Here is a 144,179-nt window from a genome sequence, read left to right as displayed (position 1 = left end):
TACTCCTCCAGTCCTCTGGCAACTCTAAAATCCCTTGTATCTTAGAACAAAACCCCTTGAATACAATGATAGCTTGACAATAGCATCATGTAGGCATGAGTACATGGAAGGGTGCCAGCTTTCAGCTTGCCTGATTATATTCTCATGTAATTTTTTGGATATGTCCCGCCAAGCTAATGTGCGCTGCAAATACTTTGAGCTCAATATTGACAGAGGTAAAACAACTTCACCAGCCCAGTCCCCCATGCACTGCTACCTCCCTTTTTTAAGCCCACCGCAGCCTCTGTACAACTACAATCCCACAATCTCAAGGGCGCCTTACCCACTGCTCCTCAAATCATTTGCAACTAACTGCTTCTTCACCTCATCTTCCCATGTATTCCTCCTCCAATTTTTCCTCATTCAATCACTGCTCCATATTTCTTAGTGCTCTATCTCCCACTGCAACTAACCATTTCCTGCCTACCCTAATACCTCCTTCACATTTATTCCAACTCTGTCTAAAGATAATACTGCAACACAGTCTTCTCTCTTCACTTCGCCAATTCCTCTTCCATTATTCATCCCGTCTTCCATCTGCACCTTCTATAGAACTTTTTCGTTTCCTCATACTTAAATAATAAGCCCAATCATGGAAGAACAAACATAGGTAAATACTAGATGTGAAGCAGGGTTGAATCCGCTGTTGGGTGTCAATCTCCAAACAAATGCTGTTAACGAATATTGAGACAAAAAACCAATCAACACAGTGAAACCCCAACAGGTAATGATGAGGTAAAGAAACTTTTGTTCTTTTTCCTCTACTCTCTCTCTTCCGGCTTTTGCAAAGAACGAAAGGAGTAGAAAAGTATCAGATTTAGAAATGGGAGCAATAAAGGTTATTAATAAACGAATATTGTCATGGAAACAAGAGCATGTTACAGTTAACAGATATTACTAGATCTACAAAGCCAGAACACAGGGCCACTATACCTGATAACTAGAGAAATGAGGACGCGAGATTGACAAAAACAGCGAAATGCTGAAACCAACAGAAGAGCTTAGTGAACCTAAAAAAGACACCTAAACATAGTAAAAATAGGAAACAAAAAGGGATTAAAAACGGAAGCATACCAACAAAAATGAGGTTTTGAAAAGAGACAGTAAAAGAACACAATGCAAGCGGTGCGATAGCCCAAGACACAGCTGGAGATGAGCAATAAAAGGAGAAATAAATCTTCAAAGAAACCAAAAAACCCACTATGGAAAAGTAGAGATCCAGGAAAAAAACAAAAATTCAGCTTCTTACAAGAAATTGTACAAACAATACAGTGGAAGAAATACAATCGCAAAGGCGAAACACAATCATTAAAGGTAATCACAGAGAGAAGAAAATTGGGTCAGGGTAACACAGGGAAGAAGAATAAAAAAAAAAAAGTGCATAGTAGATAATATCTGGTATCTCTACAAAGAAAAACACAAATGGTAAGATAAGATTACTTAACAAAAGCAAGAAAAAGAGGAGAAATAGCCAAAAGAAAATTCTGAAAAGAGATACAAGCAGGAGGGACAGAGTAGATGGAAGCAACAGAAATCAGAGAGTGCACAGAATGGGACTCACACTCCTAAAAGAAAGAAGATAGATTCTCTAAAAAATTAAACTAAGGTCACAAATGATCGGCAGAAGAAGTATTAAACAAACGGGTCGAGAAAAGTTTAGGCAATAAAGAGCTAAAAACTACCAAAACTTATATGGGGACTAAAAAAAAGGAAATGAGTGATGAGAAAAAATTAATAAACAAGACACCTACTAAAAAACATGAAGCTAATGCAAAGAAATGAGAGAAGAATGGAGACCAAAACAAAAAGTTTTTTTTTGGAGCGTGTTTGACTATGGACGGCTGAGACAACAATGGTATACCCCAAAAGAAAGGGAAACACAGGAAACAGAAAACAAGGAGTGGAAAAATAAAAAATTAAAAATAATGTAATACAACCAAAACAAACGATCGCGCCTGATTTCAGGAATTTAAACCTAATTAAATGATTAATCTGGCAAAAGAAAGAACCAGATATAATGGGAATTGTGGAGACGACAATTAAAAAAGGTCCACTACCCACCTAAATAGTGTATTGGGACATGGTTTATAAAAGTCACTACGGTATAAAAAAAAAAAATGGGAAAGGAAAACACAGGATGGAGGACGCTCTCATGATTTTTTTTGACTAAGGAGGGCTTAAATTTGACAAAGATCACAAAAGGAAAAAATAATGTGGAATTGATCATGATAAAAGTTGAAGTCAAGAGTTTTTATGAGAGTAGTAGAGCTTGTGTCAGGATTGGAAATGGAGAGAGTGTATGGTTCGAGGTAAAGGTGGGACTTCGTCAAGGATGCGTTATGTCACCCTGGCTGATCAACTTATACATGGATGGGGTGGTGCGAGAGGTAAATGCAAGGGTAGTGGGTCAGGGATTGGAGATGGTTAAAGAAAATGGAGAAAAGTGGGGGGTGAGCCAGCTGTTGTTTGCGGACGACACTGCGCTTGTGGCAGGATCAGAGGAGGGATTGAGGAAGTTGGGTGACAGAGTTTGGGAGAGTATGTGATAGAAAAAAACTAAAGATAAATGTGGGTAAAAGTAAGGTGATGAGATGTACAAGGGGTGAAAGTGGCAGTAGACTGGAAGTGAGCATTAAGGGAGAGCAACTGGAGGAAGTGGATACTTTTAGATACTTGGGTGCATATGTGGCAGGAAAATGTGGAGTGAAAGTGGAGGTAGAATGTATATTGAGAGAAGCAAGTGAATGCCTTTGTGGATTAAAGAGTGTAATGAGGAATAGACATTTGGGAATGGATGCTAAGAGGAGACTGTATGAAGGAGTGATTGTGCTACAGCACTGTATGGGGCAGAAACGTGGAACATAAGAGAAGAAGAGAGAAGAAGTTTGAATGTGTTTGAGATGAGGTGTCTGAGAAGTATGATGGGGGTTACTAGGCTAGATAAAGTGAGAAATGAGGAGATGAGGAGGAGAACAGGGGTGGAAGAGGAGCTGGGAGATAGGGTTGATGAAAGAATATTAGGATGGTTTGGACACATGGAAAGAATGAGTGAAGAAAGACTAGTAAAAGAGGTATGGAAGGCAGATGTGGAGGGAGTGAACATGAGGGGACGTCCTAGGATGAGGTGGATAGATGGGGTGAAGGGGGCTTTGGGGAAGAGGGGAATATCTGTTGAGGAAGGACGGGAGAGGACAGGAGACGGGTGAATGGAGAATGGTTGTATAAGGATGATGTTGTGATTGCATGAGGTGGAATGGGTGGGGGGGTGGGGGGTGAGGTAGTATGTGTGAGCAAAATTTGACGCAGCCTGAAGGGATTTCTCCCCGTCTTCTCCTTTTATGCAATGGGGGGACGAAGAGGGGGGATCGCCGATTTAATGAAGCAGCCTTGCTGTGGATGTGCTGTGTCTTGCGACACTGCTTCTGACCCAGGGCAGTGGACAAGGTGCAGGGATGACCCATCATCCAGGAGGTGCTAAGATAAGAGAGAGAGTGGGGGTGTGTGGAGTGTATTCAGGGATGGAATGGGTGGAAAATTTTTTATGCCTTTTCCTTTTTGGCTACCCCCCTTGTAAGGGGAAAAAAGCCTTGGTATATGTATATGTATATATGTAAAAGTTGAAGATATATGTAGTGATATATGTGCCCCCAAAAATACATTCTTAGAAAGAGTGACCATTCCAAAATGTTGGAAGACACAAGGCATACATTACATGAAATACTGAAAGGATGAAATTTAATAATTATGGGTGACTTTAACTCTAAAGAAATATGTAGGGAGATGACAGTGAAAGGTGGAGAGAACCTTTGGGGAAACACACTACTGGACATGACCATTGAATGCACAATGACGCAGTGGGTAAAAGAGAATACCAGATATAGAAATAACAAAGAACCATCAAGACTAGATTTAATATTAACATCAGAGCCTGAAATTGTAGATAAAATGGAATACAAGACACCAATTGGGAAGAGTGACCACATACTACCTGAGCTTAAACTAAAAAAGGAAATATATTTGGGAAGAAATGAGAAACACAGAAAAGGAAGACTGATGTATAACAAAACAGACTTTGGGAAACTCAGAAATTTTTTTTTCAAAAAATGAGTTGGGAAAATTTCTTTAATGAAGAAATACAGGTGGAAAAGAAATGGATGATATCAAAAGAAATTTATAATGAAGGAGTGGATATGTATGTACCAAAACAAAAACAGGAAAAGGTGTACATTAAGTGCTGGTGTATTTAGGGATGAAATGGGTGGGAGTGTTTTTATGCCTTTCCCTTTTTGGCTACCTCCCTTGGAAGGGGGAAAAAGCCTTGGTATATGTATGTATAACAAAAAATGTAGGGAGGCAAAGGATAGAAGACACAAATCTTGGAAAAGATGGAAAAAGAAAAAATGGGAAAGTGGTACATATATATCAAACTAAGACATGAATATGTAAAAATATGCAGAGAAGAAAAAAGAAACTATGAAAAAGACATGATAGACAAATGTTAAGATCAACCTAAATTATTCTACAGATATGTAAATGGTAAACAAAAAAACAAAAACAAAAAACAGGAAATTGTGCAACGGCATCAAGGGAACATAGAATATACAGAGGATATAGAAATGGCTGAAATTATGAACAAACATTTCAAATCTGTATTCACAAAAGAAAACATGCACGATTGGTATGAAGGGGAGAAAGACCCCCAATGAGAGAAATAATTGTGACACAGAAAGAAATATGGGACCAAATAATGAACCTTGATGTCAGAAACTACACGGCCTAGACGGAATTGCAAACTGGATACTAAAAGAACGTCTTGGTGAACTAACGGACAAAATATATAAGATAATAGATTGCTCACTCAAAGAAAGATAGGTACAGGAAGACTGGAAAAATGCTGATATGTCAATATATAAAGGGGGAGACAAGGAAGACCCAAAAAACTATAGACTGGTCTCCCTTACAAGTACAATAGCCAAAATTTGTGAGAAAGTTATCAAAAGTAGATGGACTAAACATCTATAGGAGAACAATATACTAAATCCAAAGCAATTAGGTTTTAGACAGGGAAGATCATGTGCCACAAATCTGATCTGTTTCTACATACATATACCAAAGGCTTCTTCCCCCTTACACAAGGGGTAACCAAAAAGAAAAAGGCATAGAAACCACTCCCATTCCATTCCCTATATATTACACTCCCCTCCACCCTCCTCCCTCCCTCTTATCTTGGCACCTCCTGGATGACGGGTCATCCCTGCATCCTGTCCACTGCCCTGGGTCAGAAGCAGTGTCGCAAGACACAGCACATCCACAGCAAGGCCGCTTCATAAATTTGGGGATCCCCCTCTCTGTCCCCTCATGCAGAAAAGGAGAAGACAGGGAGAAATCCCTTCAGGCTGCATCAATTTTTTTTTTTTTTTTTTCTTATATATACTTCCTCACCCCCATCCCCCACCCACTCCCCCTCATGCATCACAGCATCATCTATACACAACCCTTCTCCATTCACCCCTATCTTCTGTCCTCTCCTGTCCTTCCTCTACAGACATTCCACTATTTTGTAATGCCCCCTTCACCCCATCCATCCATCTCATCCCAAGATGCCCCCTCATATTCCTTCCTTCCACCTCTGCCTTCCACACTTCTTTTACTAATCTTTCTTCACTCATTCTTTCCATGTGTCCAAACCATCCTAATAATCTTTCATCAACCCTATCTCCCAGCTCCCTTTCCACCCTCATTCTCCTCCTCACCTCCTCATTTCTCACTCTATCTAGCCTAGTAACCCCTATCATACTTCTCAGACATTTCATCTCAAACACATTTAAACTCCTCTCTTATGTTCCGTGTTTCTGCCCCGTACAGTGCTGTTGGCACAATCACTCCTTCATATAACCTTCTCTTAGCATCCATTCCCAGATGTCTATTTCTCATTACACTTTTTAATCCACCAAGGCATTTACTCACTTCTCTCAATCTACATTCAACCTACACCCCCACTCCTCCCTTTCCTGCCACATTCACACCCAAGTATCTAAAACTATCCACTTCCTCCAGTCTCTCACCCTTTATGCTCATTTCCAGCCTGCTGTCACTCTCTCCCCTTGTACATCTCATCACCTTACTTTTGCCCACATTTAATAAACTTCAGCTTCCTTCTTTCACACACCTTCTCAAATTCTGTCACTAACTTCCTCAATCCCTCCTCTGATCCTGCCACAAGTGCAGTGTCATCAGCAAACAACAACTGTTTCTATTCTAGGTTAATAGATCTAATGCAAGAAAGAGATGGATGGGCAGACTGTGCTTTCCTGGACTTACAAAAGGTGTTTGATAAAGTACCACACAAAAAATTAAGAAACTCTAAACAACAGGAGGTATACATGGAAAATTATTTAAATGTATGGAAGATTTCTTGAGAAGAAATTATAAGTGGAATCCCACAGTGTTCAGTATTAGCTCCAATAATGTTTGCAATATATGTAAATGACATGAATGAAGGTGTAGAATGTCACATGAACTTCTTTGTAGACAATGCAAAACTACTAATGAAAGTGAGTACAGAAAAAGATTGTGAACCGCTACTGAGAGACCTGGACAAGGTCTGGGAATGGAGTCAAAAGTGGGAAGTGAACTTCAACATTAAGAAATGTAGTATAATGGAATTTGGAAAAAGTAAAAAAAGAATATCAGGACAATATAAAATCAGTGCAAAGGAAGTAAAGAAAGTTGGTTCCAAAAAGGACCTAGGAGTAATTATCACCGAAGATAAACAAAATAGTCTGAGAAACCTAAAATTTACTAAGATCAATAAAAGTGGCTTTTAATTACAGTCAACTCCCCATTAACATGAGGGTTACGTTCCTGGAGATGTCGTGTTAATGGAAATCGTGTTAACGGAACATAATTTCTCCATAAGAAATAATGGTAATAATGGGGGTTATGTTCCTGGACAACGGGAAAGTCTGTCTATTTTGGGATTTTATTACTAAAAATCCTAAGCACACTATTTATAAATTTGAAGGTTACAGAAACAATAAAAGTACACATTCTTACTATATTGGTATTAATTGTGTGGTAAAATAAAAAAAATTTATGCATGTAAACATTATGACGCATCACTACCATCACTGTCGCTTGCCATGCTCCCGTCCCCAACCTCACTCCCCTCTCCCTCCTCACCCCGCTCTGTCTCCTCACTCTGCTCTCCCTCCTCGCCTCGCCCTGCCTCCTCTCTGCCCTCTCCCTCCTCGCCTTGCCCTGCCTCCTCTTCCTTGACTGTCTTTTTTTTTTAAAGAAATGGTGGAGTTTTGTCTGCATCGTCTTTTTCTTCTTTTGATCTAACATCACTCTGGAACAGTTCAGCTCCGACATAACTTTTCTGGCCACTGTTGCACTTCTGTTAATATTCGGATCTTTGGCTTCCAAGATATCCAGTCCTTCTAATATAAACGAGAGTGCTTTTTCCAGATCACTTTTGGTCAAGACTCTCTCAGGCTCTGGGGTTTCTGATATAGGCCAAGATGCAGCTGCCTCCAACTCTGCATTCTGTATCATCTCCATCTCTAACAGTTCTTCATTAGTCAGCTCCACTGTGTGCAATTCTAACAGTTCATCAATGTCCTTCTGCTCAAGTTGGTCAAACCTGGCTTCCCTGGCCTTGTCAAGACTTTCCTTGTTAGCTTTAGAGACATTTTCTTGGATGTCAAACCCAACGAAATCGTACACCAACAACTGAGGGCACAGATGTTTCCAAACCCCATTTAGGCATTTCCTTGGCACTTTCTCCCAAGATTCTTTAATGAAGCAGAGAGCATCTTTGATGGTAAACTGCTTCCAATATTCCTTCACAGTCATCTTGTCTTTTTGTGTCCTCTCAACCATGTCAGTCAGAGTTGAACATAGATAATACGACTTGAAGGTTTTAATAATTCCTTGGTCACATGGCTGCAGAATGGAAGTGGTGTTTGGCAGCAAGAAAGAGAGCTGGATGTTGTTGGAGAGATTTTCTATTGACGGGGGATGGCTGGGAGCATTATCCAAGATCAGGAGAATCTTGAATGGCATCTCTTCCTTCTTGCAGTAAAGTTCTAACTCTTTCTCCAATTTCCCAAAGCAGTCCTTGAATATGCTCCCTGTCATCCATCCTTTTTTGTTGGAATACCAGTAGCAGGGTAGGAAGGTCTTGACGTAGCCCTGTGAAGACACAAGAACAAAATTAGTTTAGAGTGCTGTAAATTGTGAGTTGGTGACACAATTTTCTTTTTTGTTTTGATGCACAAAAAAAAACGAGCGTTTACAATCTCAGTAAAAAATTTCAAAGCTTTCATGACTAATAATTAACATTCATACATACACACCTTCAATGCTCGTGGATTTTTCGAGTGGTAGACAAGGGCAGGTTTCAGCTTGCAGTCTCCCTCTGCACTGGCACCGAACAAGAGTGTAAGATGATCCTTGGAGGCAGTCGTCTCCTCAACCGAGATACAGGTCCGGTTAGGCAGTTTTTTCCAATATAGACCTGTCTCATCTATATTAAAAATCTGCTTGGAAGTGTAGCCACCTTTCTTGATGATGGTCTTGAGGGTAGCCGGATACATTTTGGCTGCTTCCGCATCAGCAGATGCAGCTCCCCCAGTCATTTTAAGATTGTGGAAGCCATGTTGTTTCTTGAACCTGGAGAACCACCCAGAACTGGCATTGAAGGTCTTGGCTTTGTCTTTGTCTTCCTCATTCTCGTCTTGCACATCCTGGTAGAGACTGAAAGCTTTAGCTTGTATGATGGCCATGCTGATAGGGACATTATGCTTGTTTTGGATCCATTGTGCCAATAACTTCTCCATCCTCTCCATCTTCATGGATCTTGCTCGGGAACATTGTGAAGAGGAGGCTGATGTACCAGCAACAGAACTGGCTCTGATCTTGTCAGCATTCACCCTGATGGTCCGCAAAGTGCTCTCATTCAGTACGGTAGCATGAACAATAACAGAAGTTCTTTCACCCCAATCAAAATGATCCAACACTTCTAACTTCTTTTCTATGGTCACAAGTTTTCTTCGACCTCTTTGCTGCACTCTCCTTTGGGGTACCAGGATGCTTGGGTACCATAGTACACAAATTTATGTAACACAAAACTTTGATAAAATTGTTTGAGTTCCACATGCTGTGAGAGCTGGCTTCACACTGAGGACAAGAGGCAGAGAGCGGGAGCACGGGAGTCAGAGCGTCTCTCCCGCACTCTGGCAGCGAGATATTCAACTACAGTAGGCGGGAAATTCAACTCGCATAACATCGGACATTTCGTGTTATCAGAATACATATTAATAAATCTTAAGTCATGTAAGATCGAAATTGTGTTAACAGAACTCATGTTAATGGGGAGTTGACTGTACTTGGATGTAATGGTAAAAAAAATACTAGTTATTGATAAGACCAAGATTGGAGTACACTGTGACACTATGAATACCCAGTACAAAAAATACTGTATAAGGAAAATAAAAGGAATCCAGAGAGCAATGACAAAGATGGCCCCAATACTTTCAAAATTGACATACAAGCAAAGATTGTCTAATCTGGAACTACTAACCCTGGAACAAAGAAGAGAAAGAGGTGATCTATTGGCTATTTATCAGGAAAGGCATGGAAGTCCTTGACAGAGAAGACTTATTAAAATGGGATGGGAGAAAAAAAGAGGACATGAAAAGAAACTCAAAAAGGATAGTTATAGAAGAGATCTGAAAATAAAGTTTCCCACACAGAGTGGTGGATATCTGAAATAAATTGGACAAAACAATAGTGTGTGCAAACACCATACAAGAATTTAAGAACAAACTAGATGTTGTGAGAGACAAAGAGGGGTCACTACAAGCATGGCTCCCCTTCCTGTATGATACAACTAGGTAAATATAACTATGTAAACACACAGGAAAAGGTGTACATTACATGCTGAAGAAAATACTAGTCACACTTATAAGACCAAAATTGGAGTACACAGCAACACTATGGTCACCCAGTACCAAAAACAATATAGGGAAAATTGAGAGAATTCAGGGAGCAATTACAAAGATAGCCTCAACACTTTTAAAACTGTCATATAAAGATTGTCAAAACTAGAATTACCTACTCTGGAACAAAGAAGAGAAAGAGGTGACTTGTTGACTATCTATAGAATCATGAGAGGTATGGAAGTCCTTGATAGAGAAGACTTACTAATTTGGGATATGAGAAATACAAGGGGACATGAACACAGAGTGCCACAGACATCTAAAGCAAGCTCCAAAATGCAGCGCTTTTTCGATAAATTTGAGGAAACATCTAGCTTTGTTTATGTGATAGGGGGCTATGTTTATCAAGTGACTGAAATAATAGAGCAAATTCACTTAGTGAATCACACAAAATGGAAAATGATGAAGAAGAAAGACATAAATAAAATGAGCCGATGAAGAGAAGACTGGACATAAGCAGAGTGGAATCACTGTTAGGAGTCATACCGAAAAAGACTTGCATCATTGAAACACCAAGAATACACCAAAGGTTAGATAACACTGCTTTTTCTGGGTTTGCAAAAGAAAGTGGAATATTAGGTAAATGGGAGAGAGAATCAAGGTATAGAAATATCCTAAGATCTATAATGAAATTATAGATCTGAAAGCTGAATACAGGGCAATGTATAAAGAAATGAACCAGTTAAAACTTCAAAATGCTGAAATCAACAAGAGCTTAGTGATCTAAAAAAAGGAATTAATCATAGTCAAAAGTGAGAATGAAAGAATGAAAAATGAAGATACAAATAAAAACAAGGCTTTGAAAAAAGACGTAAAAGAACAAATACAAGCAGTGACCAAGAAAGTGGGAGAAACAATACAAGAGACAGATCTTCAAGAAATAAAAAATCAATGGGAAGTGGAACAAGAAAATAAAAAAATAACTTTTAATGAAATAGTACAGCAATAAGTGGAAGAAAATGCTAAAGAAACAGTTATTAAAATAATTAAGGAGAGAGAGAATTGGGTCAGAGACACAGTGGATAAAAACATAGTGTAGCTAGGTACCTAGGAGAAAAACAGAAAGAAATTGCAAAAGAAATTCCAAAAGAGATACAAGAGGAGGGGCAAGAAGTAGACAAAGAAATAGAAATACACAGAATGGGATTATACTTGAAAGAAAAAAATAGGCCACTAAAAATTAAACTAAGATCTCAAATGATAGTGGGAGTACTATCTAAAACAGCAAAGTTGGCAAAAAGTGAAAATTATACAAATGTATGGATAGAGAAAGAAATGAGTGATGAGGAAAAAGAAAGGAAAAGACACTAAGAATTGAAGCAAATGAAAAAAAATGAGAAAAGAACAGACTGAAAATAATGAGTTTTTTTTTTTATTCTAGAGTACTGGACTTGAGGCTGAGAAAATGGTATACAAAAAAAAGGTGAAAGGAAAGAAATTAAAAATAATGTACACTAACATAGATGGCATGATTTCAGGATTAAATGAATCAAACAACTACCTGGAAAAAAAGAAACAAGCTATAATGAGAATTGTAGAGACAAATTAAAAGGAAATTATTGGATAAAAATAGAAAGGAGAAACAGGGTGGAGTCATGTTTTTTACTAAAAAAGGTTTAAAGGTGACAAAGATAACAGAAGGAAATAATAATGTGGAATAAAAAAAATATTCTTGGACTGAGAGTGACCACTCCAAAATGCTGGAAGACACAAAGCATGCATTAAATGAATTGCTAAAGGAATGAGGAAACATAGTAATCATGGATGACTTTAACTCCATAGAAATATGTTGGAAAGAGATGACAGTGAAAGGTGGAGAGGACCTTTGAGAAATATACTACTGGATAAGACCATTGAATATACAATGACTCAGTGGGTAAAGGAGAATATCAGATATAGAAACAATGAAGAACCATCGAGACTAGACTTAATATTTACAAGAGCCTAAAATTATAGATAAAATAGAATACAAGACATCACTTGGGAAGAGTGACCACACTGAGTTTGAACAAAAAGAAGAATTTGATTTGGGAAGAAATAAGAAACACAGAAAAGGTAGACTAATGTACAACAAAACAGATTTTGAGATACTCAGAATATTCTTTCAAAAAGTGAATTGGGAAAACTTCTTTAATAAAGAAACAAAGATGGAAGAAAAATGGCATATATTAAAGAAATTTTTAAAGAAGGAATAGATAGGAAAGGGAGTACATTAAGTGCTGGTATAATAAAAATGTAGTGAGGGAAAAAATACAAGAGACAAAGCTTCGAAAAGATGGAAAAAGGAAAAAAACATGTAAGTGGCAAATATATATCAAACTGAGAAATGAATATGTGAAAACAGATAGGGAAGAAAAACAAAATTATGAAAAAGACATATTAGATAAATGTAAGGATCAACCTAGATTATTCTAAAGGTATGTGAATGGTAAATTGAAAATTAAATATGAAATGATAAAACTGCATCAAGGAAATGAGGAATACATAAATGTATAAATGGCAGAGATTATGATCAAACATTTTGTCTGTACTCACACTAGAAAATGCACATAATTGGGAAGAAGAAAAGGTAGAAAGATCCCCCCCCCCCCAATGAAAGAAAGAAATGTCACACAAAAAGAAATAAGGGACCAAATAATAAACCTTGATGTCAGAAAATCATATGGTCTGGATGGAAATGCAAATTGTATACTAAAAGAATGTATTGATGAGCTAGAGGACAAGATATATAAAATAATAGATTGCTCACTAAAGGAAGGAAAGGTACCACAAGATTGGAAAAATGCAAATATTGTACCAATATATAAAAGGGGAGATAGGGAAGACCCAACAAACTATAGGCCTGTCTCCCTTACAAGCATAATAGCTAAAATATGCAAAAAAGTTATCAAAAGTAGATGGATTAAACATCTGGAAGAAAATAAGATACTGAATCCAAAACAATTTGGATTTAGACAAGGAAGATCTTGTGCCACCAACTTGATTTGTTTTTATTCAAGGCTATTATAGAGTGTATTAGGGATGGAATGGGAGGGAATAGTTTTTATGCCTTTGTTTTTTGGCTACCTCCCTTGTAAGGGAGAAAAAGCCTTTGGTATTTGTATGTATGTAATAGACATAATACAAGGGACAGATGGGTGGATTGTGCTATTCTAGATTTACAAAAGGCATTTGATAAGGTGCCTCACAAAAAATTATTAAGAAAACTTGAAATAACAATAAGTGTACAAGGAAAACTAATTAAATGAATGAAAGATTTCTTGAATGGGAAAAATATGAGGGTGGTAGTTAGAGACAAAAAGTCGACCTGGGAAGAAATAATAAGTGGAGTCCCACAAGGCTCAGTACTGGCTCCAATAATGTTTGCCATATATATAAATGACATGAATGAAGGTGTTGAATATTATATGAACTTTGCAGATGATGCAAAACTACTAATAAAAATAAGTACAGGGAAAGCCTGTGAATCACTTCAGAAAGATCTGGATGAAGTCTGGAAATGGAGCCAAAAGTGGGAAGTGAACTTCAACATCAAGAAATGCAGTATAACGGAGTTTGGAAAAAGTAAGAATAGAATATCAGAGCAATATAAGGTTGGTACAAAAGAAGTAAAAAAAAAAGTTAGCTCAGAAAAGGACCTAGGAGTTTATTAGCAAAGACATGTCACTAGACAAGCATATAAACAAAATAGTCAGAGAAACCTATAATTTACTATGAACAATAAAGGTGGCCTCTAACTACATGGATGAAAAAATTATAAAGAAAATATTAGTCATGCTGATAAGACCAAGATTGGAGTATGCTGTGACACTATGGACACCTAATACAAATAAAATATATAAAGAAATTAGAAAGAATCCAAAGAGCAATGACAAAGATGTCACAAAGACCTTCAAAATTGACTTACGAACAAAGACTGTCAAAACTGGAACTAATAACCCTGGAACAAATAAGAGACAGAGGAGATCTACTGGCCATTTAAAGAATCATGAAAAGTGGAAGAAAAACAAGAGGACACAAAAAGAAACTCAAAAAGGATAGTTATAGAAGAGATCTGAAAAAGAATAGTTTTCCACACAGAGTGATAGATGTCTGGAACAAATTGGACAAAAAAATAGTATGTGCAAAAACCATACAAGAATTTAAGAACAAACTAGATGCTGAGAGATACAAAGATGGGTCACTACAAGCATAGTTCCCTTCCCATATGATACAACTAGGTAAAAAAGGACAGTTATAGAAGAGACCTGAAAAAGAACAGCTATCACCACAGAGTGGTGAATATATGGAACAAACTAAATGAAACAATAGTGTGTGCAAAAAAACATACATGAATTTAAGAACAATTTATAAAGACACTGTGAGATACAGAGATGGGACACCACAAGCGTAGCTCCCCTTCCCATAAGATACAACTAGGTAAATACACAAGCCAAGAATGGGAAATGAAGTTCAATACCAAAAAATGCAAAGTACTGGAAATGGGCAATAGCAGCAAAAGGCTATCTTTAAACTATTCCTTGGGAAGTGAACACATTACAAAAGCAAAAGAGGAGAAAGACTTGTGAGTGTTGATAAAAGACAACCTGTTACCTGACAAACATATCAGCAAGATTGTGGGAGAGACATGGACTACTGCAGAATATTAAAGTAGCATTCCATTATATGGATGAAGAGATGATGAAAAAACTCATTGACACCCTGATATATCCAAGACTGGAATATGTGTCAGAAGTATGGTCCCCACACAGAAAGAAGGATATAAACAAGATCAAGAGAATACAAAGGGCAGCAACCAAAATGGTCCCCAGCCTGACAGATAAACCATATGAGGAAAGACTAAAGGTACTGGGTCTGCCAACTTTGAAATATGAAGGAGAAAGAGGTGACATGATTACAGTATTCAGGTCACTAAAAGGGATAGATTGCATTGATAGAAAAGATATCCTGATTAAAAATGGGAGGGCCTTAAGAGGTTATGGAAGTAAATTAAGAAAGAGCCGTATGTCAAAAGGATGTGAAGAAATACATTTTCCATATACATACATATACCAAAGGCTTTTTCCCCCTTACATGGGAGGTAGCCAAAAAACAAAGGCATAAATTCCAGTCCCACCCATTCCATCCCCACATACTCCATCCCTATTCACCTCCCTCCCTCCCTCTTATCTTGGCTCCTACTGGATGACAGGTCATCCTTGCATCTTTCCCACTGCCCTGGGTCATAGGCAGTGTTGCAAGACCTAGCACATCTACTGCAAGGCTGCTTCATTTAATCAACAACCCTCCCCTCCATCCCCTCATACAGAAAAAGAGAAGATGGAGAGAAATCTCTTTGGGCTGCATCAAATTATTTTTCACACATACTCCCTCACTCCCATCCCCCACCCATTCCCCCTCATGTACCACAGCATCATCCAAACATAACCATTCTCTATTCACCACTATCTTCTGTCTTCTCCCATCCTTCCTCAACAGTACCATTCCCCTCTTTCCCAATGCCCCTTTCACCCAATCCAACCATCTCATCCTTGGTCATCCTCTCATGTTCACTCCTACCTCTACCTTCCACACCTCTTTCACTAATCTTTCCTCACGTATTCTTTTCATGTGTCCAAACCATCATAATACTCTTTCATCAACCCTATCTCCCAACTCCCTTACCACCCCCATTCTCCTCCTCACCTCTTCATTTCTCACCCTATCTAGCCTAGTAACCCCTTTCATATTTATCAGGCACCTCATCTCAAACACATTCAAACTCCTCCTCTCTTCCTCTCTTATATTCCATGTTTCTGCCCCATACAGTGCTGTCGGCACAATCACTCTTTCATACGGAGTAATAGACTTGAGATTAAGACAATGGCGCTTCAAAACGAACAAAACAAGGGAAGAAGAAACCAGGGAGAAGGAAGAAAATTAAAAGTGGCCTATACCAACATTGACGGAGTAATTTCGGGACTGAACGAACTCAATGATTATCTATTAGAAGCAAAACCAGACATAATGGGAATTGTAGAGACTAAACTAAGAGGTGAAATACCATCCACTGTTATCGGACAAGGTTTATACAACTACTGGATAAAAAACAGGGACAAGAAACAGGGAGGGGGAATCATGTTCTTGGCCAAGAAAGACCTAAAGGTGACAAAAATTGCAGAGGGCAAAGGTAATGCTGAATTGATCATGATAAAAGTCGAAGGCAAGAATATGAAAAGTAGAAAGTTTGTGGTGACTTATGTGCCTCCAAAAACAAGCGCTTGGAAAGAAATCGAACATACAAAAATGCTAGATGATACAAGAAAATCACTCAATGAGATACTAATGGGTAAGGGTAATCTGGTAGTTATGGGGGACTTCAATTGCAAAGAAATTTGTTGGGACAGCATGACAGTGCAAGGAGATGACTCGTGGGGCAATGTACTGCTAGATATGACCATGGAGTACACAATGACCCAATGGGTCCGTGAAAACACAAGGTACAGAAATAATGAAGAGCCATCGAAACTAGATCTAATATTTACAACAGAGCCTGAAATAGTGCATAAAGTCCAGTATGAGACACCAATTGGAAAGAGTGACCATGTACTCATCGAAACTATACTAAAGGAAGAAATAGACATAGAGAGGAACGAAAAGCATAGGAAAGGAAGACTGAGGTACAACAAAACAGACTTTACAAAACTAAAGACATTCTTCCGGAATGCAAACTGGGAAATATTTTACAGGGAAGAAACAACTGTGGAAGAGAAATGGAATATATTGATGGAAAACTACAATGAAGGGGTAAACAGGCATGTACCAAGACAAAAGCGAGAGAGAGTACATTAAATGTTGGTTCAACAAAAGATGCAGTGAGGCAAAAGACAGAAGGGACAAAGCTTGGAAAAAGTGGAGAAAAGACAAAAAACAAAGCAAATGGCAAATTTATGTTAACTATAGAAATGAGTATGTTAATGTGAGAAGAGAGGAGAAAAGGAACCATGAGAAGGATATTATAGACAAATGCAAAGAGCAACCCAAACTATTCTATCGGTATGTGAATGGTAAACTTAAAAACAAACAGGAATTGGTGAAACTATGCCAAGGAAACATAGAATACACAGAAGATTTAGAGATGGCCGAAGTCATGAACAATCACTTTAAATCTGTTTTCACCAGAGAGAAAATATCAAATTGTGACATAGATAAAAACAAGAAATCTCCCCTCATGAATGAGTTTACAGCATCACTAAAGGAAATATCAGAACATTTATCAAGGCTGGATGTCAGAAAATCACATGGCCCGGACGGTATTGCAAATTGGATTCTAAAGGAGTGCAAAGAAGAACTAACAGACAAAATACACATCTTAATAAACAGCTCACTCAAAGAAGGAAAGATACTTGAGGACTGGAAAAACGCTAACATTGTACCAATACACAAAGGAGGAAACATAGAAGAACCCACCAACTATAGGCCAGTATCACTAACAAGCACCATAGCCAAAATTTGTGAGAAAATAATCAAGAATAGATGGGTAAAACATCTGGAAGACAATGACATATTAAACCCAAGACAATTCGGATTCAGACAAGGAAGATCATGCTCCACAAACTTAATATGCTTTTACTCAAGACTAATAGACATAGTGCAAGAAAGAAATGGATGGGCTGATTGTGCATTCCTAGACTTGCAAAAAGCCTTTGACAAAGTACCACACAGAAAACTACTAAAAAAACTGGAACACATAGGAGGAATACAGGGAAACCTACTAAAATGGATAGAGGACTTTCTGACTGGTAGAAAGATGAGAGTAGTGCTCAGAGAAAAATATTCAGACTGGAAAGAGGTGATCAGTGGAGTACCGCAAGGATCTGTGCTGGCACCAATAATGTTTGCTATCTATATGAATGACATGGATGAGGACGTGAACTGCTACATGAGCTTCTTTGCCGATGACGCCAAACTGCTAAGGAAAATAGAAACTGATGAGGACTGTGAAGCACTGCAAGAAGACCTAAATAGGGTATGGAACTGGAGTCAGAAATGGGAAGTGGACTTTAATACTAAGAAGTGTAGCATAATGGAGTTTGGAAAAAGCAAAAACAGAATATCAGGAAAATATACAATTGGAACCAAAGAAGTAAAGAAAGTAGGATCCGAAAAAGATTTGGGAGTAATTATCACGAACGACTTGTCCTATGATATACAGATTAACAAAATTGTCGGGGAGACTTACAACTTGCTAAGATCAATAAAAGTGGCGTTTACATACTTGGACGAAGACATGATGAAAAAAATATTGGTTACATTGATAAGTCCTAGATTAGAGTATGCAGCGACATTGTGGTCCCCCAGTACCAAAAAGAATATAAAGAAAATAGAAAGAATCCAAAGAGCAGCTACAAAAATGGCACCTGCACTTGCAAACCTATCATACGAGGAGAGATTGGCTAAACTGGAGTTACCGACACTGGAGCAAAGAAGAGAGAGAGGTGACCTATTGACCATCTACAGAATCATGAAAGGCACAGAGGTACTCGATAGTGAGAACTTACTTAACTGGGACAAAAGAAACACAAGAGGACATGGAAAGAAAATAAAAAAACATAGCTATAGAAGAGAACTGAAGAAAAACAGTTTTCCTCATAGAGTTTTGGACACTTGGAACAAACTGGACAATGGAATAGTATGCGCAAAAACCATTCATGAGTTTAAAAACAAACTAGACACTGCAAGATACAAAGGCGGGACATCACGAGCATAGCTCCCCTTCCCGCAAAATACAACTAGGTAAATACAACTAGGTAAATACAATCTCCTCTAAGCATCCATTTCCAAATGTCTATTTCCCATTACACTTTATAACCTCTTCAGTACGGGCCTTAAATCTCGCGGGCAGCAGCCGATGCCAGCCATACGACGTGTCGTAATAATACTCGCATCATACAATATAGTCACCGCTTATATCGATCGTTCTCTCTTTCACCCGTGAATTTTGATAACCATAGAAAATGTGATTACAGACAGTTTAGAGAGTATGTCATTACGGAGGGGCAACTACAATAAATATAATCAAGACGCCGATATGGCAGCCTCGCGTATCCACTTGCTCCTCATGACGCCTACGTATGCGGCACCGTATGGAAGGGGTTAATCCACCAAGGCATTTACTTGCTTCTCTCAATCTACATTCCACCTCCACCTCCACTCCTTTTTCCACCACATTCGCACCCAAGTATCTAAAACTATCCACTTCCACCAGTCTCTCCCCCTTAATACTCACTTCCAGTCTGCTGCCACTTTCTCCCCTTGTACATTTCATCACCTTACTTTTACCCACATTTATCTTCAACTTCCTTCTTTTGCACACCTTCCCAAACTCTGTCACTGATTTCCTCAATCCCTCCTCTGATCATGCTACAAGTGCAGTGTCATCAACAAACAACAACTGGCTTATCTCCCACTTTTCTCCATTTTCTTTAATCATCTCCAATTCCCAGCCCATTACCCTTGTGTTCACATCTTGCACCACCCCATCCATGTATAAATTGAACAGCCAAGGCGACATAACACATCCCTGGCAAAATACCACTTTTACCTCAAACCACTCATTCTCTCAATTTCTGATTTTAACACAGGCACTACGACTCTCATAAAAACTCTTAAGTACTCTTAACAGCTTTCCTCCTATCCCATATATCTGCAATACCTCCCACAGTGCCTTCCTGTCTACCCTGTCATAAGCCTTTTCCAAATCCATAAAAAGATCCTAACCTTTTCCTAAAGCTTTCTCACATATCTGTCTTACCACAAAAATCTGATCTACACAACCCCTACCTGTCCTAAACCCACACTGTTCGTCACCAATAACTCTGTTCCTCTTCTAATCCTCTCAATCAAAATCCTCCCATAAGCCTTCCCATCTACTCAATAAACTGATCCCTCTGAAACAACTACACTTACACTTGTCCCCCTTTCCCTTGTACAGTGGAACTATACAGACACTCCTCCAGTCCTCTGGCACTCTACCCTCTTTCAAACAAACATTAAATAACCTCACCAGCAAGTCCACCATCACTGTACCTCCCTTTTTCAGACATTCTGCATTACACCCATCCAACCCAGGTGCCTTACCTGCTCTCATCATCTTAACAACTGTCTTCACTTCATCTTTCCTTATTTCTCTTCCATTTTCCTCACTCATCATTGCTATTTTCTTAGCACTTCCCACTGCAACTACCTTTTCCTCCCTATCCTCCTTCACATTTGGCAACTCCCTAAAATATTCTGCCCATCCTCCTCTTCCTACTGTCTCTTGTATTATCATCTCTTCATCTGCACCTTTTACCTTTTCTTCTCTACTTGATTTGCCTCTTCTTCCTCTTAATTTCTTTCCAATACATCTTTTTATTATTTTCAAAATTTTGTCATACTCTTACCCCATTTCACATCTGCTCTCCTCTTTGCCTCCTTTATCTTAAGTTTTATTTCTCTTTTCTTTTCTTTGTACCTCTCATATGATTGTCTTGTTCTATTTTGTAACAAATTTGTGAATGCTTGCTTCTTCTCTTCTACTACCTTCTTTACTTCCTCATCCCACCACTCACTACCTTTCCTTCTATTTCCTCCCATCCTCCTTGTTCCACACACCAACTTTGCACACCTTGTGACTCCCTCCTTGAACCATCCCCATTCCTTTTCCACTCCTAGTTCTACTCTATCCTTCACTCCCTCCCACTCCTCTCTCAGCTTCTTCTTGTACTCCTCCTCTGTTTCTTTCTCATTTAAGCATATAGATGTATAAATATATAAATGTATAAATATATAAATGTATAAATATAAAGATGTATAAATATGTGGAATAGCTTAGAAGTTGATGCCCAAGCTCAAACAATACATGAGTTAAAATGTAAATATGATAATTGGAAATCAAAAATACAGTTTAATTTGGAACCGTATATGAATTTGAGTCTAGGTATGTTACAAAATTAGAGAATAGGAGACAGAACCCAACAAGCATTTCTCCTTTATTGTATACTACAATTAGGTAAGTGCAATTAGGTAAATACTCACACATACGTCAGATTCACGGCAAAGATTGAAACCCCGGAAAAGAAGTGCAATTTTCGTGGATCTCAATGATGAGGAAGTACCTTTGTTGTATTAGTAGGGAAGGGGAAAGCTCGTGTTGTAGTGGGAAGGTGAAGAAAAAGGAGAGAGGGATTACTGAGGGAAATGGAAGGAAATGAGGAAGGAAACAAACGGGCTCCCCTGGACGTCAGAAGCAATGGCAACAAGAGGGCTGCAGATGATGCAGGTGAAGTCAAAAATATCAGTAAAAGCATTAAGTTTAGAAATATAGGTAAGAACAGCACAATAGAAAGTGAAGATAATAATTTCCATGGATTTAATGAGGAGGGGATGCCAACCTCCCCCCCTTAGCAAGTCCAGAGGAAAAACTAAAGAAAATGACCAAACATTGGGAGGTTAGGCTCAGCCAACTTACACAGATTACGGAAAGAGTTGATAAATTGGAAGAACTAAAGAAGAACCAAAACCTAACTAAAGAAATAGAAGAATTAAAAAGACAGTTGAAAGAGGTAACAGATGAGAATGAGGAATTAAAGAATAATAATAAAGAGAATAAAGAGTCCATAGCAAAAGAAGTACAGGATTGGAAAAAAGTCCAAGAGAACAACAAAATTGTATTTAAAGATATAGTGACACAACAGATGAAAGAACAAACAAAAGACACAGTTATCAAAGTGATGAGAGAGAAGGAGAATATAGTAGGAGACATAGCAGACAAAAAGAAATATAATTATATTAGGGATGGAAGAGAAGCATAATCCAAATAGGACTACAAGAGTAAAAGAGGAGGAAAAGGTAAACAAGATATTAGAAGTAGTTCAAGAGGAACAAGAAACAGGGAAAGAAATTGAAGAAATATATATAGGGTAATACAATACAGATAAGACCAGACCTATTAAGATTAAATTCAGGTCACAAACGAAAGCAGAGAATGTTTTATCAAAAACAGGGAAATTAGCAGAAAGTGATCAGTATAAACATGTATGGATAAAAAGAGAAATGAATAAAGAGGAAAGAGAGGATGAGAAAACAAAAAGAATAGAAGCTAAGGAAAAAAAAACGAGAAAAGAACAGTCAGAAAAAGAGAAATTCTATTGGAGAGTAGTGAATATGAAAGTGAGGAAATGGTTCATAGCAGAGAAAAATGGAAAGGAAACAGAAAACAGGATGGAAGTAGCAGAAAATTAAGTGTCTTACATAAATATAGATGGCTTAATAACAGGCTTGCATGAACAGAATGACTACCTGAAGGAAAAAGAACCGGACATAATGGGAAATGTAGAGACAAAATTAAAAGGCCCACTACCACCCAACTGTGTAGGACATGGTGCATATAATTATTGGATTAGAAACAGAGAGGTAAAACAAGGGGGTGGAGTTATGTTCCTGACTAAGAAGGATATAAATGTGAGGAATGTCACACATGGAAAGAATAGAGTAGAGATGATTATGATGGAAGTGAAGGACAGGGATGGGAAGAGCAGGAAGTTTGTAGTAAATTATGTGCCTCCTAAAACGGCTTCATGGGAAGAGAACATAAAAGTATGTTAGAAGACACAAGGATAACACTAAATAAGATAGTGGAAGATGGAGGAAGAATAGTTATAATGGGTAACTTTAATTGTAAAGAAATCTGCTGGGAAGAGATGACAGTGAAGGGTGGAGACGACCTATGGGGAAATGTACTACTTGATATGATTATAGAACATACAATGACACAATGGATACAGGAGAATACTAGGTATAGAAATGAGGAAGAACCATTGAGATTGGACCTAATAATCACATCAGAACCCGAAATAGTGGAAAAAATTTAATATAAGACACCAATAAGAAAAAGTGACCACATATTGATTGAACTGGAACTAAATGAGGAAAAATACATGAAAAAAAATTAACAATATAGAAAAGGAAAATTGATGTATGGAAAAACAAATTTATATAAAATAAGAGAATTCTTTCAAAAAGCAGACTGGGAAAGCATACACAAGGAGGAAACAACAGAAGAGAAATGGAATATTTTGACAAAAATTTATAAAGGAGTGGGAAAGTATGTTCCAAGACAAAAACAAGAAAAAGGGTATGTAAAGTGTTGGTACAACAAAAAATGTAGGGAGTTATAAGACAAAAGGGATAAATCTTGGATAAAATGGAAAAAAGACAAAAGACCTGAAAATTTTAAAATATATACTAATCATAGAAATGAATATGTACAACTGTGCAGAAAAGAAAAGAGAAAATATGAAAAAGATGTCATAGAAAAATGTAAAGATCAACCAAAACTATTTTACAGATTTGTAAACAAACTGAAAAACAAACAAGAATTAGAGAAACTATGACAAGGAGGAATTGAATACACAGAGGAAATAGAAATGGCAGAAATTATGAACAAGCAATTTAAATCTGTGTTTACAAGGGAGAACATACAACCTAGAGATATCGAGTGGGAGGAGAAAGTCCCCCCTATGAAAGAGATAGAAGTAACAAAGAATGAAATAATGAATCACTTGAGTAACCTCGATGTCAGAAAATCACATGGACCAGATGAAATGGCAAACTGGATTTTGAGAGAATGCAGGAATGAACTAACAAACAAAATACATAGTCTAATAAGCAGTTCATTGAAAGAAGGAAAAGTTCCAAAAGATTGAAAAAGAGCAAATATAGTACCAATATATAAAGGGGGAAACAAGGAAGACCCTACTAACTATAGACTGGTCTCTCTTACAAGTACAATAGCTAAAATTTGTGAAAGAATTATCAAAAGTAGATGGGTAAGGCATTTGGAAAAAACAACATACTAAATCGAAGGCAATTTGGATTTAGACAAGGACGATCATGCATCCCAAACTTAATGTGTTTCTATTCAAGGCTAATAGATGTAATATAAGAAAGAGATGGATGGGCTGATTGTGCATTTCTAGACATGAAAAAAGCTTTTGATAAGGTACCATATAAGAAATTGATAAAGAAATTAGAAACTACAGGAGGAATACAGGGCAAACTGCTGAAGTGGATGGAAGACTTCTTGCATGAAAGAAAAATGAGAGTGGTGATAAGAGACAAACACTCTAATTGGGATGAAGTGATTAGTGGAGTTCCACAAGGAACAGTTCTGGTCCCAATAATGATATGGATGAAGGAACTGAAAGTTATATGAGCTTCTTTGCAGACAATGCAAAATTGTTGAAAAAAGTGAACACTGTAGAAGATTGTGAGTCACCGCAGAGTGATCTCAATAAAGTATGGGAATGTAGTAGAAAGTGGAAGATGGAATTCAATATTAAGAAGTGTAGTATAATGGAATTTGGAAAAAGCAAAAAAAAAGAATAGTGGGATCATATACATTGGGAGAGGAAGAAATTAAAAAATTAGAAAATGAGAAGGACCTGGGAGTCATTATTATGAATAATATGTCCCCTGAGAAACATATAAACAAAATTTTTGGAGAAACTTATAATTTAATAAGAACAATCAAAGTGGCATTTACATACCTGGACGAAGAAATGGTGAAGAAAATATCAATCACTTTGATAAGACCAAGATTGGAGTATGCAGCGACGACGTGGTCACCAAGTACAAAAAAATGTATAACAAAACTTGAAAGAATACAAAGAGCAATTATGAAACTGGCACCAACACTCTCAGAACTAGCATATGCAGAGAGACTAGCAAAACTTGAGCTACAGACATTAGAGCAAAGAAAAGGGAGAGGAGATTTGATAACTATTTACAGAATAATGAAAGGCATAGAAACTATTGATAGAGAGGATCTAATAAAATGGGATAGTAGAGATACAAGAGGACACAGAAAGAAAATCAAGAAAAACAGTTATAGAAGAGACCTGAAAAAGAACAGCTTTCCCCACAGGGTAATAGACATTTGGAACAAATTAGATGAGAATGTGGTGTGTGCAAAAACAATACACAAATTTAAAAACAGTCTAGATAAAACGAGATATGAAGATGGGACACCATGAGCATAGCTCCCCTTCCCATAAAATACTAGGTAAATACACACAAACACAAAGGGCAACAACCAAACTAGTTCCCAGCCTGACAGATAAACCATGAGAAATGACTAAAAGCACTGGATTTGCCAACTTTGAAAGATCAATGGGAAAGAGGTGATATGATAGCAGTATTCAGGTCAATAGAAGGTTTAGATTACACTGACAGAAGAGATCTCTTCATTTGGGATAGGAGGGCTTAAAGAAATCATGAGAACAAATTAAGAAAGACTATATGTCTACAGGATATGAAGAAATAGTTTACTATATAGATCCATAAGTACTTGGAACAGCTTAGCAGGGGATATATCCTAAGCTGGAGCAATTCATGAATTAAAATCTAAATATGATAACTGGAAATTTAGGATATAGACTAAATTGGAACAATGCATGAATTTGAAGCTAAGTATAATATATTGGAGAGTAGGAGTCAAGACCCCACAAGTGTTGCTCCAATTTGGTAAACATATGTATCTTAAGCCCCCATCACTCCATCTATCCATCTTTTTCAGTTTATTGATGGTGTGAATGAAGCTTTAGGTAAACCATTCAAAATAGTTTATTGGCAACATGTGATCAACAAGTTTACTGAAAGTTCCTCTTATTCAGGCATGATAAAATGCAAGTACAGTGAAATTCCAATTACCCGGTGTCTGATATAACAGCAATCCTGATATAACAGTACCTTTTGACAAGCCCTATTAATAAAATAAAATATAAATATAAATACACGGCAATGCCGATATTTGAATTTTGTACACACTCTTGGCAGCTGAACTATGTGGGTTGGGCGACAACACTCTAGCGGCAGTCATCCACACTACTGGGAACAGCCTTCTGCTTCACCACTATATTACCTGTTGCATCCTCTGCATTATAGTTTCCTCTTTATCAGTTTACATTGGCATGTCTGTGCTAACTATTGTATCTCACCATGACCCCATTGCAGAATATGACCACAGAGAAGAGGAAGGGCTTTGCTCTGATGCTCCCAAAGAAGAGTGAGCTCATAAAACAGATAGAGAAAGAAGAGAGCTACAATAAGTTGATGGCGAAATTCAGTGTGAGTTCATCGATGCTGTATGACCTCAAGAAACAGAAAGACAAGCTCCTGTCTTTTGTTACTAATACAGAAACCCCTACATTGCTAATTGACAAGAGGAAGTCATTGAAGAGACTAAAGCTTGATGAATTGGATTGGCCTTCCTACATTTGGTTTACTACTCAATGCTCCGAAGATATACCTGTCACTGACCCCATGCTCACTGAAAAGGCCAAGAAGCTATGGGCAGATTTGGAGATCGAAACTAAATGTAACTTCTCCATTGGATGGCTGCACAACTTTAAGACTCATCATGGCATCAGGACACTGGAAATCAGCGGTGAATGTCGTTCAGCGGATCATGAGGCATCTGAAAATTATGCTGAAATTTTCTATAGCCTCATACGTGAGTATAATGTTGTTGATACAAATGTAGCTTGTTATTGTGTTTATATTATTTGCAAGGTTTAGGTAAGAAATTATATTGGTTTTGGGTAGTTTTATGCTTTTTTAAAAGGTATGACCTGAAACAATGGTATATTTGATTTAGTGGCAATGAAAAAGTTCTGTGATAGCCAGATAATCAGAACTGTACTGTAGCACAGGTATGATCTACACTATAAGAGTACACAAATCAGAGGAAAGGAACTTAATTAACTTACATATATATACATACATATACCAAGGGCTTTTTCCCCCTTACAAGGGAGGTAGCCAAAGTCAAATGTCATAAATTCACTCTCACCCATTTCATCCCCACATACTCCACTCCCATTCACCATCCCTCTCTCCCTCTTTTCTCGTCTCCTTCTGGATGATGTGTCATCCCTGCATCTCAGCCAGTGACCTGGCTCAAAAGCAATGTAGCAAAACACAACACATCCACAGCAAGACTACTTCATTTAATCAGCAACCCCCATCTCTGTCCCCTCATGCAGAAAAAGAGAAGATGGGGAGAAATCCCTTCGGGCTGCATCAAAATATCATTCACACATAACCACTCCCTAACCCCCCATCCCTCACCCACTCCCTTCTATTCATCACAGCATCACCCATTTTAACTACACTAATTAGACCAAAACTCAAGTACGCAGCAACACTGTGGACACCCAGTACCAAAAAGAATATAAAGAAGTTAGAAAGAATACAAATAGGAACAACAAAACTGGCACCAACTCTTTCCAAAATGACATATGAACAAAGACTGTCCAAATTAGAATTACCAACTCTGGAACAAAGAAGGGAAAGAGGAGACTTACTAACTATCTACAGAATTATGAAGGGAATGGAAATCTTAGATAAGAATGACTTATTGAAATGGGACAATGGAAAAACAAGAGGACATGAAAAGAAACTAAAAAAAGATAATTACAGAAGAGATCTGAAAAAAAATAGCTTCCCACACAGAGTGATAGATACTTGGAACAAATTAGACAAAGAAACAGTGTGTGCAAACACTATTCAAGATTTTAAGAAAAAACTTGATGCTGAGAGATACAAAGACGGGTCACCACGAGCATAACTCCCTTCCCATATAATACAACTAGGTAAATACACAACCATTCTCCATTCACCCCTATCTTCTGTTTTCTCCCTTCCTTCCTCAATGGACATCCCCCTCTTTCCCAATGCCCCTTTTACCCCCATCCATCCATCTCATCCTTGGTCATCCCCCCATGTTCAATCCATCCATCTGTCTTCCACATTTCTCTTACTAATCTTTCTTCACATATTCTTTACATGTGTCCAAACCATTCCCATATACTCTTTCATCAACCCTATCTCCCAAATCCTTTTCCACTCCTGCTCTTCTCCTCACCTCCTCATTTCTCACTTTATCCAGCCTAGTAATTCTTAGAAATTTCACCTCAAACACATTTAAACTCTTCCTCTCTTATGTTCCATGTTTCTGCCCCATACAGTGCTCTCAGCACAATCATCCCTTCATACAATCTCCTCTTAGCATCCAATAATATCCATGAACTAACTTCAGAGACATAACTTAGCATCCATTAACATCCATGAATTAACTTAAAGAGACATAATTACCTGCAATGGATATTCAATAATGGGTTGTTCTTCATCAGCTGGTCCAAACTGCTTTCTAACAGCAGAGTATCTGATAGCTATGCTCATGGCCTTTTTCAGGTGCACCACCCCAAAACCTATTATGCCAACTCTTCCAACAGACAAATTGCCAAGTGAAGCTCCTGGGAGGACAAGAATACAGAAAAATGTTTACCCATGTAGAGTTGATGAAATGAGTTCTTTAACACCATCTCACATGCAGTTTTGGTTACTGGTAACAAAAATTTAACAAAACTGTTGTAGTTCCTCAAAAATGGAAAACTGGAGTATCTTATTTACCTCTGTTACAAAGACAAATAGACGGAGTGGTTTGGAAGTGTGGAGTGCCAGGAAAAGATTGTAGTGGAGAGTTGATGGTGGAAATGTGGCTAGAAAGAGAGTTGATAGTAAATACAGAGTTTAGGAAGAAAGTCAAGCATAAATACACATGTGAGAGGATGGTGGATGGAAGGGTGGTAGATAGGGCTTTAATGGACTATATAGTGGTAACCATGAGAAGATTAAGAAGAGTTTTGGATGAACATGTTCTAAGGGGAGAAAGTGGGGGAATATCAGATAATTTTTTGCTAGAAGGTAGAGAGTGGAGGAGAGATGGAGAAAGAGGAAAAGGACAGAAGGTAGTGAGGTGCTTAGAGTAAACTGCTTAAATGGGAAAGAAAAGGAGAAGGAGTACAAGAAGCTGAAAGAGGAGTGGGAGGGAGTGAAGGGTAGAGTAGAACTAAGAGTGGAGAAGGAACGGGGATGGTTCAAGGGGGAAGTCACAAGGTGTGCAAAGTTGGTGTGTGAAAGAAGGGGAAGGCAGGAAATAGAAGGTAGGGTAGTGAATGGTGGAATGATGAAGCAAAGAAGGTTGTAGAAGAGAAGAAGTGACTATTCACAGATTGGTTACAAAATAGGACAAGAGAATCATATGAGAGATACAAAGAAAAGAGAATAGAAGTAAAGCATAAGATAAAAAAGGCAAAGAGGAGAGCAGATGTGAAATGAGGTAAGAGTATGACAGAAAATATTAAAAGTAATAAAAAAAAATTTGGAAGGAAATTAAAAGAGGAAGAGGAAGTAAATCAAGTAGAGAAGAAAAGGTAAAATGTGATAATGGAAGAGGCGGCAATAAGAGGAAGATGGGCAGAGTATTTTAGGGAGTTGCTAAATGTGAAGGAGGATAGGAAGGGAAATGTACTTGCAGTGGGAAGCACTTAGAAAATGACAGTGATGAATGAGGAAAATGGAGGAGAAATAGGAAAGATGAGGTGAAAGCAGTTATTAAAATGATGACAGCAGGTAAGGCACCTGGGTTGGATGGGTGACATGCAGTGTCTAAAAAAGGGAGGTACAGTAATGGTGGACTGGCTGGTGAGGTTATTTAATGTTTGTTTAAGAGAGGGTAGAATGCCAGAGATTCTGGAGGAGTGCTTGTATAGTACCACTTTACAATGGGGAAAAGGGGACAAGTGTGAGTGTAGTAGTTTCAAAGGGATCAGTTTGTTGAGTGTAGTTGGAAAGGCCTATGGGAGGGTCTTGATTAAAAGGATTAGGAGAGGAACAGAGGGAATAATTAGTGAGGAATAGTGTGGGTTTAGGACAGGTAGGGGCTGTGTAGATCAGATTTTTGTGGTAAGACAGATACTGGTATGTGAGAAAGCTTTAGGAAAAGATAAGGAATTTTTGGAGGCCTTTATGGATTTGGAAAAGGCTTATGACAGGGTAGACAGGAAGGCCTGTGGGAGGTATTGCAGATATTTGGGATTGGAGGAAAGCTGTTAAGAGCAGTCAAGAGTTTTCACAAGATTAGAGCCTGTATTTTTACTTTTTTTTTTTAAGAATGTTCCCTTTAGGGCTATAGAGAGAAGGATGCCTAGTCCTATCCCAATCCCATTTATGTCACCTTTTATGACTCAAGCGGGAACACTTGATGGCAGTATTTTTCTCCCCCACCACAGGGATTTGGAAAAAAAAAAAAAAAAAGGAAATGAACATTCAAAGAAGTGGTACAGGACAGTATTAAGGGTGGGGGCCAGTATAACTGAGGGACGGTCGCAGTATAATGAAGTATCAACATTTCTCTATGAACTATGAGTAGAGATTTCCTCTATTACAGACAAAATGATGTATGGCTCTGGTCTGTAGGGGCCCCATAGATACCCTAAATTATCTGCTGCATTCTACTGAGCAGCTTTTAACTCCACAATCACATGCAGCCAATACCCCAGACGGGGAGGGAGGGGATGAGTGGGTGTGGAGTATGTGGGGATGGAATGGGTGGGAGTGGATTTTATGCCTTTGTTTTTTGGCTACCTCCCTTGTAAGGGGGAAATGGCCACTGGTATATGTATGTATGTATGTAGTAGAGCCTGTGTTAGAATTAGAAATGGAGAGAGTGAGTAGTTTGAGGTAAAGGTGGGACTTCACCAGGGATGTGTTATATTGCCTTGGCTGTTCAATTTATACATGGATGGTGGTGCGAGAGGTAAATGCAAGAGTAATGAGCCAGGGATTGGATATGGTTAAAGAAAATTGAGAAAAATGGGAGATGAGCCAGATGTTGTTTGCTGATGACACTGTGCTTGTGGCAGGATCAGAGGAGGGATTATGGAAGTTAGTGTGAAAAGGTATGTATTTACCTAGTTGTATCTTACGGGAAGGGGAGCTACACTTGTGGTGTCCTGCCTTTGTATCTTGCAATGTCTACTTTACTCTTAAATTCATGTATAGTTTTTGCACACACTATTGTTTCATCCAGTATGTTCCAAGTATTTACCTACCTAGTTTTACCTAGTTGTATTATACGGGAAGGGAGCTAAGCTCATAGTGACCCGTCTTTGTATCTCTCAGCATCAAGTTTATTCTTAAAATCATGAATAGTATTTGCACACACAGTTTTTTCATCTAAGTTATTCCATATATCCAGTATTCTGTGTGGGAAGCTATTCTTTTTCCTCTCTCTATAGTTGTCCTTTTTGAGTTTCTTTTCACAACCTCTTGTTTTTCCATTGTCATTTTTTAGTAAATCTTTTCTGTCAAGGATTTCCATTCCTTTCATGATTCTAAATGTAGTCAGTAGATCACCTCTTTCTCTTCTTTGTTCTAGTGTTGGTAGTTCTAGCTTCAATAATCTTTGTTCGTATGTTAATTTTGAAAGAGCTGGTGCCAATTTTGTTGTTGCTCTCTGTATTCTTTCTAGTTTCCTTATATTCTTTTTAGTATTGGGTGTCCATAGTGTCGCTGCATATTCCAGTTTTGGTCTAATCAATGTGACTAATATTTTTTTATCATTTCTTCATCCAAATATTCTAATGCCACTTTCATTGACCTTAGTAGGTTGTATGTTTCACCTACTATTTTGTTTATATGTCTGTCCAGTGTCATGTCATTGCTGATTATCACTCCAAGGTCCCTTTCCAAGTGCACTTTTTTTTATTTCATTTTCACCAATTTTGTAATTTTTTGAAATTCTGTTTTTGCTTTTACCGAACTCCATTATGCTACACTTCTTGATATTAAAGTTCACCTCCCACTTTTAAGTCCATTTCTAGATTGTGTCCAGGTCTGATTGTAATGAGTCACAGTCCTCATTTGTTGACTTTAATATTTTTGCATCATCTGCGAAGAAATTCATTTAACATTCAACTCCTTTGTCCATGTCGTTTACGTATATGGCAAACATGATTGGAGCCAGTACTGACCCTCGTGGAACACCACTTATCATTTCTTCCCATTTCAAGTATTTGTCTCTAATTACAACCCTCATTTTTCTCCCAGTCAGGAAGTCTTCCATCCATTTTAATAAATTACCTGCAATGCCACCTATTGATTCTAATTTTCCTATTAATTTTTTGTGCGGAACATTGTCAAATGCCTTTTGTAGATTTAGATAGGCACAGTCTGCCCATCCATCTCTCTCATCTATTATATCTATCATTCTCGAATAGAAGCAGATTAGATTTGTTGTACATGATCTTCTTTGTCTAAATCCAAATTGGTTTGGGTTTAGTATAGATTTTTCTTCCAAATGTTTAACCCATCTACTTTTAATCACTTTTTCACATATTTTAGCTACTGTCCTTGTTAGGGAGACCGGTCTGTAGTTAGTTGGATCTTCCTTACTTCCTCCTTTATATATTGGTACAATGTTTGCATTTTTCCAGTCTTTTTTCCTTCTTTGAGTGAGTATTTTATTATAGTGTGAATTTTATTTGTTAGTTCCTCCATGCATTCCTTCAGTATCCAATTTGCAATTCCATCCAGACCATGTGATTTTCTAACATCTAGGTTTTCTATTTGGTCACTGATTTCCTTTTTTGTTATGGTTATTTCCTTCACTTGAGGGGAATTCTTTTTTTCTATTCCTTCACAGTTAGGCGAATTCTCAAATGTGAAAACCGATTTGAAGTGGTTACTCATAATTTCTGCCGTTTCTTGTTCTTTTGTGTATTCATGACTTCCTTGGCATAGTTTTTCTATTTCTTGTTTGTGTTTGTTTTTCAGTTTACCATTCACATATCTGTAAAATAGCTTCGGCCGATCCTTACATTTTTCTATAATTTCCTTTTCATAATTTCTCTTTTCCTCCCTGCATATTTTTACATAAATGTTTCTTAGTTTGATGTATGTTTGCCATTTGCTCCTTTTTTTTTCTTTTTTTCCAGGCTTTGTCTCTTATCCTTGGTTTCTCTACATTTTTTTTTGTACCAGTTTTTTATGTATATTCTTTCTTGCTTTTGTTGTGGAACATATTTGATCACACCCTCATTATAAATTTCCTTTAGTATATTCCATTTCTCTTCCATCCTTGTTTCCTCACTAAGGAATTTTTCCTAGTTTGCATTTCGAAAAAATTCTTTAAGTTTCTCAAAATTTGTTTTGCTATACATTGGTCTTCCTATTCTATGTTTCTCATTTCTTCTTAGGTATGGAAAACTGTTCTTCTTCAGATCTCTTCTATAACTATCTTTTTTTTAGTTTCTTTCCATGTCCTCTTGTGTTTCTCTTGTTCCAATTTAACAAGTCCTCTATATCAAGTATTTCTGTGCCCTTTATGATTCTATAGATGGTCAGTAAATCGCCTCTCTTCTTTGTTCCAAAGTTGGTAACTCCAATTTGTCTCTCTTCATATGACAAGTTTGAAAGTGTTGGAGCCATTTTTGTGATTGCTCTCTGGATTCTTTCAGAGAACAACAAAAATGATGTGTGAAAGAAGAAAGTTGGAAATAAATGTGCATAAAAGTATGGCAATGAGATGTACATGGGGAGAATGTGGCAGCAAATTGGAAGTGAGTATTAAGGGAGAGAGACTGGAGGAAGTGAATAGTTTTAGATATTTGGGAGTTAATGTGGTGGGAAAGGGAGGAGTGGAGTTGGAGGTAGAATGTAGAGTGAGAGAAGAAAGTAAATGCCTTGGGGGATAAAAAAAGTGTAATGGGGAGTAGACTTTTGGGAATGGATGCTAAGAGGAGATTGTATGAAGGAGTGATTGTGCCAATATCACTGTAAAGGGATGAAACATGGAACATAAAAGAGGAAGAGAGGAGTTAGAATGTGTTTGAGATGAAATGCCTGAGAAGTATGGTAGGGTTTACTAGGCTAGATAAAGTGAGAAGCAAGGAGGTGAGGAGAGCAGGGGTGGAGAGGGACTTAGGAGATAGAGTTGATTAAAGAGTATTAGGATGGTTTGGACACATGTAATGAATGAGTGAAGAAAGATTCATAAAAAAGGTGTGGAAGGAAGAAGTGGAGTGAGTGAACATGAGAGCAGGGGGCGACCAAGGATGAGATGGATGGGGTAAAAGGGGCAATGGGAAAGAGGGGAATGTCTGTTGAGGAAGGAAGGAAGAAGACAGAAGATAAGGGTGAGTGGAGAATGACCAAATAATAATATAGAGCAAGGTATAAATGAAAAACAAAATGATAATGTAAGACATATTGAAATTCAAAATGTGTCAAAAAGAAATAATCACGAGTTTCTTAAAACCATGCACTTTAATGCTCGTAGTATTAGAAACAAATTTCAAGAAATACAGGCGTATGTCAAAAGCGAAAATCTCGATATGATAGGAATAACTGAGACATGGTTAAATGGTACAGAGTTCGAAGCTGAATTTAATATTGCGGGATTTAAACACTTTCATCAGGATAGAAACCACAAGAAAGGTGGGGGTGTTCTATTGTACGTTAAAAACAATGTTCATGCTTGTGTTTTAGAGAAAGTGAAACAGGATGCATATGATAGTTTGTGGGTTGAGTTAACCCAAACAAATGGACAAAAAATGAATATAGGTGTAATATATAGGCCAAAGACATTATCATTAGCAGACGACAAACTGTTATTTCAAGAACTGTCTAGTTTCTGCAACCGGGATTTATTGATAATGGGTGATTTCAATTTTACTGACATTGATTGGATGACCCTTGAACATGGCCATATAGGTAGTCGCTTGTTTGATTTTCTTGGTGACAATTACTTAATTCAGCATGTAAAAGAGCCCACAAGATATGGAAACTTACTCGATCTTTTGATCACTAGCCGCGAAAGCATGGTAACTGATGTAGAAGTCGGTGAATCTGTTGCAAATAGCGATCACAACCTAGTTAGATTCAAACTCCTAAACAATTTTAGAATAGATACTTGTGTTTCTAAAATACCCAATTTCAGTAAAGCTCAGTTCATGGGACTACGTCAGGAGCTTCAGCTTACAGATTGGGAGGCAAAATTAAACGAAAGACCTGTAGATCAGATGTGGGAAATATTTCAAAATACGCTCACTAAGATGATTCAAACTTACATTCCTTTTAAGGACAGACGTCCCCCAAATCAGGCTCGCCCAAAGTGGCTCGACAAAGAAACTGAAAAAAGTATTGCTAAAAAGAGACAGGCTTATAAGAAATATAAGTGCTCGGGTGCATCTAATGACTATGAAAGTTATGTATCAATACAGAGAGATTTAAAAAAGACAATAAGAAAAAGAAAACGACAATACAAAATGAACATCGCTGATAAATCCAAAGAGAATCCCAAAGAATTCTATAGTTACATTAGAGATAAAAAGGTTGTTAGGAATCACATTGGTCCACTATTATCTTGAATATTCAAATGAAGGAATGTGGAATATCTTAAACAATTATTTTAGCTCGGTATTCATAAACGAAACACCTCAAAGTGAATTCCAAACTGAAACCTGTGAAAAGTCTAGGGTAAACTTACTCACTACGGTAAATATAACAAAAGAAAAAATTAAAAGGTGTATAGACAAACTCAAAGTTAATAAAACACCAGGGCCTGACGGTTGGCATCCAAGAATCTTAAAGGAAATGAAAAATGAGATTGTTGTTCCATTAGAAATTATTTTCAAGAAATCCATCATATACGGAGATGTCCCAAGAGAATGGAAGCTAGCTAACATTACTCCCATATTTAAAAAAGGTGACAAAAAGAAACTAAATAACTATAGGCCTATAAGTTTGACTTCAATCGTAGGAAAAATAATGGAAACTATCATCAGAGATGCTATCGAACATCATTTAGAAAGTAACCGTTTGATAAATGATAGCCAGCATGGTTTCAGATGGAAACGTTCTTGCATGACTAACTTACTTGAATTCTACAACACAGTTATCTCGAATTATGACAAAAGAAACAATATAGATTTAGTATATCTAGACTTTGCAAAAGCTTTTGATACCGTCCCACACGAAAGACTACTTACTAAATTAGCTTTGCATGGAATAAGTGGTAGCCTATTAGGTTGGACTAGTAATTGGTTGAATGGTCGAAAACAGAGAGTTGTTTTAAATGGAAAAACTTCTGGATGGAAAAGTGTTGCAAGTGGAGTTCCTGAGGGTTCCATTCTTGGGCCACTTCTATTCATAGTATATATAAATGATATAGACCATGGACTAAAATCTACTGTTTCCAAATTTGCTGATGATACAAAACTGTGCGGAGTGGCAAATGATCACTCAAACCAATTAGATATTCAAGAAGATTTAGATAAATTACAGCAATGGTCTGAAAAGTGGCTAATGAAATTTAACACAAGTAAATGCAAGGTAATGCACATAGGTAAAAATAACAGTAAGTACGATTACAAGTTATTTGGAAATTCGTTAACAAAAGTGGATAGTGAAAAAGATCTCGGCGTAATTATCAGTAACGACCTCAAATCATCCAAGCAGTGTATTTCAGCCTCTGAGAAAGCAAACAAGATTCTAGGATTGATTGTGTGATCTTCTGATTTCAAAAGTCCATATCTCATTAACAAGTTATATGAATTATTAGTTTGTCCACATTTGGAATATGCTGTTTCCGTATGGTCACCGAATCTCATTAAAGACATTGACAGACTGGAAAAAGTACAACGGCGAGCCACAAAACTGATTCCAAATATCAAAAATAAATCATACGAAAATCGACTAAAGCACATGAATCTGTTTTCCCTAAAAACGCATAGACTCAGAGGTGACTTGATACAGGTTTTTAAAATTCTAAAGGGAATTGACATCAAAAGTGACCAAATTTTTACATTGAATGAGAATCAGACAAGAAACAATGGTCTCAAACTGTCCGGAAATAGATTCAATTTGGAAGTAGGTAGAAACAACTTTGCCAACCGTGTAGTTAATGAATGGAATAAATTTCCTGCACAGGTAGTGCAATGTAGTTCAGTTCGAAGCTTTAAGAATCATTTAGATAAATACCTAAGTAAGATGCTGTAATGATTTTAATTTATCTTATATTATTTGTTTTTGTTTTGTTATCATTTTCTGTCTGATTTTCATTTATTATTAGTTATATGTCAATTTATTATTATTTACTATTTACCTGTTTGTTTATTATTTAACTATACCTATGCATTTATTTATGTATTTTATTTGTTATTTACATTATCAGTTTTTATTTATTATTTTATTATTAATATGATTTTTTTTTCACATCCGACCTAGATATGGATCAAAAGGTCTCCTGTTGGCATGCTCCACCTTTGTAATCCTTTGTAATCCTTTGTGTATGGATGATGCTGTGATGCATAGAAGATAGTGGGTGGGGGGATGGGGGGTGAGGGAGTATGTGTGAATGATATTTTGATGCAGCCTGAAGAGATTTCTCCCCATCTTCTCTTTTTCTGCATGAGGGGATGGAGAGGAGGGTCTCCAATTAAATGATGCAGCCTTGCTGTGGATGTGCTGTGTCGTCCTACATTACTTCTGATTGAGGGCAGTGGGCAAGACGTGGGGATGACCCATCAGCCAGGAGGGAGGGAGGGGGTAAATGGAAGTGGAGTATGTGGGGATGGGATGGGGGAGTGGATTTTATGCCTTTGTTTTTTGGCTATCTCCCTTGTAAGGGGGAAAAAGCCATTGGTATATGTATATACAAAGACAAACATTTGGAAAAGGCTTATGATAAGGTAAACCGGAAGGCACTGTGGGAGGTATTGCAGATATATGGGATTGGAGGAAAGCTGTTAAGAGCAGTCAAGAGTTTTTACAAGAGTAGTAGAGCCTGTGTTAGAATTAGAAATGGAAAGAGCAAGTGGTTTGAGGTAAAAGTGGGGCTCCACCAGGGATGTGTCATGTCACCATGGCTGTCCAATGTATACATGGATGGAGTGGGGCAAGAGGTAAATGCAAGGGTAATGAGCCAGGGATTGGAGATGGTTATAGAATTTTGAGAAAAAAAACAAAAAAAAAGGGAGATAAGCCAGTTGTTGTTAGCTGTCGACACTGCACTTATTGCAGGATCAGAGGAGAGATTAAGGAAGTAACAAAGTTTGGGAAGTTGTGCAAAAGAAGGAAGTTGAAGATAAATGTGGGTAAAATCAAGGTGATAAGAACATTAAGAACAAAAGAATGAAGAGACTGCAAGAGACCATAAGGCCTACACTAGGTAGTTCCATGTCTATTACCTCCTGTCATCCCCATCCACAAAGTTGTCTGTTTCTTAAAACAACCAATAGTTTCAGTGCTCGCTACAAGGTTACTAAGTCTATTCCATTCATTGACCACCTTATTAATAAACCAATTCTTTCCACACTCTGCATCTTTCCAGATAGTGTAAGTTTAGATGCCTAAGCCTCTCTTCGTGAGGTAAATTTCTAAACCCATGTATCATTTTGGTTATTACTGATTCTAGTAAATTGAACTCCATTCTATAAGATGGAGACCAAAACTGTACTGCATAGTCAAGGATAGGCCTAACTAATGCTTGATAGTTTGATAATTACCACCTGCACTTCTATTCATAACCATCCTAGCAATGAAACCTAATGCTCTGTAAGCTTTATTCCTGGCACTAATGTACTGTTTCCTGGATTAAAGGTCAGGACTTACTAGAACTCCCATGTCTCTCTCACACTCATTTTCTCTAAAAATGTGTTATCTAAGCTATATCTATTTTTGGGGTTGCATAGCCCAATGTTTAATATGCTACACTTTGAGATATTGAAGTCCATTTACCATTTCACCATGTGAACAATTTTTCAAGGTCATCCTGCAGGATCTCAGCATTGTCTCCTGACCTAATTAGGCATTCTATTTAAATGTTGTCCACAAAATTACTAACATTGTTATTAATCCCATTGTCCAAGTTGTTTACGTACATAATGAACAATAAGGGACCTAAAACCAAGCCCTGGGGAACACCATTATAAACACTCCCCATTTAGATTTTACACTATTTATGGTGATCCGCTGTTTTCTGTCACTGATCCAAGCTCTAATCCATTCTAACACTTTTCCTCCTATGCCATGGGTTTTGATTTTATTTAGTAGTCTGTGGTGGGGCACCTTGTCGAAAGCTTTGCTAAAGTCAAGATAAATAACAATGTAACTATCATTGTTATCTGATGCCTTATATTAGTGTAAAAAGATTAGTCACACATGACTTACCCTTGGAGAAACCATGTTGTGAGTCATGAATCAAATTATGTCTCTCAATGTGATCTCTGAGCCTATTAACTATTATCGATTCAAGCATTTTACCTATAACTGATGTCAGACTGATTGGCCTGTAGTTGCATATAGACAATTTATCTCCCTTTTTGAAAACAGAAATAATGTTTGCCTGCCCCCAAGCAATAGGCACAAAACCAATGTCTACCAACTTATTAAATATTTTTGTTGACTGGTTGCAGATTACAAATTTACACTCTTTAAGCACTCTCTGAAAAACTTCGTCTAGACCCGGGGATTTTATAGCTTTAAATCTTTCAATGTTTGACTACTTCTACCTTACTAATGCTGATATTTAATGGTCTATTTTCTTCATCCCCACTGAAAATCAGATTGCAGTCAGGTACCTTATCTAACCTCTCCTTAGTAAATACCAAGATAAAATATCTATTAAACTCCTCATTCATTTTTTCCTCCGATTCTATCATGACATTTTTGTCATTTTCAATTGAGCCTATCATTTCCTTATTTTTTGTTCTGTAGAGATGAAAGAAGCCCTTGTGGTTGGATCTTTCTTGTTTGGCAACCTTGATTTCATTGTTACATTTCGCTGTGCATGTATTCTTTTTAACCAGTCTTGCCATATCGCTATATTTGGATCAAAGGTGTGTTTCCCTATTTTTTATTCTTACATAAAGTCCTCTTTTCATTCCGATCTCATATTTCAGCCTGTCCGTCATCCATTTGGAAGTATTACTATTCTTTCGTACTGACTTGAGAGGATGGCAGCAAATTGAGAGTGAGTATTAAGGGATAGAGACTGGAGGAAGTGGATAGTTTTAGATATTTGGGGCGAATGTGGTAGGAAAGGGAAGAGTGGAGGTAGAGGTAGAATGTAGACTGAGAGAACCAAGTAAATACCATGGGGGATTAAAAAGTGTAATGAGAAATAGGCATTTGGGAATGGATGCTATGAGGACATTGGTGGTTGTGCCAACAGCACTGTATGGGGCAGAAACATGGAACATAAGAGAGGAAGAGGTTAAATGTGTTTGAGATGAAATGCCTGAGAAGTATGATAGGGGTTACTAGGCTGGATAGAGTGAGAAATGAAGAGGTGAGGAGGAGAGTTGGGCAGAAAAGGAGTTGGGAGATAGGGTTGATGATAGAGTATTGGGATGGTTTGGACATATGGAAAGAATGAGTGAAGAAAGATTGGTAAAAGAAGTGTGGAAGGCAGAGGTGGATGGAGTGAACATGAGGGGGCAACCAAGGATGAGATGGATGGTGTAAAACAGGCATTGGGAAAGAGGGGGATGTCTTTTGCAGAAGGAAAGGACAAGAACATAAAAACATAAGAATGAAGGAGACTGCAAGAGACCATAAGGCCTACACTAGGCAGCTCTATATCCATCACCACCTATCATCCCCATCCATAAAGTTGTCTAATCATTTCTTAAAACAATTGGTAGTTTAAGCGCTTACTACATGATTACTAAGTCCATTCTATTCGTCGACCACCCTATTAGTAAACCAATTCTTGCCTATTTCCTTTTTAAATCTAAATCTGTCCAATTTAAAACCATTACTGCAAGTCCTGCCCTGTTGTTTTATGATTACCTTGTTTGAATCACCCTTGTTAAAGCCTTTGATCCACTTGAACACCTCTATTAGATCACCCCACACTCTGCGTCTTTCCAGAGAGTGTAAGTTAAGGTGCCTAAGCCTCTCTTCATAAGGCAAATTTCTGAGTCCATGTATCATTTATACTCATACAGAGGATAAGGGTGAGTGGAGAATAGTTGTGTATGGATGATGCTGTGATGCATGGAGGGGTGTGGGTGGGGGATGAGGGGGTTAGGGAGTATGTGTGAATGATATTTTGATGCAGCCCAAAAGGATTTTACCTGTCTTCTCTTTTTCTGCACAAGGGGATAGAGAGGGGGGTTGCCAATTAAATGAGGCGGCCTTGCTGTGCATGTGCTGTGTCTTGCTGCATTGTTTCTGACCCAGGGCAGTGGGTGAAATGCAGGGATGACTCATCATCCAGGAGGAGCCAAGAAAAGAGGGAGGGAGGGGTGATGAATGGGAATGGAGTATGTGGGGATGAAATAGGTGGGAGTGGATTTATGCCTTTGACTTTGGCTGCCTTCCTTGTAAAAGGGAAGAGGCCACTGGTATATGTATGTATGTACAAAGACAAGAGGAGGGGGATGTTGCCAATTAATCAAAGCAGCCTTGCTGTGTCTTCCTACATTGCTCTGACCAAGGGCAGTGGGTGGGATACAGGTATGAACTTTCATCCACAAGGAGCTAAGATGAGAGGGAGGAAGGGGTGGTGGATGGGGGTGAAATGAGTGGAAGTGAAATGGGTGGGAATGGGTATGTGCCTTTTGACTGGGGTACCCCCCTTTTAAGAGGGAAAAAGCCTTTGTTATATAGACAGATAAAAACAATCACTGTAATATATTTATTTCTATTGAATGTAATCTAAAACTTTTTAATACCTAGACATGGTACAAAAGTGTAAGAAAAATGCCTCTCCAACACATATGAGAATAGACAAGATACAATGTAAGGTGATGACATGCATTAGGAGTGATGATAATGGCAGGTTGGGGGCAAGTTTCAAGGTTGAGAGGCTGAAGAATTGGACAGCTTTAAGTGATTGGGGGCCACATGTAGCATGGAATGGAAGAGTGGAGCTTTATAGTAAGGGAAGCAAATGTCTGGAGGAAATGAAAGTGTTATGAGAAGTAGGTATCTGGGGATGGGTATAAAGAAAAGATTGTATGAAAGAGTGATTGTACCTATGACATTGTATGGAGAGGAAACTTTGAATTTGAAGGAGGGAGAAAGGAACTACCTAAATGTGTTTAAAATTAAGTGTTTAAAAGAAGATTTGTTAGTGTTACAAAAGTGAATAGAGTGAAAAATGTGGAGGCAAGACAGAGGGCAGGGGTGGAAAATAGAGGTGGCAGCCAGGATAGATCAATGTGCTCTGATGGTATGGGTATATAGAAAGAATGAGAGAGAAAAAACTAACAAAAAGTGCAGAAAGCAGAAGTGAATGAAGTGAACCTTAGATGAAGTGGTTAGATGGGGTGAAGGGGCACTGGATGTAACAGGAATGTCTCATGAACAAGGGAGACAGAATACACAAGATAGGAGGAAGTGGAGAATGATTTTCAATGGATGAAGAAATGATGTGGCCTGAAAGGACATTCTTGTCTGCTTTGTAAATTTCTTGAGTGTGTGAGGCAAGGTGATCGCCATATAATTAAACAATGGGGTAAACCAGCTCTAGCTGTTTGGCCCTGCTGCAGAAGAGCTGTCTTGCTGTGTTGCCTAAAGTTTCACTAAATGGAAAACCCACAGGAGCCAGCAATGGTCCTTGTCCCCCTCCCCTGCCACACAGATCTCTAGAAGAAAAAACTTTGGAATGTTGTCTGTGTTGTGTTGGTGTGGGACTGTTTCTATGTCATCAGTTGTCAGCTCTTCATGTGTGAAAAGGTATGAGAAATACAATTAAAGTTGATAGAGCTATCTTGGCCCCAGTCAGTCCAAAAACAAAGTGCCAATCCCTCAGGCCTGCACGTGCAGCAGATGGAGGTGAGGGGGTTGATGGATTTTTAAATTGGGCAGCAGGGAAATTATTCTCTGCCATCCATCTTGGAAGACCACCACTAGCAAATACCCATCATTGATCCCACCATTTACATATATACACATACTAAGGGGGCTTGCCAAGTCAAAGCTACAGGGCCCTGCTGTGGAGGTGTTGTCTCGTTTCATTACCAGTGACCCAAATAAGGAGGCAGAGAACAGGGATGACCTTTGATTCATGAGATGCTAAGATGAAAGGGAAGATGAATGGGTTCTGATGGGTGTGAGATGGAAGTGGGGTGGGTGTATGCCTTGAATACTCCCATACACACTAAAGACTCTTCCTCTTTATGAGATGGGTTGCCAAGTCAAAGCTCATACTCACATCATACAATCAAACCCTAATTAACCACCCCTCCCATCTCAGCACCAGGGAAAAAAATACTTTTTTTTTTCTAGAGCCATTTTAATTTTTTTTTTAAATTTCACCAGAGCCATTTTTTTTAATTACCAAAGCCATTTTTGATACTTCCAGAGCCATGTTTTTGCAGGTTTGATTTCCTTCAAACTATTGGAAGGCTAACTAATTACTCATGTCGGAGTGAGTTTGCATATGTACAGTGTACGTATGCATGCAGTGATGTGGTATTGGGTATGGTGCATTGTACATGTAGTCAGCGCGTTGATTGGGCAGCTAGCTGCATGCAACCAATGAACTTCCCTGCATACAGGTGCCATGCAATTCGCAACTAGCAACAATATGTAGCACGATAGTCATGTAGAGTCTAGTCAACATGTACTAGTAAACGCGCGCATGCAGCTGATACGAAGTTAGGCTAGGTAAGCCATTGAACTCTAGCAGCTGTACACATATGTACATACATCAACAAATTAAAGTTGATCGATGCATTGCGTTTATATCAATTGATAATGCAATGATTGATCACAGGTAAGTTGTGTTTGCTCTGATCCTTTCATCAATGGTGATGGGATTCTGGGATTGCCAAATGATGGATAATGCATGAAAAACATTGAATCTTGCCGCGGGAGCGATTTTTTTGTGGGGGATCGCTCCCGCTATTGGATTTGCGAGAACGACATTGGAACTTTCCTGAGCGAAATCGCTCGTCGCTCCTGTGTATTTTTTTCACTGCTCAGCACCTTAGGGATGAAGAGTTGCCTCGTCCTCCACCACATTACCATGATGTATGGCACTAAAATCAATCCAACCCCCTCAGGGACTTGGAACTGTTTGGCTTGACAGTCTAGGGCAGCATTTCTCAACCTTTTTACCCTTGCGTAACTATTAAAATAAATTGCATGTCTCAAGGAACCCCTGCACAAAAAAAAAAAAAAAAAAAAAAAAAAAACATATACCATATCTTTCTCATTTTATTTTCATCGTAACAACATATTACTGTATTACATTACAGTATCCCCCCGCTATTCACAGGGATTACATTTCTTCCCCTCCCGCAAATCCCGAAAACCCACAAATTATTGATGCAGTTTTAAAACGCCTATGTATGATATTATATACGCTAAAATATGCTTTCCAAACACATTCTAAAGACAGTCTTACTCATTAATACAGTAATAATGTAGTAATATGTAGTAATGATAAAATAAAAACAGTAATAATGCAGTATAATATGTACATACATATACCAAGGCTTTTTCCCCCTTACAAGGGAGGTAGCCAAAAAGGAAAAGGCATACAATCATTCCCACCCATTCGATCCCTGAATACACTCCACACCCCTCCACCCTCCCTCTCTTCTTAGCACCTCCTGGATGACGGGTCATCCCTGCACCTCGTCCACTGCCCTAGGTCAGAAGCAATATGTACTTATTAATGATAAAATAAAAACATTTTTATTTTATTGTACTCACCAACAATGAATGATAATGATGATGATGAAATTTGCTGTACCATACGATGAGGATGATTATGGTAACACTGATGTATGGCACAGCTTAACTGCTGCTTTACAGAAGTTCAGGCAATTCCTCCTCTTCAGGCACTTCAGGAGGAGGTGTTGTTTCTTCAGGAGGAGGTGTTGTTTCTTCAGGAGAATCAGGAGGTGGTGTAGTATTTTCTTCGGGTGTGGCTTGGTTACTTTTCTTGACCTTCGTTAGGCTTCATTGTTTTTTCATAGTGGTGAAAAGGGTTTTGTATGTTGACATGGATGAATCAATTGCATTTGAGAACTCTAGGGAACGAACCATGTAAGGGTCCCATGATTTAGCTTTCTCTTGCAGTTCCTTTGCTGTTCACATGAGTTCAGCCAACCGTTCTAGAGTCAGACCCTCATCCTCTTCCTCTTGTGATGGGTTTTCCTGGTCCTCTGTTTCTTCTTCTTCTTCTTCTGCAGACTTCGTCAGCTCTGCCAAATCTTCATCCATCAGAGGCTGAGAATGGGTATCAATGAGTTCATTGAACTCCTCGTGAGTTACATCATCAAAGCCATCAACCTCGATTAACTGTGCCAGTTTCACTGACTTGTTGACAGCATCATGATGAATTTCATCGGGTGAGAAGCCTTTGCAAGTCATGTACACATTCTGGCAACAGTTTTTTTCCAACATGCATTTAGAGTTTCTTTTTTCATGTCTTGAAGTGCCTTGTGTATGACTGTCAGGCACGATGCAATTGTGAAATTGCGCCAGTACACTTTTAACTGGAAATCCTCTTCCTCATCTATGGCATCAACTAATTGCTGAAGACAGTTCCCAGTGTAAAGTGCCTTAAATGCATGAATCACCCCTTGATCCATGGGCTGGAGGAGTGATGTGGTGTTGGGAGGGAGAAACTCAATCTGGACTCCTTCATGATACAAATTCACAGGGTGACCACCAGCATTATCCATGAGCAGCAACACATGAAATTCCATTCCTTTTTTACGGAAGTATTCTTCCACTTGAGGGACGAAGCACTGATGAAACCAGTTGGATGTCAGGACCTTTGTAATCCAGGCCTTGGAATTATGCATCCAGAAGACAGGCAAAGTGTTTTTATTTTTGCTCTTGAGAGCCCTGGGATTTGCAGATTTATAAATGAGACCAGGTTTCATCATCCAGCCAGCAGTATTGCCACACATAATAAGTGTCACTCTGTCCTTTTGTGTTATGAATCCTGGGGCTTTCATTTTATCCTTCATGAGAAATGTTCTGGAAGGCATCTTCTTCCAGAACAACCCTGTTTCATCCATGCTGAATACCTGCTCTGGCTTGAATCCCTTCTCCTTAATGAGTTGCTTAAAGGTCTCGGGATACTTCTCTGCAGCTTCTCTGAGGGATTTTCCAATTTGTAGTTGGTAACGTTTTACAAACCGATCAAACCAACCCTTGCTGGCCGGTGGCCAGGGGTGGTTGCTGCCAATTACAGGCTGCACAAATACAACACCTACAGACCATTTACACCATGAAACAAAAGTCCTCAAAGTCAAGGACCACCTCGACATGAGAGGCACACAAACACTTGCCGCAGCCACCACAAACACATTACACCCGCTACACTACATAGCAGAACACCCACACACACCAAGAAACATTAAAACAACACCCAAAGACCTTTATCACACACAGATACTCTCTTCTCTTCCTCCACAACCACCAAATACCAGCCTCCGGAAACATATTCATAATCATATCACTCACCGCTCCATTAACACACTGAAAGACAACACACTGCTGCATGCCAGACCCCCTGATATCCACACTTCTGAATCCTCTCTCCCACGAAAGGACAGAGTCCACTTGGCCAGACTGCGGTGCGGTCACCACCCAGCACTTCTAAGCTACCAGAAGAGGCTGGATGACTGCATTGTGAACAGCTGCCCAGGATGTAACACTTCACCCCATACCATACAACACATAATGGAAGACTGCATTATACACAATCATGCACGAAAACAACACAACATACGCTCTATAAAGGATTTGTGGGAAACCCCAGTTTCGGCTATGGCATTCCTTGGGGAGACGGGATTGCTCGGACAGACAGTCTAGGGAACGACAACAACAACAACAACAACCCTTGCTGGCTTGAAATTCTTCTGCATCTGATGCTGTTGATGGACCTGGTTGTGGTTCTCCTTCATTGCCTCCACTGAATTTAGAATATAAATTTGGTGCCTTCTTACGAATCATCTTTGCGTCCAAAGGGATATTTTTTTTCCTTAAGTCTTGTATCCAGAATGCTAAAGCAGATTCCATCCTGACGATTGCATTGTTTCATACAACATTCACCATCTTAGCACTTCCACAAAAACTCGATGCTACACTAGATCTCATTGCCTTCTCATTTTTCTTTATGTAACACATGGTGCTTTCATTCACTCTGTAATGGTGTCCTACCACAGCATAACTTTTCCCTTTCTTTACCAGTTAGGGTGAATGTGAGCATTTTTCTGCTAAAAAAAAATGGCCTAAGAAATTCACGAAATTGCCAAAATTATGAAAAAAAAAAAAAAATTGAAAGCAAAATCCGCAAGTATGCGGGGCCATGAAAGGTGAACTGCGAATGAGTGAGGGTATACTGTATTACAATAACCAAGAATATGTCATGCGTGTTTAATTATATTACGTATATGAAATTAAATAAAAAATCAAAAGTAGATTGAGAGAAGCGAGCAAATGCCTTGGTGGATTGAAGAGTGTAATGAGGAAAAGACATTTGGGAATGGATGCTAAGAGGAGACTGTATGAAGGAGTGATTGTCCCAACAGCACTGTATGGGGCAGAAACATGGAACATAAGAGAGGAAGAGAGAAGGAGTTTGAATGTGTTTGATATGAGGTGTCTGAGAAGTATGATGGGGGTTACTAGGCTAGATAGGGTGAGAAATGAGGTGAGGAGAAGAACAGGGGTGGAAAGGGAGTTGGGAGATAGGGTTGATGAAAGAATTTTAGGATGGTTTGGACACATGGAAAGAATGAGTGAAGAAAGACTAGTAAAAGAGGTATGGAAGGCAGATGTGGAGGGAGTGAACATGAAGGGACATCCTAGGATGAGGTGGATGGATGGGGTGAAGGGGGCTTTTGGGAAGAGGGGAATGTCTGTTGAGGAAGGACGGGAAAGGACGGAAGACAGGGGTGAATGGAGAATGGTTGTATATGGATGATGTTGTGATGCATGAGGTGGAATGGGCAGGGGGATGGGGGGTGACGTAGTATGTGTGAGCAAAATTTGACGCAGCCCAAAGGGATTTCTCCCCGTCTTCTCCTTTTATGCATTGGGGGACGGAGAGGGGGGGTTGCCGATTTAATGAAGCGGCCTTGCTGTGGATGTGCTGTGTCTTGCGACACTGCTTCTGACCCAGGGCAGTGGACAAGGTGCAGGGATGACCCGTCATCCAGGAGGTGCTAAGATAAGAGGGAGGATGGAGGGGTGTGGAGTGTATTCAGGGATAGAATGGGTGGGTATGATTTTATGCCTTTTCCTTTTTGGCTACCTTCCTTGTAAGGGGGAAAAAGCCTTGTATGCATTAGTTTATCTCACTTGTTCTTACAAAACCCTTAGGGATCTTTTGCAGAACCTTAGGGTTCCGGGGAACCCTGGTTGAGAAACAATGGTCTAGGAAATGGCAACAATAATGACAATAACAACAACAACCCAACTCCCTCTTTCCATTTCTCTATCTCTCCTTTTTTGTCATCCCACTTTGTATGCATACTTTTGTGATTATAAAATAATTTTGTTACCAGTATCAATTATTCTATTTATATACATAAAATATTGGTAAGTAATGTGAAGTTCATGATCCATCCTGTTATGATATAATAACACTTTACTGCACTCAAACTTCTTAAAAAAAAGAGTAAATAACAGGAAAACTATAACTTATGACTATAATTTCTTCATTAGTTCATCAATATCATAAATCTTTCAGAACTGTTATGAATCATAAGGTACTAGAACAGAAAAAAAATTATAATGTGAAAGGCAAACATCTCTTCAATCTATAAATGACAACAAATGCATCATTATTAGGTTTACTTCCTCTGTTTTTGCCTTGTATATTGATCTTTACTAGAGACAATGCAAATTATATAATTGAATGAAGACCAAAACAAAATACAATCAAGGAAGAAAAAGCACTCACCAAATCTCTTATTAGGATCTTTAAAAGGTGACTCATATGTTCCTTCAGGTGTAACATCTCCAGTACGATTGAGAAGATTCTCTCTTGGAATGGCATATTTTTCAAACATCATAACACTGAAATTTGAATAAGAGATAACTGATATACATTCATAAATTTCAGAGTGAAATGTTTAAATTCAAAAGTAGTATTATATAATGGATATGGAAGAAATACTTCAAAGTGCTCCAAAATGTACAGAAATCAAATCTGATGATTGGAAATTAAAAAACAAAATAATAATACAATTGCTGGACAGGGGAGGAGAGGAACCAAATAGTGTAATGAAGAGCTAAAAGAGAAAAAAGTGGAAGAAAATGTTGAAACTTGACCTATGACTGCAGATTAAAACTGAGAATACAGAGTATGTCAAAATATGTACAAGATATCCGATAATTTTTATGACAGTTGCTCTCAGCCACCCGTAAGATCGACTTTTGCAGAGCCTTAGACCACTACACCACAGAAGTTTCTGTGGTGTAATGGTCTAAGGCTCTGCGAAAGTCGATCTTACGGGTGGCTGAGAGCAGTGGGTTCGAATCCTGCATGCAACTGTCATAAAAATTATCGCATTGATGTCACTGCTATTAGCAAATTTCTCTCACATGTACAAGATATATATGAATTAAATTAGATTAAATACAATCTTTTTTTAACTCAGTCACCTTCATTACTGTGGGGGAAAAGATGATATTGCTATGCTACAACACCCCTACCCCTCCTAGTTTGTCTTTTCTAACATATAACAAGCGATCTTCGGTGGTGACTAACGTCACCGCTTTGGCCTGCAGCACTAGGAGCTCGCTTCGCTCACAGTTTAGCTGGTAAACTAAGATACTCTTCCCTTAAGCCAGAATATTTGTAATCAGGATTGTCCTTAAATAGCTCACCAAACTTTCGAACTATACGTTGGAAATCATTTATCATAGCTATTCTAGGTTTTAACCTTTTTATGTTTTTGTACAATTTTGGAAATAATTCCATATGTTCATCTTTAAGGCCACGGGACAATATCTTATTACGAAAAACCTCTTGTCTTTCTATTCCCTTTGTTTTAGTAACCCACATCCAATAATGCCTCTGTCGTTTTCTCTCAAAAGCTAAAGCTGATTTGCCGTCATTGGACATGTTGTAGTAGCAAGACAACCAAATTCTATGACAGCTATACGCTTTTTCTTCAATGTCTTCTTTATTAGCTGGTAAACTAAGATACTCTTCCCTTGAGCCAGAATATTTGTCATCAGGATTGTCCTTTAATAGCTCACCAAACTTTCGAACTATACGTTGGAAATCATTTATCATAGCTATTAAAGGTTTTAACCTTTTTATGTTTTTGTACAATTTTGGAAATAATTCCATATGTTCATCTTTAAGGCCACGGGACAATATCTTATACGCCCATTCTTCAAAATGTCGGGAAACATAGTACCTCGATCAATTCTGTTGGCTCGGCCGGGGGCTTGGCTGCGCAAACAGCGGCCTACGGCCGCAGCTTTCCGCGCTCAAATCCCTCGTTTTCCCCTTCGTCCTCGGCCTCGGGGCGAAACCCCAACACGGGATCCCCAGCACGAAGAACGCGAAGTAGAACGCGAGGAAGAAGAACGCGAAGAACACGAAGAAGAATGCGAAGAACGCGAAGAAGAACGCAAAGAAGAATGCGAAGAAGAACGCGAAGAAGAACGCGAGGAAGAAGAAGAAGAAGAACGCGAAGACAATATCTTATACGCCCATTCTTCAAAATGTCGGGAAACATAGTACCTCGATCAATTCTGTTGGCTCGGCCAAAAACTGACAAAAGTTCCAAATTGAGTGAAGTTTATTTTTAATCCCCAGCACGAAGAAGAACGCGAAGAACACGAAGTAGAATGAGAAGAAGAATGCGAAGAACGCGAAGAAGAACACGAGGAAGAAGAACGCGAAGAAGAACACGAAGAAGAACACAAAGTAGAATGAGAAGAATGCGAAGAACGCGAAGAAGAACGCGAGGAAGAAGAACGCGAAGAAGAACGCAAAGAAGAATGCGAAGAAGAACGCGAAGAAGAACGCGAAGAAAAACGCGAAGAAGAACGTGAGGAAGAAGAAGAAGAAAGCGAAGAAGAAGAAGAACGCGAAGACAATATCTTATACGCCCATTCTTCAAAATGTCAGGAAACATAGTACCTCGATCAATTCTGTTGGCTCGGCCAAAAAACTGACAAAAGTTCCAAATTGAATGAAGTTTATCTTTAATTATATATAAATATATGTATGGTATTCTAACTGACCCCAACATCAACCTGTCTTTGCAGGTGTGGGAAAGTAAAGAGATTAGAGTTACATGGGCAGTAGAGAAGAGACTGAAGGAGGGAAGCAAAAAGGAGGTGAAGGTTAAGAGTGATTCAGCATTCCTTTACAAAAGGAAATTAGTCTCTAATGCAGATTTGTTGTGTGGTCTACATTGAGTTTGGTAAGACAAACAAGATGATGTTTCATTAGCTTTAATGTCTTTGTCCCAACTGGTATACAATCATGGAACAACCCTGAGCAGAACTTGGGAGGGGTTGCAAAATTCTATTTACACGTATAAAGTGGCAGTTGTCACTACACTTAACTATAATAATTGTTCTCCTATATCTACAATGTACAATGCATGGACTAAGTCTGGACACTCAGTATCCATGCATAGGATAATATTACAAAAAGGAAACATAAAAAAAGTATGTGTTTTACATATGTTGATAAAGTGTTGATGTATGTTGATCTGGTAGATTGGCAATGTTGGACACAGATGTCTCAATTGCTTGGCCAGGTGTCCTGGTGAGGTCAGAAATGCCTGGCCCCTCTGACCACTGTCAAACCCTGAGCACAATGGCAGGTCCCTTGGGAGTTGTCTGAAGATGTTGGATGTTCCCTCTTGCACCAAATGCATGTGTGTATGCATGTGCATGTTGGACATTTAAAGGATTGAATCTTTCTTTCAATCATCTTGCAACTGATGCTCAGCTTAGCTACCACTCACTGACCACAGTGAGGTTAATGCTCAGGGAAGATAAGAAATAATACAAGGCCTTTGCAGAATTTTGGCATGAAGATGGATATACATAATGTTGGAATAATGGTGGTATTGGGAAATATTCGTGATTAAAACAAAATTGACTTAATTGTATGAGCATGCAGAAGTAGATATCATTTCAATTCACCTAGGCAAAATGTACACTTATGAAGTTCTCGCTTGATTTCAAAGATTGTAGCAGGGTAGGGGAACAGGAGGTTGCCGTGGAGAGGATTGGTGACGGTCCTCTATTGTAGGGATAGTATGAGCTTGTGTGGGGACTGTCCCTATGTCAAGGCCATGGGGGACTCTTTTGATATGATCTTTGTGCAAGACAGTCTCTATAAGATCATGAAACCTAATGCTTTGACTTTGTTCTTTGACTCAAGTCCAATGATACGATAGGGTCCAGAGAATTTAGGGAAGAGCTTCAAGGTGGGGATGTGGTTGAGGGTGTAAACAATGTCTCCAAGTTCAAAGGTACAAGCTCTGGCTATTTTATTATGCAGACAGACCATTTTATCTTTAGTCAGATGAAAAGTATAATGGATTCTTTTGAAAAAATTATTGAAATCTGTTATTATGACCTTGACATAATCATTGAAATTGTAAATAGGAGGTAATTCTGAAAGAAGGTCATATGGGAGGTTTTTGTCCAAGCCAAAGAGGACAAAATGAGGTCATTCTGATATTGACCTGTTAATTGAACTATTTATGCAAGCTTGAATCATGGGGACATGTTCATCCCAAGAATTGTGAAGATCAGAAGCAAGGTGTCAAAGAGCATTGAGAATATTTCTATTCTGGCATTCAACTAACCATTTCAACTAGGGTGATAAGCAATAGTGATTTGAAAGTAATTACAAATGTGCAAAAGAATCTCATTGTTGAACTCAGTCCCATTGTAAGAAATCAGAGTTTTTGGTGTAGTGAAGGGGCTTTTGAGTTTGTGTCTTTGCCACATGTTGTGTTGTCTTGTCTGGTAGGGGGGGAATGAATACAGAATCATGAAAAATGATCGACACAGACAAAGAGGTATTGGTTTCTGCTGTCGATAAGTGATAACATAAGGATATCAACAGTGAATGAGTCAAATGGTTTACAAGGGGTAGGATAAGTTAAGATTGGAACATGACCACTAATAGCTGAAAGGAGGGAAATGCCATTGACACGGCAAGTTTCTGGCATACAGAGTACATTGGTGTTTCATGCTTGAAAAACTCATATGTGTATCTTTGTATACTCACAAGGAAGCAGCATCTTTGGGCTGATAAGCACTGCATGTGTTTGAATGTTGTTGTTGTTGTTGCTCCCTAGACTGTCTGAGCAGTCCCATCTCCCCAAGGAATGCCACGGCCGAAATGGGTTTTTTCCCACAAATCCTTTATGGAGTGTATGTTGTGTTGTTTGCGTGCGTGATTGTGTATAATGCAGTCTTCCATGATGTGTTGAATAGTATGGGGTGAAGTGTTACATCCTGGACAGTTGTCCATAATGCAGTCATCCAGTCTCTTCTAGTAGCTTAGAAGGGCTGGGTGGTGGCTGCATCACAGTCTGGCCAGGTGGACTCTGTCTTTTTGTGGGAGAGAGGATTCAGAAGGGTGGATATCAGGGGGTCTGGCATGCAGCAATGTGTTGTCTTTTAGTGTGTTAATGCAGTAGTGAGTGATATAATTATGAATATGTTTCCAGAGGCTGGGATTTGGTGGTTGTGGAGGAAAAGAAGAGAGTATTTGAGTGTGATATAGGTATTTGGGTGTTGTTTTTTTTATATTTGTTGGTGTGTGTGGGTGTTCTGCTAAGTAGTGTAGCAGGTGTGCTGTGTTTGTGGAGGCTGCAGCAAGTGTTTGTGTGCCTCTCATGTCAAGGTGATCTTTGACTTTGAGGACTTTTGTTTCATAGTGTAGATGGTCTGTAGGTGTTGTTATGTGCAGCTTGTAATTGTTTTTAAGGTTTTGTTTTGTATAGTCTGAAGGGTGCCCATGCTGGACTCGCATAATTCATCACTGAGCATGTGCATTGTTTGTATATTGTAGTATTAGTTTCTTTTTGCCCAAATGTTGTTCCAGTGATTGATTTAAGTGTGTTGAGTCTAGATGTGTATTTATTTTCTATGTTTGTGATGTGCTGTTTAAATGACATGGATGTATTGTATATTACACCAAGAATCTTCGGTGTGTGTGTGTGTGTAGTATTAGAGTGTTGTTGATATAGAGATGAGGAATGTATTTGTGTTCTTTTGTCCAGTTGGTGAGAAGTGTTGCTGTAGATTTGGTTGGGGCTATTTTGAGTCTGTTTGTAATGAACCATGTGTTGAGTGTATCAAGGTATGGCTGTATCATTTCTGCGCCTTTGTCTGTGTTACAATGTGTACATGTGATTGTTATGTTGCCTGCATAGGAAGAGATTTGTATTTCTGAGGTGTCTGGTGTGGGTATATCATGCACGTATAGATTAAAGAGTGTGGGGGATAGAACTGAGCCCTGTGGTACTCCATTCTTAATGTTTCTGGTGTAAGATGATTGGCCATTATATGACACATAAGCATTCCTGCCTGCCAGATAATTGGCCAGCCATCTTTTAGTGTTATTTAGTGTTATATATTTTGTTTGTTATATTGTGGTGGGGGATAGCATCAAAAGCTTTACTATGATGGGGCCTATCTGAATTGATGCCATCTAATATTCTTTGAGTGAGGTTTATTAGAAGAGTGTTTGTGGAGTGTAGTGGCCTAAAACTGTGCTGTGATTCAGCAAGGGGAATATGTGATGTGATGAGTTGAAGTATGAGGCATTCAATGACTTTGGAGTGGTTGCAGAGAAGTGTTATTGAGTGGTGTGATGTTGTTGTTGTTGTTGTTGTCGTTCCCTAGACTGTCTGTCCGAGCAGTCCCGTCTCCCCAAGGAATGCCATAGCCGAAACTGGGTTTTCCCACAAATCCTTTATAGAGCGTATGTTGTGTTGTTTGCGTGCATGATTGTGTATAATGCAGTCTTCCATTATGTGTTGTATGGTATGGGGTGAAGTGTTACATCCTGGGCAGCTGTTCACAATGCGGTCATCCAGCCTCTTCTGGTAGCTTAGAAGTGCTGGGTGGTGACCGCACCGCAGTCTGGCCAAGTGGACTCTGTCCTTTCGTGGGAGAGAGGATTCAGAAGTGTGGATATCAGGGGGTCTGGCATGCAGCAGTGTGTTGTCTTTCAGTGTGTTAATGGAGCGGTGAGTGATATGATTATGAATATGTTTCCGGAGGCTGGTATTTGGTGGTTGTGGAGGAAGAGAAGAGAGTATCTGTGTGTGATAAAGGTCTTTGGGTGTTGTTTTAATGTTTCTTGGTGTGTGTGGGTGTTCTGCTATGTAGTGTAGCGGGTGTAATGTGTTTGTGGTGGCTGCGGCAAGTGTTTGTGTGCCTCTCATGTCGAGGTGGTCCTTGACTTTGAGGACTTTTGTTTCATGGTGTAAATGGTCTGTAGGTGTTGTATTTGTGCAGCCTGTAATTGTTTTTAGGGCTTTGTTTTGTATGATTTGAAGGGTGTTGTGGTGTGTCTCACTGAGATTAGGAGCCCATGCAGGACTCGCATAATTCAACACTGAGCGTATGCATTGTTTGTATATTGTTATATTAGTTTCTTTGTTTTGTCCAAATGTTGTTGTTGTTGTTGTTGTCGTTCCCTAGACTGTCTGTCCGAGCAGTCCCGCCTCCCCAAGGAAGGCCACAGCCGAAACTGGGTTTTCCCACAAATCCTTTATAGAGTGTATGTTGTGTTGTTTGCGTGCATGATTGTGTATATTGGTCCTGGAGCTGCAACGTCTACGTCGTGGGACCACCCCCCAACCCCAAGAGTTGGGGGCCAATCAGCAGCAACCACCCCTGGCCATCAGCTCTACGCAGATGGCACCGATCCCCAAGGAGGAACTACGCCTACCTGGGGGAGTACCACAATCCAAATGTTGTTCCAGTGATTGACTTAAGTGCGTTAAGTCTGGGTGTGCATTTGTTTTTTATGTTTGTGATGTGTTGTTTGAAAGACATGGATGTATCGTATGTTACACCAAGAATTTTCGGTGTGTTTGTGTGTGGTATTAGAGTGTTGTTGATGTAGAGATGAGGTATGTATTTGTGTTCTTTTGTCCAGTTGGTGAGAAGTGTTGCTGTAGATTTGGTTGGAGCTATTTTGAGTCTGTTTGTGATGAACCATGTGTTGAGTGTGTCAAGGTATGGCTGGATTATTTCTGCAGCTTTGTCTGTGTTACGATGTGTGCATGTGATTGTTATGTCGTCTGCGTAGGAAGAGATTTGTATTTCTGAAGTGTCTGGCGTGGGTAAGTCATGCATGTATAGATTAAATAGTGTGGGGGATAGAACTGAGCCCTGTGGTACTCCGTTTTTAATGTTTCTGATGTGCGATGATTGGCCATTATATGACACGTAAGCATTCCTACCTGCCAGATAATTGGCCAGCCATCTTTTGGTGTTATTGTGCATGTCTGTGTTATATATTTTATTTGTTAGGTTGTGGCGGGGGATAGCATCAAAAGCTTTACTAATGTCTAATGTTATAAGAAGTGTTCTTTGGTGAGGCCTATCTGAATTGATGCCATCTAAAATCCTTTGTGTGAGGTTTGTCAGAAGAGTGTTTGTGGAGTGTAGTGGCCTAAAACCGTGTTGTGAGTCAGCAAGGGGAATATGTGGTGTGACAAGTTTAAGTATTAGGCGTTCAGTGGTGTGATGTTGGGATTGTTGGGTCTTTATTGGGATTTGGGATTGGGATTATTTTCCCTTGCTTCCAGATTTTAGGTATATTGTTGTGTGAATAGCTGTAGTTTGCAATGTTTATGAGTGTGTGTATACCTTGTGGTCCAATGTGTTTTAGGTGGATGTTACTTATGTTGTCAGGGCCACAAGCGGATGAGTGCTTGAACTTATGTTTTATAAGTTTTGTCTGTCTATGAAGGGTGTATAGTCTGAGTCAATGGGAAAGTCTTTTTTATGTCGAATGGTGCATCAGTCATCAGGGTGAGAAGCGAGACTGGCTTGTCTGTATTTACCTAGTTGTACTTTACGGGAAGGGGAGCTATGCTTGTGTCCCGTCTTCATATCTCATTTTATCTAGACTTTCTTTAAATTTGTGTATCATTTTTGCACACACCACATTTTCATCTAACTTATTCCAAACGTCTATTACTCTGTGGGGAAAGCTGTTCTTTTTCAGGTCTCTCCTATAACTGTTTTTCTTGATTTTCTTTCTGTGTCCTCTTCTATCTTTACTATCCCATTTTATAAGATCCTCTCTATCTATAGTTTCTATGCCTTTCATGATTCTATAGTTATCAAGTCTCCTCTCTCTCTTCTTTGCTCTAATGTCTGTAGCTCAAGTTTTGCTAGTCTCTCCTCATATGATAGTTCTGAGAGTGTTGGTGCCAATTTCGTAATTGCTCTTTGTATTCTTTCAAGTTTTGTTATACATTTTTTTGTACTTGGTGACCACATCATTGCTGCATTTTAAACATAAAGGCAGAGGGCCTCTCAGGATTTTATTATACTTACCAAACACTTCCCAACCAATTGTAATATGTCTTTTTATTTCATTATCGTCATCTTTGGTTATTTTCACCATCTGGCCTAAATAATTATACTCTTCAACTTCTTCAAGACTCTCACCATCGATTATAATCTCTTTATTTTGAACTTTTGTGTAGAACATTACTTTGGTTTCACTCTTATTCATTTTTTAACCTACTTTGAGACTTTCTTTGTTCAGATCATTCAGCATTTCTTCCAAGTCTTCTGCTCTTTCTGAAATAATAATGTTATCCACAAATCTTAGGTGGTTCAAATATTCACCATTAATCTTCAAACCTTTCTCTTCCCAACTTAACCTTCTGAAAACCTCTTCCAAGCAAGCTATAAAACATTTGAGTGAAATGGTATCACCTTGACGTACTCCTTTTTGAATCTAGATCTTTTCTGTATCTTTATGTAGTTGAATTATAGTGGCACCTTTCGCAGAAATCTTCTCTAAAACCCTTACGATCTGTTCATTTGTACCCTGATTGCATAATGAGTTTAGTGTTGCTATTTGTTCTACTGAGTCAAAGGCTTTCTCATAATCCACAAAAGGTAAACAGAGAGGTATATTGTATTCTGTCGTTTTCTTGATTAGTTGGTTCATTGCCTGTAAATGTTCTAAAGTCAAATATCCGCTCCTAAAGCCTGCCTGTTCTCTTGGATGCGGTTGGTTTCCATCTAAACCCTGACTTAGTCTATTTGTAAGGATCTTGGAGAATACTTTATATACATTTGATAGCAAGCTAATTGGTCAATAGGTACTAAGATCCTTCTGGTCTCCTTTTTTATGAAGCAAAATCACTATAGCATTGCACAAAAATTCAGGAATGCTTTCTTGATGTAAGCACTGGGTGTACAACTGAGCCAACCTAATATGAACTTCTTTCCCTGTGTCTTTCAACAGATCTATTGAGAAACCATCTTCCCCAGGTGCTTTTCCTCATTTCATATTTCTAGAGCAAATTCTACTTCTTCCTTCGTAATCTCTGGTACACTACTAATGTCTACAGGTGAATTTATTGACTCAACTACAGGCTTCGATGAGTAAAGCTCTTGATAAAATTCTTCTACTCTTTTTACCATTTTTTCTCTACATTTAATGATTCCTACATTCTTATCTTTCAAACATATCATTTGCTGTCTTCCTAAAGCATGTCTGCGCTCGGTCCCTTTAATACTTTTACCTTTCTGAATAGTTTCTTTTATTTCATCCATGTTTTTTTTTTTTTTCTCTAATCTCTGACTTTTGTTGATAAGCTTGTTTAGTTCTATTCTTTCTATTTCGTCTCTCCTACTTTTAATCTGCATGGTCATTCTTCTTTTAATTAGGTCATTTGTCCCCATCTGGGGTATTGGCTGCATGCTGTTGTGGCAAAGTAGTATGCTGATGTTCCTATTGGCCACACATCATTTTGTCTGTGATAGAGGAGGACTCTGCTCACAGAGAAATGATGACACTTATTATACTGCTACTGTCCCTCCGTTATGCTGTCCCCCAACCCCTTGTTGCTGTCCTGTACCATTTCTCTGAATATTCATTTCCTTGTTTCACCTACCCTGTGGTGGGGAATAGAATACTACCACCAAGTATTCCCACTTGGATTGTAAGAGGTGAGAAGAAAGGGACAAGGATTGGGACTAGGCATCCTTTTCCCTGTAGCCCCACAGGGAACATTCCTAAAAAAAGTAAAGGCTTAAGAGGGTCTAGGAGTTTTCCAACCATTACCCTAAGGTTTGGGTCTTTTAATGTTCATGGATGTGGTACAGATGTAAAAGGGAAGAGATAGGCAGTATGTTTGTGAGAAGAGAGATGGATGTGTTGGCTTTGAGTGAAACTAAGTTAACAGGGAGGGTCAAGTGTGAGTTTGGGAGTGTAGTTGGGAGGATATCAGGAGTGAAAAGAGGGCATGGGAGAGAAGGGGTAACTATACTAGTAAGTGAAGAGATAGGTAAATGTGTAGTGGAGTGGAAGGAGGTTTCTTCAAGGTTAATGTGGATGTAGGTGAAACTGGGAAAGGAGATGTGGGTTTTGTAAGTGCATATGGGCCTGGTAGTGAGAAGAATGTAGAAGAAAGGGAGGCTTTTTAAATAGATTAAATTGAGTGCATAGAGGGATTAGGAAGGAACATCAATGTAGTAGTATTGGGAAACCTTCTGCTAAGATAGGAAATGAACCAATAGACAGAGTGGTTGGGAAATGTGGAGTTCCAGGAAAGAATCGTAGTGGAGAGTTGATGGTGGAGATGTGTCTTGAAAGAGAGTTGATGATAGCAAATACAGTATTTTGGAAGAAAGTCAAGCATAAGTACACATGGGAGAGGGTGGTGGATGGAAGGGTGGTAGATAGAGCATTAACCCCTTCCATACGGTGCCGCACACGTAGGCGTCATGGGGAGCGAGTGTATTCGCGAGGCTGCCATATCGGCGTCTTGATTATATTTATTGTAGTCGCCCCTCCATAATGACATTCTTTCTAATTCTTTTGTAATCGCATTTTCTATGGTTATCAAAATTCACGGGTGAAGAGAGAACGATCGATATAAGCGGTGACTATATTTTATGATGCGAGTATTATTACGACACGTCGTACGGCTGGCATTGGCTGCTGCCACCGAGATCTAAGTCCATGACGCCTACGTGTGCGGCACCGTATGGAAGGGGTTAAGGGACTATGTAGTGGTAGATAGGAGTATAATAGGAAGAGTTAAGGATGTACATGTTGTAAGGGGAGAGAGCGGGGGGATATCAGATCATTTCTTGGTGGAAGGTAAGTTGAGAGTGGAGGACAGATGGAGAAAAAGGAAAAGGACAAAAGGTAGGGAGGTGCCTAGAGGGAACTGAGAGGTGCTTAGAGGGAAAAGGAGAAGGAGTACAAGAAGAAGTTGAGTAGTGGGAGTGAGTGAAGGATAGAGTAAGGAGGGAGTCATAAGGTGTGCAAGGATGGTGTGTGGAACAAGAAGGATACGAGGAAATACAAGGAAGGGTAGTGAGTGGTGGGATGAGGAAACAAAGAAGGTTGTTGAAGAGAATAAGCGAGCTTTCACAGATTGGTTACAAAATAGGACGAGGGAGTCATATGAGAGGTACAAAGAAAAGAAAAGAGAAGTAAAGCACAAGATAAAGGAGACGAAGAGGAGAGCAGATATGAAATGGGGTAAGAGTACGGCGACAAAACTTTGAAAGTAATAAAAAAGATGTTTTGGAAAGAAATTAAGAGAGGAAGGGGAGGTGAATCAAGTAGAAAAGAAAAGGTAAAAGGTGCAGATGGAGAGATGATAATGGAAGAGAAGGTAGTAAGAGGAAGATGGGCAGAGTATTTTAGGGAGTTGCTAAATGTGAAGGAGGATAGGGAGGGAAAGGTAGTCACAGTGGGAAGTGCTAAGAAAATGACCATGATGAGTGAGGAAAATGGAGGAGGAATAAGGAAGGATGAAGTGAAAGCAGCTGTTAAGATGATGAGAGCAGGTAAGGCACCTGGTCTGGATGGATATCATGCAGAATGTCTGAAAAAAGGAGGTACAGTGATGGTGGACTGGCTGGTGAGGTTATTTAATGTTTGTTTAAGAGAGGGTAGAGTGCCAGAGGACTGGAGGAATGCCTGTATAGTTCCACTTTACAAGGGAAAAAGGGACAAGTGTGAGTGTAGTAGTTTCAGAGGTATCAGCTTGTTAAGTGTAGTTGGGAAGGCTTATGGGAGGGTCTTGATTGAAAGGATTAAGAGAGGAACAGAGGGAGTAATTGGTGAGGAACAGTGTGGATTTAGGACAGGTAGAGGTTGCATAGATCAGATTTTTGTGGTAAGACAGATATGTGAGAAAGCTATAGGAAAAGGTAAGGATGTTTTTTTGAGCTTTTATGGATCTGGAAAAGGCTTATGATGGGGTAGACAGGAAGGCACTGTGGGAGGTCTTGCAGATATTAGGAATAGGAGTAAAGCTTTTAATAGCTGTCAAGAGTTTTTATGAGAGTAGTAGAGCATATGTCAGGATTAGAAATGGTGAGAGTGAGTGGTTCAAGGTAAAGGTGGGACTTCATCAGGGATGTGTTATGTCACCTTGGCTGTTCAACTTATACATGGATGGGGTGGTATAAGAGGTAAATGCAAGGGTAATGGGTTAGGGATTGGAGATGGTTAAAGAAAATGGAGAAAAGTGGGAGGTAAGCCAGCTGTTGTTTGTGGAAGACACTGCTCTTGTGGCATGATCAGAGGAGGAATTGAGGAAGTTAGTGACAGAGTATGGGAAAGTGTGTAAAAGAAGGAAGTTGGAGATAAATGTGGGTAAAAGTAAGGTGATGAGATGTACAAGGGGTGAAAGTGGCAGCAGACTGGAAGTGAGCATGAAGGGAGAGAGACTGGAGGAAGTGGATAGTTTTAGATACTTGGGTGCGAACTTGGCAGGAAAGGGAGGAGTGGAGGTGGAGGTAGAATGTAGATTGAGAGAAGTAAGTAAATGCCTTGGTGGATTAAAAAGTGTAATGAGAAATAGACATTTGGTAATGGATGCTCAGAAAAGGTTGTATGAAGGAGTGATTGTGCCGACAGCACTAGCAGAAACATTGAACATAAGACAGGAAGAGAGGAAAAGTTTGAATGTGTTTGAGATGAGGTGTTTGAGAAGTATGATGGGGGTTACTAGGCTGGATAGACTGAGAAATGTGGAGGTGAGGAGGAGAACAGGGGTGGCAAGGGAGTTGGGAGACAGGGTGGATGAAAGAATATTAGGACCGTTTGGACACATGGAAAGAATGAGTGAAGAAAGACTAGTAAAAGAGGTATGGAAGGCAGATGTGGAGGGAGTGAACATGAGGGGGCGACCTAGGATGAGATGGATGGATGGGGTTAAAGGGGCTTTGGGGAAGAGGGGAATGTCTGTTGAGGAAGGACAGGAAAGGACAGAAGATAGGGGTGAATGGAGAATGGTTGTAAATGGATGATGTTGTGATCCATGAGGTGGAATGGGTGGGGGATGGGGGGGTGAGGTAGTATGTGTGAGAAAATTTGATGCAGCCCAAAGGGATTTCTCCATGTCTTCTCCTTTTCGGTATGTGGGGACAGAGAGGGGGGGGTCACCGATTTAATGAATCCGCCTTGCTGTGGATGTGCTGTGTCTTGCAACACTGCCTCTGATGCAGGGATGACCCATTATGCAGGAGGTGCCATGATAAGAGGGAGGGTAGAGGGTGGAGGGGTGTGGAGTGCATTGGGGATGGAATGGGTGGGAATGGTTTTTATGCCTTTGTTTTCAGGCTACCTCCCTTATAAGTAGGAAAAAGCCTTGATATATGTATTTGTAGCTTTGGAATATTTGTTTTCTCTAATACTTTTTGTACATACATACATATACCAAGGGCTCTTTTCCCCCTTACAAGGGAGGTAGCCAAAAAACAAAGGCATAAAAACCACCCCCACCCATTACATCCCTATCACACTCCACCCCCTTACTTCCCTCATATCTAGGCACCTCCGGGATGACGGGTCATCCCTACATCTTGTCCACTCCCCTGGGTCAGAAGCAGTGTTCCAAGACACAGCACTTCCACAGCAAGGCCGCTTCATCAAATCAGCGACCCCCACTCTCCGTCCCCTCGTGCTGAAAAGGAGAAAACAGGGAGAAATCCCTTCGGGCTGAGTCAAATTTTCCTTACACATACTCCCTCTCTCCCCACCCCCTACCCATTCCACCTCATGGATCACAACATCCATATACAACCATTCTCCATTCACCCCTGTCTTCTGTCCTCTCTTGTCCTTCCTCAACAGACATTAACCTCTTCCACAAAACCTCCTTGTACCCCATCCATCCATCTCATTCTAGGTCACCACCTCATGTTCACTCCCTCCACATCTGCCTTCCATACCTCTTTTACTAGTCTTTCTTCACTCATTCTTTCCATGTATCCAAACCATCCTAATAGTCTTTCATCCACCCTATCTCCCAACTCCCTTTCCACCCCTGTTCTCTTCCTCACCTCCTCATTTCTCACTCTATCCAGCCTAGTAACCCCTATCATACTTCTCAGACACCTCATCTCAAACACATTCAAACTCTTCCTCTCTTCCTGTCTTATGTTCCATGTTTATGCCCCAGACAGTGCTGCTGGCAAAATCACTACTTCATATAACCTCCTCTTCACTTCCATTCCCAAATGTCTATTTCTCATTACACCTTTTAATCCACCAAGGCATTTACTCGCTTCTCTTAATCTACATTCTACCTCCACCTCCACTCCTCCCTTTCCTGCCACGTTTGCACCCAAGTATCTAAAACTATCCACTTCCTCCAGTCTCTCTCCCTTCATGCTCACTTCCAGTCTGCTACCACTTTCACCCCTTGTACATCTCATCACCTTACTTTTACCCACATTTATCTTCAGCTTCCTTCTTTCACACACCTCTCCAAACTCTGTCACTAACTTCCTCAATCCCTCTGATCCTGCTACAAGCACAGTGTCGTCCGCAAACAACAGCTGGCTTATCTCCCACTTTTCTCCATTTTCTTTAACCATCTCCAATCCCTGACCCACCACCCTTACATTTCTCTCTCGTACCACCCCATCCATGTGGAAATTGAACCGCCAGGGTGACATAACACATCCCTGATGAATCTCACCTCTACCTCAAACTACTCACTCTCGCCGTTTCTAATCCTGACACATGCTCAACTACTCTCATAAAAACTCTTGACAGCTCCCAGAAGCTTTCCTCCTATCCTGTATATCTGCAGTACCTCCCACAGTGCCTTCCTGTCTACCATGTCATAAGCCTTTTCCAGATTCATAAAAGCTCAAAAAAACATCCTTACCTTTTTCTATAGCTTTCTCACATATCTGTCTCACCACAAAAATCTGATCTATGCAACCTCTACCTGTACTAAACACACTGTTCCTCACCAATTACTCCCTCTGTTCCTCTCTTAATCCTTTCAATCAAGACCCTCCCATAAGCCTTCCCAACTACACTTAACAAGCTGATCCCTCTGAAACTACCACACTCACACTTCTCCTTTTCCCTTGTAAAGTGGAACTATACAGGCATTCCTCCAGTCCTCTGGCACTCTACCCTCTCTTAAACAAACATTAAATAACCTCACCAGCCAGTCCACTATCACTGTACCTCCTTTTTCAGACTTTCTGCATGACATCCATCCAGACCAGGTGCCTTACCTGCTCTCATCATCTCAACAACTGCTTTCACTTCATCCTTCCTTATTTCTACTACATTTTCCTCACTCATCATGGTCATTTTCTTAGCACTTCCCACTGTGACTACCTTTCCCTCCCTATCCTCCTTTACATTTAGCAACCCCCTAAAATACTCTGCCCATCTTCCTCTTACTGCCTTCTCTTCCATTATCATCTCTCCATCTGCACCTTTTACCTTTTCTTCTCTATTTGATTTGCCTCCTCTTCCTCTCTTAATTTCTTTCCAAAACATCTTTTCATTACTTTCAAAATTTTCTGACATAGGGTACGCGTACCAATGGAGACGCACTTGCCCTATGCAGACGCATTTGACACAAAAAAACTTCTACCTGCCGATGGTGAATAGATAGGAGCATAATTATAGGCTCAGAAAATCACTTAACTATCCCCTCATAATGTGACAGTCTTACCTTCCTAATCCAAATAGGTATGTGACTGCAGATGATATAAAAAAAAGTACTGTTTTTGAAAGAATCCTTATGAAAACCTAGTCACGTACCTATTTGGATTAGGAAGGTAAGACTATGTCACATTATGAGGGGATAGTTAAGTGATTTTTTGAGCCTATAATTATGCTCCTATCTATTCACCATTGGCAGGTATAAGTTTTTTTGTGTCAAATGTGTCTGCATAGGGCAAGTGCGTCTCCACTGGTACGCGAAACCTACTCTTACCCCATTTCACATCTGCTCTCCTCTTCGCCTCCTTTATTTTGTGCTTTATTTCTCTTCTCTTTTCTTTGTACCTCTCATATGATTCCCTCATCCTATTTTGTAACCAATCTGTGAAAGCTCACTTCTTCTCTTCAACAACCTTCTTTAATTCCTCATCCCACACCTCACTACCCTTCCTCCTATTTGCTCCCGACCTTCTTGTTCCACATGCCATCTATGCACACCTTGTGATTCCCTCCTTGAAACATCCCCATTCCTCCTCCACTCCTAGTTCTATTCTATCCTTCACTCTCTCTCATTCCTGTCTTAGCTTCTTCCTGTACTCCTTCTCCTTTTCTTTCTCATTTAAGCAGTTCACTCTAAGCACCTCCCTACCTTTTGTCCTTTTTCTCTTTCTCCATCTATCCTCCACTCTCAACTTATCTTCCACCAAAACAATTATCTGATATCCCCCCACTCTCTCCCCTTAGAACATGTACATCCTTAACTCTTCCTATTATACTCCTATCTACCACTACATAGTCCCTTAAGGGAGTGTCACATCATTTTATAGAGTAGGTGAGTTTTTTTTCCAAATGTGTTTAATGAATATAGGTATAAATACCCCTTACATTAGTGTGTAATTCCTCAAGGTATTGTGTTCCTCCCATGTATATATGTGGCATAGTGAATATTTAATGAAGATAGAATGAGTTCTATTGAAGCTGTGATTACTTAATGGAAAATTCTTCCACATCATTCAGCTTGGTATGAAATGAAAGCTTAGAGTCTAGGGAACAAATCTTATTGAATACATTTTTTCAAACTAATACCTCTGATTTTTTATTAATTTGTTTCTCTGAATAATTAAAAAAAATGCTGCAAAATTTAGGTTTCATAAATAAACATAGAAAAAAATCAAATTTCTTTTACTTTTTTATTGTAGAAAATAAAGAGCATGATGTCTATTTTCAAATTAAACAAAAATGACAAAAATCCATACAGAACAACCGAAGATATTACAACATAAATAACAAAAACATAAACTTTACAGGACGGGAGATTCCCACTTGAATCGTAAGAGGTGAGAAAAACGGGACAAGGATTGAGACTAGGCATCCTTCTCCCTGTAGACCCACAGGGGACATTCCTAAAAAAGTAAAGGCATAAGATGGTCTAGGAGTTTTCCAACCAGTATCCAAAGGTTTGGGTATTTTAATCTGCATGGATGAAGTACAGATGAGAGTAAAAGGGAAGAGATAGCCAGTATGTTTGTGAGAAGAAAGATGGATGTGTTGGCTTTGGGTGAAACTAAGTTGAGAGGGAGGGGCAAGTGTGAGTTTGAGAGTGTAGTTGGGAGGTTCTCAGGAGTGAAGAGAGGATGAGGGAGAGAAGAAATGGCAATAACAGTAAGTGAAGAGATAGGTAAATGTGTAGTGGAGTGGAAGGAGGTTTCTTCAAGGTTAATGTGGAAGTAGATGAAACTGGGAAAGGAGATGTGGGTTTTTGTAAGAGCATATGGGCCTGGTAGTGAGAAGAGTGTAGAAGAAATGGAGGCTTTTTGGACAGATTTAAATGAATGCATAGAGGGATTAGGGAGAAATGTCAATGTAGTAGTATTGGGAGACCTTAATTCTAGCTTAGGAAATGAGCCAATAGATGGAGTGGTTGGGAAGTGTGGATTTCCAGGAAAGAATTGTAGTGGAGAGTTGATGGTGATGTGTCTAGAGAGTTGATGATGGCAAATACAGTGTTTCGGAAGAAACTCAAGCATAAGTACACATGGGAGAGGGTGGTGGATGGAAGGGTGGTAGATAGAGCTTTAGGGGAGTGTCGCCAGCGATATTTTGAACAATTCTGGTACACGAGCGAATTTTAGGTAAACATTTCAAAAGAATCTGTATGATGGTGGCAACACTCATTCAAAGTTATACAACTGTATTTCATTTCTATTTTTTTTATACAGAATAGATAAAATATTGGCAACCTCTGGCAACCCCAATGTATAAAAATACATTCTGTATATTGAAATAACATCAATATTTCCATAGCTATTTCATTTTTTGCTACAGATTTTTCCCCATTTTCTCTTTTTCTGCATGAGGGGACAGAGAGGGGGAGGGGGGTCACTGATTAAATGAATTGACCTTGCTGTGGATATGCTGTGTCTTGCTGCATTGTTTCTGACCAAGGGCAGTGGGCAAGATGCAGGGATGACCTGTCCTCCAGGAGGAGCCAAGAAAAGAGGGAGGGAGGGGTGATGAATGGGAGTGGAGTATTTGGGGATGAAATGGGTGGGAGTGGATTTATGCCTATGACTTTGGCTACCTCCCTTGTAAGGGAAAAAAAAAACCTTGGTATATGTATGTATGTATGTATGTATGTATGTATGTATATATATATATATATATATATATATATATATATATATATATATAAATATATATATATACACATACATATACCCACCCATTCCACCTCATGGATCACAGCCTCATCTATACACAACCCTTCTCCATTCACCCCTATCTTCTGTCCTCTCCCATCCTTCCTCCACAGACATTCCTCTCTTTTGTAAAGCCCCTTTCACTCCATCCATCCATCTCATCCTAGGACGCCCCCTCATATTCACTCCTTCCACCTTTGCCTTCCACACTTCTTTTACTAATCTTTCCTCACATTCTTTCCATGTGTCCAAACCATCCTAATACTCTTTCATCAACCCTATCTCCCAGCTCCCTTTCCACCCCTGTTCTCCTCCTCACCTCCTCATTTCTCACTTTATCTAGCCTAGTAACCCCTATCATACTTCTCAGACACCTCATCTCAAACACATTCAAACTCCTTCTCTCTTCCTCTCTCATGTTCCATGTTTCTGCCCTGTACATTGCTGTTGGCACAATCACTCCTTCATATAACCTCCTCTTAGCATCCATTCCCAGATGTCTATTTCTCATTACACTTTTTAATCCACCAAGGCATTTACTCGCTTCTCTCAATCTACATTCTACCTCCACCTCCACTCCTCCCTTTCCTGTCACATTCGCACCCAAGTATCTAAAACTATCCACTTCCTCCAGTTTCTCACCCTTAATGCTCACTTCCAGCCTACTGTCACTCTCTCCCCTTGTACATCTCATCACCTTACTTTTGCCCACATTTATCTTCAGCTTCCTTCTCTCACACATCTTCTCAAACTCTGTCACTAACTTCCTCAATCCCTCCTCTGATACTGCTACAAGCGCAGTGTCGTCAGCAAACAACAGCTGGCTCACCTCCCACTTTTCTCTTTTCTTTAATCATCTCCAACCCCTGACCCACTACCCTTGCATTCACCTCTCACACCACCCCATCCATGTAAAAATTGAACAGCCAGGGTGACATAACACATCCCTGACAAAGTCCCACCTTTACCTCAAACCATTCATATATATATATATATATATATATATATATATATATATACACACACACTTCAACATTAAGAAATGTAGTATAATACATACATACATACATATATATACCAAGGCTTTTTCCCCCTTACAAGGGAGGTAGCCAAAAAGGAAAAGGCATAAAATCATTCCCACCCATTCCATCCCTGTGAAGTCTAATGGAATTTGGAAAAAGTAAAAATAGAATATCAGGTCAATATAAAATTGGTACAAAGGAGGTAAAAAAATAAACTTGGAAAGGGACCTAGGAGTAACTATCTCAATTGATATGACACCAGACAAACATGTCAACAAATTAGTTGGTGAAAATTTTAACTTATTAAGATCATGGATGAAGAAATGGTAAAGAAAATACTAGTTACACTGATAAGACCAAAATTGGAATATGGAGCGTCACTATGGACACCTAATACAAAAAAAAAAAAATACTAGAAAGAATTCAAAGAGCAACAACAAAGATGGCACCAACACTTTGCAATTTGACATACGAACAAAGATTGGATAAACTAAATTTACTAACCCTGGAACAAAGAGGAGAAAGAGGTGATTTGCTAACCATATACAGAATTATGAAAGGGATGGAAATTCTTGATAGGGATGACCTACTAAAATGGGACAGAAATACAAGAGGACATAAGAAGAAACTCAAGAAAGACAGTTACAAAAGAAATCTGAAAAAGAATAGCTTCCCACACAGAGTGATAGATATTTGGAACAAACTTAATGAGAAAACAATGAGTGCTAAAACTATACATGATTGTAAGAAAAAACTGGATGCAGAGAGATACAAAAGCAGGTCACAATGAGCATAGCTCTCTTCCCGCAAAATACTAGGTAAATACACACATACAAAGCTAACCATACTACTACATAGGTGCAAATGGAATACAGGGACCAGCAACAGGTACCAGTACAAGATGGTCCTATGAGATGGATATCCTCCCTGTTGTCCATCTTCAAAACCCATCAACATCCTTATCTCCATCTGGAGGACAGCCCCATGGTACTCACACTCAGTCTTCAGATTAGGCCTGAGATCTCTATAACTTAAATTATACTTTCTCCATTTCTTCACATGAGGAAAGTTGACAAATGGTGACAACTCCCCTCCTCCTACTACCCCAAAACAGTCCTACACTAATATAATGCAAATATCAATCCAAAATTTCTTCTCAGAGAGACCTATGAGAGGACCAGAGAAATGTTGACAGCTCCTACAGGGTTATGGCTTTCCAGTCTGTGAAACTTAAAGCAACAATTATTATCATAATTGAAACACATATCTATGAAACAAATTTAAAAGCTAAAGAAAAAAGAAGAGTAAACATTTACTTACCCATTATCAATACCATTGAGTCCTAATTTGTGTCCCATATCTGCAATAGTGATCCCAGGGTATGTTGAGAGTGTTTGAGGATCTCTTATTGGCACAACAAAACAGTGCAAACCATGACATGTACCATCAGGTGTGAAGAGTTGAGCAAACACAAGACCATGAGTTGCTGTTTTGGCTGCAGAAAAAAATGAAAAGGGACCTCAAGAATCAAATACACTTCATATTCAGTCATTAAATTTTCAGAATATGTATATATATATAGTTATATTAACAGTTGTAACCAGGAGTATAGTAGAAAGAGTTAAGGATGTACATGTTCTACGGGGAGAGAGTGGGGGAATATCAGATCATTTTTTGGTGGAAGGTAAGTTGAGTGGAGGATAGATAGAGAAAGAGAAAAAGGACAAAAGGTAGAGAGGTGCTTAAAGTGAACTGCTCAAATAAGAAAGAAAAGGAGAAGGAGTACAAGAAGAAGCTGAGAGAGGAGTGGGAGGGAGTGAAGGATAGAGTAGAATTAGGGGTGGAGGAGGAAGGGGGATAGTCAAGGAGGGAGTCATAAGGTGTGCAAAGATGGTGTGTGGAACAAGAAGGATGGGAGGAAATAGGAGGAAGGGTAGTGAATGGTGGGATGAGGAAGCAAAAAAGTTGTAGAAGAGAAGAAATGAGCTTTCACAGATTGGTTACAAAATAGGATAAGGAAATCATGAGAGATACAAAGAAAAGAGAAGAGAAGAGAAGTAAAGCATAAGATGAAGGGGCAAAGAAGAGACTGGTGTGAAATGGGGTAGGAGTATGACAGAAAATTTTGAAAGTAATAAAAAGATGTTTTGGAAAGAAATTAAGAGAGGAAGAGTAGGTGAATCAAGTAGAAAAGAAAAGGTAAAAGGTGCAGATGGAGTGATGATAATGGAAGAGAAGGGAGTAAGAGGAAGATGGGCAGATTATTTTAGGGAATTGCTAAATGTGAAGGAGGATAGGGAGGAAAATGCAGTTGCAGTGGGAAGCACTAAGAAAATGACCGTGATGAGTGAGGAAAATGGAGGAGAAATAAGGAAAGATGAAGTGAAGGCAGTTGTTAAGATGATGAGAGCAGGTAAGGCATCTGAGTTGGATGGATGCCATGCAGAATGTCTGAAAAAAGGAGGTACAGTGATGGTGGACTGGCTGGTGAGGTTATTTAATGTTTGTTTAAGAGAGGGTAGAGTGCCAGAGGACTGGAGGAGTGCCTGTATAGTTCCACTTTACAAGGGAAAAGGGGACAAGTGTGAAAGTGGTAGTTTCAGAGGGATCAGCCTGTTGGGTGTGGTTAGGAGGACTTGTGGGAGGATCTTGATTGGGAGAGGGCTAGAGAGGGAGTGGTTGGTGAGGAGTGGTGTGGCTTTGGGATGGGTGGGGGTTGTGTGTATCAGATTTTTGTGGTGGGACAGATGTATGAGAGGGCTTTGGGAGGGGATAGGGATGTTTTTTGGGCTTTTATGGATTTGGAAGAGGCTCATGACAGGGTAGACAGGAGGGCACTTTGGGGGGTGTTGCAGATGTGTGGAGTGGGAGGGGAGCTGTTGGGAGCAGTCGGGAGTTTTTGCAAGGGTGGTGGAGTTTGTGCTTGGATTGGAAAAGGAGAGAGTGTGTGGTTTGAGGTGGGGGTGGGACTTCGTCAGGGATGTGTGTGTTGTGTCGCCTTGGCTGTCCAATTTGTACATGGATGGGGTGGTGCAAGAGGTGGATGCAAGGGTGGTAGGTCAGGGATTGGAGATGGTTGGGGAAGGTGGAGAGGGGTGGGAGATGGGCCAGTTGTTGTTTGCTGATGGCAATGCACTTGTGGCTGGATTGGAGTGGGTATTGAGGAAGTTGGTGGCAGGGTTTGGGAGAGTGTGTGAAAGAAGGAAGTTGAAGATAAATGTGGGTAAAAGTAAGATGATGAGATGTACAAGGGGAGAGGGTGGCAGCAGACTGGAAATGAGTATTAAGGGAGACAGACTGGAGGAAGTGGGTAGTTTTAGATACTTGGGTGCAAATGTGAGTAGAAAGGGAGTAGTGGGGGGTGGAGGTAGAATGTAGATTGAGAGAAGCGAGGAAATGCCTGGGGGATTAAAAAATGCAATGAGAAATAGACATTTGGGAATGGATGTTAAGAGGAGATTGTATGATGGAGAGATTGTGTTGAGAGCACTATATGGGGCAGAAATATGAAACACAAGAGAGGAAGAGAGGAGGAGTTTGAATGTGTTTGAGATAAGGTGTCTGAGCAGTATGATAGGGGTTACTAGGCTGGATAGAGTGAGAAATGAGGAGGTGAGGAGGATAACAGGGGTGGAGAGGAAGTTGGGAGATAGGGTTGATGAAAGAATATTGGGATGGCTTGGACACATGGAAAGAGTGAAAAAAGATTAGTAAAAGAGGTGCAGAAGGCAGAGGTGGAGGGGGTGAACATGAGGGATCGACCTAGGATGAGATGGATGGATGGGGTATTGGGAAAGAGGGGAATGTCTGTTGAGGAAAGACAGGAGAGGACAGATGGGGTTGAATGGAGAATGGTTGTGTATGGATGATGCTGTGATGCATGAGGGGGAGTGGGTGAGAGATGGGAGGTGAGGGAGTATGTGTGAAAAATAAATTGACGCAGCCCAAAGGGATTTCTCCCTGTTTTCTCCTTTTCTGCACGAGGGGATGGAGAGGGGGTTCGCCGATTTAATGAAATGGCCTTGCTGTGGATGTGCTGTGTCTTATGACACTGCTTCTGACCCTGGGCAGTGGGCATGATGCAGGGATGACTTGTCATGCAGGAGGTGCCAAGATAAGAGGGTGGATGGGAGTGGAGTATGTTGGGGATGGAATTGGTGAGAATGGTTTTTATGCCTTTTTTTGTTTTTTTGGGGCTACCTCCCTTGTAGGGGGGAAAAAAGCCTTTGGTATATGTACATTATCAGTTAGTTATATTACCTAAATTACCAGCCCAACACTTTGCAGCTTCAAAGTCTGGTGTGTGAAGGATGAAATTTTCACTGGCAGGGTCATAGTGAGCTTCAGTCCTCATGGCCTTTGAATTGGTCCCATGAGATATTTCTGTCAGGCAGAAGCAACCTCCTATCTGTTTATACAATACAAGTAACTTCATCAAATGTGCAAAAAGAAAATGTATATGATACATAGGTAGATTGCACCATTTCGCCAGCAGAGACAGGAGGGTTCAAAGATGATGTTGAGTGAATTTAGTTGGATTTGCTGGATGAGGAAACTTTATTTCTGTATGGAATGGGTGGGAGTAGTTTTTATGCCTTTGTTTTTTGGCTACCTCCCTTATAAGGGGGAAAAAGCCTTTGGTATATATATGTATGTATGTACAATTCTGCCATATACTTTACCTAGGATACTCAACAGTTGAATACCTTAACCCCTAATGCATCAGCAGCATATGTCATATGCCGCAATTGTTTTATGGATTGAGTGCCAGCTGCATACGCTGTAAGCCGCAATTTAAAAAAATCTGCCAAAAATAGGTATTATATTGAGGGTCAAATCTGTGGTAATGACCAAGTAGCCCTATCCATTGGCTATAAAAGGCACCCAAATTTTTTTTTATTTATTGACAAAACTGGCAACCCTGGCAGCAATTTTTCGAGGGTAACTTGGTATATAATATCGGCCTTTAGGACATAATTTAGGTGATTCTGGTGTATGAAACGAAGTATCAGGAGGTGAAGTTGTACTTCAACAGTTAGGCAGGTGCTATTTAGTACATATTCGGACATATAGAATTGGCAATTTCACACTGCCAATTTTTGTAATAAATGCATAATACAAAATGTGGCTGGGCAATAATGGTGTGATGGATGCTTACTAAAACATTTGCCAAAACAATAAGAAACACCACAATCACCTATCCTCCATAAAATTATAATAATAAGATACCGAAAAATCAATTTACCACATAACAAAGTGATAAATATTTGCCAAGAAATCCACAAAAACTATTTATAAACATATTTTCTGAAAGTGTCAGACTATTATGGGCGACTGTACATTGACTTGCAACATCATAAATATGAAATTCCTTCACTCTCTAAAATTCTAACAAAGCTTCCCCGAAAAAATATGATAGATGTTCTCATTCAACCCATATGAGGAATGTTTTCTACTAAACTTTCGCATGCATATCTCAACAAAATTGACCCAGTTTCTCCATTTCTAAGCTAAGGTGACTCAAAATAAGCAAGATTTGTTGGTTTTACATATTTTTTAGTTGATTTAAGCAATATATATATATATTTATATATGTATGTAATATATATATATATATATTTATATATGTATGTAATATATATATACAACCACTCCTCGTTTAACGACGACAATTGGGACCAGCGTCGCCGTTGTTAACCGAATTGGTCGTTAAGCGAAAGTGTATACATATATGTACAATGTCCAGCAATACATGTATCTTTATTTTCGTGTATTTTCCCTCTTTTATACAGTACATTAAAGCTTTGTTTACTGTTTTGATAGTACAGAAAGCCCTCAAATAATGCAGTGGTTAGGTTCCTGAAATTACTGTGTATGACCAAATCCACGTATGCTGACATTCCATATTAAATACCGGGATATTTTTTTTAGTTTCGACCATGGGCGCAATATAGCAATAGAAAATTAATTACTAATTTTATAAATTAAAATGTATCAACATAATATGTAATTTTGTGGGTGGAAATGAAAATAAAAATACCTTGGTACAAGCAAATATGCTAATGAACGAAGTCGGTAGCATAGGATTGGGACGCCATCTTGTCTGTCAATTGATGGCCTCGGTAATTCCGACAGTACCTCGCCAGGTATATTTTCTTGAAAGAATGTTATGGAGCGGAGATACATGCATTCCTTCAAGATGCAAGAACATTGTATACCCCACAAACTGAGAGAGTGGTTGAAAAGCCCCCCAACGTCTCTCACGACGATGACAAAGAGGACGAGCCGAATGACATTTAATTTGCAGGTAATGATTTATCAAACACAGGTTAGGTTAGTTTAGTTTAGGTTAGACGAATTTATCATCCTTTCATTTCTTCGACGTCGGCATCTATCATAACAAACATGGCTTACCATTCGTCCGACACGACTTCGTTACTTACGAAATCTGTTTTAGCACCTTTTTTGTTTTTTTTATTTCCGCTCACAAAATTGCATATTACGTTGATACATTATAATTTACAAAATTAATAATTAATTTTCTATTGCTATATTGCACCCATGGACGAAACTAAAAATTTACCAATACCGGTATATACTGTACCCCAGGTAGTTTTTGCAGCTTGCAGGATGGTAATGTAGACCTAAGCTTCAGAACACTTTACCTCACAGCTAATATCCACCGTACAAGTTCATTTATAACATCATACAAATTTGCCTCAGCCAACTTATCGTACACGACATTGTAACTTCTGGAAATTTACGTTAAACAAATATTGGTCTGTCATAAAGCCCGTTGTTACTCCACGTTGTCATTAACCAAGTAGGTTGCTAAACAAGGAGTGGTGTGTATGTGTATATATATATATATATATATATATATATTGGCTCCAATGCTGAGGGGGGGAATATATACACCATTTGCCCAGTGATATATGGGTTAATAGTCCTAACCTTCAAACTTTTTTGTTTCCCCCTTTATATATAGGTACTATATTTGCTCTTCTCCAATCTTCTGGAACTTTTCCTTCTTTCAATGAACTGTTAATTAGGCTATGTATTTTGTCTGCCAGTTCATTCCTGCATTCTTTCAAAATCCAGTTTCCTATTTCATCTGGTCCATGCGATTATCTGACATCAAGATTACTCAAGTGTTTCATTATTTCATTCCTTGTTACTTCTATTTCTTTCATAGGGGGGACTTTCTCCTCCCATTCAATATCACTAGGTTGTATGTTCTCCCTTGTAAACACTGATTTAAAATGCTTTTTCATAATTTCTGCCATTTCTATTTCCTCTGTGTATTCAACTCCTTGTCGTAGTTTCTCTAAATCTTGTTTGTTTTTCACTTTGTTATTTACAAATCTGTACAATAGTTTTGGTTAGTCTTTACATTTTTCTATGACATCTTTTTCATATTTTCTTTTTTCCTCTCTGCACACTTGTACATATTCATTTCTATAACTAGTATATATTTTCCATTTTTCAGGTCTATTGTCTTTTTTTCCATTTTTCCAAGCTTTATCTCTTTTGTCTTTTAACTTCCTCCAACTTTTGTTGTACCAGCACTTTACATATTCTTTTTCTTGCTTTTGTCTTGGGACATACTTTTCCACTCCTTTATAAATTTTTGTCAAAATATGCCATTTCTCTTCCACTGTTGTTTCTTCCTTGTATATTCTTTCCCAGTCTTCTTTTTGAAAGAATTCTCTTATCTTATCTTTTTTTTTTCATACATCAATCTTCCCTTTCTATATTATTCATTTCTTTTTATGTATTTTTCCTCATTTAGTTCCATTTCAACCAATATGTGGTCACTTTTACTTATTGGTGTTTTATATTCAATCTTTTCCACTATTTCAGGTTCTGATGTGATTATTAGGTCCAGTCTCGATGTTTCTTCTTCATTTCTATGCCTAGTGTTCTCTTGAATCCATTGCATCATTGTATGGTCAATAATCATATCAAGTAGTACCCCCATGAGTTGTCTCCACTCTTTACTGTCATCTCTTCCCAGCAGACTTCTTTACAATTAAAGTCACCCATTATAACTATTCTTCCTCCATCTTCCATTATCTTATTTAATATTATCCTTGTGTCTTCTAACATACTTTTATGTTTTTTCTCTTCCCACAAGGCTGTTTTAGGAGGCATATAATTTATTACAAACTTTCTGCTCTTCCTATCTTTGTCTTCCACTTCCATCATAATCATCTCTACTCTATTCTTTCCATATGTGACACTCCTCACATTTATATCCTTCTTAGTCAGGAACATAACTCCACCCCCTTGTTTTGCCTCTCTGCTTCTAATCCAATAATTATATGCACCATGCCCTACACTGTTGGGTGGTAGTGAACCTTTCAATTTTGTCTCTTCAATTCCCATTATGTCCAGTTCTTTTTCCTTCAGATAACCATTCAGTTCATTCATTCCTGTTATTAAGCCATCTATATTTGTGTAAGACACTCTTAATTTTCTGCTACTTCCATTGTATTTTCTGTTTCCCTTTTGTTTTTCTCTGTTATGTGCCATTTCCTCACTTTCATATTCACTACTCTCCAATAGAATTCCTCTTTTTCTGACTCTGTTCTCAACTCGTTTTTTTCCTTAGCTTCTTGTCTTTTTGTTTTCTCATCCTCTCTTTCCTCTTTATTCATTTTTCTTTTTATCCATACCTTTTTATATTGTTCATGGTCTGCTAGTTTCCTTGTTTTTGCTAAGATATTCTCTGCTATCCAGCCTAGTAACCCCCATCATACTTCTCAGACACCTCACCTCAAACACATAGAACAAAGAAAAGAGAGGAGACTTGATAACTATTTATAGAATCATGAAAGGCATAGAAACTATTGATAGAGAGGATCTAATAAAATGGGATAGTAGAAATACAAGAGGACACGGAAAGAAAATCAAGAAAGACAGTTATAGAAGGGACCTGAAAAAGAACAGCTTTCCCCACAGAGTAATAGACATCTGGAACAAGTTGGACGAAAAAGTGGTGTGTGCAAAAACAATTCATGATTTTAAAAACAGTTTAGAAGACGGGACATCACGAGCATAGCTCCCCTTCCTGTAAAATACAACTAGGTAAATACATTCAAACTCCTTCTCTCTTCCTCTCTTATGTTCCATGTTTCTGCCCCATACAGTGTTGTTGACACAATCACTCCTTCATTCAGTCTCCTCTTAGCATCCATTCCCAAATGTCTATTCCTCATTACACTTTTTAATCCACCAAGGCATTTACTCGCTTCTCTCAATCTACATTTTACCTCCACCTCCACTCCTCCCTTTCCTGCCACATTTGCACCCAAGTATCTAAAACTATCCACTTTCTCCAGTTGCTCTCCCTTAATCCTCCCTTCCAGTCTGCTGCCACTTTCACCCCTTGTACATCTCATCACCTTACTTTTACCCACATTTATCTTCAACTTTCTTCTTTCACACACTCTCCCTGTCACGTCACACTGGGTTCATGCTCGTGATGTGACATATTTATTCCTTGAGCATAATTACACTGTGTTATGCTACCCCTTTGTGTGAGAATGAACAATGACTCCTTGTCCGCTAAGGCCGTTGACCTGGAACGCGCGCGAAAGCTCTCGTAGGCAAGCGGCGGAGTGATACGAAGCCAACGCCGCCCGCTAGCTGAGGTCAAGGGGCGCGTGAATCGAGAAGAAGGCGAAGTAGTGCCTCCCCTCCTTTCTACCTCATTGTCTTGTAGGTTAAGGTATAAGCTAGGGAATTATTGTGAACCCTCTCCATGCATAAATAAAGGAAGTAATGGATGTGTGGAGTTGGGTGGATAGGGATAGGAAATGTATATTAAGATAAGTTGGCATTGGGCAATAGCACTTGTGTTGTGCGGTTGGGGTATAAATCAGGGGGTGAGGTCACCCACGCTGCTCCCTCCGCACTCGACCTCTGCGCATTGTCGGTACTTGTAAGTAAGAGATATTCTCATTAGTTGTGTTAATAAATATTTCGGTGATTTTGTATATCTTCTTTCTTTATCCTGGCGTGTTGGACGTATCTATAAAGGGGCGATTCTTCTCTGAGACTCATGATTGTATGAATTACTCAAACTCTGTTATAGAGTTTGATGTAACACACAAAAACTGAGCTTATGGCATGACATAAATGGGGGCCTCATGACCGGGATACACTCCGCCGCTTGCCTACGAGAGCTTTCGCGCGCGTTCCAGGTCAACGGCCTTAGCGGACAAGGAGTCACTGTTCATTCTCACACAAAGGGGTAGCATAACACAGTGTAATTATGCTCAAGGAATAAATATGTCACATCACGAGCATGAAGGATAATTACACTGTGTTATGCTACCCCTTTGTGTGAGAATCAACAATGACACCGAGTCCGATAATGCCGTTGACCTGTAACACGTGCTAAAGCTCTCGTAGGCAAGCGGCGGAGTGATACGAAGCCAACGCCGCCCGCTAGCTGAGGTCAAGGGGCGCGTGAATCGAGAAGAAGGCGAAGTAGTGCCTCCCCTCCTTTCTACCTCATTGTCTTGTAGGTTAAGGTATAAGCTAGGGAATTATTGTGAACCCTCTCCATGCATAAATAAAGGAAGTAATGAATGTGTGGAGTTGGGTGGATAGGGATAGGAAATGTATATTAAGATAAGTTGGCATTGGGCAATAGCACTTGTGTTGTGCGGTTGGGGTATAAATCAGGGGGTGAGGTCACCCACGCTGCTCCCTCCGCACTCGACCTCTGCGCATTGTCGGTACTTGTAAGTAAGAGATATTCTCATTAGTTGTGTTAATAAATATTTCGGTGATTTTGTATATCTTCTTTCTTTATCCTGGCGTGTTGGACGTATCTATAAAGGGGCGATTCTTCTCTGAGACTCTGGATTGTATGAATTACTCAAACTCTGTTTTAGAGTTTGATGTAACACACAAAAACTGAGCTTAGGGCATGACACTCCCAAACTCTATCACCAACTTCCTCAATCCCTCCTCTGATCCTGCTACAAGCGCAGTGTCGTCCGCAAACAACAACTGGCTCACCTACCACTTTTCTCCATTTTCTTTAACCATCTCCAACCCCTGAACGACCACCCTTGCATTTATCTCTCGCACCACCCCTTCCACGTATAAGTTCAACAGCCAGGGCGACATAACACATCCCTGATGAAGTCCCACTTTTACCTTGAGCCACTCACTCTCTCCATTTCTAATTCTGACACATGCTCTACTACTCTCGTAAAAACTCTTGACAGCTCCAAGAAGCTTTCCTCCTATCCCGTATATCCACAAAACCTCCCACAGTGCCTTCCTGTCTACCCTGTCATAAGCCTTTTCCAAATCCATAAAAGCTCAAAAAACATCCTTACCTTTTCCTACAGCTTTCTCACATATCTGTCTTACCACAAAAATCTGATCTACACAACCTCTACCCATCCTAAAACCACACTGTTCCTCGCCAATTACTCCCTCTGTTCCTCTCCGAATCCTCTCAATCAAGATCCTCCCATAAGCCTTCCCAACTACACTCAACAAGCTAATCCCTCTGAAACTACTTCACTCACACTTGTCCCCTTTTCCCTTGTAAAGTGGAACTATACAGGCACTCCTCCAGTCCTCCAGCACTCTACCCTCTCTCCAGCAAACATTAAATAACCTCACCAGCCAGTCCACCATCACTGTACCTCCTTTTTTTTTAGACATTCTGCATGGCATCTATCCAGACCAGGTGCCTTACCTGCTTTCATCATCTTAACAACTGCCTTCACTTCATCCTTCCTTATTTCTACTACATTTTCCTCACTCATCACAGTCAATTTCTTAGCACTTCCCACTGCAACTATCTTTCCCTCCCTATCCTCCTTCACATTTAGCAACTCCCTAAAATACTCTGCCCATCTTCCCCTTACTGCCTTCTTTTCCATTATCATCTCTCCATCTGCACCTTTTACCTTTTCTTCTCTACTTGATTCACCTCCTCTTCCTCTCTTAATTTCTTTCCAAAACATCTTTTTATTACTTTCAAAATTTTCTGTCATACTCCTACCCCATTTCACATCTGCTATCCTCTTCGCCTCCTTTATCTTGTGCTTTACTTCTCTTTTCTCTGTACCTCTCATATGACTCCCTCGTCCTATTTTGTAACCAATCTGTGAAAGCTCGCTTCTTCTCTTCTACAACCTTCTTTGTTTCCTCATCCCACCACTCATTACCCTTCCTTCTATTTCCTCCTGTCCTTCTTGTTCCACACACCATCTTTGCACACTTAATGATGCCCTCCTTGAACCATCCCCATTCCTCCTCCACTCCTAGCTCTACTCTATCCTTCTTTCCCTCCCACTCCCCTCTCAGCTTCTTCTTGTACTCCTTCTCCTTTTCCTGTTCATTTAAAGAGTTCACTCTAAGCACCTCCCTACCTTTTGTCCTTTTCCTCTTTCTCTATCTATCCTCCACTCTCAGCTTACCTTCCACCAATAAATGATCTGATATTCCCGCGAGATTTAAGTTCCATACTGAAGTGGTTAACGCTCTATCTACCACCCTTCCATCCACCACCCTCTCCCATGTGTACTTATGCTTGACTTTCTTCCGAAATACTGTATTTGCTATCATCAACTCTCTTTCAAGACACATCTCCACCATCAACTCTCCACTACGATTCTTTCCTGGAACTCCACATTTCCCAACCACTCTGTCAATTGGTTCATTTCCTACCCTCTACACTCTTCTCACTCTTCTCACTACCAACACATCCATCTTTCTTCTCACAAACATACTGTCTATCTCTTCCCTTTCACTCTCATCTGTACCACATCCATGGACATTAAAAGATCCAAACCTTAGGATACTGGTTGGAAAACTAGACCCTCTTATTCCTTTACATTTTTTAGGAATGTCCCCTTTGGGGCTACAGGGAGGAGGCTACCTAGTCCTAATCCCCATCCCGTTTTTGTCACCTCTTATGACTCAAGTGGAAAGACTTGGTGGCAGTATTCTTTCCCCACACCACAGATAATACATATAGCAATATTAAAAATTATATCAATAATATCAATAACAATAATATTAACAATTTTGTAGCAACTATATCTAAATTCTGCATTTACTACTGACCTCCATTGCATTCAATGCCTTGATGAATTTCAGGTGACGATTAGTACCAAGTCCCATGATACCAGATGTGATGAAGTCAATCAGGAGACCTTTTCTTGCTGCCAGGGACCAGTCATAGGCTCCAAGGACATTACTTAAAGCAGATGCCTATGAAATCCCCAAAGATAAGAGTAAATCTAATCAAATACACACTATCAATATATTTCATGCCCTGTTGAAAACAGTTAAAGACAATAAAATGAGTAGCATTATATATAACCCCTAAAGAATGCATATCCACACATCATCAATAATACTGAGTATATGAACTGATTATGAGCTAATGAGGGACCAATGACTGGTACCTGCATGTGGTGGTCCTCCAAGATTTATGTAATTTTTCTGCATACATATATGAGTGGAGATTAGTCTCCAATCATAAAATAAAGCCAAAAGCTATGTGATTTTGGTCCATGATGGGTGTCACTAAGTTCTCCTATACATAAACACTAGGAGGGCAGATACTATTCTCCCTTTATGGGCTAACATAATTTGCAATATGAAAGAAATCAAAGAATTTGCAACCTTTCTTGGATCACCAAGGAGTTCAGCTTGTGGTAGCATATTCAATTCTACTAATCGCCTCACTCTTAAGTAGGTAATATGCCTGATCTCTTCAAGAGTCTTGTCTCCTCTGTGCTGAAACAATGGATCTTGCTCTACTTTATTGTAGGCCTTATTCTGAGAAAGAAAGAATATATCCATATGAGATAAGATTTTGTAAAATCAAATACATACATACATATACCAAGGCTTTTTCCCCCTTCCAAGGGAGGTAGCCAAAAAGGGAAAGGCATAAAAACACTCCCACCCATTTCATCCCTAGATACACTCCACACCCCTCCCACCCTCCCTCTCATCTGAGCACCTCCTGGATGACGGGTCATCCCTGCACCCTGCCCACCGCCCTGGGTCAGAAGCAGTGTCGCAAGACACAGTACATCCACAGCAAGGCTGCTTCATTTAATCGGCGACCCCCTCTGCATATAAGGCGAGGACGGGGAGAAATCCCTTCGGGCTGCGTCAAAATTTACTTACACATACTACCCCGGCCCCCACCCCCCCGCCTATTCCTCCTCATGCAGTCACAACATCATCCATATACAACCATTCTCCACTCACCTCTGTCTTCCGTCCTCTCCCTTCCTTCCTCAACAGACATTCCCCTCTTCCCCAAAGCCCCCTTCACCCCATCCATCCACCTCATCCTAGGACGTCCCCTCATGTTCACTCCCTCCACATCTGCCTTCCATACCTCTTTTACTAGTCTTTCTTCACTCATTCTTTCCATGTGTCCAAACCATCCTAATATTCTTTCATCAACCCTATCTCCCAAATCCTTTTTCACCCCTGTTCTCCTCCTCACCTCCTCATTTCTCACTCTATCCAGCCTAGTAACCCCCACCATACTTCTCAGACACCTCATCTCAAACACATTCAAACTCCTTCTCTCTTCTTCTCTTATATTCCACGTTTCTGCCCCATACAGTGCTGTTGGCACAATCACTCCTTCATACAGTCTCCTCTTCGCATCCATTCCCAAATGTCTATTCCTCATTACACTCTTTAAACCACCAAGGCATTTACTCGCTTCTCTCAATCTACATTCTACCTCCACCTTCACTCCACCTTTTCCTGCTACACTTGCACCCAAGTATCTAAAACTATCCACTTCCTCCAGTCGCTCTCCCTTAATGTTCATTTCCAGTCTACTGCCACTTTCACCCCTTGTACATCTCATCACCTTACTTTTACCCACATTTATCTTTAGCTTTCTTCTATCACATACTCTCCCAAACTCTGCCACCAGCTTCCTCAATCCCTCCTCTGACCCTGCCACAAGCGCAGTGTCGTCTGCAAATAACAGCTGGCTCACCTCCCACTTTTCTCCATTTTCTTTAACCATCTCCAATCCCTGACCCACTACCCTAGCATTCACCTCTCGCACCACCCCATCCATGTATAAGTTGAACAGCCAGGGCGACATAACGCATCCTTGACGAAGTCCCACCTTTACTTCAAACCACTCACTCTCTCCATTTCTAATCCTGATACATGCTCTACTACTCTCATAAAAACTCTTGACAGCTCCCAAAAGCTTTCCTCCTATCCCATAAATCTGCATAACCTCCCACAGTCCCTTTCTGTCTACCCTATCATAAGCCTTTTCCAGATCCATAAAAGCCCAAAAAACATCCTTCCCCTTTCCTATAGCTTTCTCACATATCTGTCTTACCACAAAGATCTGATCTACACAACCTCTACCTGTCCTAAATCCACACTGTTCCTCACCAATTACTCCTTCTGTTCCTCTCCTAATCCTCTCAATTAAGATCCTCCCATAAGCCTTCCCTACTACACTTAACAGGCTAATCCCTCTGAAACTACTACATTCACACTTGTCCCCTTTTCCCTTGTAAAGAGGAACTATACAGGCACTTCTCCAGTCCTCCGGTACTCTACCCTCTCTCCAGCAAACATTAAATAACCTCACCAACCAGTCCACCATCCCTGAACCTCCCTTTTTCAGACATTCTGCATGGCATCCATCCAGACCAGGTGCCTTACCTACTTTCATCATCTTTACAACTGCCTTCACCTCATCCTTCCCTATTTCTCCTCCATTCTCCTCACTCATCACTCTCATTTTCTTTGCATTTCCCACTGCAACTATCTTTCCTTCCCTATCCTCCTTCACATTTAGCAACTCCCTAAAATATTCTGCCCATCTTCCCCTTACTGCCATCTCTTCCATTATCATCTCTCCATCTGTACCTTTTACCTTTTCTTCCCTACTTGATTCGCCTCCTCTTCCTCTCTTAATTTCTTTCCAAAACATCTTTTTATTACTTTCAAAATTTTCTGTCATACTCCTACCCCATTTCACATCTGCTCTCCTCTTTGCCTCCTTTACCTTTTGCTTTACTTCTCTTTTCTTTTCTTTGTACGTCTCAATCAAATATATAAAAAAAGAAACTTTAAATTCATGCAAGATTCATATCATCCAAAATATCAACAAAATAAAGGAAAAGCAACTGCTATCTTGTGTTTCACTCAATGAAAACTTGCAGCCTCACAGCTGATGATGGCCCATTAACTCTTTCACATGCCTCTCTAGGAAGTAATTTATAACTTTTGTCTGAGTTATATTAGTGTGGGTCTGTTTCTATTTCTACCTCCCCTTACAAGGGAGGTAGCCAAACTCAAAAGGCATAAAGCCATTCCCACCCATTTCATTCCCACACACTCCACTCCCACCCATTTCATCCCCACACACTCCACTCCCACTCACCACCCTTCCCTCCTTCTTTTCTTGGCTCCTCCTGGATGACGGGTCATCCCTGCATCTTGCCCATTGCCCTGGGTCAGAAGTAATGCAGCAAGACACAGCACATCCATACCAAAGCCAATTCATTTAACTCGCAACCACCTCTGTTCTTTTAAGTGAAAACCTGGGGGGGGGGAATATTCAATTGACATGGACTTTGTTAGACTTTACAAACAGCATATGATTGCTCAGTTTCAAAGAAATGGGAAAAAAAAAATGTAAAGAAATGCAGCCTCCTAAACAAACCAGGTCTCTCATGCAAGAGATCTACTATTCCCAAGTAATCAGCAACAGCCACCAGATGGGCCCATATGTCACTCAGGGAAGAAATATTGTGCTGTTGTCTTTGGATAATTAGTGCATGTCATAATTAGTGCAGGGTAGTGTAGGATGAGGTATTCAGTGTCCTCCATATGATAGCTGCATGTAGGGCACTTTGACACTATACCCAAGCCTATTCTGTGTTGGTATCATCTTAGAACTGAAAGGTGTCCTACTTGAAGGTGAGCCAGTGTGGTTCTTCCTCCTCTTGAGAGGGATTTTTTTGTAGTACTGATATTACTGTGGGATTGGTGGTGTATTGAGTTTGGGGAACTAATCAGACCAGTAGATGATAGAATGGCTTGTTTGCAGGCATGATATGTACTAAAGTATACATTATTAAAATCACACTACTGAAGTACTACATTCATAAAAAGGTATGATGAGAGATAAATTTAAGGTGAGACATTGAGTGTAAAATCTATTATATGATACTATCAGAGCAGATAAGCATAACTAGATGAGTGGATTAGGGACACACATTATAGGTTTCACTTTACATGCTCACAAATGCATACAATTAGAATTAAAGACAAATAATAACATTACCATAAATGAAATAATTTCTGGTGGGTCAATATAAGCCTTCATATGTTTCCAATGAAATGATGCTTTCTGCCGATAACTGTCCAAAGGGCCACTTGGCATATCAGGAATGAGCTCATCCAGATTTTCTCCCTCCTGAGCACCAGCAGAGTAAGTTAAGAGTCCAAACATTGTAGCTGTCTCCTGGAATATACAAAGTATGTATAAATCAATCAACCATTATTTTCACAGTCATTGTTCAGCTATCTCAATAACTATGCAACCCCTTCCTTAGAAGATAGCAACACTGGACTTATGAACTATTCAAATATCAATAATTTTCTTAATTTTCATCTTATATTGAACAATACATGGCGAACTTTTCAGTTGCTTCAACTGAACCTTAAAATTTTAAAACATTCTGATCCTACAACTGTTATATTGGCATTTATAAAAAAAAAAAAATAATGTTTACACTTCAATTATTCTTTGTAACTTGGGTCACATATAATCATTCCTTAAAATCCCACTCAAAATCTAATAATCACCTTTCACATGGAAAAAAGTGATTACTGGCTGGATGAGGAAAGTGTAACTGAAGAAACTACCTGGAAAGATAGTGGAACGACTGAAGTTGTGCCCTTACTAACTTAACAACTCTTATCACTTGTCCTTGATCTTATCTATGACAGAACCTATACCAAATACCTACTTGAAATAATCTTGCATAATAGATAGCAGAGGTAACTGTCTTCCTGGTGCACATTTTCAAAATCTATCTTCCCCCTCATCTCCATCTAGAAATGCAGCCCTGAGGGCCAAAATTATCTTATAAATTTCAACTGTATTCTTCCATTTTTTCACATATGGAGCTGTGAGCCAGTGACTACTCCCTTCTTCCTATTACTTTCAGCCAGTAACATTGAAATAGTCCTAAACTAATACAACATAATAGTCCAAAGTTTCTTCCCAGCAAGATTTTTGGGAGGGTCTAAGGACCATTGCCAGCCACTATGAAACTGTGAATTTCCAGTCAATGAAATTCAAGGCACTTATAATCTGAGAAATTACCAGATAGAGGAAACTGTAAACTCCAGTTCTTAAACATAATCATAAAACTTGGGACTAACAATGGAAACCTGCACTTAATAGTTTTATCAAATTATTATTGAACAGAATCATCTCCCTTCTCCTCATTCTCAAATCTCAACAGCCCTATTTCTATCTAGAGGTCCTGGCATCAAGGGGCTGGCATAACATCTCTCTCAATCAATTTTGATTCTCCTAAACTTGTTCATATGAAGCAAGCCCACATTTGGCAACTGCTCTCCCACACATTCAACACATTCAACAGTCCAATATTTCTTCTTGGAGATCTATGAAAGGATTCAAAGGCCACTGTTGAATACTAAAGGCTGTGTGTTCCCAATCAATGAGGTGTCTACCTCCTATGCTTCTTATTGTATATTGTGTTGGTTCTTAATTATAACCAACAAGGGGCCCAAACTATTTTGATTGATCCTGGTGCAGCAGTGTCTTCATCGTGGAACCACCCCCCAACCCCAAGAGTTGGGGGCCAAACTGCAGCAAACATCCCTGGCCACTGGCTCTACGCAGGTGGCACCTATCCCCAGGAGGGGCTTTGGTCACCTGGACAAGTACCACAATCCTTTTACAACATGCACTGTTATGTTTTTTTCTGCACTGAGGAGTGTTTTTCTGGCATTCACCCCTCTTCTACTATTAGCCGGAGATGTAAAGAGCAATCCTGGGCCCGCCACAACATACACATGCCCAACATGCTCCGAACCCATTACCTCAAGCAGACAGACAAAGGGCTCAGTTCAATGCAACATATGCAAAAAAATAGGCCCACTTCAATTGTACAACACTTGCAGACAAACAAATACACAAACACTTGGACATGTTCTACCTGCCCTCCAATAACCTCACTCCCACCTTCCCAACCACAGCCTACACCCTTACCCACACCCAGTCTCCCCTGGTGGATTCATCACCCTGATCCACCAATCCATCTGTTTTGTGGACACAAGTGCCATAACCAAAATCCTCCTCCCTACCACAGAAATCCAATCTATTCTAATCCATACAGGCAACAAATCAACACTAACAATAGTTAACATATACATCCCCCCCCCCATCATCCCCCTCAGTTCCAAACACTTTCAGGCCTCAACTTAAATCAACTAGCCATAATACCTAACCTCATCATGGGTGGTGACTTCAATGCCAAGTCATCGGCCTAGTATGTAGACATCTCTGACACAGATAAAGGGCTTGATATGCAGATTTGACTCACTGACCATCATGAACAACATATATGATCATACACAGATCCCACACCAAGCCCTCTACACCCCCTCCTCTCCTGATATCACCTTCTGCTCTCCCTGCCTAACCCCAACAACTTCATGGTCAGACAACTTTATGGAGAGTGGTCAGATCCCTTGAATCTGACCACCTTCCAATCATCATCACCACCAAAAAAAGATGCACCCCAGTTGACCAATTACAAGAGAGCAAACTGGGAAGCTTTCACTGAAGAGACAGAACAACATTTTGAGAGACTTAATAGTACACCAATCACAAACATAAACAATGGTGTGCACACTTTTAATACAGTCATCCAAAATTCAGACAAGAGATACATCCCTAGAGGCAACAGAAAATCACACAACCGCAACTTCACACCAGAAATCCAAAGCCTCATCAGACAAGATACACTTAATCACAACACCCCCACACTTATCCTTCAAAACATAGCAGACAAAATACAAATACTAAACACTGTGATTACAATAAAGTAAATGAACAAAAAACACAAAATTGGCAAAATTTTGTCAATATGCTTGATCACAAAACAAACACCAGCAAATTGTACAAAACATTCAACAGCATTACACTATCTAACAGTAACATAACACACTCTCATGCAGCAATAACCACAACAACAGATAATTTACCCTCAAACAGACAACAAGCAAACACACTCATAAATCATTTTGCACAGACAAGCCATCTTATTTCTCACCCTGATGACTGACCGACACACCATTCGACATAAAAAAGACTTTCCCACAGACTCAGACTATACACCCTTCATAGACAGTCATACAAAACACATAATGCATAACCTCAAGCACTCATCTGCCTGTGGCCCTGACAACATAAGTAACATCTACCTAAAACACATTGGACCACAAGGTATACACACACTCACAAACATTGCAAACTACAGCTATTCACACATTATTATACCTCACATCTGGAAGCATGGAAAAATAATCACCATCCCAAAACCCAATAAAGACCCAACAATCCCAACATCACACTGCCCAATCACATTTCTCTGCACCCCCTCCAAAGTCATTGAATGCCTCATACTTCAACTCATCATACCACATATTCCCCTTGCTGAATCACAACACGGTTTTAGACCACTACACTCCACAAACACGCTTCTAATAAACCTCATGCAAAGAATTTTAGATGGCATCAATTCAGATAGGCCCCATCATAGAACACTTCTCATAACATTAGACATAAGTAAATCTTTTGATGCTATCCCCCACCACAATCTAACAAAATATATAGCACAAACATGCACAATAACACCAAAAGATGGCTGGCCAATTATCTGGCAGGCAGGAATGCTTATGTGTCATATAATGGGCAATCATTGCACATCAGAAACATTAAGAATGGAGTACCACAGGGCTTTGTTCTATCCCTCACACTCTTTAATCTATACATGCATGATATACCCACACCAGACACCTCAGAAATACAAATTGTCCTATGCAGATGACATAACAATCACATGTACACATTGTAACACAAAGCTGCAGAAATAATACAGCCATACCTTGATACTTTCAACACATGGTTCATTACAATTAGACTCAAAATAGCCCCCAGCCAAATCTACAGCAACACTTCTCACAAACTGGACAAAAGAACACAAATAAATACCTCATCTCTATATCATCAACACTCTAACACCACACACAAACCAAAAATTGTTGGTGTAACATATGATACATCAATGTCATTCAAAAAACACATCACAAACATAAAAAATAAATGCACACCTAAACTTAACGCACTTAAATCAATCACTGGAACAACATTTGGACAAAACAAAGAAACTAATACCACAATATGCAAACAATGCATATGCTCAGTGATGAATTATGTGAGTCCAGCAAGGGCATTAATCTCAGTCACACCTCAACACCCTTCAGACCATACAAAACAAAGCCTTAAAAACAATTACAGGCTGTACATATACAACACCTACAGACCATCTACACTATGAAAATAAAATCGAAGTCAAAGATCACCTTGACATGAGAGGCACACAAACACAGCACAACTACACTACATAGCAGAACACCCACACACACCAAGAAACATAAAAAAAGACACCCAAATACCTATATCACACACAAATACTCTCTTCTCTTCCTCCACAACCACCAAATACCAGCCTCCAGAAACATATTTATATTCACTCATTGCTCCATTAATACACTAAAAGACAACACATTGCTGCATGCCAAGCCCCTGATATCCATCCCTCTGAATCCTCTCTCCCACGAAAGGACAGAGTCCACCTGGCCAGACTGTGGTGTGGCCACCACCCAGCCCTTCTAAGCTACCAGAAAAGACTGGATAACAGCATTGTGGATAACTGCCTAGGATATAACACTTCACCCCATACTATTCAACACATAATGGAAGACTGCATTATACAATCATGCAAGCAAACAACACAACATTCTAAAAAGGATTTGTGGGAAGACCCCATTCCAGCCGTGGCATTCCTTTGGGAGACAGGACTGCTCAGACAGACAGTCTAGGGAATGACAACAACAGCAACTATTTTGATATTATAATCATGGAGGAAAGCATCAATATTGAAAAAAAAGAGAAGTACCAATACCTATCCAGATAGTTAAACCCAAGCACATACAGTACATCTACAGCAAGGCCACTTTACTTAATCGGCAACCACCCCTCTGACCCCTCGTTAAAAAAGAGAAAACAAGATATGTATTTATCTAGTTGTATTTTACAGGAAGGGGAGTTATGCTCGTTGTGTCCCGTCTTCATATCTCATTTTATCTAGACTGTTTTTAAATTTGTGTATCATTTTTGCACACACCACATTCATCTAACTTATTCTAAACGTCTATTACTCTGTGGGGAAAGCTGTTCTTTTTCAGGTCTCTTCTATAGCTGGCTTTCTTGATTTTCTTTCCGTGTCCTCTTGTATTTCTGCTATCCATTTTATTAGATCCTCTCTATCAATAGTTTCTATGCCTTTCATGATTCTATATGTAGTTATCAAGTCTCCTCTCTCTCTTCTTTGCTCTAATGTCTGAAGCTCAAGTATTGCTAGTTTCTCTGCATATGATATTTCAGAGAGTGTTGGTGCAAATTTCATAATTGCTCTTTCTATTCTTTCAAGTTTTGTTATACATCTTTTTTGTGCTTGGTGACCACATCGTCGCTGCATACTCCAATCTTGGTCTTATCAAAGTGACTAGTATTTTCTTCACCATTTCTCGTCCAGGTACGTAAATGCCACTTTGATTGTTCTTATTAAATTATAAGTTTCTCTAAAATCTTGTTTATATGTTTCTCAGGAGACATATTATTCATAATAATGACTCCCAGGTCCTTCTCATTTTCTACTTTTTTAATTTCTTCCTCTCCCAATTTATATGATCCCACTATTATTTTTTTTTTTTTTTTTTTTTTTTTTTTTTGCCTTTTCCAAATTCCATTATACTACACTTCTTAGTATTGAACTCCATCTCCCACTTCCTACTCCATTCCCATACTTTATTGAGATCACTCTGCAGCAACTCACTATCTTCTAGTACTCACTTTTTTCAACAATTTTACATCGTCCGCAAAGAAGCTCATATAACTTTCAATTCCTTTATCCATATCATTAATATATATAGCAAACACTATTGGGGCCAGAACTGTTCCTTGTGGAATTCCACTAATCACTTCATCCCAATTACAGTGTTTGTCTCTTATCACTACTCTCATTTTTCTTTCATGCAAGAAGTCTTCCATCCACTTCAGCAGTTTGCCTGTATTCCTCCTGCAGTTTCTAATTTCTTTTGCAATTTCTTATGCACCTTATCAAAAGCTTTTTTCAGGTCTAGAAATGCACAATCAGCCCGTCCATCTCTTTCTTGTATAATATCTATTAGCCTTGAATAGAAACACATTAAGTTTGTGACGCATGATCGTCCTCGTCTAAATCCAAATTGCCTTCGATTTAGAACATTGTTTTTTTCCAAATGCCTTACCCATCTAATTTTGATAATTCTTTCACAAATTTTTGCTATTGTACTTGTAAGAGAGACTGGTCTATAGTTAGTAGGGTTTTCCTTGTTTCCCCCTTTATATATTGGTATTACATTTGCTCTTTTCCAATCTTCTGGAACTTTTTCTTCTTTCAATGAACTGCTTATTAGACTATGTATTTTGTCTGTTAGTTCATTCCTGCACTCTTTCAAAATCCAGTTTGCCATTTTATCTGGTCCATGCGATTTTCTGACATCAAGATTACTCAAGTGTTTCATTATTTCATTCCTTGTTACTTCTATTTCTTTCATAAGGGGGACTTCCTCTTCCCATTCGATTTCTCCAGGTAGTATGTTCTCCTTTGTAAACACCGATTTAAAATGCTTGTTCATAATTTCTGCCATTTCTATTTCCTCTGTGTATTCAACTCCTTGTCGTAATTTCTCTAATTCTTGTTTGTTTTTCAGTTTGTTGTTTACAAATCTGTAAAATTGTTTTGGTTGATCTTTACATTTTTCTTCACACTTGTACATATTCATTTCTATAACTAGTATATATTTTCCATTTTTCTGGTCTTTTGTCTTTCTTCCGTTTTTGTCCAAGCTTTGTCTCTTTTGTCTTTTAACTCCCTTCAACTTTTGTTGTACCAGCACTTTACATATTCTTTTTCTTGCTTTTGTCTTGGGACATACTTTTCCACTCCTTTTTTATAAAAAAAAAAAAATTCAAAATATTCCATTTCTCTTCCACTGTTGTTTCCTCTTAGTATATTCTTTCCCAGTTTTCTTTTTGAAAGAATTCTCATATTTTATAAAAAAAAAAAAAAAAAATTCACACATCAATCTTCCTTTTCTATATTGTTCATTTCTTTTCATGTATTTTTCCTCATTTAGTTCCAGTCCAATCAATATGTGGTCACTTTTACTTATTGGTGTCTTATATTCAATCTTTTCCACTATTTCAGGTTCTGATGTGATTATTAGGTCTAGTCTCAATGGTTCTTCTTCATTTCTATACCTAGTGTTCTCTTGAATCCATTGTGTCATTGTATGGTCAATAATCATCTCAAGTAGAACATTTCCCCATGAGTTGTCTCCACTCTTTACTGTCATCTCTTCCCAGCAGACTTCTTTGCAATTAAAGTCGCCCATAACTATTCTTCCTTCATCTTCCATTATCTTATTTAATATTATCCTTGTGTCTTCTAACATACTTTTATGTTCACTCTCTTCCCACGAGACTGTTTTTGGAGGCACATAATTTATTACAAACTTTCTGCTCTTCTTATCTCTGTCTTCCACTTCGATCATAATCACTCTCTACTCTATTCTTTCCATATGTGACACTCATGTTTATATCCTTCTTAGTCAGGAACATAACTCCATCCCCTTCTTTTGTCTCTGTTTCTAATCCAATAATTATATGCACCATGTCCTACACTGTTGGGTGGTAATGGACCTTTATTTTTTACTCTACAATTCCCATTATATCTAGTTCTTTTTCCTTCGGATAATCATTCAGTTCATTCAATCCTGTTATTAATCCATCTATATTTGTGTAAGACACTCTTAATTTTCTGCTACTTCCATTGTATTTTCTGTTTCCCTTTTGTTTTTCTGTTATGACCCATTTCCTCACTTTCATATTCACTACTCTCCAATAGAATTCCCCTTTTTCTGACTCTGATCTCTTCTCGTTTTTTTTTTTTTCTTTATCTTCTTGTCTTTTCATTTTTTCCTCCTCTCTTTCCTCTTTATTCATTTCTCTTTTTATCCATATATTTTTATAATGTTCACTGTCAGCTAGTTTCCCTGTTTGTGACCTAAATTTAATCTTAATTGGTCTGGTCTTATCTGTACTATATTTTCCAAACCTATACATTTCTTCAATTTGTTTTGCTATTTCAGGTTCATCTTCCTGAACTAATTCTAATAAACTGTTTACTTTTTCTTTTTCCTCTTTGATTCTTGTGGTTCTATTTAGATTATACTTCTCTTCCATTCCTAATATAATTACACAGATTTTATCTGCTAAGTCTCTTACTATATTCTCCTTCTGTCTCATCACTTTAATAACTGTGTCTTCAGTTTGTTCTTTCATCTGCTGTTTTATTATATTATTAAATGCAATTTTGCTATTCTCTTGGATTTTTTTCCAACCCTGTGCTTCTTTTGTTATGGACTCTTTATTCTCTTTATTATTCCTCATTAATTCCTCATTCTCATCTTTTACTTTTTTTAACTGTCTTTTTAATTGTTCTAGTTCTTTCATTAAGTTTTTGTTCACCTTCTCTATTTCTTCCAATTTTTCAACTCTCTGCTCAATCCGCTTAAGTTGACTGAACCTACTCTCCCAATGTTCGGTCATTTTCTCAAGTTTTTCCTCTAGGCTTGCTAATCGGGGGAGCCTGGTATCCCCCCCCCCTCATTAAATCCATGGAAATTATTATCTTCCCTTCCATTGTGCTGCTTTTATCTATATTTCTAATCTTTACATTTTTGCTAATCCCTTCTTCACCAAAATCATCCGGCCTTCATTTGTTTACAAGTCGCCTGGCCTCCTGGGCCAAGTCCTCCCCTTCCTCATTTCCTTCCATTTCCCTCAGTAATCCCTTCCCTTCTCCTTTTTCATCACCTTCCCACTACACCACGAGCTTTCCCCTTCTCTATAAATACAACACAGGTACTTTCTTGTTGCTGTGATCCTCAAATTTTTTTATAACTCCGGAGTCCGAACTTCGCTGTCACCTCGACCGACGTGTATTTACCTAGTTGTATTTTATGGGAAGGGGAGCTATGCTCATGGTGTCCCGTCTTCATATCTCATTTTTTCTAAACTATTTCTAAATTCATGTATTGTTTTTGCACACACCACTTTCTCATCTAACTTGTTCCAAATGTCTATTACTCTGTGAGGAAAGCTGTTCTTTTTCACATCTCTTCTATAGCTGTCTTTCTTGATTTTCTTTCCGTGTCCTCTTGTATTTCTATCATCCCATTTTATCAGATCCTCTCTACCAATAGTTTCTATGCCTTTCATGATTCTGTAGTTATCAAATCTCCTCTCTCTCTTCTTTGCTCTAATGTCTGTAGCTCAAGTTTTGCTAGTCTCTCTTCATATGATAGTTTTGAGAGAGTTGGTGCCAATTTTGTAATTGCTCTTTGTATTCTTTCAAGTTTTGTTATACATTTTTTTTGTACCTAGTGACCACATCGTTGCTTCATATTCCAATCTTGGTCTTATCAAAGTGATTAGTATTTTCTTCACCATTTCTTCATCCAGGTATTTACCTAGTTGTATTTTGCGGGAAGGGGAGCTATGCTCGTGATGTCCCGCCATTGTATCTCGCAGTGTCTAGTTTGTTTTTAAACTCATGAATGGTTTTTGCGCATACTATTTCATTATCCAGTTTGTTCCAAGTGTCCAAAACTCTATGTGGAAAACTGTTTTTCTTCAGTTCTCTTCTATAGCTATGTTTTTTAATTTTCTTTCCATGTCCTCTTGTGTTTCTTTTGTCCCAGTTAAGTAAGTTCTCTCTATAAAGTATCTCTGTGCCTTTCATGATTCTGTAGATGGTCAATAGGTCACCTCTCTTCTTTGCTCCAGTGTCGGTAACTCCAGTTTAGCCAATCTCTCCTCGTATGATAGGTTTGCAAGTGCAGGTGCCATTTTTGTAGCTGCTCTTTGGATTCTTTCTATTTTCTTTATATTCTTTTTGGTACTGGGGGACCACAATGTCGCCGCATACTCTAATCTAGGCCTTATCAATGTAACCAATATTTTTTTCATCATGTCTTCGTCCAAGTATGTAAATGCCACTTATTGATCTTAGCAAGTTGTAAGTCTCCCCGACAATTTTGTTAATCTGTATATCATAGGACAAGTCGTTCGTGATAATTACACCCAAATCTTTTTCGGATCCTACTTTCTTTACTTCCTTGGTTCCAATTGTATATTTTCCTGATATTCTGTTTTTGCTTTTTCCAAACTCCATTATGCTACACTTCTTAGTATTAAAGTCCACTTCCCATTTCTGACTCCAGTTCCATACCCTATTTAGGTCTTCTTGCAGTGCTTCACAGTCCTCATCAGTTTCTACTTTCCTTAACAGTTTGGCGTCATCAGCAAAGAAGCTCATGTAGCAGTTCACGTCCTCGTCCATGTCGTTCATATAGATAGCAAACATTATTGGTGCCAGTACAGATCCTTGCGGTACTCCACTGATCACCTCTTTCCAATCTGAATATTTTTCTCTGAGCACTACTCTCATCTTTCTACCAGTCAGAAAATCCTCCATCCATTTTAGTAGTTTTCCTTGTATTCCTCCTATGTGTTCCAGTTTTTTTTAGTAATTTTCTGTGTGGTACTTTGTCAAAGGCTTTTTGCAAGTCTAGGAATGCACAATCAGCCCATCCATTTCTTTCTTGCACTATGTCTATTAGTCTTGAGTAAAAGCATATTAAGTTTGTGGTGCATGATCTTCCTTGTCTGAACCCGAATTGTCTTGGGTTTAATATGTTGTTGTCTTCCAGATGTTTTACCCATCTATTCTTGTCTTGTTGTTGTCTTCCAGATGTTTTACCCATCTATTCATTTTCTCACAAATTTTGGCTATAGTGCTTGTTAGTGATACTGGCCTATAGTTGGTGGGTTCTTCCTTGTTTCCTCCTTTATATATTGGTACAATGTTAGCATTTTTCCAGTCCTTGGGTATCTTTCCTTCTTTGAGTGAGCTGTTTATTAAGATGTGTGTTTTGTCTGTTAGTTCTTCTTTGCACTCCTTTAGAATCCAATTTGCAATACCATCCGGGCCATGTGATTTTCTGACGTCCAGTCTTGATAGATGTTCTGATATTTCTTTTAGTGATGTTGTAAACTCACTCATGTGGGGAGATTGCTTGTTATTATCTATGTCCCAATTTTGTATTTTCTCTCTGGTGAAGACAGATTTAAAGTGATTGTTCATGACTTCGGCCATCTCTAAATCTTCTGTGTATTCTATATTTCCTTGGCAAAGTTTCACCATTTCCTGTTTGGTTTTAAGTTTACCATTCACATACCGCTACTTTGATTGTTCTTATTAAATTATAAGTTTCTCTAAAAATCTTATTTATATGTTTCTCAGGTGACATATTATTCATAATAATGACTCCCAGGTCCTTCTCATTTTCTACTTTTTTTATTCCTTCTCCCAGTTTATATGATCCTATTATTCTTTTTTTTGCTTTTTCCAAATTCCATTATACAGGAGTCCCTCAAATAACGTGGATTCGAATAACACGGATTCAATCATACGCGGATTTTATTTCAAAACCATCTCAAATGTAGAGAACCGTTTTAAAATTCGCGCTGAGTCGGGCACGCATACGCACACACGCGGCAACATCACAAACATTTGTGGTGACTGCTTTCTATTTTACCATATACAGTCGATCCTCATATAACCCGGTCATTATGTACACTGGGAACTGCTCAAACAAGGGTGTGGGGCGAGGGGATAGCCGTGGGTGGCTGCCTGCGGTTACGTGTCAACCTCCGGGTACTGATGCAGGAGGGAGGGAGGGGAGGAGAGGGGGAGTAGGGGGTGGTAAGGGGGTAGCCAACAAGCTTTAGCTTGTCGCTTCCACCACCTGCGCCGTGCTATCATGAAATTTTACCGCCCTAACCTGTTGAAGTGTAATGTTTCTTTCGTTTGGAACACAACTAATAAGTCTGATAATAACTGCGCTTGTCGTGTCTTAATTTCTCTTATGAGGTTCTTGTTGTTACTGGCGGTGGTGGTTTGGGAGACCAAAAACAGACATATACACGCTTACACACGTGTAGACACGCACACGTAGACACGTGTTAGACAATCAGTGTATGTTGTAAATGCTCGTGCGTGTACACACAAATACGAAGACAGACACACGCACGTACATGCTTACTTGTACATGTGAACATAGACACATACACGCACGCATGCACACACATACATACGCCACATACACACACATATACATACGCCACATATACACATATATGTATATACGCCACATACACATATGCATATACGCCACATACACACACGTGTATATACACACAAACACATACATACGCCACAAACGCCACATACATACACCACATACATGCGCACACACACACACACGCGCGCACGCACACACACACACACACTTTCAACGAACGGACGGCTTGAAGAACGTTCTGAAGAAAAGTGCCGATTGTGGATCCCAACGCAAAGAGAAGTACCTTTTTGTATTTGCAGGGTGGGGGGAAATTGCTCGTGGGGCAGTAGGTAAGTAGGAAAAGAGGAGAAGGGGAGGGATTACTGGGGAAATGGAAGGAAATGAGGATGTGGAGGACTTGGCCCAGGCAGACGGGCGTAAGGTCAACATGAAACGACCACCGGACCAGCTCAGTGATGACGAAATGGCAAATAAAAATGTAAAGATTAGAAGTATAGAGAGGAGCAATACAGTAGAAAGTGACGAGAATATGTTCCAGGGATTTAAAGAGGGTGGGGGGACACAACCCCCCCCCCCCGACTGATAAGACTAGAGGAGAGAGTTGATAAGGTGATCGAGGACTTGGAACGTAAGTTAGGTAATGTAGACTCCATTTTCCAGAGAATTGAAAGGTTGGAACAACTAGAGAAGGCTAACAGAAACTTAACTGAAGAAGTAGAGGACCTAAAAAGACAGTTAGGAAATGTAAAGGAGGAGAATGAGAAATTGAAGAAGAATAGTAATGAAAACAGAGAGAAAATAGCTACAGAAGCTAAAAATTGGAGAATAACTCAAGAAGGGAATAAGGTTTCATTCACTGACATAGTCAAACAGCAATTGAAAGAACATAATGAAGACTCAGTTATTAAAGTGATGAGACAGAAGGAGAATATAGTAAGAGAATTAGCTGACAAAAAGAAATGTATAATTATATTAGGAATGGAAGAGAAACATAACCCAGATAGAACCGCAAGAATCAAGGAGGAAAATGAAAGAGTAAGCAGTTTATTAAAATTAGTCCAGGAAGATGAACCAGAAATTATAAAGGAAATTGAGGAAAAATTCAGACTCGGAAAATATAGTACAGATAAGACCAGACCAATTAAGATTAAATTCAGGTCACAAACAACGGCAGAGAAAATTCTATCCAAGACAGGGAAACTAGCAACAAATGATCAATATAAAAAGGTATGGATAAAAAGAGAAATGAATAAGGAGGAAAGAGAGGCAGAAAAGCAGAAAAGAATTGAAGCTAAGGCAAAAAACGAGGAAAGAACGGAGTCAGAGAAAGAGAGATTCTATTGGAGAGTAGTGAACATGAAAATAAAGCAGTTCGACATACTAAAGAAAAACATAAGGGAAACAGAGAACACAATGGAAGTGGCAGAAAACTAAGAGTGTCTTACACAAATATAGATGGATTGATAACAGGATTGAATGAACTGAATGATTATTTGAAAGAAAAAGAACCGGACATAATGGGAATTGTAGAAACAAAATTAAAAGGCCCACTACCACCCAACAGTGTAGGACATGATACATACAATTATTGGATTAGAAACAGAGAGAAAAAACAAGGGGGTGGAGTTATGTTCCTGACTAAGAAGGATATAAACGTGAAAGGTGTCATATATGGAAAGAATACAGTAGAGATGATTATGATAGAAGTGGAAGACCGAGATAAGAAGAGCAGAAAATTTGTGATCAATTATGTGCCTCCGAAAACAGCCTCATGGGAGGAGAGTGAACATAAAAGTATGTTAGAGGACACAAAGATAGCATTAACTAAAATAATGGAAGACGGAGGAAGAATAGTTATGATGGGCGACTTTAATTGCAAAGAAATCTGCTGGGAAGAAATGACAGTAAAGAGTGGTGATGACTCATGGGGAAATGCTCTACTTGAGATGATTACTGACCATTCAATGACACAATGGATACAAGAGAACACTAGGTATAGAAATGAAGAAAAACCATCGAGGCTAGACTTAATAATTACATCTGAACCTAGAATAGTGGACAAGATTGAATATAAAACACCAATAGGTAAAAGTGATCACATATTGATTGAACTGGAACTTAATGAAGAAAAATATATGAAAAGAAATGAACAATATAGAAAAGGAAGAATGATGTATGAAAAAACAAACTTTGATAAAATAAGAGAATTCTTCCAACAAGAAAACTGGGAAGAAATATACAAAGAAGAAACATCAGTGGAAGAGAAATGGAATATTTTGACAAAAATTTACAAAAAAGGAGTGGAAAAGTATGTCCCAAGACAAAAACAAGAAAAAGAATATGTAAAATGCTGGTACAACAAAAGTTGTAGGGAGTTAAAAGACAAAAGAGACAAAGCCTGGACCAGATGGAAAAAAGACAGACCTGAAAAATGGAAAATATATACTGGTTATAGAAATGAATATGTACAAAAGTGCAGAGAGGAAAAAAGAAAATATGAAAAAGATGTTATAGAAAAGTGTAAAGATCAACCAAAACTATTCTACAGATTTGTAAACAATAAACTGAAAAACAAAAAAGACTTGGAGAAATTAAGACAAGGAGGAGTTGAATACACTGAGGAAATGGAAATGGCAGAAATTATGAACAAACATTTTAAATCAGTGTTTACAAGGGAAAATATACAACCTGAAGAGATTGAGTGGAAGGAAAAAGTCCCCCCTATGGAAGAAATAGAAGTAACAAAGAATGAAATATTGACACACTTGGGTAATTTTGATGTCAGAAAATCGCATGGACCAGATGAAATAGCAAACTGGATTCTGAAAGAATGCAGGAATGAACTGGCAGACAAAATACATAGCATAATAAGCAGTTCCTTAAAAGAAGGAAAAGTTCCAGAAGATTGGAAAAAAGCAAATATAGTACCTATATATAAAGGAGGAAATAAAGAAGAACCTACCAACTATAGACCAGTCTCTCTAACAAGTACAATAGCAAAAATATGTGAAAGAATTATCAAAAGTAGATGGGTAAAATACTTGGAAAAAAACAACGTACTAAATCCAAGGCAATTTTGATTCAGACAAGGACTATCATGCGTCACCAATTTAATATGTTTCTATTCAAGGCTAATAGATATAATACAAAAAAGAGATGGATGGGCTGATTGTGCATTTCTAGACCTAAAAAAAGCTTTTGACAAAGTACCACATAAGAAGTTGCTTAAGAAATTAGAATATGAAGGAGGAATACAAGGTAAATTGCTAAATTGGATGGAAGACTTTTTGCAAGAAAGAAAAATGAGAGTAGTGATAAGAGATCAGCACTCAAAATGGAATGAAGTAATAAGCGGTGTCCCGCGGGGAACAGTTCTGGCCCCAATAATGTTTGCTATATATATTAATGATATGGATGAAGGAATTGAAAGCTATATGAGCTTCTTTGCAGATGATGCAAAATTACTGAAAAGAGTGAAAACTGAAGAAGATTGTGAATCACTACAGAGAGATCTAAATAAAGTACAAGAATGGAGTAGGAAGTGGGAGATGGAGTTCAATACAAAAAAGTGTAGTATAATGGAATTTGGAAAAAGCAAAAACAGAATAACAGGATCATATAATTTGGGAGAAGAAGGAATAAAAAGAGTAGAAAATGAGAAGGACCTGGGGGTCATTGTTATGAATAATATGTCACCTGAGAAACATATAAATAAGATTTTTGGAGAAACTTATAATTTAATAAGAACAATCAAAGTGGCATTTACATACCTGGATGAAGAAATGGTGATGAAAATCCTAATCACCCTGATAAGACCAAGATTGGAATATGCAGCAACGATATGGTCACCAAGTACAAAAAAATGTATAAAAAAACTTGAAAGAATACAAAGAGCAATTACAAAACTGGCACCAACACTCTCAAAACTATCATATGAAGAGAGACTACAAAAACTTAAACTACAGACACTAGAGCAAAGAAGAGAGAGGAGATTTGATAGCTATTTACAGAATCATGAAAGGCATAGAAATTACTGATAGAGAGAATCTGATAAAATGGGATGACAGAAATACAAGAGGACACGGAAAGAAAATAAAAAAAGACAACTATAGAAGAGATCTGAAAAAGAACAGCTTTCCTCACAGAGCAATAGACAGTTGGAACAAGTTAGATGAGAAAGTGGTGTGTGCAAAAACAATACATGAATTTAAAAATAGTTTAGATAAAATGAGATATGAAGACGGGACCCCACGAGCATAGCTCCCCTTCCCGTAAAATACAACTAGGTAAATACAACTAGGTAAATACACACACATACAGTTCTCGGTATTTAATATGGAAAGTCAGCATACGCGGCTTTGGTCATACGTGGTAATTTCAGGAATCTAACCCCCGCATTATTTGAGGGACTCCTGTACTACACTTTTTAGTATTGAACTCCATCTCCCACTTCCTACTCCATTCCCATACTTTATTGAGATCACTCTGTGGTGTTCCACAAGGAACAGTTCTGGCCCCAATAATGTTTGCTATATATATTAATGATATGGATGAAGAAATTGAAAGTTATATGAGCTTCTTTGCAGATGATGCAAAACTATTAAAAAAAAAAAGTGAACAATGAAGAAGACTGAGTCACTACAAAGTGATCTCAATAAAGTATGGGAATGGAGTAGGAAGTGGGAGATGGAGTTCAATACTAAAAAGTGTAGTACAGGAGTCCCTCAAATAACGCGGGGGTTAGGTTCCTGAAATTACCACTTATGACCAAATCCGCGTATGCTGATTTTCCATATTAAATACCGAGAACCGTGTGTATGTGTATGTGTACGTGTATTTACCTAGTTGTACCTAGTTGTATTTTACGGGAAGGGGAGCTATGCTCGTGGTGTCCCGTTTTCGTATCTCATTTTAGCTAAACTATTTTTAAATTCATGTATTGTTTTTGCACACACCACTTTCTCATCTAACTTGTTCCAAATGTCTATTACTCTGTGAGGAAAGCTGTTCTTTTTCACATCTCCTCTATAGCTGTCTTTCTTGATTTTCTTTCCGTGCCCTCTTGTATTTCTATCATCCCATTTTATCAGATTCTCTCTATCAATAATTTCTATGCCTTTCATGATTCTGTAAATAGCTATCAAATCTCCTCTCTCTTCTTTGCTCTAGTGTCTGTAGTTCAAGTTTTGCTAGTCTCTCTTCATATGATAGTTTTGAGAGTGTTGATGCCAATTTTGTAATTGCTCCTTGTATTCTTTCAAGTTTTTTTTATACATTTTTTTGTAGTTGGTGACCACATCGTTGCTACATATTCCAATCTTGGTCTTATCAGTGGTTAGAATTTTCTTCACCATTTCTTCATCCAGGTATGTAAATGCTACTTTGATGTTCTTATTAAATTATAAGTTTCTCCAAAAATCTTATCTATATGTTTCTAGGGTGACATATTATTCATAACAATGACTCCCAGGTCCTTCTCATTTTCTACTTTTTTATTCCTTCTTCTCCCAATTTATATGATCCTGTTATTCTGTTTTTGCTTTTTCCAAATTCAATTATACTACACTTTTTAGTGTTGAACTCCATCTCCCACTTCCTACTCCATTCCCAATTTCTTCATCCATATCATTAATATATATAGCAAACATTATTGGGGCCAGAACTGTTCCTTGTGGAACACCGCTTATTACATCATCCCATTTTGAGTGTTTGTCTCTTATCACCACTCACATTTTTCTTTCTTGCAAAAAGTCTTCCATCCATTTAAGCAGTTTGCCCTGTATTCCTCCTTCAGTTTCTATTTTCTTAAGCAACTTCTTATGTGGTACTTTGTCAAAAGCTTTTTTTAGGTCTAGAAAGGCACAATCAGCCCATCCATCTCTTTCTTGTATTATATCTATTAGCCTTGAATAGAAACATATCAAATTAGTGATGCATGATCGTCCTTGTCTGAATCTAAATTGCCTTGGATTTAGCACGCTGTTTTTTTCTAAATATTTTACCCATTTACTTTTGATAATTCTTTCACAAATTTTTGCTATTGTGTGTATATACACATTTACTTTTGATAATTCTTTCACAAATTTTTGCTATTGTGTGTATATACACGTGTGTGTATGTGGCGTACAGACGCTCCTCTACTTACGTTCATTCATTTTACGTTTTTTCGATTTTACGTTTGAACCGACTGTAAAAAAAAAAAAAAAAAAAAAAAATGGAGTGAATTTTTTAGTTTAGCGCGCTCTCCGTAGTTCAAATGATACTTACGCATGACACTGCATCCATTGTTTACATTGCACAACGACAGACTGAAAGTGCCTTGCCTCCTCCTCCTCCTCCCCTCCTCCTCCACCATCTCAATTTATGTTGCTTGAATTTAATTTGAGATTAATGTTATTAATTTACAATGTTATGTGTATAATTAATGATTTAGGGGTGTTTTGTAAGATACGGTAATAGAATTTACGGATGTATAGTACAGTAACAACTTACGTTCATTTTCAACTTACCTTCGGCCGTTCGGAACATAACTAAAATGTAAGTTGAGGAGTGTCTGTATATGCATATGTGTATGTGGCATATATAAAGTTTTGCATCATCTGCAAAGAAGCTCATATAACTTTCAATTTCTTTATCCATATCATTAATATATATAGCAAACATTATTGGGGCCAGAACTGTTCCTTGTGGAACACCACTTATTACTTCATCCCAATTTGGGTGTTTGTCTCTTATCACTACTCTCATTTTTCTTTCTTGCAAAAAGTCTTCCATCCATTTAAGCAGTTTGCCCTGTATTCCTCCTTCAGTTTCTATTTTCTTAAGCAACTTCTTATGTGGTATTTTGTCAAAAACTTTTTTTAGGTCTAGAAATGCACAATCAGCCCATACATCTCTTTCTTGTATTATATCTATTAGCCTGCAATAGAAACATATTAAATTGGTGACACACGATCGTCCTTGTCTGAATCCAAATTCCCTTGGATTTAGCACGTTGTTTTTCTCTAAATACTTTACCCATCTACTTTTGATAATTCTTTCACAAATTTTTGCTATTGTACTTGTTAGAGAGACTGGTCTATAGTTGGTAGGGTCTTCTTTATTTCCCCCTTTATATATAGGTACTATATTTGCTCTTCTCCATTCTTTTGGAACTTTTCCTTCTTTCAAGGAACTGTTTATTATGCTATGTATTTTGTCTGCCAGTTCATTTCTGCATTCTTTCCAAATCCAGTTTCCTATTTCATCTGGTCCATGCGATTTTCTAACATCAAGATTACTCAAGTGTTTCATTATTTCATTCTTTGTTACTTCTATTTCTTTCATAGGGGTGACTTTCTCTTCCCATTCGATCTCTCCAGGTTGTGTTCTCCCTTGTAAACACTGATTTAAAATGCTTTTTCATAATTTCTGCCATTTCTATTTCCTCTGTGTATTCAACTCCTCCTTGTCTTAATTTCTCTAATTCTTGTTTGTTTTTCAGTTTGTTGTTTACAAATCTGTAGAATAGTTTTGGTTGATCTTCACATTTTTCTATGACATCTTTTTCATATTTTCTCTTTTCCTCTCTGCACGCTTGTACATATTCATTTCTATAACAAGTATATATTTTCCATTTTTCAGGTCTTTTGTCTTCCATTTTGTCCAAGCTTTATCTCTTTTGACTTTTAACTTCCTACAACTTTTGTTGTATCAGCACTTTACATATTCTTTTTCTTGCTTTTGTCTTGGGACATACTTTTCCACTCCTTTTTTATAAATTTTTGTCAAAATATTCAATTTCTCTTCCACTGTTGTTTCCTCTTTGTATATTCTTTTCCAGTTTTCTTTTTGAAAGAATTCTCATATTTTATCAAAATTTGTTTTTTCATACATCAATCTTCCTTTTCTATATTGTTCATTTCTTTTCATGTATTTTTCCTCATTTAGTTCCAGTCCAATCAATATGTGGTCACTTTTACTTATTGGTGTCTTATATTCAATCTTCTCCACTATTTCAGGTTCTGATGTGATTATTAGGTCTAGTCTCGATGGTTCTTCTTCATTTCTATACCTAGTGTTCTCTTGAATCCATTGTGTCATTGTATGGTCAATAATCATCTCGAGTAGAACATTTCCCCATGAGTCGTCTCCACCCTTTACTGTCATCTCTTCCCAGCAGACTTCTTTGCAATTAAAGTTGCCCATCATAACTATTCTTCCTCCATCTTCCATTATCTTATTCAATATTATCCTTGTGTCTTCTAACATACTTTTATGTTCACTCTCTTCCCACAAGGCTGTTTTTGGAGGCACATAATTTATTACAAACTTTCTGCTCTTCTTATCTCTGTCTTCCATATGTGACACTCCTCACATTTATATCCTTCTTAGTCAGAAACATAACTCCATCCCCTTCTTTTGTCTCTCTGTTTCTAATCCAATAATTATATGCACCATGTCCTACACTGTTGGGTGGTAGTGGACCTTTTTAATTTTGTCTCTACAATTCCCATTAGGTCCGGTTCTTTTTCCTTCGGATAATCATTCAGTTCATTCAATCCTGTTATTAAGCCATCTATATTTGTGTAAGACACTCTTAATTTTCTGCTACTTCCATTGTATTTTCTGTTTCCCTTTTGTTTTTCTCTGGTATGGTCCATTTCCTCACTTTCATATTCACTACTCTCAAGTAGAATTCCTCTTTTTCGGACTCTGTTCTGTTCTCGTTTTTTTTCTTAGGTTCTTGTCTTTTCATTTTTTCCTCCTCTCTTTCCTCTTTATTCATTTCTCTTTTTATCCATACCTTTTTATATTGTTCACTGTTTGTTAGTTTCCCTGTTTTTGTTAAGATATTCTCTGCTGTTGTTTGTGACCTGAATTTAATCATAATTGGTCTGGTCTTATCTGTACTATATTTTTCAAGCCTATACATTTCTTCAATTTGTTTCACGATTTCGGGTTAATCTTCCTGAACTCTAGTAAACTGCTTACTTTTTCTTTTTCCTCTTTGATTCTTGTGGTTCTATTTAGATTATACTTCTCTTCCATCCCTAATATAATTATACATTTCTTTTTATCTGCTAAGTCTCTTACTATATTCTCCTTCTGTCTCATCACTTTAATGACTGTGTCTTCAGTTTGTTCTTTCATCTGTTGTTTTACTGTGTCATTAAATGCAATTTTGATGTTTTCTTGGATTTTTTTCCAACCCTGTGTTTCTTTTGCTATGGACTCTTTATTCTCTTTGTTATTCTTCTTTAATTCCTCATTCTCATCTTTTACTTCTTTTAACTGTCTATTTAATACTTCTATTTCTTTAGTTAGTTTTTCATTTATCTTCTCTAATTCTTCCAATTTTTCAACTCTCTGCGTGATCTTCCTGAGTTCACCAAACCTATCCTCCCAATGTTTGACAATTTTCTCAAGTTTTTCTTCAGGGAGGGTTGGCTTCCCCCCCCCCCCTCATTAAATCCTAGGAAATTATTATCTTCACTTTCCATTGTGCTGCTCTTATCTATATTTCTAATCTTTACATTTTTGCTAATCCCTTCTTCATCACTGAAATTATCTAGACCTCTTTTGTTATTTACATGGTGTCTGCCTGCCTGGACTAAGTCCTCCCCTTCCTCATTTCCTTCCATTTCCCTCAGTAATCCCTTCCCTTCTCCTTTTTCATCACCTTCCCACTACACCACAAGCTTTCCCATTCCCTATAAATACAACACAGGTACTTCCTTGTCACTCTGATCCTCGAAATTCTTGGATAACTTCGGAGTCCGAACTTCGCTGTAACCTCGACCGATGTGTGTGTATTTACCTAGTTGTATTTACCTAGTTGTATTTTACAGGCAGGGGAGCTATGCTCATGGTGTCCCGTCTTCATATCTCATTTTATCTAAGCTATTTCTAAATTCATGTATTGTTTTTGCACACACCACTTTCTCATCTAACTTGTTCCAAATGTCTATTACTCTGTGAGGAAAGCTGTTCTTTTTCACATCTCTTCTATAGCTGTCTTTCTTGATTTTCTTTCCGTGCCCTCTTGTATTTCTATCATCCCATTTTATCAGATTCTCTCTATCAGTAATTTCTATGCCTTTCATGATTCTGTAAATAGCTATCAAATCTCCTCTCTCTCTTCTTTGCTCTAATGTCTGTAGCTCAAGTTTTGCTAGTCTCTCTTCATATGATAGTTTTGAGAGTGTTGGTGCCAATTTTGTAATTGCTCCTTGTATTCTTTCAAGTTTTTTATACATTTTATTGTACTTGGTGACCACATCGTTGCTCCATATTCCAATCTTGGTCTTATCAGAGTGATTAGAATTTTCTTCATCCAGGTATGTAAATGCCACTTTGATTGTTCTTATCAAATTATAAGTTTCTCCAAAAATCTTATTTATATGTTTCTCAGGTGACATATTATTCATAATAATGACTCCCAGGTCCTTCTCATTTTCTACTTTTTTATTCCTTCTTCTCCCAATTTATATGATCCTGTTATTCTGTTTTTGCTTTTTCCAAATTCCATTATACTACACTTTTTAGTGTTGAACTCCATCTCCCACTTCCTACTCCATTCCCGTACTTTATTTAGATCACTCTGTAGTGACTCACAATCTTCTTCCGTGTTCACTTTTTTTAATAGTTTTGCATCATCTGCAAAGAAGCTCATATAACTTTCAATTTCTTCATCCATATCATTAATATATATAGCAAACATTATTGGGGCCAGAACTGTTCCTTGTGGAACGCCGCTTATTACGTCATCCCATTTTGAGTGTTTGTCTCTTATCACTACTCTTATTTTTCTTTCTTGCAAAAAGTCTTCCATCCATTTAAGCAGTTTGCCCTGTATTCCTCCTTCGGTTTCTATTTTCTTAAGCAACTTCTTATGTGGTACTTTGTCAAAAGCTTTTATTAGGTCTAGAAATGCACAATCAGCCCATCCATCTCTTTCTTATATTATATCTATTAGCCTTGAATAGAAACATATTAAATTAGTGATGCATGATCGTCCTTGTCTGAATCCAAATTCCCTTGGTTTTAGCACACTGTTTTTTTTCTAAATATTTTACCCATTTGCTTTTATTCATTCTTTCACAAATTTTTGCTATTGTACTTGTTAGAGAGACTGGTCTATAGTTGGTAGAGTCTTCTTTATTACCTCCTTTATATATAGGTACTATATTTGCTTTTTTCCAATCTTTTGGAACTTTTCCTTCTTTCAAGGAACTATTTATTATGCTATTCTTTCCAAATCCAGTTTCCTATTTCATCTGGTCCATGTGATTTTCTAACATCAAGATTACTCAAGTGTTTCATTATTTCATTCTTTGTTACTTCTATTTCTTTCATGGGGGGGGGACTTTCTCTTTCCATTCGATCTCTTCAGGTTGTATGTTCTCCCTTGTAAACACTGATTTAAAATGCTTGTTCATAATTTCTGCCATTTCAATTTCCTCTGTGTATTCAACTCCTCCTTGTCTTAATTTCTCCAAATCTTGTTTGTTTTTCAGTTTGTTGTTTACAAATCTGTAGAATAGTTTTGGTTCATCTTTACATTTTTCTATGACATCTTTTTCATATTTTCTCTTTTCCTCTGCACGCTTGTACATATTCATTTCTATAACAAGTATATATTTTCCATTTTTCAGGTCTTTTGTTTTTCTTCAATTTGGTCCAAGCTTTGTCTCTTTGGTCTTTTAACTCTCTACAACTTTTGTTGTACCAGCACTTTACATATTCTTTTCCTTGTTTTTGTCTTGGGACATACTTTTCCACTCTTTTATAAATTTTTGTCAAAATATTCCATTTCTCTTCCACTGTTGTATCTTCTTTGTGTATTCTTTCCCAGTTTTCATTTTGAAAGAATTCTCTTATTTCATCAAAATTTGTTTTTTCATACATCAATCTTCCTTTTCTATATTGTTTATTTCTTTTCATGTATTTTTTCTCATTTAGTTCTAGTTCTATCAATATGTGGTCACTTTTACTTACTGGTGCCTGGTATTCTATCTTTTCCACTATTTCAGGTTCTGATGTGATTATTAGGTCTAGTCTCGATGGTTCCTCTTCATTTCTATACCTAGTGTTCCCTTGAATCCATTGTGTCATTGTGTGGTCAATAATCATCTCAAGTAGAACATCTCTTCCCAGCAGATTTCTTTGCAATTAAAGTCGCCAATCATAACAATTCTTCCTCCATCTTCCATTATCTTGTTTAATGTTATTCTTGCGTCTTCTAACATACTTTTATGTTCACTCTCTTCCCACGAGGCTGTTTTTGGGGGCACGTAGTTTATTACAAATTTCTGCTCTTCTTATCTCTGTCTTCTACTTCTATCATAATCATCTCTACTCTATTCTTTCCATATGTGACACTCTTCACGTTTATATCCTTCTTAGTCAGGAACATAACTCCACCCCCTTGTTTTATCTCTCTGTTTCTAATCCATTAATTATATGCATTATGTCCTATGCTGTTGGGTGGTAGTGGACCTTTTAACTTTGTCTCTACAATTCCCATTATGTCCGGATCTTTTTCCTTCAGATACTCGTTCAGTTCATTCAGTCCTGTTATTAATCCATCTATATTTGTGTAGGACACTCTTAACTTTCTGTTTCTTTTTTGTTTCTCTCTGTTATGGTCCATTTCTTCAATTTCATATTCACTACTCTTCAGTAGAATTTTTGTTTTTCTGACTCCGTTCTGGTCTCGTTTTTTTCTTTAGCTTCTTGCCTTTTCATTTTTTCTTCCTCTCTTTCCTCTGTATTCATTTCTCTTTTTATCCATACCTTTTGATATTGTTCACTTGCTGCTAGCTTTCCTGTTTTTGCTAAGATATTCTCTGCTGTTGTTTGTGATCTGAATTTAATCTTAATTGGTCTGGTCTTATCTGTACTATACTTTCCGAGCCTAAACTCCTCTTCAATTTGTTTCATTATTTCAGGTTCATCTTCCTGAACTAATTCTAGTAATCTGCTTACTTTTTCATTTTCCTCCTTGATTCTTGTGGTTCTATCTGGGTTATGTTTCTCTTCCATTCCTAATATAATTATACATATATTTCTATCTGCTAAGTCTCTTACAATATTCTCTTTCTGTCTCATCAATTTGATAACTGAGTCTTCAGTTTGTTCTTTCATTTGCTGTTTAATTATATCAGTAAATGCAACTTTACTATTTTCCTGTAGCTTCTTCCACCCCTGTGCCTCTTTTGCTATTGCTTCTTTGTTGTCTTTATTGTTCCTTTTTAATTCTTCATTCTCCTCTTTTACTTCTCTTAACTGTCTTTTTAGTTCTTCTATTTCATTAGTTAAGTTTTTGTTCGCCTTCTCTAGTTCTTCCAATCTTTCAACCCTTTCCGCAATTTTTGACATTCTACCGAACCTAATCTCCCAATGTTCGGTCATTTGTTCAAGTTTTTCCTCCAGTTTTGCCAGTCGGGGGAGGTTGGTATCCGCCCCCCCCCCCTCATTAAATCCATGGAAATTATTATCCTCACCTTCTATTGTGCTGCTCTTATCTATGTTTCTAATCTTTACATTTTTGTTAGTCCCTTCATCGTCACTAAATTGCTCTGGCCCGCGCTTGTTTACATGGCATCTGCCTGCCTGGACCAAGTCCTCTCCTTACTCATTTCCTTCCATTTCCCTCAGTAATCCCTCCCCTTCTCCCTTTTCCTCACTTTCCCACTACACCACGAGCAATTCCCTTCCCTGTAAATACAATAAGTACTTCCTTTGCATTGAGATCCACGAATATTTCACTTTTTCTTCAGGTCGTCAATCCTCGCCGTCTGTCTGACGTAAGTGTGTATTTACCTAGTTGTACCTAGTTGTATTTTACGGGGAGGGGAGCTATGCTCGTGGGGTCCCGTCTTCATATCTCATTTTATCTAAACTATTTCTAAATTCATGTATTGTTTTTGCACACACCACTTTCTCATCTAACTTGTTCCAACTGTCTATTACTCTGTGAGGAAAGCTGTTCTTTTTCAAATCTCTTCTATAGCTGTCTTTTTTTATTTTCTTTCCGTGTCCTCTTGTATTTCTGTCATCCCATTTTATCAGATTCTCTCTGTCAGTAATTTCTATGCCTTTCATGATTCTGTAAATAGCTATCAAATCTCCTCTCTCTTCTTTGCTCTAGTGTCTGTAGTTCAAGTTTTTCTAGTCTCTCTTCATATGATAGTTTTGAGAGTGTTGGTGCCAATTTTGTAATTGCTCTTTGTATTCTTTCAAGTTTTTTTTATACATTTTTTTGTACTTGGTGACCATATCATCGCTGCATATTCCAATCTTGGTCTTATCAGGGTGATTAGGATTTTCTTCACCATTTCTTCATCCAGGTATGTAAATGCAACTTTGATTGTTCTTATTAAATTATAAGTTTCTCCAAAAATCTTATTTATATGTTTCTCAGGTGACATATTATTCATAACAATGACTCCCAGGTCCTTCTCATTTTCTACTTTTTTTATTCCTTCTTCTCCCAATTTATATGCTCTTGTTATTCTGTTTTTACTTTTTCCAAATTCCATTATACTACACTTTTTTGTATTGAACTCCATCTCCCACTTCCTACTCCATTCCTGTACTTTATTTAGATCACTCTGTAGTGATTCACAATCTTCTTCAGTTTTCACTCTTTTCAGTAGTTTTGCATCATCTGCGAAGAAGCTCATATAGCTTTCAATTCCTTCATCCATATCATTAATATATATAGCAAACATTATTGGGGCCAGAACTGTTCCCTGAGGAACACCGCTTATTACTTCATCCCATTTTGAGTGCTGGTTTCTTATCACTACTCTCATTTTTCTTTCTTGCAAAAAGTCTTCCATCCAATTTAGTAGTTTGCCCTGTATTCCTCCTTCAGTTTCTAATTTCTTAAGCAACTTCTTATGTGGTACTTTGTCAAAAGCTTTCTTTAGGTCTAGAAATGCACAGTCCGCCCATCCATCTCAATCTTGTATTATATCTATTAGCCTTGAATAGAAACATATTAAATTGGTGACGCATGATCATCCTTGTCTGAATCCAAATTGCCTTGGATTTAACACTTTGTTTTTTTTCTAAATATTTTACCCATCTACTTTTGATAATTCTTTCACAAATTTTTGCTATTGTACTTGTTAGAGAGACTGGTCTATAGTTGGTAGGTTCTTCTTTATTTCCTCCTTTATATATAGGTACTATATCTGCATTTTTCCAATCTTCTGGAACTTTTCCTTCTTTCAAGGAACTATTTAGTATGCTATGTATTTTGTCTGCCAGTTCATTCCTGCATTCTTTCAGTATCCAGTTTGCTATTTCATCTGGTCCATGCGATTTTCTGACATCAAGATTACTCAAGTGTGTTAATATTTCATTCTTTGTTACTTCTATTTCTTCCATAGGGGGGACTTTCTCTTTCCATTCGTTCTCTTCAGGTTGTATGTTCTCCCTTGTAAACACTGATTTAAAATGTTTGTTCATAATTTCCGCCATTTCCATTTCCTCAGTGTATTCAACTCCCTCTTGTTTTAATTTCTCCAAGTCTTTTTTGTTTTTCAGTTTATTGTTTACAAATCTGTAGAATAGTTTTGGTTGATCTTTACACTTTTCTATGATATCTTTTTCATATTTTCTCTTTTCCTCTCTGCACGTTTGTACATATTCATTTCTATAACAGGTATATATTTTCTATTTTTCAGGTCTTCTGTCTTTTTTCCATCTGGTCCAGGCTTTGTCTCTTTTGTCTTTTAACTCCCTACAACTTTTGTTGTACCAGCATTTTACATATTCTTTTTCTTGTTTTTGTCTTGGGACATACTTTTCCACTCCTTTTTTGTAAATTTTTGTCAAAATATTCCATTTCTCTTCTACTGTTGTTTCTTCTTTGTATATTTCTTCCCAGTTTTCCTTTTGAAAGAATTCTCTTATTTAACAAAGTTTGTTTTTTCATACATCATTCTTCCTTTTCTATATTGTTCATTTCTTTTCATATATTTTTCTTCATTAAGTTCCAGTTCAATCAATATGTGGTCACTTTTACTTATTGGTGTTTTATATTCAATTTTGTCCACTATTCTAGGTTCGGATGTAATTATTAGGTCTAGTCTCGATGGCTCTTCTTCATTTCTATACCTAGTGTTCTCCTGTATCCATTGTGTCATTGTATGGTCAGTAACCATCTCAAGTAGAGCGTTTCCCCATGAGCCGTCTCCACCCTTTACTGTCATTTCTTCCCAGCAGGTTTCTTTGCAATTAAAGTCGCCCATCATAACTATTTTTCCTCCCTCTTCCATTATCTTATTTAATGTTATCTTTGTGTCCTCTAACATACTTTTATGTTCACTCTCTTCCCATGAGGCTGTTTTCGGGGGCACATAATTTATCACAAACTTTCTGTTCTTCTTATCTCTGTCTTCTACTTCCATCATTATCATCTCTACTGTATTCTTTCCATATATGACACACTTCACGTTTATATCCTTCTTAGTCAGGAACATAACTCCACCCCCTTCCTTTTTCACTCTGTTTCTAATCCAATAATTATATGCATCATGTCCTACACTGTTGGGTGGTAGTGGACCTTTTAATTTTGTTTCTACAATTCCCATTATGTCTGGTTCTTTTTCTTTCAAATAATCATTCAGCTCATTCAATCCTGTTATTAATCCATCTATATTTGTGTAAGACACTCTTAGTTTTCTGCCACTTCCATTGTGTTCTCTGTTTCCCTTTTGTTTTTCTCTTGTATGTCGACTTTCTTTAGTTTCATATTCACTACTCTCCAATAGAATCTTTTTCTGACTCCGTTCTTATCTCGTTTTTTCCCTTAGCTTCAAGTCTTTTCTGTTTTTCTTCCTCTCTTTCCTCTTTATTCATTTCCCTTTTTATCCATACCTTTTTATATTGTTCACTTGTTGCTAGTTTCCCTGTTTTGTATAAGATATTCTCTGCCGTCGTTTGTGACCTGAATTTAATCTTAATTGGTCTGGTCTTGTCTGTACTACATTTCCCGAGCCTGAATTTCTCTTCGATTTGTTTCATTATTTCTGGCTCATCTTCCTGAACTAATTCTAGTAAATTTCTTACTTTTTCATTTTCCTCTTTGATTCTTGTGGTTCTATCTGGGTTATGTTTCTCTTCCATTCCTAATATAATTATACATTTCTTTCTGTCTGCTAAGTCTCTTACTATATTCTCCTTCTATCTCATCACTTTAATAACTGAGTTTTCAGTTTGTTCATTCATTTGCTGTCTGATTATGTCAGTCAATGCAACTTTGCTATTTTCTTGGATTTTTTTCCAACCCTCCTTGTTCTCCTTATTATTCTCCTTTAAGACTTTATTCTCTTCTTTTACTTCTTGTAAACTGTTTTTTTAATTCTTCAATTTCCTTAGTTAAGTTTTTGTTCGCCTTCTCTAGTTCTTCCAATTTTTCAACCCTCTGTACAATATTGTTAACATGACCGAACCTACGCTCCAAGTCCTCGATCATCTTATCGACCTTCTCTTCTAGTCTTGCCAGTCGGAGGGGGGTTTGTGTCCCCCCCACCCTCTTTAAATCCCTGGAAAATATTCTCATCACTTTCTACTGTATTGCTCTTATCTATACTTCTAATCTTTACATTTTTATTAGACATTTCATCGTCGCTCAGCTGGTCGGGGGGCCGTTTGTTTACCTTTCGCCTGTCTGCCTGGGCCAAGTCCTCTCCTTCCTCATTTCCTTCCATTTCCCTCAGCAATCCCTCCCCTTCTCCTCTTTCCCTACTTTCCCACTACCCCACGAGCAATTTCCCCTCCACCCTGTAAATACAATAGGCACTTCTCTTTGCGTTGGGATCCACGAAACTTCAATTTTCTTCAGAACGTCTTCTAAGCCGTCCGTTCGTTGAAGTTGTATTTACCTAGTTGTATTTACCTAGTTGTAATATACGGGAGGGGAGCTATGCTCGTGGTGACCCGTCTTTGTATCTCTCCGCATCAAGTTTTATCTTAAAATCTTGTATAGTGTTAGCACATACTGTTTTGTTGTCTAATTTGTTCCATGTATTTATCGCTCTGTGTGGGAAACTGTTCCTTTTCAAGTTTTTTCTATAACTATCCTTTTTCAATTTTTTTCCGTGTCCTCTTGTTTTACCATTGTCCCACATTAATAGGTCGTTCCTGTCTAAAACTTCCAGTGACAGCTTGGGAAGGTGTATGAAAGAAGGAAATTGAAGATAAATATGGGTAAATGTAAGGTGATGAAATGTACAATGGGAGAAAGTGGTAGCAAATTGGAAGTAAGTATTAAGGGAGAGAGACTGAAAGAAGTGGATGGCTTTAGATACTTGGGTGTGAATGTGGTGGGAAAGGGAAGAGTGGAGGTAGAATGTATATTGAGAGAAGCAATTAAATACCTTGGGGGATTAAAAAGTGTAATGAAATATAGACCTTTGGGAATGGATGCTCAGGGGAGACTGTATGAAGGAGTGATTATGCCAACAGCACTGTATGGGGCATAAACATAGAACACAAGAGAGGAAGAGTTTAAATGTATTTGAGATGAAAGGCCTGAGAAGTATGATAAGGGTTAGGCTGGATAGAGTGAGAAACAAGGTGAGGAGGAGAGGAGTGGAAAGGGATTTGGAAGATAGGGTTGGTGAAAGAGTATTGTGATAGTTTGGACACATAAAAAGGATGAGTGAAGAAAGATTAGTAAAATAGGTGTAGAAAGCAGAGGTAGGAGTGAACATGTGGGGGTGACCAAGGATGAGATGGATGGATGAGGTAAAAGGGGCATTGCAAAAGAGGAGAATGTCTGTTGAGGAAGGAAGGGAGAAGACAGAAAATAGGAGTGAGTGGAGAATGGTTGTGTATGGATGATGCTGTGATGCATGGGTGTGGGTAGGGTATAGGGGGTTAGGGAGTATGTGTGAACGATATTTTGTTGCAGCCCAAAGGGAGTTCTCCCCATCTCTTTTTCTGCATGAGGTGACCGGGGAGGGGTTGCCGATTAAAGGAAGCTGCCTTGCTGTGGATGTGCTGTGTCTTGCGACACTGCTTCTGACACAGGGCAGTGGGCAAGATGCAGGGATGACCTGTCATCCAGGAGGTGCCAAGGTAAGAGGGAGGGAAGAGGATGGACAGAAGTGGAGTGTGATGGGGACGGAATGAGTGGAGTGGTTTTATGCCTTTGTTTTTTGGCTACCTCCCTTATAAGGGAGAAAAAAAATCCTTTGGTATATGTATGTACTATCATTATGTACTACCTTATGTAAGAAATTACAAACTGTTCAACTTTATGTTGCAAATTGTAAATTGTCACAATTATACCAAAATACAAAGCATTTAATATTATGGCAAAAAGGAGGCAATGGCCAGAATGGAGGCTCAAGGTCACATTTGCCGGAACATTAGAACTTATCAAGGCTATCATAGCATTAGAAAATTAAATATTAAATTTGTACACTATAATGCATCAATGTAATAACTATTTTTCTTGACAGAAATCAATAAAAGAGAACACTGCTAAAAGCTATGCACAAATGAACAAAGTCATGTCAACTCCTTTAGATCCCATCTTTTTGATAGATTCAGAGGTCAAAGATGATAATGACAACCATGATGACCTCTAGAATTACAGGTACTACATTAATAAATGCAGGCTAGGTTAAGTAAGATGATTCAAACTTACATTCCTTTTAAGGACAGACATCCCCCAAATCAGGCTCGCCCAAATTGGCTCGACAAAGAAACTTAAAAAAGTATTGCTAAAAAGAGACAGGCTTATAAGAAATATAAGTGCTCGGGTGCATCTAATGACTATGAAAGTTATGTATCAATACAGAGAGATTTAAAAAAGACAATAAGAAAAAGAAAACAATACGAAATGAACATCGCTGATAAATCCAAAGAGAATCCCAAAGAATCCTATAGTTACATTAGAGATAAAAAGGTTGTTAGGAATCACATTGGTCCACTATTATCTGCTGACGGTCAACTTGAATATTCAAATGAAGGAATGTGGAATATCTTAAACAATTATTTTAGCTCGGTATTCGTAAACGAAACACCTCAAAGTGAATTACAAACTGAAACCTGTGAAAAGTCTGGGGTAAACTTACTCACTACGGTAAATATAACAAAAGAAAAAATTAAAAGGTGTATAGACAAACTCAAAGTTAATAAAACACCAGGGCCTGACGGTTGGCATCCAAGAATCTTAAAGGTCAGATATCAACAGATATACCATTCGCTAAAAATCATCGTATTGCTCGAAAAAGTACTTTTTAAAAGCATACAAATAAAGTTTTTACCTATTACAGAAGAATTTATTCAGAAAATTCACTTTTAATTGCGCCTCGCATACCACTTTTCCGAAGTCTAGATATTCAGAATAACAATATTGTTTGTTTGGCAACTGTGACGTCACGAACGCGGAATTCCCCGAACCTTTCCCGAAGCGCACGGGCGGAATGTTTCGAATAGCAGACGACGCAATGAAATGAAGACAAAACTGTTTTTTGCCAAATTTGATAAGATGTAGATGGTGGAATTATATAGAATACTGTCAGTATGTTTTTTATGTACATTAAACTGTAAATACAAAAAGTTATGGAAGTCTTGATATCTGACCTATATAGGTCAGATATCAAGACTTCCATAACTTTTTGTATTTACAGTTTAATGTACATAAAAAAACATACTGACAGTATTCTATATAATTCCACCATCTACATCTTATCAAATTTGGCAAAAAACAGTTTTGTCTTCATTTCATTGCATCGTCTGCTCGTCGTCTGAAACATTCCGCCCGTGCGCTTCAGGAAAGGTTCGGGGAATTCCGCGTTCGTGACGTCACAGTTGCCAAACAAACAATATTGTTATTCTGAATATCTAGACTTCGGAAAAGTGGTATGCGAGGTACAATTAAAAGTGAATTTTCTGAATAAATTCTTCTGTACTAGGTAAAAACTTTATTTGTATGCTTTTAAAAAGTACTTTTTCGATGATTTTTAGTGAATGGTAATATCTGTTGATATCAGACCTTTAAAGGAAATGAAAAATGAGATTGTTGTTCCATTAGAAATTATTTTCAAGAAATCCATCATATCCGGAGATGTCCCAAGAGAATGGAAGCTAGCTAACGTTACTCCCATATTCAAAAAAGGTGACAAAAAGAAACCAAATAACTATAGGCCTATAAGTTTGACTTCAATCGTAGGAAAAATAATGGAAACTATCATCAGAGATGCTATCGAACATCATTTAGAAAGTAACCGATTGATAAATGATAGCCAGCATGGTTTCAGACGGAAACGTTCTTGCGTGACTAACTTACTCGAATTCTACAACACAGTTATCTCGAATTATGACAAAAGAAACAATATAGATTTAATATATCTAGACTTTGCAAAAGCTTTTGATACCGTCCCACACGAAAGACTACTTACTAAATTAGCTTTGCATGGAGTAAGTGGTAGCCTATTAGGTTGGACTAGTAATTGGTTGAATGGTCGAAAACAGAGAGTTGTTTTAAATGGAAAAACTTCTGGATGGAAAAGTGTTGCAAGTGGAGTTCCTCAGGGTTCTGTTCTTGGGCCACTTCTATTCATAGTATATATAAATGATATAGACCATGGACTAAAATCTACTGTTTCCAAATTTGCTGATGATACAAAACTGTGCAGAGTGGCAAATGATCACCCAAACCAATTAGATATTCAAGAAGATTTAGACAAATTACAGCAATGGTCTGAAAAGTGGCTAATGAAATTTAACACAAGTAAATGCATAGGTAAAAATAACAGTAAGTACGATTACAAGTTATTTGGAAATTCGTTAACAAAAGTGGATAGTGAAAAAGATCTCGGCGTAATTATCAGTAATGACCTCAAATCATCCAAGCAGTGTATTTCAGCCTCTGAGAAAGCAAATAAGATTCTGGGACTGATTGTGCGATCTTTTGAATTCAAAAGTACATCACTCATTAACAAGCTATATAAATCGTTAGTTTGTCCACATTTGGAATATGCTGTTTCCGTATGGTCACCGAATCTCATTAAAGACATTGACAGACTGGAAAAAGTACAACGGCGAGCCACAAAACTTATTCCAAATATAAAAAATAAATCATACGAAAATCAACTAAAACACATGAATCTGTTTTCCCTAAAAAAAGCGTAGACTCAGAGGTGACTTGATACAGGTCTTTAAGATTTTAAAGGGAACTGACATCAAAAGTGACAAAATTTTCACATTGAATGAGAATCAGACAAGAAACAATGGTCTCAAACTGTCCGGAAATAGATTCAATTTGGAAGTAGGTAGAAACAACTTTGCCAACCGTGTAGTTAATGAATGGAATAAACTTCCTGCACAGGTAGTGCAATGTAGTTCAGTTCGAAGCTTTAAGAATCATTTAGATAAATACCTAAGTAAGATGCTGTAATGATTATAATTTATCTTATATTATTCGTTTTTGTTTTGTTATCATTTGTCTTTCTGATTTTCATTTATTATTAGTTTTATGTCAATTTATTATTATTTACTATTTACCTGTTTGTTTATTATTTAACTATACCTATGCATTTATTTATGTATTTTATTTGTTATTTACATTATTATAGTTTTTATTTTATTGTTTTATTATTAATATGATTTTTTTTTCGCATCCGACCTAGATATGGATCAAAAGGTCTCCTGTCGGCATGCTCCGCCTTTGTAATCCTTTGTAAGTAGGTTTGGTTGGAATAGACAAACTTATCATACTTTACTTTCTTCAACCTCCACATCTACCAAAACAAAGATGGCATTTCAAGCAGCCAAAGGGGCTATGTTTGTGTTTAGCTTTTAACAATTTCTTTCTGTTATTGACTTCTGCTAGGAATAATGTACATTATGTTATGTATTATAATTTACAAAATTATTATTTAATTTTCTATTCCTATATTCATATTGTATAGGTGTGCACTTCTAAAAAATTACCCAAGTAGCTACCGTGAGTCATTGGTTAGTTAGATTAGAATAGACAAATTTATCAATCTTTCATTTCTTCGACATCTATCAAAACAAACATGGTGTATCTTTCAACTGCCGCAACTTTGTTCGTTAGTAAATTGGTTTTAGCACTTTTTTTATTGATTTCCACCAAGAAAATTGTATATTTATATTATGTTGACAGTTGAATATCATAATAATAATAATAATAACTATATTTGGCAAAGAATCAATATACATTAAGTGCAGATGATGACAAGAACACATAGTTCAAAATAATAATTGCAAATTGCCGAGGATAACACAAAAAAGTATGTATGCTTATTTCCATTGTGGTCCTAATTAGATTGTTATTCTACGCTAAGTTACACAGACAACATATGTAGGGGGTTAAGGGGACCAGAGACAATCATGAGTAATACCAGTCAGTACACATATGACACATAAACATTGTTATAGTTTTGCTAATATTACTAAAATGTTCATAATACATAGGATATTGAGACAAAAAATTGAGCACCATCACAATAAGGAACATTGCATTAAGGGGGTACGCGACACCTGGGGGGGTGAATTTGGTCAAGATATGGCATTTTTCAAAACTGTGTTCAAAATGTTCGTATACCATTTAGAAATAAATCCCGACAAATAATTTACCAGCCGCGTGCAATTTAAAGGTCTTGGGTGAGGTTTAAAGGGACAGAGTTAAAGGCACAACCCACACTAGAGAGAGGCGTGCCATTTAGGACCTTCAGGCGCATCGAATAACGTTGAAATTTGATTGAATTTACGCTCGCCCAGTGCTTCAATGGCCAGTACGATGGTGTAGGGGAAGGGAGGAAGGTGGAGGGAGAAGTTTTGCCAACTTTGAGCGAAGCTAAGCGTCAGTTACCGGCTAGCTCTGAAAGGAAAAGTGCGCATGTCTCATGAGCTCTCATTGCAATCTATTACTTTAGCTAGTACATATTACTCTTTAGTACAGTCATCATGGGTAGCAAAAAGAACAAAAGAACATCCACAATGACAAAAAACAGCAGTTAAAGATGGCAAGCAGTCAAAGACGACTAGCCAAGACCTCACCACCTCTCACTCCACCACTGCCCTCACCTGCACCTCTGTGACAGTGACAGAGGTAAAGGACAACATTAGACTAAACAATTCAAAGAGGAAGATTAAATCCAAAGAAGAAAGCAAGAGGAAAAAGATCAAGGCTATACAGGAAGAAGAGAGAAAGAAGAGAGAAGAAGGGACATCATATGATGCTGGAGGGGGTGCCCTACCAACATAGATTGGTGAGGGGAATCTGATGAGGAAAGAGAAGGCGCCCACTGCTGGAAAATAAACCTCTTTCCAATGATTTAGATACCCTGAAGACCCCCAGCAGTGAGGTTTCATATGAAGAAACCGCCAAAGGTGCAAAAAAGCAAATTATATGATGGTGTCGTCTGTGCGTCGTCACTACTGTGATATACTTATACTTTAGTTTTTCAGTATTTAAAGTACTTATAATTAAAATATGTTGATGATTTTTACTGTACTTACTCATTATATAATAAGAATTAAGCCATGAAAAAATCAGTCAAATTGGTGAGACTATAAGCAAGGTACAGATATATTTATATTTCAAGTTGCCATATCTCCATTCGATATTTTTTTACTTTTTTTTAATAAAAAATCTAAAATACATCAGATTTAGATGAAACTTACAGGGAATATTACTTTTAGTAACTGCTAGGGCCGATCGTTCGAATATTTTGAATAAGAAGAAAGAGTTCGGAGTAATAATGGAAACAAGACCCAAAAAAAATTATTTTTCACGATTTTTGCCAGACATTAAAATTGAAATGCATGTATGCAAAAGTATAAAGGAAATTGTTCAATTACTCAATGACCGGCCCTAGGTGTGCCTACTGACTAATCATAGCCAAAATATAAAACAAATTGGTCCACGTATTATGGTGCTGTGCACTTTTAAATGTCGCTACTGGTATACGTACATGTGTACATATGTACATTTGTACATACATCATTCTGTTTCACCTAAAATGTAGGCAACATGGATACCTATTTACCTGAGAAGTTTCAGCTCTTTACTCTAAATAGTTTAGAAAATGACCTCCAGGTGTCGCGTACCCCCTTAAGCAAAGGAACAACAAAATAATGTTAAATGGTAACAAAACAGTGTGAGTGAGTACCATATCAGAGTAGTACCATTAATGATATACTACATTATTCTACAGCTGTATCAACATGTTGTTATAGTGAATGCTACATTGCAGCTAGGGTCACCTATTAATTAATTCTAAAATTTTACCTGTATCTTAGGATGGAGTGGGCAATTAGTATGAGCACTAGGAAGTAGCACAGTATAACCTGAAGCACCAGAAGTAGGGTACAGGGGACCAGTACTCGTATGAGTAAAACAACAAGGAGAATGAGGAAAAAGTCCAATTACCTTGTTGCCTGGTGCCCTGATTCACCAGGCTTATATTATGGTCAGATCATAACTGTTCTCGGACCCTACCTGAGACGTATACTATACTATGACTATCAAAACAAAGGTGGAAACCAATTTGTAACATGAAACATTGTTATACTAAACTAAACTTCTGAAGGACAAAAAAAAAATGGGGGAAGTCAGAACAGCTATGAGTGAAGGCAGATTTGAATGGTATTACTCATGAAGTCAGGTATCCCTCACTAAGCTAGTAGTACATAAAATCAAGGCTGTCTCTGTCCATAGCTGAAACACATAGTAACCCTTGACTTTTTTCTTGAAGGTGACCATGCTATTTGACTTCTTAACGGACACAGGTAGTGAGTTCCATAGTTGAGCACCTGTGAAGTGAAAGCTGTTTTTGGTGAAGGGACCTGCATGAGATACAATAAAAGACCCTTGACTGTTCCGGGTTTGGTTCTCAGCAGATAATGTAAAATTACAGCTCACATATGAGGGAGCAGAATTATGAACAACATTGTAAACGTGGTTTAGTTTCAGCTGCTGGACACGATATTTTACAGGTAACATTTCTACCTTGCTAAATTCTTCTATACCAATATGAGTACATTGAGGTAAATTTAGCATGAATCTAATGAAATTATCTTATTTTGTGCAACCTGTAGCCGAGACTGGTTTTTTCTGCTCATGTTAGACTATCTCCAATCATTTGCACGGATGCCAGTCAGAAGGTCCCACTGTCAAAATGTCCCACTTGGCCTTCAGTCAAAACATCCCACTTGAGTATACCAAAACGTCCCATGCCAAGTCAAGGCGTTTGATGGTGTCATTGGTCGATTGGAACTTGGAGGAATTGTCAGTATAATTCCTCCAAGATTGGAACATGCCTCATGGAGATTGGAGGTATAATATACCCCCATGATTGGAACGGAATCCTTTATATGTGTGATTTTCATGTAATTTCTCTTTGGTCAAATAATATGAAAATCACTAATAACACAATAGTAAGAAACTTAATAGAGTGTAGTTTGATCCATACCACCAGTGATCATATATGGCAGGCTGGACGAATCATAGCTGTAGTTGGTAATTTTGTAGAGGATAAAAACATAACTTCTCTTTGATTAAATTACATGAAAACCACACACTGAAAATGAAATAGGTCAAATAATGCAACCACATGCTATTTTTTTATATGGTTGCATTATTTGACATATTTTCCTTAAAATGTGTGATTTTCATGTAATTTGATCAAAGAAGTTACGTTTTTATCCTCTGCAAAATGACCAACCACAGCTACGAATACTGTCCAACCCGCCATCTATGATCACTGGTGGTATGGATCAAACTACACTCTATTAAAATTCTTACTATTGTGTTATTAGTGTAGCAGATTGCATATAGTTGAATGATTTCAACTATTTTCTTTAAAATGTATGATTTTCATTTAATTTGACCAAAGAGAAATTATGTTTTTATCTTATGTAATATCACCAACCACAGTTATGAATACCATAACAAATTAGCATATGGTTACATTATTTGACCTATTTTATTTAAAATGTGTGATTTTCATGTAATTTGACCCAAGAGAAGTTACGTTATTATCCTCTGCAAAATTACCGACCACAGCTACGAATACTGTCAAGCCCGCCATCTATGATCACTGGTGGTATGAATCAAACTTCACTCTATTAAGTTTCTTACTATTGTGTTATTAGTGTAATAGATTGCATATAGTTGAATTATTTGAACTATTTTCTTTAAAATGTGTGATTTTCATGTAATTTCTCTTTGGTCAAATAATGCAACCATATGCTAATTTGTTACGGTATTTGTAGCTGTGGTTGGTGATATTGCAGAAGATAAAAACATAATTTCTCTTTGGTCAAATTACATGAGAATCACACATTTTAAAGAAAATAGTTGAAGCAATTCAACTATATGCAATCTATTACACTAATAACACAATAGTAAGAAACTTAATAGTGTAGTTTGATCCATTCCACCAGTGATCATAGGTGGCGGGCTGAACGAATCGTAGCTGTGGTCGGTAATTCTGCAGAGGATAAAAACTTTACTTCTCTTTGATTAGATTACATGAAAATCACACATTGTAAATAAAATAGGTCAAATAATGCAACCACATGCTAATTTTTATATTGCTGCATTATTTGACATATTTTCTTTAAAATGTGTGATTTTCATGTAATTTGACCAAAGAAGTTACGTTTTTATCCTCTGCAAAATTACCGACCACAGCTACGAATACCGTCCAACCCGCCATCTATGATCACTGGTGGTATGGATCAAACTACACTGAAACACTCTATGAAGATTGAAGTTTCTTACTATTGTTATTAGTGAAATGCCTTGACTTGGCATGGGACGTTTTTGAGTGGGACGTTTTGGTAGTGGGGCGTTTTGGTATACCCAAGTGGGACGTTTTGTGCTATCCTCATTATAACGCACTGGAAAATGAGAATATAAAATTATATAGATAATAGACTAAGGATTTGGAACCATACATGATTATTAGCTATGACAAATTAGAGGAGACTGGACCTCACGAACGTTGATCCATTCCTATATATTATAGTTAAGTTAATACCTGATTAGGTTTTAATTATCTGAACAGTTCGTTAGTTTTGATTTGTTTACATCCCTGTCCTGGTCCTTACAGTATGGTTTACTGGCGTTTGTTTACGAAATGAAAGTTTGTTTACTTTATCAGCTGATATTTCCCGATTCCTTGCGAAGTTTTGTTCACTTTTAGTGGGGCATTACATTTCCTAAAAGCAGATTTTTTTTTGCTTGATTGTTGTGAATATACGTAAGTGGATATCAATACAAAATAAATAATGAATTGGGTATAAGAGCATATTGAATAGTTCTCACTGTAAGGGCCCATCCCCCTTCCCTCGGCCACAAGTCAATTCATCGCGGCTGCACTGATAGTCGTTTGGCTCCCCACCTCGGCGAATCGGCTTGTTTGCGCGCCAGTTCAACGAGCAAGTCAGCTTCGAACTTTTGAAGCCCGAGAAGACTGCGCGGAGCGGCCACGTCGGCAGTTTCAGGGGTATATATACCCCTCCTCCCCAACGTCGAATAGAACTTGGTCAGAAGACGTCCTGCGAAGACTACCCACTGCCACGCCAATCCCAAGTCTTCATTACTCCAGTCGCAGGCTACTCGACGTCGGGTCTTCTCACCTTTGCTGTTCTCAAGACACGCCGCATCCGATTGGGCCGGAACGGTTCGTCCATACTCACCCGGACATCGCTACTGTTGTTACGATACGGAGGTGCTGAGCACCTCGTATTAGATGTTCCCATTCTACAACATTGTATTGTACACTTTGATGGTTTATTGTATTCGTTAACTCTTTTAAATCCATTGATTCCTTTGATGTTTGATTAAAGCCCCAGCAGATCCAGTAGCACCCGTATCTAAGTAATAAAAGTGTAGTGTCATTCGTTAGTACTGTGAAACTTCACTATACTCGTTGCATCGAAAAATGGCCGTTAGGGCGGAGCACTGAGAGTCCCCCTGTGTTGCCACATATAATTATAATTTTGTCGCACACCACCACTGAGGTAAAAATCAAAGCAATGTTTTCTATACAAAGGTTTCGTTTCCTCGAGTCATAGACATGGCATAGGGACAAGAGAGAGCGACGTTCCCGCTACATCTATTCTCTGGCCCCGCCCCCCCTCACACTGCATTCAGTGTGAGCCGTGCGGGCCGTGTTATCTGTGGAGATGTGGCAACACCGGGAAATCTCCTAATCCCGCCTTAGCGGTCACTTCTCGTTGCGCTGACTATAACCGCATATTGATGTGTAGTAGTTTTAGTTCGGAACAACGGCAGGACAAATGGAAATCAACACAAAATATCTAATCTTTTTCTTTTGGTAATTAGCCACAAGGTGCGACACTAGAAGTGTCACATGAGAAATATAGGTGAAGCTCGGACTAAGGCACAGCTTAATGGAGCTTATGGTTGTAGCTGGACGTGGAGCCTAACGCCAGCGAGGCGGTAGCAGATGATGACGGCGAGGCTCGATGGGGCAAAAGAAGATTGGACGAGGAGATTTTGTTGTGTGTGCTGGTCGGTACTGTTCTGCCCATCTCGGCGAAACCCGACCTTTTAAGGGAGGCTGGAGGGAACGTGAGGAGCTTTCCAAGTTCCTGATTGGCTGACCGCTGGCTGGCAGGGACACCCTTGCGAACTATGCTTGCCAACTACAGGAACTTGGAAAGGCTAGTTCCGAAGATTTCTTTGATTAGTGTGTGACGGGTCGTAGGATGCATCACGTCACTACACCTGTTTCATATTTTTTGTATTGTGGCATTTTGTATTATGTTGCAATCAAGACAGACTGCAAGAGAGACATCACAAGGCACATCACAGCTCGTTACTCTGCCGGAGATGAGGTTAAGTTCGCTCCAGCACCATGCACGCGATCGCGCGCACACATTTTAAGAGTAGTGTGGTACTGGATCACCAGCAAGACCTAACCCTTTGCCATGACAATGAGGGAGAGACCTCACAACCAGGTCAAACGCCCAACGGACAGCTTTGCGGTCAACTTCCACAAGGGCGACCTTTAATACTACCATACGAACGACATTTCTTCTGTATATTTTTCCTTTTTTGTTCCATTTCATTTATGTTGCGTTTTCTTATTGTTCTAGGTTAGGTATGATATTTGTAAATAGTTAGCAAAACATTGAGTGTATCATTCAATTAGTTTCACGCCAATTTAGCCTCTTGTGTATAAATGCTATCTGTAAATTGATGTAGTGTCAACCGACACCAACCCCTTCTTCGCCATGACTCAGTGTTCGGTGGACAGATTTACACTGGGCTTGGGCTGAGTACTCTGTCTCCTCTCTGCTTCCACGCAGAATAAAGTCCTAAAAACAACGTTGTTTACATTTGAAAACCGCTACTCGTTGGTTGCCTGGCCACCCAACTCTCTACCTCTAGCCTCCAAGAACTTAGCAACAGTGTGGATAGGAACACAAATCCTGCCGCATATAGTAAATATTGTAGTGTGAATGTGGTGCAGATAGGGGTGAGCAGTTGGCACCCCGGCACAGGGTCAAAAAGGTCACGGTGTAGAAAGGAGCGCCGAGGGGGCACGACGGGGTGCGTTCAGTGTATGTACCTAGTTGTATTTTACGGGAAGGGGAGCTATGCTCGTGGTATCCCGTCTTCATATCTCATTTTATCTAAACTGATTTTGAATTCATGTATTGTTTTTGCACACACCACTTTCTCATCTAACTTGTTCCAAATGTCTATTACTCTGTGGAGAAAGCTGTTTTTTCAGATCTCTTCTAGAACTGTCTTTCTTGTTTTGTTTTTTTCCGTGTCCTCTTGTATTTCTATCATCCCATTTTATTAGATCCTCTCTATCAATAGTTTCTATCCCTTTCATGATATTATAGTTATCAAAGCTCCTCTCTTTGCTCTAATGCCTGTAGCTCAAGTTTTGCTAGTCTCTCTTCATATGATAGTTTTGAGAGTTGGTGCCAATTTTGTAATTACTCTTTGTATTCTTTCAAGTTTTGTTATGCTTTTTTTTTTTTTTTTTTTTTTTACTTGGTGACCACATCGTTGCTGCATATTCCACTCTTGTTCTTATCATGGTAATTAGTATTTTCTTCACCATTTCTTCATCCAGGTATGTAAATGCCACTTTCATTGTTCTTATTACATTATAAGGTGACTTTCTCTTTCCATTCAATCTCTCCGGGTTGTATGTTCTCCCTTGTAAACACTGATTTAAAATGCTTGTTCATAATTTCTGCAATTTCTATTTCCTCTGTGTATTCAACTCCTTGTCTTAATTTCTCTAAATCTTGTTTGTTTTTCAGTTTGTTGTTTACAAATCTGTAAAATAGTTTAGGTTTATTTTTACATTCTTCTCAATTTTTTCCTCTAGTCTTGCTAATCGGGGGAGGTTGGTACCCCCCCCCCTTATTAAATCCCTGGAAATTATTATCTTCACCTTCCATTGTGCTGCTCTTATCTATATTTCTAATCTTTACATTTTTGTTAATCCCTTCTTCACCAAAATCATCATCGGTCCTTCGCTTGTTTACAAGACGCCTGGCCTCCTGGACCAAGTTCTCCCTTTCCTCCGATTCCCCTCAGTAATCCCTCCCTTCTCCTTTTTATCACCTTCCCACTACACCATGAGCTTTCCCCTTCCCTGTTAATACAATAAGGTACTTCCTTGACGTTGAGATCCGCGAAAATTTCACTTTTTCTTCGGAACTCCAATCTTCGCCGTCCATCCGACGAATGTGTGTGCGCGTGCGTGCGTGTGTGTGTGTGTGTATTTACCTAGTTGTATTTTACGGGAAGGGGAGCTATGCTCGTGGGGTCCCGTCTTCATATCTCATTTTATCTAAACTATTTTTAAATTCATGTATTGTTTTTGCACACACCACTTTCTCATCTAACTTGTTCCAACTGTTTATTACTCTGTGAGGAAAGCTGTTCTTTTTCAAGTCTCTTCTATAGCTGTCTTTTTTTATTTTCTTTCCGTGTCCTCTTGTATTTCTGTCATCCCATTTTATCAGATTCTCTCTATCAGTAATTTCTATGCCTTTCATGATTCTGTAAATAGCTATCAAATCTCCTCTCTTCTTTGCTCTAGTGTCTGTAGTTCAAGTTTTTCTAGTCTCTCTTCATATGATAGTTTTGAGAGTGTTGGTGCCAATTTTGTAATTGCTCTTTGTATTCTTTCAAGTTTTTTTTTTTTATACATTTTTTTGTACCTGGTGACCATATCGTTGCTGCATATTCCAATCTTGGTCTTATCAGGGTGATTAGGATTTTCTTCACCATTTCTTCATCCAGGTATGTAAATGCAACTTTGATTGTTCTTATTAAATCATAAGTTTCTCCAAAAATCTTATTTATATGTTTCTCAGGTGACATATTATTCATAACAATGACTCCCAGGTCCTTCTCATTTTCTACTTTTTTTATTCCTTCTTCTCCCAATTTATATGCTGTTATTCTTTTTTGCTTTTTCCAAATTCCATTATACTACACTTTTTTGTATTGAACTCCATCTCCCATTTCCTACTCCATTCCTGTACTATATTTAGATCTCTCTGTAGTGATTCACAATCTTCTTCAGTTTTCACTCTTTTCAGTAGTTTTGCATCATCTGCAAAGAGGCTCATATAGCTTTCAATTCCTTCATCCATATCATTAATATATATAGCAAACATTATTGGGGCCAGAACTGTTTCCTGCGGAACACCGCTTATTACTTCATCCCATTTTGAGTGCTGGTTTCTTATCACTACTCTCATTTTTCTTTCTTGCAAAAAGTCTTCCATCCAATTTAGTAGTTTGCCCTGTATTCCTCCTTCAGTTTCTAATTTCTTAAGCAACTTCTTATGTGGTACTTTGTCAAAAGCTTTTTTTAGGTCTAGAAATGCACAGTCCGCCCATCCATCTCTTTCTTGTATTATATCTATTAGCCTTGAATAGAAACATATTAAATTGGTGACGCATGATCGTCCTTGTCTGAATCCAAATTGCCTTGGATTTAACACTGTTTTTTTTTTTCTAAATATTTTACCCATCTACTTTTGATAATTCTTTCACAAATTTTTGCTATTGTACTTGTTAGAAAGACTGGTCTATAGTTTGTAGGTTCTTCTTTATTTCCTCCTTTGTATATAAGTACTATATTTGCTTTTTTCCAATCTTCTGGAACTTTTCCTTCTTTCAAGGAACTGTTTAGTATGCTATGTATTTTGTCTGCCAGTTCATTCCTGCATTCTTTCAGAATCCAGTTTCCTATATCATCTGGTCCATGCGATTTTCTGATATCAAGATTACTCAAGTGTGTCAATATTTCATTCTTTGTTACTTCTATTTCTTCCATAGGGGGAACTTTCTCTTTCCATTCGTTCTCTTCAGGTTGTATGTTCTCCCTTGTAAACACTGATTTAAAATGTTTGTTCATAATTTCTGCCATTTCCATTTCCTCAGTGTATTCAACTCCCTCCTGTCTCAATTTCTCCAAGTCTTGTTTGTTTTTCAGTTTATTGTTTACAAATCTGTAGAATAGTTTTGGTTGATCTATACACTTTTCTATGACATCTTTTTAATATTTTCTCTTTTCCTCTCTGCACGTTTGTACATATTCATTTCTATAGCAGGTATATATTTTCCATTTTTCAGGTCTTCTGTCTTTTTTCCATCTGGTCTAGGCTTTGTCTCTTTTGTCTTTTAGCTCCCTACAACTTTTGTTGTACCAGCATTTTACATATTCTTTTTCTTGTTTTTGTCTTGGGACATACTTTTCCACTCCTTTTTTGTAAATTTTTGTCAAAATATTCCATTTCTCTTCCACTGTTGTTTCTTCTTTGTATATTTCTTCCCAGTTTTCTTGTTGAAAGAATTATCTTATTTTATCTCAGTTAGTTTTTTCATACATAATTCTTCCTTTTCTTTATTGTTCATTTCTTTTCATATATTTTTCTTCATTAAGTTCCAGTTCAATCAATATGTGGTCACTTTTACTTATTGGTGTTTTATATTCAATCTGTCCACTATTCTAGGTTCAGATGTAATTATTAAGTCTAGTCTCGATGGTTCTTCTTCATTTCTGTACCTGGTGTTCTCCTGTATCCATTGTGTCATTGTATGGTCAGTAACCATCTCAAGTAGAGCGTTTCCCCATGAGCCGTCTCCACCCTTTACTGTCATTTCTTCCCAGCAGATTTCTTTGCAATTAAAGTCGCCCATTATAACTATTCTTCCTCCATCTTCCATTATTTTATTTAATGTTATCTTTGTGTCCTCTAACATACTTTTATGTTCACTCTCCTCCCATGAGGCTGTTTTCGGAGGCACATAATTGATCACAAATTTTCTGCTCTTCTTATCTCTGTCTTCCACTTCTATCATAATCATCTCTACTGTATTCTTTCCATATATGACACCCTTCACGTTTATATCCTTCTTAGTCAGGAACATAACTCCACCCCCTTGCTTTTTCTCTCTGTTTTTAATCCAATAATTATATGCATCATGTCCTACACTGTTGGGTGGTATTGGGCCTTTTAATTTTGTTTCTACAATTCCCATTATGTCCGGTTCTTTTTCTTTCAAATAATCATTCAGCTCATTCAATCCTGTTATTAATCCATCTATATTTGTGTAAGACACTCTTAGTTTTCTGTCACTTCCATTGTGTTCTCTGTTTCCCTTTTGTTTTTCTTTTGTATGTCGAACTGCCTTAGTTTCATATTCACTACTCTCCAATAGAATCTCTCTTTCTCTGACTCCGTTCTGCTCTCGTTTTTTTTTTTTTTTTCTTAGCTTCAAGTCTTTTCTGCTTTTCTTCCTCTCTTTCCTCTTTATTCATTTCCCTTTTTATCCATACCTTTTTATATTGTTCACTTGTTGCTAGTTTCCCTGTTTTGGATAAGATATTCTCTGCCGTCGTTTGTGACCTGAATTTAATCTTAATTGGTCTGGTCTTATCTGTACTATACTTTCCGAGCCTGAATTTTTCCTCAATTTCCTTCATAATTTCTGGTTCATCTTCCTGAACTAGTTTTAGTAAACTGCTTTTTCATTTTCCTCATTGGTTCTTGAGGTTCTATCTGGGTTATGTTTCTCTTCCATTCCTAATATAATTATACATTTCTTTTTGTCAGCTAAGTCTCTTACTATATTCTCCTTCTGTCTCATCACTTTAATAACTGAGTCTTCAGTTTGTTCTCTCATTTGCTGTTTAATTATGTCAGTAAATGCAACTTTACTGTTTTCTTTTATCGACTTCCATCCCTCTCTGTTTTCTTTACTATTCCTCTTCAATTCCTCATTCTCCACCTTTACTTCTTTTAACTGTCTTTTCAGGTTTTCTATTTCATCAGTTAAGTTTTTTGTTCGCCTTCTCTAGTTCTTCCAATTTTTCAACCCGCCTTATAATATTGTTAACATAACCGAACCTACGCTCCAAGTCCTCGATCATCTTATCGACCTTCTCTTCTAGTCTTGTCAGTCGGGGGGGGGGGGGGGGTTTGTGTCCCCCCCACCCTCTTTAAATCCCTGGAAAATATTCTCATCACTTTCTACTGTATTGCTCTTATCTATACTTCTAATCTTTACATTTTTATTAGACATTTCATCGTCGTCGGGGGGCCGTTTGTTTACCTTTCGCCTGTCTGCCTGGGCCAAGTCTACTCCTTCCTCATTTCCTTCCATTTCCCTCAGTAATCCCTCCCCTTCTCCTCTTTCCCTACTTTCCTACTACCCCACGAGCAATTTCCCCCCCCCACCCTGTAAATACAATAGGCACTTCTCTTTGCGTTGGGATCCACAAAACTTCAATTTTCTTCAGAACGTCTTCTAAGCCGTCCGTTCGTTGAAGTGTGTGTGTGTGTGTGTGTGCATTTACCTTGTATTCTGCGGGAAGGGTAGCTATGCCTCTGGTGTCCCGTCTTTGTATCTCGCAACTTCTAGTTTGTTCTTAAATTCATGTATGGTCTCTCCACACACTATTGTTTTGTCCAATTTGTTCCAGACATCCATCACTATGTGGAAAGCATTTTTTTTTTCAGATCTCTTCTATAACTGTCCTTTTTGAGTTTCTTTTCATATCCCCTTGTATTTCTTCTATCCCAATTTAACAAGTCTTCTCTATCAAGGACTTCCATGCCCTTATTGATCTTGACAAATTGTAGGTTTCTCTATTTTGTTTATCTTTTTTGTCTGGGGATATGTCTTTGGTGATGATTACTCCTAGGTCTTTTTCTGAACTAACTTTCTTTACCTCCTTTGCACCGCATATATATATATATATATATATATATATATATATATATATATATATATATATATATATATATATATAATTTTTTAATGTTGAAGTCTACTTCCCACTTCTGACTCCATTCCCAGACGTTGTTCAGATCTCTCTGTTGTGATTCACAATATTTTTCCGTACTTTCGTAAGTAGTTTTCCGTCTTCTGCAAAGAAGTTCATGTAACATTCTGCACCTTCATCCATGTCATTTACATATATAGCAAACATTATTGGAGCCAGTACTGAACCCTGTGGGACTCCACTTTTCATTTCTTCCCAAGTAGATTTTTTTTTATCTCTGAGCACTACTCTCATTTTTCTTCCATGCAAGAAATCTTCCATCCATTTCAATAGTTTTCTTTGTATACCTACTGTTGTTTCGAGTTTTCTCAATAGTGTTTTGTGTGGTACTTTATCAAATGCCTTTTGTAAGTCCAGGAAAGCACAGTCTGCCCATTTGTCCCTTTCTTGCATTATATCTATTAACCTTGTATGGAAACAGATCAAATTTGTGGCACATGACCTTCCCTGTCTTAATCCAAATTATCTTGGATTTAATATATTGTTCTCCTCCAAATGTTTACGCCATCAATTTTTTGATAACTCTCTCTCTCTCTCTCTCTCTCTCTCTCTCTCTCTCTCTCTCTCTCTCTCTCTCTCTCTCTCTCTCTCTCTCTCTCTCTCTCTCTCTCTCTCTCTCTCTCACACACACACACATACACACACACACACACACACACACACACTTCAACGAACAGACGGCTTAGAAGACGTTCTGAAGAAAATTGAAGTATTGTGGATCCCAACGAAAAGAGAAGTGCCTATTGTATTTACAGGGTGGGGGGGAAAATTGCTCGTGGGGTAGTAGGAAAGTAGGGAAAGAGGAGAAGGAGAGGGATTACTGAGGGAAATGGAAGGAAATGAGGAAGGAGTAAACTTGGCCCAGACAGACAGGTGAAAGGTAAACAAAAGGCCCCCCGACGACGATGAAATGTCTAATAAAAATGTAAAGATTAGAAGTATAGACAAGAGCAATACAGTAGAAAGTGATGAGAATATTTTCCAGGGATTTAAAGAGGGTGGGGGGGGACACAACCCCCCCCCCCCCCCCCCCCCCCCCCCCCCCCCCGACTGACAAGACTAGAAGAGAAGGTCGATAAGATGATCGAGGACTTGGAGCGTAGGTTCGGTTATGTTAACAATATTATAAGGCGGGTTGAAAAATTGGAAGAACTAGAGAAGGCGAACAAAAAACTTAACTGATGAAATAGAAAACCTGAAAAGACAGTTAAAAGAAGTAAAGGTGGAGAATGAGGAATTGAAGAGGAATAGTAAAGAAAACAGAGAGGGATGGAAGTCGATAAAAGAAAAAAGTAAAGTTGCATTTACTGATATAATTAAACAGCAAATGAGAGAACAAACTGAAGACTCAGTTATTAAAGTAATGAGACAGAAGGAGAATATAGTAAGAGACTTAGCTGACAAAAAGAAGTGTATAATTATATTAGGAATGGAAGAGAAACATAACCCAGATAGAACCTCAAGAACCAATGAGGAAAATGAAAAAGTAAGCAGTTTACTAAAACTAGTTCAGGAAGATGAACCAGAAATTATGAAGGAAATTGAGGAAAAATTCAGGCTCGGAAAGTATAGTACAGATAACACCAGACCAATTAAGATTAAATTCAGGTCACAAACGACGGCTGAGAATATCTTATCCAAAACAGGGAAACTAGCAACAAGTGAACAATGTAAAAATGTATGGATAAAAAGGGAAATGAATAAAGAGGAAAGAGAGGAAGAAAAACAGAAAAGACTTGAAGCTAAGACAAAAAACGAGAACAGAACGGAGTCAGAGAAAGAGAGATTCTATTGGAGAGTAGTGAATATGAAACTAAGGCAGTTCGACATACAAAAGAAAAACAAAAGGGAAACAGAGAACACAATGGAAGTGACAGAAAACTAAGAGTGTCTTACACAAATATAGATGGATTAATAACAGGATTGAATGAGCTTGGAAGAACTAGAGAAGGCGAACAAAAACTTAACTGATGAAATAGGAAACCTGAAAAGACAGTTAAAAGAAGTAAAGGTGGAGAATGAGGAATTGAAGAGGAATAGTAAAGAAAACAGAGAGGGATGGAAGTCGATAAAAGAAAACAGTAAAGTTGCATTTATTGACAATACATGAATTTAAAAATAGTTTAGATAAAATGATATATGAAGACGGAACCCTACGAGCATAGCTCCCCTTCCCGTATAATACAACTAGGTAGAACTAGGTAAATACACACACACACACACACACACACACACGATCATGCGTCATCAATTTAATATGTTTCTATTCAAGGCTAATAGAAATAATACAAGAAAGAGATGGATGGGCGGACTGTGCATTTCTAGACCTAAAGAAAACTTTTGACAAAGTACCACATAAGAAGTTGCTTAAGAAATTAGAAACTGAAGGAGGAATACAGGGCAAACTGCTAAATTGGATGGAAGACTTTTTGGAAGAAAGAATAATGAGAGTAGTGATAAGAGATCAACACTCAAAATGGGATAAAGTAATAAGCGGTGTTCCGCAGGGAACAGTACTGGCCCCAATAATGTTTGCTATATATATTAATGATATGGATGAAGGAATTGAAAGCTATATGAACTTCTTTGCAGATGATGCAAAACTACTAAAAAGAGTGAAAACTGTAGAAGATTGTGAATCACTACAGAGAGATCTATATAAAGTACAGGAATGGAGTAGGAAGAGGGAGATGGAGTTCAATACAAAAAAGTGTAGTATAATGGAATTTGGAAAAAGCAAAAACAGAATAACAGGAGCATATAATTTGGGAGAAGAAGGAATAAAAAAAAAGTAGAAAATGAGAAGGACCTGGGAGTCATTGTTATGAATAATATGTCACCTGAGAAACATATAAATAAGATTTTTGGAGAAACTTATAATATAGTAAGAACAATCAAAGTTGCATTTACATACCTGGATGAAGAAATGGTGAAGAAAATCCTAATCACCCTGATAAGACCAAGATTGGAATATGCAGCAACGATATGGTCACCAAGTGCAAAAAAAAAAATGTATAAAAAAAACTTGAAAGAATACAAAGAGCAATTACAACATTGGCACCAACACTCAAAACTATCATATGAAGAGAGACTAGAAAAACTTGAACTACAGACACTAGAGCAAAGAAGAGAGAGAGGAGATTTGATAGCTATTTACAGAATCATGAAAGGCATGGAAATTACTGATAGAGAGAATCTGATAAAATGGGATGACAGAAATACAAGAGGACACGGAAAGAAAATAAAAAAAGACAGCTATAGAAGAGATTTGAAAAAGAACAGCTTTCCTCACCGAGTAATAGACAGTTAGAACAAGTTAGATGAGAAAGTGGTGTGTGCAAAAACAATACATGAATTTAGAAATAGTTTAGATAAAATGAGATATGAAGACGGGACACCATGAGCATAGCTCCCCTTCCCGTAAAATACAACTAGGTAAATACTAGGTAAATACACACACACACAAACACACACGCACACTTCAACGAATGGACGGCTTAGAAGACGATCTGAAGAGAATTGAAGTTTGTGGATCCCAACGCAAAGAGAAGTGCCTATTGTATTTACAGGGTGGGGGGGAAATTGCTCGTGGAGTAGTAGGAAAGTAGGGAAAGAGGAAAGGGGGAGGGATTACTGAGGGAAATGGAAGGAAATGAGGAAGGAGTAGACTTGGCCCAGGCAGACAGGCGAAAGGTAAACAAAAGGCCCCCCGACCAGCTGAGCGACGATGAAATGTCTAATAAAAATGTAAAGATTAGAAGTATAGATAAGAGCAATACAGTAGAAAGTGATGAGAATATTTTCCAGGGATTTAAAGAGGGTGGGGGGACCCCCCCCCCCCCCCCCCCGACTGACAAGACTAGAAGAGAAGGTCGATAAGATGATCGAGAACTTGGGGCGTAGGTTCGGTCATGTTGACAATATTATACGAAGAGTTGAAAAATTGGAAGAACTAGAGAGGGCGAACAAAAACTTAACTAAGGAAATTGAAGAATTAAAAAAACAGTTAAAAGAAGTAAAAGATGAGAATAAAGTCTTAAAGGAGAATAATAAGGAGAACAAGGAGGGTTGGAAAAAATTCAAGAAAATAGCAAAGTTGCATTCACTGACATAATCAGACAGCAAATGAAGGAACAAACTGAAAACTCAGTTATTAAAGTGATGAGACAGAAGGAGAATATAGTAAGAGACTTAGCAGACAAAAAGAAGTGTATAATTATATTAGGAATGGAAGAGAAACATAACCCAGATAGAACCACAAGAATCAAAGAGGAAAATGAAAAAGTAAGAAATTTACTAGAATTAGTTCAGGAAAATGAACCAGAATTAATGAAACAAATCGAAGAGAAATTCAGGCTAGGGATATATAGTACAGACAAGACCAGACCAATCAAGATTAAATTCAGGTCACAAACTACGGCTGAGAATATCTTATCCAAAACAGGGAAACTAGCAACAAGTGAACAATATAAAAAGGTATGGATAAAAAGGGAAATGAATAAAGAGGAAAGAGAGGAAGAAAAACAGAAAAGACTTGAAGCAAAGGAAAAAAACGAGATAAGAACGGAGTCAGAAAAAGAGAGATTCTAATGGAGAGTAGTGAATATGAAACTAAAGAAAGTCGACATACAAGAGAAAAACAAAAGGGAAACAGAGAACACAATGGAAGTGGCAGAAAACTAAGAGTGTCTTACACAAATATAGATGGATTAATAACAGGATTGAATGAACTGAATGATTATTTGAAAGAAAAAGAACCAGACATAATGGGAATTGTAGAAACAAAATTAAAAGGTCCACTACCACCCAACAGTGTAGGACATGATGCATATAATTATTGGATTAGAAACAGAGTGAAAAAGGAAGGGGGTGGAGTTATGTTCCTGACTAAGAAGGATATAAACGTGAAGGGTGTCACATATGGAAAGAATACAGTAGAGATGATAATGATGGAAGTAGAAGACAGAGATAAGAAGAACAGAAAGTTTGTGATAAATTATGTGCCCCCAAAAACAGCCTCATGGGAAGAGAGTGAACATAAAAGTATGTTAGAGGACACAAAGATAACATTAAACAAGATAATGGAAGAGGGAGGAAGAATAGTTATAATGGGCGACTTTAATTGCAAAGAAATCTGCTGGGAAGAAATGACAGTAAAGGGTGGAGACGGCTCATGGGGAAACGCTCTACTTGAGATGGTTACTGACCATACAATGACACAATGGATACAGGAGAACACTAGGTATAGAAATGAAGAAGAGCCATCGAAACTAGACCTAGTAATTACATCCGAACCTAGAATAGAGGACAAAATTGAATATAAAACACCAATAAGTAAAAGTGACCACATATTGATTGAACTGGAACTTAATGAAGAAAGATATATGAAAAGAAATGAACAATACAGAAAAGGAAGAATGATGTATGAAAAAACAAACTTTGATAAAATAAGAGAATTCTTTCAAAAGGAAAACTGGGAAGAAATATACAAAGAAGAAACAACAGTAGAAGAGAAATGGAATATTTTGACAAAAAATTACAAAAAAGGAGTGGAAAAGTATGTCCCAAGACAAAAACAAGAAAAAGAATATGTAAAATGCTGGTACAACAAAAGCTGTAGGGAGTTAAAAGACAAAAGAGACAAAGCCTGGACCAGATGGAAAAAAGACAGAAGACCTGAAAAATGGAAAATATATACCGGTTATAGAAATGAATATGTACAAATGTGCAGAGAGGAAAAGAGAAAATATGAAAAAGATATCATAGAAAAGTGTAAAGATCAACCGAAACTATTCTACAGATTTGTAAACAATAAACTGAAAAACAAACAAGACTTGGAGAAATTAAGACAGGAGGGAGTTGAATACACTGAGGAAATGGAAATGGGGGAAATTATGAACAAACATTTTAAATCAGTGTTTACAAGGGAGAACATACAACCTGAAGAGAACGAATGGAAAGAGAAAGTCCCCCCTATGGAAGAAATAGAAGTAACAAAGAATGAAATATTAACACACTTGAGTAATCTTGATGTCAGAAAATCGCATGGACCAGATGAAATAGCAAACTGGATACTGAAAGAATGCAGGAATGAACTGGCAGACAAAATGCATAGCATAATAAATAGTTCCTTGAAAGAAGGAAAAGTTCCAGAAGATTGGAAAAAAGCAAATATAGTACCTATATACAAAGGAGGAAATATAGAAGAACCTACCAACTATAGACCAGTCTCTCTAACAAGTACAATAGCAAAAATTTGTGAAAGAATTATCAAAAGTAGATGGGTAAAATATTTAGAAATAAACAAAGTGTTAAATCCAAGGCAATTTGGATTCAGACAAGGACGATCATGCGTCACCAATTTAATATGTTTCTATTCAAGGCTAATAGATATAATACAAGAAAGAGATGGATGGGCGGACTGTGCATTTTTAGATCTAAAGAAAGCTTTTGACAAAGTACCACATAAGAAGTTGCTTAAGAAATTAGAAACTGAAGGAGGAATACAGGGAAAACTACTAAATTGGATGGAGGACTTTTTGCAAGAAAGAAAAATGAGAGTAGTGATAAGAAACCAGCACTCAAAATGGGATGAAGTAATAAGCGGTGTTCCGCAGGGAACAGTTCTGGCCCCAATAATGTTTGCTATATATATTAATGATATGGATGAATGAATAGAAAGCTATATGAGCTTTTTTGCAGATGATGCAAAACTACTGAAAACAGTGAAAACTGAAGAAGATTGTGAATCACTACAGAGAGATCTAAATAAGGTACAAGAATGGAGTAGGAAGTGGGAGATGGAGTTCAATACAAAAAAGTGTAGTATAATGGAATTTGGAAAAAGCAAAAACAGAATAACAGGAGCATATAAATTGGGAGAAGAAGGAATAAGAAAAGTAGAAAATGAGAAGGACCTGGGAGTCATTGTTATGAATAATATGTCACCTGAGAAACATATAAATAAGATTTTTGGAGAAACTTATAATCTAATAAGAACAATCAAAGTTGCATTTACATACCTGGATGAAGAAATGGTGAAGAAAATCCTAATCACCCTGATAAGACCAAGATTGGAATATGCAGCAACGATATGGTCACCAAGTACAGAAAATGTATAAAAAAAACTTGAAAGAATACAAAGAGCAATTACAAAATTGGCACCAACACTCTCAAAACTATCATATGAAGAGAGACTAGAAAAACTTGAACTACAGACACTAGAGCAAAGAAGAGAGAGAGGAGATTTGATAGCTATTTACAGAATCATGAAAGGCATAGAAATTACTGACAGAGAGAATCTGATAAAATGGGATGACAGAAATACTAGAGGACACGGAAAGAAAATAAAAAAAGACAGCTATAGAAGAGATTTAAAAAATAACAGCTTTCCTCACAGAGTAATAGACAGTTGGAACAAGTTAGATGAGAAAGTGGTGTGTGCAAAAACAATACATGAATTTAAAAATAGTTTAGATAAAATGAGATATGAAGACGGGACCTCACGAGCATAGCTCCCCTTCCCGTAAAATACAACTAGGTAAATACACACACACTTCAACGAACGGACGGCATAGAGGACGTTCTGAAGAAAAAGTGAAATTTCGTGGATCCCGAGGCAAAGGAAGTACCTATTGTATTTACAGGGTGGGGGGGAAATTGCTCGTGGTGTAGGGGAAAGTGAGGAAAAAGGAGAAGGGGAGGGATTACTGAGGGAAATGGAAGGAAATGAGGAAGGTGAAGACTTGGCCCAGGCAGGCAGACGCCATCTAAACAATAGAGGTCCGGACCAATTTAGCGACGACGAAATGTCTAACAAAAATGTAAAGATCAGAAGTATAGATGAGAGCAATACAGCAGAAGGTAAGGTGATGAGAATATTTTCCATGGATTTAAAGAGGGTGGGGGGTGGGGGGGACACAAACCCCCCCCCCGATTAACAAGACTAGAAGAGAAGCTCGATAAGATGATCGAGCACTGGGAACTTGGGTTCGGTCACGTTAACAACATTGTGCAGAGGGTTGAAAAATTGGAAGAACTAGAGAAGGCGAACAAAAACTTAACTAAGGAAATTGAACAATTAAAAAAACAGCTAAAAGAAGTAAAAGAGGAGAATAAAGTCTTAAAGGAGAATAATAAGGACAACAAGGAGGGTTGGAAAAAAATTCAAGAAAACAGTAAAGTTGCATTTACTGACATAATCAAACAGCAAATGAAGGAACAAACTGAAGACTCAGTTATTAAAGTGATGAGACAGAAGGAGAATATAGTAAGAGACTTAGCAGATAGAAAGAAATGTATAATTATATTAGGAATGGAAGAGAAACATAACCCAGATAGAACCACAAGAATCAAAGAGGAAAATGAAAAAGTAAGAAATTTACTAGAATTAGTTCAGTAAGATGAGCCAGAAATAATGAAACAAATCGAAGAAAAATTCAGGCTCGGGAAATATAGTACAGACAAGACCAGACCAATCAATATTAAATTCAGGTCACAAACGACGGCAGAGAATATCTTATCCAAAACAGGGAAACTAGCAACAAGTGAACAATATAAAAAGGTATGAATAAAAAGGGAAATGAATAAAGAGGAAAGAGAGGAGGAAATAAGGAATAGACATGAAACTAAAAAAAAAAACGAGACCATAACGGAGACAGAAAAACAAGAATTCTATTGGAGAGTACTGAATATGAAATTGAAGAAATGGAACATAAAAGAGAGAAACACAAAAGAAATAGAGAATACAATGGAAATAACAGAAAGTTAAGAGTATCCTACACAAATATAGATGGATTAATAACAGGACTGAATGAACTGAACAAATATCTGAAAGAAAAAGATCCGGACATAATGGGAATTGTTGAGACAAAATTAAAAGGCCCACTACCACCCAACAGCATAGGACACAATGCATATAATTATTGGATTAGAAACAGAGAGATAAAACAAGGGGGTGGAGTTATGTTCCTGACTAAGAAGGATATAAACGTGAAGAGTGTCACATATGGGAAGAATAGAGTAGAGATGATAATGATAGAAGTAGAAGATAGAGATAAGAAGAGCAGAAAGTTTGTAATAAACTACGTGCCCCCAAAAACAGCCTCATGGGAAGAGAATGAACATAAAAGCATGTTAGAAGACACAAGAGTAACACTAGACGAGATAATGGAAGATGGAGGAAGAATAGTTATGATGGGCGACTATAGTTGCAAAGAAATATGCTGGGAAGAGATGACCGTAAAGGGTGGAGACGACTCATGGGGAAGTGTTCTACTTGAGGTGATTATTGACCACACAATGACACAATGGATCCAAGAGAACACTAGGTATAGAAATGAAGAAGAACCATCGAGACTAAACCTAATAATCAC

At 38.1% G+C, this 144,179-nt stretch overlaps 1 protein-coding gene across 9 annotated transcripts; it reads right to left on the bottom strand.

Annotated features, from left to right (window-relative positions):
- Positions 1-28,187: 28,187 nt before the first annotated feature.
- Positions 28,188-126,866, bottom strand: LOC143036734 (peroxisomal acyl-coenzyme A oxidase 3-like). Of its 9 annotated transcripts, none has more exons than XM_076204416.1 (8): positions 126,768-126,866; positions 86,160-86,339; positions 82,487-82,642; positions 81,923-82,069; positions 73,079-73,226; positions 70,139-70,313; positions 48,856-48,971; positions 28,188-28,381 (listed from the first exon to the last, which is right to left on the bottom strand). In XM_076204416.1, exons 2-8 carry the CDS (start codon positions 86,325-86,327, stop codon positions 28,203-28,205), a joined length of 1,089 nt encoding a protein of 362 aa, XP_076060531.1. In that variant the 5' UTR covers positions 86,328-86,339; positions 126,768-126,866; the 3' UTR covers positions 28,188-28,202. The 9 variants fall into 9 exon arrangements, with proteins under 9 accessions (XP_076060531.1, XP_076060530.1, XP_076060528.1 ...); XM_076204415.1 differs by lacking the exon at positions 126,768-126,866 and adding an exon at positions 126,596-126,686; XM_076204413.1 differs by lacking the exon at positions 126,768-126,866 and adding an exon at positions 126,481-126,636.
- Positions 126,867-144,179: the final 17,313 nt, after the last annotated feature.

Source organism: Oratosquilla oratoria, chromosome 21 (assembly GCF_046742065.1).
Source record: "Oratosquilla oratoria isolate Oo_2021 chromosome 21, ASM4674206v1, whole genome shotgun sequence".
NCBI classification, from domain to species: Eukaryota; Metazoa; Arthropoda; class Malacostraca; order Stomatopoda; family Squillidae; genus Oratosquilla; species Oratosquilla oratoria.
Note: the sequence above shows the minus strand (reverse complement) of the source record. Positions and strands in the feature narration are given on the sequence as shown.

What these genes read in the sequence shown, in the direction of transcription:
- LOC143036734 (XM_076204411.1), bottom strand. Translation starts at nt 126,254, where the DNA reads ATGCCAAGTCAAGGCATTTCACTAATAACAATA. An exon ending in AGGCATTGAATGCAATGGAG is followed by an intron (nt 73,227 to 81,922) that starts GTCAGTAGTAAA and finishes TTGTATAAACAG; the next exon opens with ATAGGAGGTTGCTTCTGCCT. An exon ending in CTCAATGGTATTGATAATGG is followed by an intron (nt 48,972 to 70,138) that starts GTAAGTAAATGT and finishes TTCAAATTTCAG; the next exon opens with TGTTATGATGTTTGAAAAAT.